Source organism: Haliotis cracherodii, unplaced genomic scaffold (genome assembly GCF_022045235.1).
Source record: "Haliotis cracherodii isolate W230 unplaced genomic scaffold, xgHalCrac1.p SCAF_5, whole genome shotgun sequence".
Taxonomy (NCBI): Eukaryota; Metazoa; Mollusca; class Gastropoda; order Lepetellida; family Haliotidae; genus Haliotis; species Haliotis cracherodii.
In genome coordinates, this window is record NW_027266308.1 from 30,833,444 (window position 1) to 30,960,802 (window position 127,359).

General features: G+C 41.3%; 5 protein-coding genes and 1 pseudogene across 5 annotated transcripts; 4 read left to right on the forward strand and 2 right to left on the reverse strand.

Annotated features, from left to right (window-relative positions):
* Positions 1 to 3,177: 3,177 nt before the first annotated feature.
* LOC139441951 (uncharacterized) lies at positions 3,178 to 5,645 on the forward strand. Its single transcript, XM_071222698.1, has 4 exons — positions 3,178 to 3,473; positions 3,651 to 3,870; positions 4,524 to 4,851; positions 5,488 to 5,645. The coding sequence occupies exons 1-4, from the start codon at positions 3,178 to 3,180 to the stop codon at positions 5,643 to 5,645; spliced, it is 1,002 nt and encodes a 333-aa protein (XP_071078799.1).
* A 2,068-nt stretch (positions 5,646 to 7,713) lies between these two features.
* On the forward strand, positions 7,714 to 29,912 carry LOC139442935 (uncharacterized). The gene is made up of 13 exons (XM_071223859.1): positions 7,714 to 7,888; positions 13,385 to 13,527; positions 17,416 to 17,593; positions 19,490 to 19,613; positions 22,391 to 22,564; positions 23,088 to 23,275; positions 23,625 to 23,798; positions 24,355 to 24,602; positions 25,195 to 25,331; positions 26,076 to 26,252; positions 26,340 to 26,977; positions 27,393 to 27,489; positions 29,159 to 29,912. Exons 2-13 carry the CDS (start codon positions 13,392 to 13,394, stop codon positions 29,363 to 29,365), a joined length of 2,478 nt encoding a protein of 825 aa, XP_071079960.1. The 5' UTR covers positions 7,714 to 7,888; positions 13,385 to 13,391; the 3' UTR covers positions 29,366 to 29,912.
* A 1,978-nt stretch (positions 29,913 to 31,890) lies between these two features.
* LOC139443890 (uncharacterized) lies at positions 31,891 to 60,589 on the reverse strand. The gene is made up of 13 exons (XM_071224777.1): positions 60,564 to 60,589; positions 58,059 to 58,236; positions 57,733 to 57,910; positions 56,990 to 57,113; positions 56,386 to 56,571; positions 55,987 to 56,174; positions 54,503 to 54,676; positions 41,267 to 41,514; positions 40,777 to 40,913; positions 37,946 to 38,122; positions 37,136 to 37,770; positions 35,294 to 35,387; positions 31,891 to 34,413 (listed from the first exon to the last, which is right to left on the reverse strand). The coding sequence occupies exons 2-13, from the start codon at positions 58,192 to 58,194 to the stop codon at positions 34,228 to 34,230; spliced, it is 2,463 nt and encodes an 820-aa protein (XP_071080878.1). The 5' UTR covers positions 58,195 to 58,236; positions 60,564 to 60,589; the 3' UTR covers positions 31,891 to 34,227.
* Positions 60,590 to 61,811: 1,222 nt separating this feature from the next.
* Positions 61,812 to 121,300, forward strand: LOC139442663 (TPR repeat-containing protein DDB_G0287407-like). The gene is made up of 27 exons (XM_071223522.1): positions 61,812 to 62,143; positions 63,093 to 63,269; positions 64,521 to 64,658; positions 65,372 to 65,410; positions 67,265 to 67,454; positions 68,548 to 68,691; positions 69,223 to 69,440; positions 71,549 to 71,707; positions 75,095 to 75,199; positions 75,592 to 75,659; positions 80,167 to 80,251; positions 80,982 to 81,121; positions 81,840 to 81,902; positions 83,991 to 84,039; positions 85,825 to 85,967; positions 86,942 to 87,098; positions 87,824 to 87,919; positions 88,336 to 88,487; positions 90,923 to 91,025; positions 92,674 to 92,823; positions 94,810 to 94,928; positions 95,722 to 95,872; positions 99,817 to 99,931; positions 102,076 to 102,310; positions 107,999 to 108,218; positions 110,200 to 110,412; positions 120,621 to 121,300. The coding sequence occupies exons 1-9, from the start codon at positions 61,874 to 61,876 to the stop codon at positions 75,143 to 75,145; spliced, it is 1,386 nt and encodes a 461-aa protein (XP_071079623.1). The 5' UTR covers positions 61,812 to 61,873; the 3' UTR covers positions 75,146 to 75,199; positions 75,592 to 75,659; positions 80,167 to 80,251; positions 80,982 to 81,121; positions 81,840 to 81,902; positions 83,991 to 84,039; positions 85,825 to 85,967; positions 86,942 to 87,098; positions 87,824 to 87,919; positions 88,336 to 88,487; positions 90,923 to 91,025; positions 92,674 to 92,823; positions 94,810 to 94,928; positions 95,722 to 95,872; positions 99,817 to 99,931; positions 102,076 to 102,310; positions 107,999 to 108,218; positions 110,200 to 110,412; positions 120,621 to 121,300.
* LOC139443647 (nephrocystin-3-like) lies at positions 79,633 to 94,932 on the forward strand. The gene is made up of 13 exons (XM_071224596.1): positions 79,633 to 79,679; positions 80,167 to 80,251; positions 80,982 to 81,121; positions 81,840 to 81,902; positions 83,991 to 84,039; positions 85,825 to 85,967; positions 86,942 to 87,115; positions 87,781 to 87,919; positions 88,336 to 88,487; positions 89,751 to 89,882; positions 90,923 to 91,025; positions 92,674 to 92,823; positions 94,810 to 94,932. Exons 1-13 carry the CDS (start codon positions 79,633 to 79,635, stop codon positions 94,930 to 94,932), a joined length of 1,500 nt encoding a protein of 499 aa, XP_071080697.1.
* Positions 95,145 to 98,612, reverse strand: LOC139443649 (uncharacterized; annotated as a pseudogene).
* Positions 121,301 to 127,359: the final 6,059 nt, after the last annotated feature.

A 127,359-nucleotide genomic window follows, 5' to 3' on the forward strand; every position in this document is an offset into this window, starting at 1 on the left:
ATATTATACTACGCTTGTTTAGAAGTCAACAGCTGTATGCACAAGTTGCAATAAGCGTTTGGGGTTGTAAAAGGATTCAATAACCAGTCACCTTCAGAAGTGAGTGAGTGAGAATCAATAGGTGAAAGAAGCGCTGTACAATATCATGAAGCGGCCATCTTCGACAGGCTTAAGAGTTTCATACTATGTAACATTTGTTTTTTTCAAAATGAAAACTTATCTTTAATCGTTTCTTAGAAATTGTTTCATATATCGCTATTGTCGGTGTCGGGGTTTTTTGAAACGTATGACAGCAGGAAACATACTCTTTGTATTTCTATTGTATTCAATTCCGGTCTCCAATAATTTTCCAAATCTTCGAGGGGGCACTGTTGCCCCAGTCGTCTTAGGTGGAACAACACGGTGTGCATAGTTGCGTCCAATAGACGTGCCAGAAACCTATGATCGTGGGTTCGAATCCCAGCACCATACACACCTATCATGTCGGGTTTTCCTCCCAGCTGACAAGCCGTGGAATGACTGACATGGTTGATTCCCACTTTGCCAGTCGACTGAAAGGATTAGTGGTTACAGTCAGAGACCATATAATCTGTTACGGTATAATTATCTGTTGGCTGTAGTCTTTTTTAACTGATTACCACTCAGTCCCCATGGTAACCTACAATTGTCAGACGCCCCAGTTGTCAAACTGCTTATACCAGGATTAGTCAATAGTTACCTGTGTACCAGAAATCACACATTTTGAATTATTCGCCAGAAGTTACATATTTTGAATTATTTACAGGATGTATTTATTCAGCTTGAATGTGGAACATATTTCATTTTTAGCACTTTAACAACAGAAAGGTTATCAATTTACATAATATATAATATTATCACATTATTAGAAAGACAATATATACAAAGTTTACATAAAAGTATATTGCAAAAGACACTATTTACACAATATACACTGATCACAGTTCAGTAAAATGTCTGTTTTCAGCCCAGCTTAAGCAAATGTCTTCTGCCCACTGACCAGCTTCTATATGAGACGCACCAGACTTCCATCCGACTCTCTGCAGACCTTCTTCGTGGATGGGGGAGCAGCGCTAAAGTCTATTTGTGTCATCTTGGCACCTTCCAAGCAAGTCCACAAACGTGGTGATAAATCCAGTGGGGGGTGGGGGTGGGGTGGGGTAACCCTTGTCACCATGTGATCGTTGTACCCATCAAGGAATACTTGTGGGGTTCCTCCCTGAGACTCGGTGTACTCAACTCTGCGTATACCAGCCATGGTGGTGATACCTTACTGACTTCGACTTCATGTAATAAAGTACGGTACATATAGTATACATGTGCGATTATACTCGGGTTATGGAGAAGTTCAATCTCTTTAATGTGTTCTTATTCTACCTACATTGTATTTAATCTACCTACATTGTATTTAAAGAAAACAATCGAAAACAAACTCAACGTTAAAAATGTTTGTCTTAATCTTCACTGAGTGTCCTACATTCTATAGGAGACGGTCAAAAACCAATTTCAAATTCGTTTCCTCTCTGTGTTTTCTTAAAATGGACTTTTGTACACCTAAGCCCATCAGTAGGTTTTAAGGCATCCTATAGGAAACCCTAAATCTTCTAAAAGGTGTAAGTGCACACTCATGGGGTGGCGCACCCTGGACCTTCTATAGGCTGTTATGGGCTGGTGCAGAGGCCCCTCCCGTTCCATTGCAGAACCCTGAAATGGGAGATAGTGAATCAATGTTTTCAGTCGAGATGGTGTCGAAAACAATCTGAAGGGCGACAAGTGTAGAAAATCTGTCAACGTTGCTTTCCTCGGCTTTATGATGACCTTCCTCCATAGAAGCTATTTCCAACTGTCGAATGTCATGCTCAGGCACTTATTATTATCTATTTTGTATCCTAAAGGTAAACAAATATATTCCGTCTGCTAAAGTTAAAAAAATAAAAGGAACAACTTAAATACATAAGTATGAACTCATATCACGACCAGTCATCTTCCCGCGGCAAAGGTGTGAACTGACCTTATAAGAAAGTCCAGTTTTCAGTTAACACCTTTGCCGCGGGAAGATGCAACCAGTAGTAATGCCAGTCTTCAAAGACAATTTATCGTCTTCTTACTCGATTTGTTGACCCGTGAAGATCCGGGGTCTTCAGCAACCCATGCTTGCCGTAAAAGGAGACTATGCATGTCGTAGGAGGCGACTAACGGGATCGGGTGGTCAGGCTCGCTGATTTGGTTGATGCATGTCATCGATCCAAATTGCGTGGATCGATGCTAATGATATTAAACACTGGGTTGTCTGGTCCAGACTCGACTATTTACAGACCGCCGTCATATAGCTGGAATATTGCTGAGCGCGGCGTTAAACAACAAACAAACTCGGTTTATAACGGCTGGTATTTCAAGTAAGAGCCATCTTCCCGAGGCAAGAGAGTTAACTGACTTTAAAAGTCCAGTTTCCACCCTTGCCGAACTAGGCTGGAATTCCTGGGCTCGATCGTAGCGCCACCAGTGGCTGTTACGAGTTATGTCCTTTCTATGCCTCTCCTATTGACCAATCAGATTCAACCTCTCGTATCACTTGCATTTGCTTCAAACAAAACTGTGGCGCCCAGTCAAGATGATCCGCTCGATAATCAATATCTATATTGTGATAAAACGAGTCTTACATCGCAAAGTACATCAAATCACGTGAGCACCTTGATTAAAAACAGGAAAAGATTTAGAAAATATCTGTTGACAACGAGTTAGCGGTGCACATGCTTTGCAAATCCTGAAGTCGACCGAAATCTGCATGACACTTTACGAACCGGATTTCGATTTCGGTGCGCGATTTTGATTGGACTATGCATAGCCTCGTTAGTCCAGCCAAAATGTAACTCCATAATACCAGCCTAGTTCGGCAAGGGTGGAAACTGGACTTTTATAGTCAGTTAACTCACTTGCCTCGGGAAGATGAGTAAGAGCAAGCCATTGAGATCTCTGACGTGGTACAGTAGACTGAGGTCTCACACGTGTAGTATTGTTTATGACGTCAAAGTGGCTCAGTCTGTGACGTCATAATGACTACTCGGCAACCTTCATTTGCGTAGACACAGCGCTTGTGTGAAGTCACACACAATCGTGTCTCGTATTTTCGTTGAAAGAGTTTTCAGGTATGAGTGCAACATGTCTCCAGATGTGGTGAAGGTCGTGTTCAAACTGTACCATCTTCCAGACTACATTGAAAGAAGTCTGAAGGACGACAAAGGAAGAAGAAACGCTGTGAACGTTGCTGTCATCGGCTCAATCAGTGGCCTAGGGAGGTGGAGACTTGAAAAACAGCTGATTGCTAAGCCCTCCGCTTCTGAAACTGATGTGTTGGAGGTCACTGCAGAACTTCCGATATCGTCATCCTTTGAATGGTCGTGGCTTGTGGCTGATGACAAGAAAGTGCTCTTCTGGGATCCCGCATACGATAGAAGGTGATCTAACTTACCTATTTCCAACTGTGCTTGGTTGTTGTCTGAATTTAGTATTATTTAAAGGTTTTGCATGTGGCAACTCAAAACTTTAACACATGGGTTATTCTATAGTAGAATAGAGTAATTTGTAATAACTAATTTACTACTAGTAAATTAAAGTCTGATTCTGAATTTCAGAATCCGACTGTCCTACCACGAGGGGGTGATCCATTCATCGTGGGGACGGGACCCGAACTTTTTTGTCTCCCAGACCTGCGCACTGAAGCTGGAGACTCACTACTATTGTGAGGCATGGGAAGCTCTCGCAGTTGTAGGCTCGGAGCCATGTCTTGGATCCTGGAAGTCCAAGAAAGCACTGATTGCTCACGAGTATCCGGAAAAATCTGGCCACTGGCGGGTAGGTACATTCAATACCGCAGACTCAAAATACACGTGCTTTTTGTGTGTTGCAATTCATCAGCTTTTCCATTCTTCCATTTGCCTAACCATTTTGTATTGGCATCTTTGGGTCAGGTGGCCCAGTTGTGTGGGTGCGGTAGTGGGTTCGAATTCGAGATTCACCCCAAGTGTGTGCCTATGCCTGACAGCACAATACACCATAGTGGTAAAACCTGCATCACACTCTCTTTGACCTGCGTCACCTTTTCTTTCCTCTACACTACGCTGAAATGCCTTGGTATAACCGAAATAATGTTCAAAGCGGAGTTAAACAACTCACCCACTCACACTTTAACCTGGGCCAACGTTGGTGTTCCTATGTACACTAAGCTGAAACGCCGTGTTAAAACTGAAATACTGTTCAGTCTAGAATATATCTTTATATAACTTCATATGACCCATATGGTATAACCGAAATAATGTTCAAAGCGGAGTTAGACAACTCACCCACTCACACTATAACCTGGGCTAACGTTGGTGTTCCTGTGTACACTAAGCTGAAACGCCGTGTTAAAACTGCAATACTGTTCAGTCTAGAATATATCTGAACTTTAAATGACCCATATGGTTGAAGGATGCCTTAGTAACGTGGGGATATCTGACATTATTCAGGCAAATGCCCTACTGGACGTTCACCGTGACTACCAGTGGAAGTGGGCGGTCGTCGACGTGGAGACAAAAATGGTCAAGAGATGGGAGGAGTGTGCCAACAGATTCATCTCCACCAACTGCGAGCAGCTCTCCATCCGGGCACCCTGGAACACGCCATCGTCCACCTTGTCCCACTCCACCATCATCCAGGAGCAGACAATCGACATGGCCAAGGTGGCCAAGTTCTATGATGCTGTGGACAACTGTGATGAACTTGTGAACGCAGAGATGAGTCACGTGTTGTCAAGCTGGCAGTCACGACAGGAAACAAACAAGAAACCCTTTGTCAGTAAGTAGCCAATAGTATTTTTCATTTGTTGTTTGAAATAGCACGGTGCATTCGTATAGCTCCATTGCCTCTTGATCAAATAACATTAATACTGTAGCACACGAAAATGCTTACAGGTTTTAGGAAAAGGAATGTTGCATTTTCTGATGAGATCAATGCATTTAATTCATGAAGCAATTTGCGTTCGATAGTTGTTGTTTTTTACCAAAGTATTTAGTCCCAATGTTGTAAGTTGGTTGGTTGGTTTATTATTTAACGCCGCAGCAAAATTCCAGCTATATGACGGCGGTCTGTAAATAGTCGATCCACGCAATTTGGATCGATGACATGCATCAACCAAGTCAGCGAGCCTGACCACCCAATCCCGTTAGTCGCCTCTTACGACAAGAATAGTCGCCTTTTACGGCAAACCTGGGTTGCTGAAGACCTAGTCTCCCCCGGATCTTCACGGGTCCAATGTTGTAAGACCGTTACCTATAGCATATCCGATCACCTATGAAACTTCTAAATGTTTTGTATGCTTTAAAAGAAACGTGTCTGTGCATCGTTGGGAAGGATCTGGATCTCCGCGTATGACCACATCTTGTTGCCATATGTTATTGTCGTCAATCATACATATCATATTGGTCTTTTCAGCTACAGAAACGGATCAGAAAGCCTCCCCAGTACCCGTGACGACACAGAGGTCACAACAGAAGGTCAAAAGTCATAGGTCATTTCTCAGGAAGGTTCCGGGACATATATTTCATGTGACTAAGAGCTTCTTGAGTGATTGTTACCTCTGGCTGGAGTAGATATCGGTGTCATTGTTGTTGTGGCAACGTTCGTGTTCCTTCGCAAGAATGTATATACAAGTGTTTCCGGACATGTGTGCTCTATTGTAAATACAGAAATGATTTGACTAGAATCACTGAAAATGTTTATAATTTTAAAGTATTTCAAATATCGCCTTGAAAATAGGAATCAGCATCATCATTTGTACATGCGATGATATATCATTAAAGTTCAACATTACGGAATTGATAGTGATCTTGTTTTTCGGTCCAATGACACTAGATTTCATTTTTCAAAGAACATAACTCACATGTAGCCCAGTAGTTAGTGTGTTCTCCTTTCACGAATACGGTCAGGATTGGATCCCCGCATGGACGTTTAATGATCGGCATGTGCTTGTACACAGTTGTTTGGCGTGAGTGAGTGCGCCGCTGGCAACAGAATTTCGACGAAGAACATACCGTTAGGATTTATTGCCCGACATGTGCTTTTGTGGGGACGTGAGTGAGTGAGGGACGGGTTGTGCCGCTGGCAACAGTATTAAGACGATAAACATTAACTTCACATACTGGAGAATCCAACCAAGGAACCTGAAGAAACATGACCATGGAATCATGGAATCAGATTTCAACCCTTCATAGCTTCATAAAAGCCAGATGTAACCCTAAAAGTCAGATGTAACCGATTTTGGGACCGGTCAATTATTAGGGGTGGGGTGGGGGTGTGTGTAGGGGAGGGCCATAAAAAATAATACACGTCTTTGGGGAGGGTCGTGTTAAAATGTGCAAGGACATTGGGAGGTTCATCCAAAAATATGACAAGCATTAGTGAAGGGTGATTATTTTCAGTACATTAGTGCATCAAAAACATCTCAACATCCCCAGCAACCCACCTGTGCAACCCACCTGTAATAAATGACCGACCCCTTAAGAAAGCATAAGAACTTAACCGTGATTAATGACACATGGTGTAGGTTTGTATTGTGTTTAACGTAACTGTAATCACGAACCTAAGGAGAATTTTACTTCTAATTGGTGTGCATTTCAGTTTAATAAACATTGTCGATGACCTTAATTTCATAAAACTGTTGTCATGAACCTGATAGGGGGGGGGGGGGGGGGGGGGATTAACACATTGTTGTTGTTTTTTCATGCCTGCCGGGTGTGCTGTTTTTCCTCTGTAGTTAGTCCCCAATGTTTATGCCACATACCATTTACTCTGATTATGTTGCATTGCTGTGTTGTGGGCCTCCTTGACAAAAACATTCGTGGTACAATTACGATTATATTATATATTACGCTTGTTTAGTCGTCGCCAACTTGCAGTAAGCGTGAAATAAAAACTGGTCAACTTCTTGAGTGAGTGGTTGGGTGGCAGAGCGTGAGAGTGAAATACAATATTGCTGCGAAGATGGGGATGGAAACGGCTATCGTCGACAGGCCTGGAGTTTCATGCCATATAAGTGATATTACAATAAAAAAAAATATCTCGAAATGAAAACAAATCTCTGATCGTGTCTTTGAAATTATTTCATATATCGTTATAGTCGTGTTTATTTTGTTAAGCATCGTCTTAATTAACAGCAAGAACAAAAATCTCTCTATATTTTTTCGCATTTACTTCCCGTCTCCAATAATTTTCTTGATCGATGAAAGGGCATTGTTGAATCGATTAATTCGCTGCTTCCCCAAGGCGTGTCAGAAACCAATGGTCGTCGGTTTGGATCCCGATTCTAGGTTTGTGGGTTTCACCAAAGTGTTAACGCCTTAGACCTGTATCACTTCGTCATCTCGTCCCACATTAAAATGACAGGCTGTAATATGACATAAATATGTTATACAAAGCGCAGTTAAACAATACTCACTCATGATATTACCTTGACGAAAATGTCAAAAATATCGCGTTGTCGCGTTTATATCAATTATTTCAACATTTAACAAAGCATGATCTGCACAGCTTTCACTTGAAAGCAGTGTTCAGCAATATTTCGTTTCATCCCACAATCCACAACTTAAATTAACCTACACACGCTTATTCCTGTTCCTGTTTCTAACAACAACAATAATAATACACCAACACAGTAAAGGAATGTCGGACGTTAACAGACCGGTGACAATACTGACAGGCATCCGACAGGTTGCGCAGTCGGTTCCTGGCCCGAAGTTTTGAAAAAGACCCATCAACATGACGGCTAGCGGTAGCCCTGGTAGCTCAGTGGATGACAATGTCCCAGCCTCACAATAATAAAGGCCAGTGACAAGCGGTAAGACAGCGGGCATCGCTTGTACTAGTGTAGCGAAAACGGCACCTCAGCAAAACGGCACCTCAGCAAAACGGCACCGGGCGAAAACGGCACCGATTGGCGAAAACGGTACCTCGGCTCAAGCGAAAACGGCACCTTATTTTTTTTCAAATGAATGATATTAAACTTACATTGTAACTTAGGCCTAATTGCAAACGCCAATAATTGTGAGATGTTAAAACAAGTTTACATTAGAAATTAGCCTCTACTCCAACTATAATCCAACTTAGCTTGTACGCAACAACTATTGTGAAAACATAACACGCTTTGAAGAAAAATAATTGAAATTTAACTCACATCGTCTCATACAAACACAAATAATTGTGAAATAAAACAAGTAAGAAATTAGCCCCCTACTCCAATTTACTCACCGGCTCTGATTGGGAGGCGCAGTTAACTTATTGTGAAAACACTACACGCTTTGAAGTTTTAAGTACCTTTACTCAGTTTAAGCTGAAACTGTATTTAAGAGGCCTAACATGGTGCTGTCAGACCCTAAACTCCGAAAAAACTACAGGAATAGTCTTCAAACACCGAAAAATGAAACACACCACCCCAAATCTTAAATTAAACAATAAACCAATTAAGTTCCAAAAACAAACCAAATTCCTAGGGCTAATCTTCGATCAACACCTAACATGGGAGGCCCATGTTAAAAACTTAACAACTAAATGCAGCAAAGATCTAAACGCACTAAGATGCCTCACCGGCTCCAACTGGGGGGCCTCCAAAGATACTCTACTCTCTCTCTACACATCACTAATTAGGTCTAAATTAGATTACGGATGTGCGATCTATGATACGCTTAGCAATAACCTAACCAAAAAACTAGACTCAATCCAATACCAAGCTCTTAAAATAGTCACACGTTCCCAACATGGTACCTCTCTCACTTCACTTCACGCCTTAACAGGAGAAATGCCACTAAACCTACGTAGGCAACACTTAACCCTTAATTTCTGGGCCTCGTCCCAATCAAACCCTCTCATCCAAAACCTCATAAACGAAAATATCCGCCCTCGTAACCAGGCTCTAACTAGGAAGCACCCTTTACTTACTCCAATATCTCAACGAATTTTCAACTACCTAAACGAAAACCAAATAGATAACCTCCAACAAAACTGCAAACCATCAAATATATTTACCCCAAAACTAAAAATCCCCAAAATAGACACATCTCTGGCAAACTCAATAAACAAACAAACCGATCCAAACATAGCTAAATCCACCACACTAGCTTACATACACGAAAACTGGCCAAATTGGTGCCACATCTACACAGACGGATCTTCCGATCCGATCACAAATCGCACTGGTTTCGGAGTCCACATAGCACAACCAAATAGGAACACTCAATCTTATCGACTCCCAAACAACCAATCCATCTTCACTGCAGAGTTAATGGGCATAGCATCCGCCCTCCATAACCAACATGCTAAAAAAACATAAAAAAATCCTAATACTCACAGACTCACTAAGTGGACTACAGGCCCTCCAAAATAAAAACACCAAAAACCGCCCTAAACTCATTAACCAAATACTCAAAAGCGCAAATAACTTAACAGAGGCAGGCAAACAAATAGCATTTATCTGGATCCCAGCCCACGTAGGAATATATGGAAACGAAAACGCCGATCAAGCCGCCAAAAAATCCCTCAAAATTCCTGAAATAAGCCTTAATCTACCAATATCTAAAGCAGAGATCAAAAGCATTAACAAACGTAAAATCACCCCAAAATGGCATAAGACATACCTAAAAACAAACACACAGATAATCAAAATCCTCAAAAAACCTCTAACCAAACCTAAAATCCTCCATCCATCCAAGAAAATTGATAGAATAATCACCAAACTCCAAACAGGTCACACTAAACTAAACAGTCAACTCCTAAAAATAAAAAAACATGCAACCGGAAAATGCCCACACTGCCCACACCTGGAAACAATAGAACATGCACTCTTACACTGCACGCACTACCAAACCCACCGAGCAACACTCCAAACAAATCTAAAACTAGATAAAGCCATAACCCTAGAATCAATCCTAAATCCACATAACAATATAGAAAAATTTAAAGCACTAGGCGTATACTTAACTAAAACCAATCTAATGATCCGCATCTAAAAACACTCAACCACACCACATAAACAAACAAACACACACCAACACACTCCCTTAGTACACTACCACACCCCTAGGCATGCATTCCAAATTTCAAAATCTCCAAAACTTATATAAGCAACCACTAAAACCCCCCTCTGGTTGCAACACCTTTATTTTCCCTTCAAAACCACGCTAAATGGCCCGACCGGGCCTGTGTGCGAAATACGCTCCAGTCGGAAAGCGCACGTTAAATCTCCAAACGTAAGTAAGTAAGTAAGTGCTGTCAGATCACAATTATTCATAATGGCCTTTCGAGAAGAATGTCAGAAAAAATCAACATGCTGTGCCCTGTGATAACTGTGACCAGTGGACCCATCGGTATGTGGATCCGGACCTTCTGTGGCCCGTTATAGAGAAATTTGCCGGACTGAAGAAGACTTCCCTTTCCGCTGTTTGAAATGCGTATCTCCTGTCATTGTAGAGGTGATCGGCATCGGTGATACAGGTGTATGTACAATGTAAATACATCACATACATCAAATGACATGTAAATACATCAAATACCATGTAAATGAACCATATGTATTACTACAAAAATCGTTGTTATTGTTATTAAAAATAGAGGTGCCGTTTTCGCCCGACACATAGTAGCCATTTTCGCCAAATGTGGTGTCCTTTTCGCCAGAGAAATTGGTGACATTTTGCTGTGGTGCTGTTTTAGCCTGCACCCATGTCGTGAAACCCTGCGGCTGAAGCTATATGATCCTAAGGTGGCATTGCTTCGTTGCTCAATGGTAATGACATCGCATACCTCAGTCTAAGTAGGTGTTGACTCGTAAAGAGATTATATACCAGCATGTGTGCCATACTGATTTTCCGAAATGAGTGTCAAAATTCATGTAGTTCCTGAGCTAGAGCAAGTTTCGTAAATATATATGTTAAAAGGTAGCCCTAAAAATGCTCAGATCACCACCAAAATCTTGGAAAACCACAATCTTAATGCTATAATGACGTTATTTCTGGTGTGATGTCATTCCGAATCTACATCACTATAAGATTTGAATGGTGTCAACATTGACGTCCGGATGATGCAAACAATACACTGATGTGCATGAAATGATATTTGCACTAGTGCACATGCAATTATTATTAAGTCGGTTCCTGTTATTTCTAAACCAATGGGTAATAATGATTATTACCACACAGCAACGGATGCACTTGCAGTTTACCAGGCGCAGCTCTGCTTCTCGCCTCACAGATCTCTCTATTAACAAATTATAATGAATCCAATGTAATTTGAGCATAATTTGTTTTGTCAAGTTTCAAGTTTTGCTTTGTAAATGGCTACTGTGCATCCTCGTAAAGGTAAACAATCAGGTGCTGATCACTTGGTAAACCAACACTAATTATTTGTGATAGCACCCTTGATAAAGGGTTGGCTAAGTAGATGATTGGCCAACACCAAAAAAGTCATAATGGCCTCACTGACAAAACTCAAAGCAGACAAACTGTGTCACATTAATTGTATTATACAAAAAATTGTATAACAGTTCATAAAACCATATGCACATAGATATAACATGTATACTCTCATTACTCAGTACACATCCTGCTCACACTGAATTCATTTATTTTTAATAACTTTGTGTTTGTGCCCATTTTGACTTTTTTGTGGCCATTTTGACTCTTGAATTTGGAGGCCATTTTGACTACAACCTAGTAGATTAACTCATTAGCCTAGCATAGCAATGGCTTAGCTTCAAGCTGACAATGCGAGTTCGATCTTCCATGTGGCGGTAATTGAAATCTGAAGTGCACCCAGAAAAGAGCATTACTCAATGATTCCACTATGAGTGTCTGAGCAAGCAAGTGAGCAACATCCCTTGTGAAGCCTTTGTTCCTGTGTTTGAATCCTATTTTCACCAGATTATGATCCTTGATCTTTCATCGCTTATCTTGACTGCTACCATACAAATTCTTTTTTCCTATTTTGACATGGAGTTGTATGGAAATTCGCTATGTGAGTTGCATCCCTTTGTTGTGCCAGGACCTGATACACTCTGATTGATCCTTTGTTTGATAGCACTGTATCTGTATTTCACCAAAGTGGTAAATGTTTACAACCAAGCTGTAATGTTGGTAGATTTAATGGTTGATTTATATTTTAGTGTTATGATATGGCAATGTGTATTTCACTATTAGCGGTATGCGAGGACGAGTTATGTCCCTTTGAACGGAAGTGAGGGCGAGAGCACACGTTATGATTTGAAGAATGCGATGCGGTGACGTGCGGGATTTTCAAAAACAATTGCATTACACATTGAACTTGTCAAGTGAAATTGTATGTTTGCGAAGATGTGTTATGCTTGCCTGAATCCTAACAATGTTTTTTATGTGGCCAACGATGACGGGTCTCAGTAATAAATCCATCAAAAATCATGAAGTGTGTTGCGTCTCATGGTTACATCAAGAGAGCATGGAATATCAACCTGATGCGTGGAATAAGCTAAAACCACCAAATCAAGAACCGTTTATACAAGCACCTGTGCCTTCGGCTCCTCTGGGGTTTGGTCTACCATATGGCTTCCCATCATGGCAGATGCAGCACCGCTTCCTCCAAACCTGTGTTGTCTCGCGGGTTGGCGTCTCCTGGATCTTCCTCTAGACACAGCTTCATCGAGGTCCAGGCGCCGCTCCAGCAGCCAGTCCTCTGTGCACTGATTGTACAACTATTGCTCAGCCTCTTCATAGGGCTCCTTTGTGCCTAACTATGGACATCCATCTGACCCTCTGCACCACCTCAATCTTTCCCTCATTAGCTCCCATGATTAGCTCATCTGTATTAATTTTGGTTTTTCATATCCGTGCAGTGCTTCAGAGGGAATGGCCAGGTTAAATAAAAAATAAGATATAAAAATTTAAAAAGTACCTTTGCTTGAGAATACAAACTGAAAAGTTATGTGGTGTATATTAAGATTTGTGCGAAAGGAAAGTGGTTCACAGTAATTTGACTCTCTTATTATACTCTCAGTGTCTGGTCCTATTCAGATGAAGGATGGTCTCAGTGTTTGATCCTATTCAGATGTTGGATGCTGTCTGTGTTTGATCCTATTCAAGTGAAGGCTGCTGTCAGTGTTTGATTCTGTTCTCGTGAAGGCTGCTCTCTGTGTTTGATCCTATTCAGGTGCAGGATGCTGTCTGTGTTTGATCCTATTCAGGTGAAGGATGTTCTGAATGTTTGATCTTGTTCACATGAAGGATACTCTCATTGTTTGATCTTATTCAGGTACTTGATACTGAATGTTTGATTCTCTGCAGGCGAAAGATGTCTCTCAGTGTTTGATCCAATTCAGGTGAAGGATGGTTCTCCACAAGGAAGACAGCATCCAGCTGAAGACAGCCCTGGGTACAAGTGAGATACAGCTGCTGATAGGGGACATCACACAGCTGCAACCTGATAAGGCTGTGGACATTGTCATCGTGTCAGCAGCTAAAGGTAAATTTGCTTTGTGCAATATGTTTTCAAATAAAAATACAAGAGAAAATGGAGATTATATGATGAAATAATAATAATTTATATTTTTTCACTTTCCTGCATTACTCCTTAATGCATTAAATGCTGGGGTTTTCTTTAAAGAAAGAAGAAGATGTGTGAGGTCCAACTGAAAAAGAAGTTGTTCCAACTAGTTGTGTTGCTAATCCCATCACCCAATGACCACATAACCATGGAACCTCACATTACTGCTTGTCAACCAGACTGACAAGTCGTGCATGATAAAGCTCCAACTAATCTATTGGCATCGTTCTTCTTGTTCATTATTCAGCGTTCATTTGTGATTTATGTCATTCTTATGGTTTGTGACTTCCTGTTTTACCACAAATTTTTGCCGTCGCATTAATATATTGCATGTAATGGTGGCTACAAGTCACTGTAAAAATGTGCTTTGTTGTTCCAATTAACCATTTTGAATTTACCACGTGGTCACGTTCTCGTGTCTTACGTTCTTTATTCTTTTTGTGTTGCTTGGTAATTCTTTCACTTTACCTTACCTAATGCTTCCTGTTAATTAAGGTGTTTTTATCACTTTTGTTGTACGTAACTTTATCCTTTAACCGCTTTGTTTCTGGGTTAAAAATTGCCTTGAGGTTCTCTTTGTTTGCTCGTACACCTTGTGATTATTGCCTCTGCTTAATTGCAGATTTATGCCCCGCTGTAATCACTGCCATGGTTAAAAGTGTAGCAGGGATCCCCACCCCTTGTGTCTGGACTGTACCAACCTTTGCTGCATGGCTACTAAGTGTAGCTTCTGCTCACGCCAGGCTTTTCCAAGTACCTCCAGGTATCTCAGAAGCATCTTACTCAGCAGGCCCTCAGACACCCTATGATGTCTGATTTTCAAGAAACCCCTGCCACACTTAGTATCATATCCACTTCTGGTTGGAAGCTCGTCGTTTACGACTGAGAGGGCTGCCTCTCCTACGTTTTCTCTGACGACAATAACTATAGGCAGAGGTCTATGTCTCCCCAGGCGCCGATGACCAATGGGCACCTTTGACTTCCCCGATGCCGTCCCTTGCCCAAGTGTATAATCTGCTGTCAGCACCTGCACCTCTGGGCCTCTACACAGTGCCTCCTCAAGCAAAGCACCTGCGCCTTTGGCCCCTCAGGGGTTTGGTCTACCACATGGCTCCCCATCAATGCAGATGTCATTCCAGGTGGTGCCTTACATAGACCTGGCTGGGATGCAAAATGTTTTGCAGTCCATGCTGTATCAGATGTTGATGCCTTATCTGTTTCCTACACCTGTAGCACCTCCACTCTCGCCAGCACCTCTTCCTACCCCTCCTGCACCTCTTGTGCCTGTTGTTGCACCTCCTGCGCTTCCCGGTAGCACCTCTATCACCAATGCTGTGTTGGTCTTGCAGGTTGGCGTCTCCTGGTTTTCCTCCCGATGCAGCTTCAATTCACTGAGGCCCAGGCACCGCTCTAGGAGCCGTTCCCCTGTGTGCTGATCGTTCAACTATCGCTCAGACTTGTCAGAAGGCTCATTTGTGCCTAACTATCAGGGTTCCTCCATGTAGAAGGACACCCATCTGAGCCTCAGCCAGGTGCCAGAGTAGATGGCTGACCGATTGGATGCTGTTGTTCCTTCCCCGGGTCCAGGCGTGGATAAGAAAGATACTATTTGGTTTCAGCCTACCTCCATTCTGCCGAACCCAATGTTGAAGGACATGGACGTGGCATGGGGGACTTTGAGGACTTTGCTAAGTTATCTCTTACTCCGGCAGGTGGTTCCGCAGGTTCCTCTTAAATGGTATCCACTACCAATGGGAGGCACTCCCATTTGGGCATTTCTGTGGCCCCGATGTTTCTTCACACAAATCACCAAGCCAGTGGCGTCGAACCTGCACCTGAGGTACATCCAGTTTGAGTCGTATATCATATATACTGTCTGACAAACCACCAGGACTTGGCGACCCACCTTCTCCATTGACTGAACCATCTGAAGTCGGAGCTCACTCCATCCTTCACTCTCCAGTTCATAGGAGGCCTGTTCAAGACCGACCAGGACCTCCTAACTGTCCCAAGGGACAGATGGCACAAGAACCAGCGCCATCTGCTCCCTGCTCTTCAATAGTCCCTTGTCCTTCGCCAGTGGACATCCAGAGGAAGCTTACAACCGCACCCAATTCAGCACTTTCTAGCTTCGTTCATAAGGTGCCAGGATCTGTTGATTTACATCGTCCTACGGTCGCACCGCACACCTCATCTTCTATGGTGGATGGTGGAGTCAAATGTTATAGGAGGAGTCTCCTTGACCAGACCCAATCCTACTTCATGCCTGTTTGTAGATGACTCTCCACAAGATTGGGGGGCTCTCTCACTCCCTGCTGAAGCAGATGTTTTTTTCCATCTGGTAGATGTGGCACATCCCAGGTTGTCAGAACATCCTTGCGGATGCTCTATCCAGGCCAAACAAGGTGGCTCCCATGGAGTGGAAGCTGCACCCCAAAGCCTTCAACCTGCTTCTCAGCTATGCAAACATAGACCTGTTTGCCACCAGTCAGAACTTCCAGATCCAGACTTACATCTTTCCAGTTCCAGATTCACAGGCTTGGGCTGTAGACGCTCTCAGCGTCCCTCTCAAAGACCTGGCCACAAACGATCCACTCAAACTACCAAGGTGGCCGAATATACAGGTTACTGCACCCATCTCCAGGCAGGTTTCATCTGCACGCTTGGTGCATCTTGAAAGGGCCTTAGGCGCCAAAGGCTACATGGTTAGAGCAGCCAAAGCCATAGCCAAGTTGCATGAACCTTCTACCTGACTACTCCACGATGACAAGTCCTTTCGTAAGAACCTTCAGGGTCCTACTGCTGTGTCTCCCCCAATTATGGGCAGTATTCCTTCTGTTTTTGCCCAGGAAACAACACCTAAAGGGCAGCGCCATTACTACCTACCAGGTGGCCCTCAACTGGGTGTTGGCAGTTCTGGAAGATTGCAAAATGACAAAGATCACATAACAAGCAATGCTGCGCTAGAGTATCAGAAAAGCCTGGGATATGAAAGTGGTTCTCAAATTGCTATGTGGTGCACCATTTGAGCCTGTCCACACAGCTTCCTTTTTTAACCTCAGCGGTGAGGGTAAGAAAGTTGTAATCACTTGACATCACCCGCATCCGGTTTGAGCGCAGTGAGCCATTCACCTTCAAAGCTAAGAATCAAGGACATCCTGACAGATCCTTTACCACTCTCATTGATTGTGGGGGCTGAAGATGAAGGAACTTCACTTGTGCCCGGTTTGAGCACTGAGGATTTTCATCTGGGGATCTAAGGTTCAACATGGATCAAGACGATCCTTCCAGGGCCAACAACCCTCATGAGATCTGATCGGTCGCATCCACCATGGCTCTCCACAGCAAATGCTCCATCAAATCCATCATGGAAGTATGCTTTTGGAGATCTGACCCAGTCTTTGCCAGCCACTTCCTGAGGGATGTGGCCTTGTAAGATGTCAAGGGTGTCCACAGTTTTGGTCCTCTGCTTGTTGCCCAGCAGATCACCAACCCCTAATGCCATTAAATTTGCCAGCAGTCCAGAGCTGGTTTTCAAACTCTCTAGTGAGGTTCTGTGATCACGTGGGTGCTGTGTGATGGGATTAGCCTCACAACTAGATGGAACAGCTTCTTTTTCAGCTGGACCTCACACAACTTAGTCTTTCTGTCAAAGAAAATGAGAAAATGCTTTAAGGAGTAATGCAAGAAAAGCATACAAATGTAAAAAATTATTTAGATTTGATTAAGTTTCACATGTATATAACAGAAGTTTATGCAGTGTTTTAATTGTCAACTTAGGTCTTTTTTTACTGAATCTTTGTGCAGGGGGATATTCACATTCTATCTCATCTACACTTATTGGGGCTTTGAGTCGGAATCTGAACATCAGCGTCGGTGAGCTGTCAAAGGACAAGGAGCTTGACCTCAGGACTAACTTCCATTGCTGGGTGTCCAAACCTCTGCCCCACAATGTGCCATACCGACGACTGGTGTGTTTTGAGAGGTGGGGAATGCTTAAGGCAACCAAAATTCTGCACATCAGTAGATGGGGGTATTAAATGTCCTAAAATACAAGGACAGGCCCAAAACATCTCTATGGTGAAGAGATATTTCCTGTATATATCAAGAAAATGTAAAAGTTTTTTTTTATTTAAGCATAACTCGTAATCCTCGCAAAAGTAGTTGGACAATGAATATGGGAGATATAGAAAACTGGACACAAAGTTATGTTGACAGTACTTACTATAATGATTTGTTATCTGTGTTGTGTAATTTTGTGGGCAACTTCACTTACAATCAAAATTCTGAAATTAGTATTCTATCACTGAGTACATGTATATGGTTGATATTATTGTTGGCGATAGTTATATTTCTTATTAGCATCGGAAACTTAAGAGTGTCCGTTTCCTCATTGATCTCTGACGATCTCTAGTATCTTCCTTCCATCTGAGTATTTTCAGGAAATGTTATAATATAGATGCATTTCCTAGAACACTCTAACATGGTGTCCTCTGTCAAGCAATATTGTTGCGAAAAAGGCTTTTACAGTTTCAGTGAGAAATTAAGCTGATCCTATCCTGCCATTTAAAATACTGCTGTAAGGTTAAGTACACAGAAAATATGTATGGGTGTAGGAATCATTTCACTTAGTTTTGGTCAAGATGTCATCACCTATTTGCACAGGAATGAACTGTGCAAACTTTGTCAAAACAACAGAAACAACAACAAATCATTTTTAAATCATTGCTGTCAGGACATTTACAATAGATGATGACGTCACAAGCTTCATGTTGAGACTGATGGTTTCTTGGCTCAGTTCCGTCTATATCCTAGCACGGACCTATCTGTGATCCTAGATTATCCTGTGTTATTCTATTATGACCAGTATCCTGGACCCCTTGCCACCTTAACTTCATTTTGAAGCCAGTTTGAACATCTTCCCAAGTCCAGTTTCCTTGCCAAACTGGGCTGGAATTATGGAATTTTGGCTGGACTAATGAGTCTATGCATAGTCCAATCCAAATCGCATGACGAAATCGAAATCCAGTTCGTAAACTGTTGTGCAGATTTCGGTCGATTGCAGGATTTGCAAAGCATGTGTACCGCCAACTCCGCATCAACTGATATTTTCCAAATCTTTTCATGTTTTTAATCAAGGTTCTCACATGATTTGATGCACAGTTAACTCCCTGGTCTTGGGAAGATGAGTTTGAATGACAACAATGCAAAATATTACAAGAAGCAATATTAGCAGTACTCGTTTTGATATTTGCATGCCGTCGCAAATACAAGGGAAACATCTTGTAGCTTAAGAACTTCATCTGCTGTCTAAGAACTCAGATAAACATGTTTTCTAAGTAAAAAAAATAAATTATGACAGTTTTGTAATTTGTTTAAGTAAACAAGGACTCGCTTGGAAAAGGCCATGATTATAAAAGAAAATCTATGCTGAACTCACATTCACAAGATGCATCTTGATTGGTTATTGATGTCAAGTTATCGAGTGATAGAAATTCTGTGCTAAATTAGTGATTGGAGAGATGGAGTTGGTGACTTCACTTCCGAAATGAAGCTATGGTGGCGAATGTGTTCAGGGTAAATATCATAACAGAATAGAAATATGATATGGATAACCAAGGATGTTCACTCTGTAGACAATGGTGTTACTATACAGCTATTTATTAATCATGGATAATGCAGAGATTATAACATTTATGGGAGTAATATTGACTGGTGTCAGGATTCATGAAACTACGGTTGTAAAATATGTAAGACTCACATGCTCTGATGTAAAACTCACTATATTATTTAAATGGATATCTTTAATGGAAGAGTAATAAACAAAGAATACTTTCAACAAAGACAAACATGAATGCCAATATAATGCATGCATCCCCAGGGCTGGTGAGACTGAGAGACGACCAACTGCCCAGCATATTGGCGACATGTTCCGTGCAATGACCCCCATCTTTAACAATGAGGACACGACTGTCATCACCCCTCTCCTGGCAACAGGAGCACAGGTCAGAGTTCATATATAATTATGTTTTGCTTTTTGTGGAAACTTTGTTGTCCTCTGTACGTGTCAAAGGTATCAAAATATGAAATTCAGGTGTTTTTAATATCTACAAACGTCACGTATGGAACATGTCACATTAAACCTCACCAGAAGAAGATATTCAGCCAGAGCAGGTAGGCAGTGGCCTTAGCTCTTTGCTGATGTACTTAAAGTCTATATGACGGTAAATGGAAGAGTTTTGACCAGTTTGCGAGGTCCAAGGGTTCACAGCAGCTAAATCCACTTCACCAGAAGTTGCAGACTTCCAATGTCACCTTAGGTGTACAAGGAATCTTAAGCATATTATGCACCTACCGAGCAGCAGGCAGCTACATTTTACCATGGGTAACAGAATCAAGCTCACCAAGGTTCCAGAATTGATAGCCTTACTGAAATCATACAGGCTTGAAGATCAACTAAAGAAGAGCCTGGGATCTGAATGTGGTGCTTAACCGCCTCACCAGTGATGTCCATGAACCTCTACAACAAGCTGGTTTTGAACATTTAACCCAGAAGACATTATTAGCATTTAGTGATTAGAACTAAATGCCTTTATGTCAGGCTCGGCACCGTTGCTATTATTATTACAGCTAAACACCTTCATTCTGTGCATCTACGTGCATGGTGCCATTAAATAATTTAAATATAAATTCTATAGGATAGGGTTGCCCGCTTTACATCAGGAACCAATTTATCCATTCTGCTTTACAGCAGATGGCTTAGTGCTTTAAAGTGGATGGTCAGCTTGGCAACAATAGTTGCCCTCGCTCATTATTTGGCAATGATACTTGCCTGGCAGCGCTAGGTGCATAGCAACATGGGTTGCTTGGCAACGGTTGCTGCATCGGTAAGCAACATAGGTTGCTTAGCAACAGTTGTTGCAAGGCAGCGGTTGCTGCATTTGGGTTTGCTTAACAGGGGTTAAGGTAATTTCTGCAGTACCTTCACATCCGCGACCATTTCATCCAAATGATATCTCTTAATTTCAACTTCCGCTATCGTGCATGATAGCAGAGCCCATGCTAATGGTGTCATGTCCTTATTATAATTCTACTCCCCCAAAACACAGCAGGCTGAATGTCAGAGATACAGGTGATCGATTTCTCACAAGATTTGACAGCTCCAACCATGCATCGGCCCATCTCAGTCTGAGATGGGATTTCATCGCCAAGAATCACCAGACTACCAGGTCAACTTGACAAACAGACAGTTTCATGTCCATCCATTCTATAGAGTTTGCTGAAGATTTGTAACAATGCCTAGTTATCTGCAGAGGACATGCTCCAGAAGATAAAGTCTAAGAAGAACTGTTCATTCCATTATCCAGTCTCAGAACAATCATCTCCTTCTGGATGAGAGCAGTTAAAGCCTACAAGACAGCAGGACTGGATCCACCATCAGCATCCAATCAGCACAAAGTGAGAGCCATATCAATAATAGCACTTCACACAACTGCTGCATCCCAGTAATTATGGAAAGTTGTTTCTGGAGATCGAACACAGTCTTCGCTAATCACTGTCTCAGAGACTTCTCCACATACGATGTTGCTGAAATTCATCAATATGTACTGTTAGTAGTTGCACAACAACTGACAGTGCCTACTAGAAGATATACCTTTCTACTAGTTCTCACCCATTATCACGCAGACGTCCTGATGTCAGGTTACTGTCCATTAACCAATGGGCAAGAGTCTATGTCCCCTGTTTTACTACATAATTCAGAGCATGAGGGAAAACGATTGTGTTAAGTTTATGTCTTTCTCTTGAATATTATCATTTAAAGAAAGCAGAAACAAATATTTCCTGTCACAAACTTTACTAAATCCACCAAATCTATAAGGTTTATTCCTCTCTTTCACAAGAACGAAGTGGTACTCCGCTTGGATATAAAGAAGATTATCTTGTTCCCAAGGGGTTAATTGAACAGATCTCATTCTGAACCACACACACAGATGAAACCCACCACTTTCCATGGGATTCAAGCATTTAGTATGAGTCAGGATAAGGTAGCATATGTAATTTTTAGAGTAAAAATGTCATTTATACTCATCCTGACTCATACGCTTAAGTGCCCACCCAGACATCCTCTTTTCCCCTGTGTTTCGGCCATTAATTATATGAGTCAGGATAAGTATAGTAATAATGATAATATTTTTACTCTAAAACATACATTTATGTATCTCAAAATGCATTTTTATATACATATATAGTTAATTTAGGATATCATAAAATCAAATTTGTGATAACAAAATTGTAGAATCAATCATCAATAACAGTCTTATGTCCATAAAATTGTAGAGGAAACTTGATTTTATTTTCATTTTGGTCTGCCGAAAAACAAACAGTTTAAAATATCTGTAAACCATAAACTTAAATATGCCTGTCAGAGATTTACCTGGGTCTATCTATTTGTCAAGCTTACTCTCAATTATATATTTTAGATGTCCAAGGCATGGACATGAGCTTGATTCCCAAGACTTTTATTGATGGCATATCATTGTACATCCTCAGAGGCCTTAAGCCTGTTATATTAGTTGGGTTATCAGTGTTAGAAGAAAATCAACCCGTGACACATTCAACTTTGAGAGTATTTCTTACAGAAGAGAAATGTCACTTATCTGTAACATGCAATCTATAATTTTGATAAACACTGGTCTTGCGATGTAAGTGATTTGCGTTCACTACGAAATGTTCATCACACTCAGAATGTACCTCCTAACCTTATTATTTCTGTATGTTCAAGGGTCAGTCAAAAGTGGCAGTGCTAAAGGCAATGGTGGAAGGAGCTTGTCACTGGATCAAGGCCGGCCTCCCTCTGCGATGTCTGAAGATTGTCCTGTATGCTGAGAGAGACATGGTAGCCGTGGAACTGTTCAAGAAGTTGAAGAAAGTGTGGGAGTCACAGAACCTCAGACAGGTGGGATAAGGAGAATTTCTCAGTAACACAATAATTCTTTCCTGCAGTGCTGAGATGACTTCTTTCTTCTCATGACACAACAAACCTTCCCACCATGCTTCGATGGCCAGAGTCCTCTCAAAACACAATGATGCCTTTTAAGTGAATGGAAAGACTTTTGCTTGTTACCATTGCACATATCATTATCTCACCACCAGTTTCATCCAGTATCTCACTATCAGTTTCTTCCAGTATTTCACCATCAGTTTCATCCATTATCTCACCACCAGTTTCACCCAGTATCTCACCATCAGTTTCATCCAGTATCTCACCATCAGTTTCATCCAGTATCCCACCACCAGTTTCATCCAGTAGCTCACCACCAGTTTCACCTTATATCTCACCATCAGTTTCATCCAGTATCTCACCATCAGTTTCACCCATTATCTCACCACCAGTTTCATCTGATATGTCACCATCAGTTTCATCCAGTATCTCACCATCAGTTTCATCCAGTATCTCACCATCAGTTTCATATTTGCAGCCAGAAGAGGATCAGAGTATTGATGTGTTCATCTCCCATAGTAACCATGACAACCATTGGGCTGACAAAATTGCTGCCCAGTTGACGGAGATTCGCCCTGGACTGAAGGTGTACAAACAACAGCTCCAGTTCTTAGCCGACGAGGTGTGGCAGGAAAATGTCTTCCACGTCATGATGCAGTCGGTCAGGTCAGGATTCTTCACAATCCCACAGCCAATTATAGTTGGAATAGGAGTCCAGGTGTCGAGGGGTGTCATTGTACTCAATGTACCCAGTTGTAAAATGGGGCCCCAGTGGTGTTAGTGTACCATACCCACTCACTACATCACTCACTCGCTACAGAGATAACACTGTGCTAGGCAAAGATTGATATTTCATTCTTTTTGTGTAAAGTGTTCATACAATCTCTGAGCAGTCCATCCATGAATACAATTCTTCAGACGTGGAGATTTTAGTGATGCAGTGTTTTGTTCAGTCACTGATTGTGTTGATAATGTTGGCATTCAGTTATGCAGCTCTTCTCTCTTTCTATCCCAGAATCATCGCCATCTTGAGCCCTGCATATGTGGAGAGTCAGGAGTGTCTGGAACAGTTCAACATAGCTCTGTGTGTGAACCGCCTGTCTGCACACCACCAGATCTGTCCCATGTATGTTGAGACGGTCACCTCCATCCCCTCCTACATGCAGTTGGTGCAGTACGTGGAGTGCAGGTCAGTACACCTTGTTGATGGCAGTACACCTTGATTGGTGTCAGGACACCTTGCCAGATGTCAGTACCCCTAGCTGCTTGATGTCAGTACACCTAGCTGGGTGTCAGTACACCTAGCTGGGTGTCAGTACACCTTGCTTGATGTCAGTACACCTTGCTTGAGTTCAGTACATCTTGCTTATAATCAGTACACCTTGCTTGAGTTCAGTACATCTTGCTTATAATCAGTACACCTTGCTTGAGTTCAGTACATCTTGCTTATAATCAGTACATCTTGATTGAGTTCAGTACATCTTGCTTGATGTTGGTGTTGCTTGCTGGATGTCAGTACACCTTGCTGGATATAATTTCACCTTTCTCCTTGTTTGTACACCATGCTAAATGTCAGTAAACATTTGCTAAAGATCAGCAGACCTTATCAAGTGTCATTCCACTGTTCTCAGTGTTGACATACATCAGTAAGGAGTTAGTGCTGGCCCTTGTATTTGCAGGTGGTGCATTATTAATAGTTCAAGGTGAATATACTTTGAGAAAATTATGAGTGTATTCTATTGCAGACAACGGAAAGAAGGGGAGGTAACTGAGATACTGATCAAGCAGGCCTGTATAACAATTTTGAGTTCAGTGCCCGAGTCTGATCAGCCCAAAGATAACTCAGTACCAACCCTGCCAGCCAGGACGACATATGACGTGTTCATATCCTACTCTCATCAGGACCCGACACCTGCCCAGACTCTGCTGCAGTGTCTTCAGGAACAGGACTCCACACTCAGTGTCTTCTTTGACAGGAGCGAACTCACGACTGGTAATGTTAACAATTTCCCTACCTTTATTCAACCATGACAGGTCAACAGATCTGCTGAGATCGAAAATTGTTTGTAGTTGTTGTTTTCTTACATAGAAAGTACATCAATTTTGTGGGGATTCTGGGACGGAAATGGTCCCCAGCTCCTCATGCTTCTCATAGGATTGACAAAAAGAGGGATTGTTGATCAGATTCTGTTTAGGACTGATTGTTTGTCAATGTGCCCTTAAATTGTGGACCAACGTTCATGCTTGGGATATAGGTGGAATATTGCTGTCTACTGCGTGAAACAGTTGTCATTATTGTAACTCACTCACATCATATCACTTATTTTCAATTTTGTGGGATTCTGGGACGGAAATGGTCCCCAGCTCCTCATGCTTGTCTGGCTGTCTAGGGTAGTCTGTCACTTGACTGAATGCTTGTCAACGTACCTGATGTGTGCATTGTCACTCATTCTTTCTGTCATGTTTGCCTGCTATAGATTTAGTTATTTATAGGTTGCCATGATATAGCTGGTATAATGCTGAGGGCTGAAGAAAATCATTAACAAACACTCACATTTGAAGCAATTATTTATTCTCCATTGCAGGAAGTCTCTGGCAGCAGAGTCTGTATGATGCCATGGACGGCACCCGCTGCGTGGTGGCGCTGCTGTCTACGAGCTACATGACATCCAACGTTTGTCAGGAGGAATACAACATCGCACTTGCTAGGGTTTTAGCATCAGTAAGAATTTGCACAAACATTTAGTTGTCACAGCATTTACTGTTTGTTTGCTTCCTTCATGTCTGGAGCCAGATTAACACATCACCATCTGTCAATCAAACCACGATTCCCCGTAAGAAGTGATACAGAACTTCAAGTCTGACTTTTGTCATGTATATATTGAATCAATATGCTAGCTGAGTATACACCTGATGAATGGGTACAAAAATTGTTACAGACAATAAAGAAGTTATTTTCCACAAAACAAAATCATGTCTTCATGATAAATAGCATTCAGGTCAACTTTAGGACAAGGATTTATGTAGTATTCCAAATTAAGTGCCCTTGGTAGGCAAACTGGAACAATATTGTTATTTTATTTAAAATATGTCCCTTATGTTTATGTGACTAATTGTCCCTTGATTTTTTTAAGGTCAACTCTGGTGTTGTGATTCATTGGTTCTGGTCCCAAATATACTATGCTCATTGTAGACTAATGGTTACAAGTAATATGTGGGGACAGTTAGATTGTATGTCATTGTCACTGACACCATGCATGATCCATGATATCATGCAATTGTTTGGCTTCCCAGTCCATTTACACCAGACTGGAACACTGCTGACATCAGACTAACAGTCACTCACTGTATCACACCGATCTTCTAATCAGGTGATAACGTATCTTCTTTACTGAATAGTTGAATGTTTTGTGGTGAGTGATTCACTCAAGTTGTTCACAAGTGTATACTAGCTGTCATCCTCCAGGAAGATGTCTGCCTGATTCCTGTGTGTATTGAACCCATGGAGACTGTCCCCCACACCTTCAGTCATGTGACCATACTTGATGGATGTGCAGCCAATCAGAATGATGCCCTAAAGCAGATCTCCAGGGAAGTGATTAATTTGGTCAGAAATGGACAGAAGGGACCAAATATTGTAAAGGTATAATGTTCATTCTGAAACAAACTAATATCAAATGACCTATTAACCTGAACTCTCTCAGTTATACCAGTCGTCTTGATTTTTCAGCCAACTCTCTCAGTTAGCCCACACAAAGTTCAAAAGCTCCGACGGAAACAAGATTTTGATAAACTGTACAAAGTAAAGAGAAAAGAAATCATACATAAGGACCCAAACCAACAGTCAATGAGTAACGAGATCCCAGTGGACAGAGGCGGTCAGCGTATTGTGTTCAGCTTTTCTCACGACTCACTCCGCCTTGCTATTATTCTGTCTGAGTTGATAAACCAGGCATCACCAGACACGACATGCACTTTCATCAGTGAGTATAACAAGGATAGACTCCACTTGTTGGACCAGTCCCAGCTTGTGGTGATCATAGTATCTGACGGCTACACCCAGTCAGCTCAGCTCCTTGAGGAGCTCCATCTTAGCCTCTGTCGCCAGCGGAGAGAAAAGCCCAGGAGGATGATGTACCTGATCGAGGGATTACACCTCAGTGCCAAACCTGAATACCTCCATCTCCTGGACTACAAAGTCAGCATCACTGACAAACTGTGGACTGCTCTGACAACCAAGGAAAAAACACCAGATGAGTTTTTCACTGCAACAAGAGGTGGAATTAAGGGCTCTTACACTTGCACTCTGCCAGAGCGTCTGGCCCTCAGCAAAGCTACACTTGACATCCTGGATATTGTGTACAATCGGTGAGTCTTTTGTTCCTCTGTTTGTTTCCTTAGCTCACCGTCACAAACAACATGGCACTGAATCTGGTACTATGATTATCACTTTTGGGGTGTTTCACCTGTTACATCCAGGTCCCTTCCACAAAGCAATCTAAGCATAACAGACTTAGCTATACATGATATCCGTGAATTTGTACACAATTGGTGAATCTTTTGTTTGATTTCTTAGCTCACCTTGATCAAAGCCATGGTACCAAGTCAGTTGTATTGCCAGATTGCCAGGAAATCAGCCCATCCCACTGTCAACTCCTGCCAAATATGTTTTTGGGAATAACTGGACATGAAATCATCCTATTACGTTACTTGATATATTTATTTCTATCACAGTGAGTGTGAGGAGGTAAATGTTGACCTCTATGTTACCTATGTTGAACAGGTCTCCTTCGCACACAAACAGCAGCAGCATCCTCAACATCCTCAATATGGGCAGCCTCCTCACAGACGACGCTGACAACATCGTCCAAATCAAGCAGGTACATCTACCATCAGATACTTCCTGTCCCACAAACACTGTGGTACACCTACCATCAGATACTTCCTGTCTGACATACACTGGGGTACACCTACCATCAGATACTTCCTGTCTGATATACACTGGGGTACACCTACCATCAGATACTTCCTGTCTGACATACACTGGGGTACATCTACCATCAGATACTTCCTGTCTGACATACACTGGGGTACACCTACCATCAGATACTTCCTGTCTGACATACACTGGGGTACACCTACCATCAGATACATCTTTTCTGACATACACTGGGGTACACCTACCATCAGATACTTCCTGTCTGACATACACTGGGGTACACCTACCATCAGATACTTCCTGTCTGACATACACATACCATCAGATACTTCCTGTCTGACATACACTGGGGTACATCTACCATCAGATACTTCCTGTCTGACATACACTGGGGTACACCTACCATCAGATACTTCCTGTCTGACATACACTGGGGTACACCTACCATCAGATACTTCCTGTCTGACATACACTGGGTTACACCTACCATCAGATACTTCCTGTCTGACATACACTGGGGTACACCTACCATCAGATACTTCCTGTCTGACATACACTGGGGTACACCTACCATCAGATACTTCCTGTCTGACATACACTGTGGTACACCTACCATCAGATACTTCCTGTCTGACATACACTGGGGTACACCTACCATCAGATACTTCCTGTCTGACATACACATACCATCAGATACTTCCTGTCTGACATACACTGGGGTACACCTACCATCAGATACTTCCTGTCTGACATACACTGGGTTAAACCTACCATCAGATACTTCCTGTCTGACATACACTGGGGTACACCTACCATCAGATACTTCCTGTCTGACATACACCTACCATCAGATACTTCTTGTCTGACATACACTGGGTTACACCTACCATCAGATACTTCCTGTCTGACATACACTGGGGTACACCTACCATCAGATACTTCCTGTCTGACATACAATCTCGACCATCTGTAAGATATTCCAGAATTTTATTTCCTTCAGTTGAATTTTGAATCGAGAACTTTGTCAAAATATTTTGGAATGAAAGTTGCCAGTTTGAAATAAGTACTGTAAAGCTCAAGAAAGCAGCTTTCCTATTCGATGTCAACTTCCTGTGAGTCATATCATTGGTAAGTCAAAGTTTTGAAAGGTCGTTCTGACATGACCTGTAACTGGATGTCCTCTGATCTATGTGTAGCAGGGGTGGTCGGGAAGCCTAGTGGTTAAAGCGTTCACTCGTCACACCGAAGACCCAGGTTCGATTCCCGACATGGGTACAATGTGTGAAGCCAATTTCTGGTGTTCCCCGCCGTGATATTGCTGGAATATTGCTAAAAGCAGCGTAAAACTGTACCCCCTCACTCACTATGTGTAACAGTAGTGAGCATGAAGATCTTATTTTTGGGAGATTGGAATCCATTTAGCCATTTCGTAGAAAAAATTGAAAATGTAAAAAGTTTATGGACAACTTGCAACAACATAAACACACTCAGCGGAGATCATTTGTATATCTTGCATATTATTGAATTGTCATTTTGGTGTAGTTTTAATACTTAATAAAAACATAAATATATGAATGTATTACAATTATAAGAATTGTCTTTTTCTTCAGTGTTTAAAGAAAATACAGATGGATACATCAGAGGAGGTAACAAGAAATGAAGAAACTAATCAGGGGACCACTAATTGCAACACATCTACCTCAATGGACAATTACAGTGATATCAGCAGCACTCATGAAGATATTAATTTAATGATGACGCAACAGAGTTTTCCCAAAGCTACAAGTAAAAAGAGTGGCTTCTGTGTTGTGTTATGAGGATTTAATTAGAAATAAGACATTACAACTAACTAATCCAGTGGGACTGGGACGAGTCTAAATTTATTACCCTGGTATCCAACCCACTATTACCAGCTGTAGGTCTCAAGTGTTAGGTGCAAAATGTCCGATTGGGAATTTTTTTACCGTAGTCCTGTCAAAAACTATTTAGATACACTTATAAAATGATCCACTGAAGTTAACTGAAGCTTTATCTTTACTCAAACATATAAACTTCAGAAGGGATGCATGATTAGTCAGAAAGAAATGTAAACATTAGCAACATGTAGTGTCACCATGGAGTTTTATTGTTAAATGTCATTAAACAATATGTCGCATGACTAACCATGGGCCCGGGTGGACCTGACGGTACCCAGGTCCTACTCAGGACTTACCCGACCCGAGAACCCAAGTTACCCATCCCAGCCCTACAATCAGTTACCATGGTTACAAGATTGTTGTTATAATGGCAGACAAGCTAACATACCTTAGTCTTTCTGAGCACACCAGTAACTGTGATAGCATTTAGGTAACAGTGTTTATTTATTCAGGTGTACAAGATATATGTCTTATTTGATCATTGTATATCTTTTTGAGACATGTTCAATAAAATACATAATATGATCCTGATTGGTTTACTAAATTGTTTACCATATTGATGACAAATTTATGTATACTGACCAAAATAAGTTAAGGATCATGAATATTTTGGGGTATATTGTTTTGTAGTGAGGACAAAATTTCTTTAAAATATCCTCCAAAATTTTCATGATCACTAACTTATTGTGTTCAGTATATAATGCCAAGCAGCTGGTGCTCTACAGGTACATTCAAAGTTAGATAAATATTGCAGCCCAGTGACTGATAATCATATTCTTACACAATCTTTGACCCTTTTGTTTTCTAAGGAGATGATGCGTCATACATTTTTCAAATATGAAGAATTATTATTTTTTTATATTAAGATATAACAACATTTTGCCATTCTCCACATCTTCCTGAAGTTTCAGCTGTCTGGAACTTGTTGTTTCTGAGAAGATTATTGATTATCATTTCATAACTTGTGGGGAAGCCACACTGAAAGTCTATAGTGAGGAACAGATAGCAGGTGTTGATTTGTTGATCAAAGAGTTCTTGGTGGATTATGAAGCTGGAGCAGAGTGAAGAGATAAGCTGGAGCCTGGTTGTTGAACACCTGTAAGTCAAAGACAGCATTTTGTACATGACCCTTGACTCAACCAGAAGCCAGTGTAAATGCTTGAGGACAGGAGTGATGTGTGACGTATGTGATGTCCCTGTCACAATCCTGGCTGCCCCGTTCATCACTAACTGGAGACGGCTTAGCGCTTGCCTTGAAACACCCCACAACAAGCTGTTTTCATAGTCTAGCCGACACCAAAGACTTAATCAGGTTCTTAGCCACCCATACGAAGATACTAATGTAATGATGCAACAAAGACTTATACAGAACTAAACAAGTAGCTTCTGTGTCATTTCATGAGGATTAAATTTGAAAAACCAGCAATACAACTGACTAATCCAGTTACCCTGGTTACAAAATTGTTTGTTCTAATGTCAGACAAGGTATTTAACAGACCTTAGACTTTCTTAAACCACAGTAACAAAATCTGCCTATGTCCGTTGAGTAAGAATCTTGCTTGTTAAAAACTTTTACAACTCTGTGTCGTAATGATTGATGGGGTGTCACTTCCTTCACACATCCAATTTCTCTGTGGTACCACTCCATGGGGAGCCGGGTTGGAATAGAGCCCCAGCACTAGCTTGTTTTAAAAGGCAACTCTATTGGATTGGGAGGTCAGGCTCTGTGGCTTGGTTGATTTTGTGGCATCATACCCCCGTGACTTTGGATGTTGTCAGCCATGACTCGTACATGCATGAGGTTCTGGGCACAGTCAGACCTCACCATCTCCATGGTGTAGCGTAGAGAACATCTGACCGGAGAGCACAAAGGTCAGTGGTTCAATCCCCTGGCTGCGTCATACCAAAAGATTGTACTTTTTGTTATCCTGCTTACCTGTGCTGGTCATAATAGATGACCAAATGGATCAGTTGGTCAGGTTTGGTGACTTGGTTGATTGAGTGTCAATGTAACTTGACAGCAGGAATCGTTGCTCACAATATCAATATCTAGATTGTCTGTTCCAGAATTGATTATTTACAGGCCGCTGTAATGTAGCTGGGATATTGCTCATTGTGGCAAACAAAAGTATTCAATAGTGACCTCACCATTGTGATAGGTATCCAATCATGACCTCACGGTTGTGATACGTTCAATTTAGACCTCAACATGGTGATATGTATCCAGTCGTGACTTTCTGTATGGCGCCTGCAGGCAACTCTCTTTAAGTGACTATTTGAGGGACCTGGATTCCAACTGTTCCGCCAAAACCAAATGTCACATGATTGCAGATATTCAGAGCCATGGAGTGAAATAAAACAAAACATTTATTGCTTTACATTTGATCATGCTAATAGACATGATCAACTATTTATTCATTGATGACTGTACCTTGAATACACCACCATAACCAGCAGTTGTGACAAGTGAGTTGTACTGTGATAACTTAATAATAAATAAAATCAACTTGGAAATACAGCTTCCAACAACATGTACATATAAACACATTTCAGAAAAAAAACATTGTAAAAGTATTAGAAAATAGTAGCCATTGTTTGACTTCACCCAATATATGTAACAATAATACATCCATTTAACACACCTATTGAGGCAGAATAATTATTATACCCAACTACCAGACTTGTTGCTATTGTTCCTTTAGTTTCAGGATGCCGGTTCAAAATGATACACCCACATGTTTCCTATCTGTACGATACACACATGGACCATGTTATGTTAAGGATGACACAAGTAACTGGAGTTTTGTTACAAATGATGTACGAGCGAGCATTGTAACGAATGTCCAATTACACATGAGTTATCTGACTTAATATTCAGCATCAAAGTAACAAAATACTGCATACTCAGATTAAAATACAGATGGAAAGTATAAATATATATAAAAAAATATTAAGAATTTACTTTCATTTTGTGTGAGTTCATTGGAGTATAAAGGTTCAAAGTAAAAGTCAATTCTTATAAATGTTTATCACAATTCTTTATTCAAACAATGTAGGTCTTGTTCTATACACAATTTTATTTAGTAGTTGTGACTTCATGTTTACAGCCATACAGCAACCAGCTGTATCAGGGAATAAAATAGTTCCTCAAAAAGAGAGGTGACATGAGCGTATGTACCCCAGTATGCACAACTTGCTATTCAGAAACATCTGACACAACACATGTATTTAAATAATATCATCATTTGTTTGCCATTGGAGAGTTGTCCTACTGAAGATGGACCCTGCCATTGAAAAGTGGACGAATTGAAGTGAGACTCTGCCATTGGGGAGTGGACGTATTGAAGTGTGACCCTGCCATTGGAGAGTGGACGTATTGAAGTGGGACTCTGCCATTGGAGAGTGGACGTATTGAAGTGGGACTCTGCCATTGGAGAGTGGACGTATTGAAGCGGGACCCTGCCATTGGAGAGTGGACGTATTGAAGTGGGACTCTGCCATTGGAGAGTGGACGTATTGAAGTTGGACCCTGCCATTGGAGAGTGGACGTATTGAAGTGGGACTCTGCCATTGGAGAGTGGACGTATTGATGTGGGACCCTGCCATTGGAGAGTGGACGTATTGAAGTGGGACTCTGCCATTGGAGAGTGGACGTATTGAAGTGGGACCCTGCCATTGGAGAGTGGACGTATTGAAGTGGGACTCTGCCATTGGAGAGTGGACGTATTGAAGTGGGACTCTGCCATTGGAGAGTGGACGTATTGAAGTTGGACCCTGCCATTGGAGATTGGATGTATTGAAGTGAGACTCTGCCATTGGAGAGTGGACGTATTGATGTGGGACCCTGCCATTGGAGAGTGGACATATTGAAGTGGGACCCTGCCATTGGAGAGTGGACGTATTGAAGTGGGACCCTGCCATTGGAAAGTGGATGTATTGATGTGGGACCCTGCCATTGGAGAGTGGACATATAGAAATGGGACCCTGCCAATGGAGAGTGGATGTATTGAAGTGGGACCCTGCCATTGGAGAGTGGACGTATTGAAGTGGGACCCTGCCTTTGGAGAGTGGATGTATTGAAGAGGGCAAATTGCTGCAGTAACAAATATATATCTATATATTTTCCATGACCCTGTTCCACAAAACAATCTTAGCTCTATGTGGTCACATCTCTTACATAGAGAATATGTGAGTTTGATTTTAAGCCACTTCCAGCAATATTCCAGCAAGAAAAGGGCTTTCCACATTGTAGTTTTGTGTGTTTTTTTAACCATGAAGGTAATCAACCAAGGTCTTCATTGTGACAAGTCAATGCTTAATAACTAGGGTACCCCACCACCTTTACCCAGACCTACAATATGGCAAGTCCCTTAGATGGCCTAGTGGATAAGGACACTAAAGAGAAAGAATGCAATAAAAATGAACAGTATTCCTACAGATTTCCTCCCAGAAACAAGCATGAAAATATATGTTGATCATAACACCTTCTTCAGTTCACACTCCTTGCATACTGAGACACATCAATGTGAATAACGACATGATCTTTGCTTGTTGTTTTACGAGGTTGTCCGAAATATTCCAGCTATACGATGGCCACCTGTAAGTAATTGAGTTCGGGCCAGACAAACCTGAGATTAAGTCACAGCACGTTCAGGGTACGATGACACATAATCAACCAAGTCACTGAATCTTGGAAACCAGATGCAGTTAATTACAGTACGCCTTACAGCCAGCAATAGAGTGCTGGATACCTAAACTAACCATTATAAAATTACACAAAAGGAACTCCTTTTCAATTTTTTTGCACTGGCACTGAAAGGTATCGCTTGCATCATCAAATCAGCATCTTCATGAGTACTGCTTATATCACTGAAATTGTCTGCTGAGTCGGGTCTATCGCTGGTTGCCTCCCCTGATGTGTTATCGCCCATCTGTATTGCCTTTGAAAACTGCAGAAAAACACAACACTCATTACTTTAGAACATACAATAAACAGACAACAATACAGAAATACTAACCCCACATGGAGGCAATGATGAATATCTGCAATAACTGCCTTCTAAAATTACCAATTTTTCAAAATAAATAGTAATAATTATTACCATATTCGACGTAATAAGCGCCCAGGGTGCTCTAAAAATTAGAAATATGGGGCTTTTATTACAATATTATTTTCGTGGAAAAAAAAAACAGAGTTAAAACATAAATTTCGTGGTTTATGCTGACAGCCTGAATGTTTATGTACATGTGAAAATGACTGTTGTGAAGTCAATATCTAGTTAAACTTACAGGCAATGATTTTGGGACACTATTTATATATTTATTTGGTTCTAAATGTCAGAATGTTTCTGTCAAATTCATAATGGATGGCATCTTTAAACAATTTGTAGCCATATTGAAAGGATATGCAAATACATCACACAATAATACTATCACTTGAGATTATCAGAAAAGTTTCATACAAGTATATATGATCTGGAACTAATATGCTCGAGCAACCTTACATAAGCACAACAGGTAGACTCCCTGTATGGAGTTAAACCTCCAGCCATAGATACTGGTTCAAGTAGTGGGTTGAAGTTAATGTCATGTGCATGTTAAAGATGGATTCAAACCTGATCACAGGATCATGGCACAACTGAGCATGCTAAGGGACGCAATTCTGCAGAGAAATTTTGTAAAGACGTCAAAGATGCAGTCTCACTATTTTCACATGGTCAAAGTTTGGAAGGTGTAAAATAACAAAAGTTCACAAGGACCAAACCATATTTGTTTTTAATAAAATAGATACATGTTGATTCAGTATCCAGTATTTAATGGTTGGTGTACCTGTTTGAATGGGACACTTTCGTCATCATCGTTTGCGAGGAGGCTGCCAATGTTGAGGATGTTGAGGATGCTGCCTATGTGTATGTAAGGAGATCTGAAACAGGGTGAGATAGAACTGCAAAAAGAACCTTGATTATTTGGGGTATCATATTGACATTCTATCATGATAAATAACCTGCTCTAAGGGACCGATAATTTATTACAAGGAGGGATGGTCAGAGGTTTTTGTTGCACTAATGTACTATCTTCCTGAGGCAAGGGAGTCAACTGACTGTAAAAGTCCAGTTCCCACCCTGGCCGAACTAGGCTGGAATTATGGAATTATATTTTGGCTGGACAAACAAGTCCAGGCATAGTCCAATCAAAATCCCATAACGAAATCAACATCCGGTTCATAAATAACATGGCAACTGCCTTGCCGAATTCCTTCAATTGCAGTATTTGCAGAGCATGTGTACCATCAACTGAGCGTTGAATGATATTTTCCCAATCTTTTCATGTTTTTAATAAAGGTGCTCAAGTTATTTGATGCACTTTGTGAGGAAAATCCTGTTTTATTGCAATAAAACTCTTAATTATCATTGAGATAGTCTTGACTTGGCGCCACCATTTTGTTTGAAGCAATGCAAGTAATATAAGAGATGGAATCTCAATGGTCAGTAGGGGGGGACTTATAAGGGACAAAACTTGTAATAGCCACTGGTGGCGCTAAGATCAAGCCCAGAAATTCCAGTCTGTTCAGCAAGGGTGAAAACTGGACCTATAACATGTAATAATATTTATGACCCTCCACTAGAGAATGTCCTATTTTTAGGTGACCATTCCCCGATTCTCTCTGCACACCCCTTCCCATAATAAATGACTGGTCCCTAATTTCAGAAGTGACCATCTCCATCACTGCTATGTATAATTTATCAAGGGGCGATGGCGTTGCCCTGTGGTTAAAGTGTTTGCTTATCACACCAAAGACCGAGGTTTGATTCCCCACATTGGTACAATGTGTGAAGCCCATTTCTGGTATCCCCCGCCGTGATATTGCTGGAACATTGCTAAACGCAGCACTAAACCATACTCATTCAATCTAACTTAGTAAAGAATTTTTCTAAGATGATGAGGGTAATTTTATTGGATTATGTTTGAATCCAATCTCATTAAAATCAGATCCTTTTGTTTTCACCAACTGCTGAACAAAGATCTGAGGACATCCCATTACAGGTCATGTCAGAACGACCTCTCTTCTGACCAATCAGAGCATCGCTTACCAGATCAGATAAATGACAGTCTGAATGGGTTTTCTAATCATGCAACCTCAGAAAGATTAAAATGAGGTATTCCACAATACTTCAAGAAAAGCTGCTTTCTGACTGGATAAATGTCGACTTCTTGTTGGCCATTTCATAGATCGTTCAAAGTTCGCAAAAAGTTGTTCTGACATGAACTGTCATGTGATGTCCTCAGATCTTTGTTGAATAAGGACTAGTCACTTATTGCAGTGTCAGCAGAAAAAAAGACCGACAAGCTATGTGGGCCTGTTTGTCCTTAATGTTAATTTCCATCCCTGCCAAGGATGAGGCAAAATGAAACGGAATATTAACCAAGGATAGATTGACAAGCAAGGCTTCATCAGTTTTGTATTTCCATAGTTCTAGGCCCAGTTCCACAAAACAAGCTTAACCCTATTGGAGAGTTATGACAGTCATTATGCTAAGATCACTTTGTGGAAGGGACTCATGGATGTAACAGGTGGAAGCCTATCACCCCAAAGTGATATATCACCAGATTCGGTGCCATGTTGGTTGTGAAGGTGAGCTAAGGAAACAAACAGAGGAACAAAAGACTCACCGATTGTACACAATATCCAGGATGTCAAGTGTAGCTTTGCTGAGGGCCAGACGCTCTGGCAGAGTGCAAGTGTAAGAGCCCTTAATTCCACCTCTTGTTGCAGTGAAAAACTCATCAGGTCTTTTTCCCTTGGTTGTCAGAGCAGTCCACAGTTTGTCAGTGATGCTGACTTTGTAGTCCAGGAGATGGAGGTATTCAGGTTTGGCACTAAGGTGTAATCCCTCGATCAGGTACATCATCCTCCTGGGCTTTTCTCTCCGCTGGCGACAGAGGCTAAGATGGAGCTCCTCAAGGAGCTGAGCTGACTGGATGTAGCCGTCAGATACTATGATCACCACAAGCTGGGACTGGTCCAACAAGTGGAGTCTATCCTTGTTATTCTCACTGATGAAAGTGCAGTTTGTGTCTGGTGATGCCTGGTTTATCAACTCAGACAGAATAATAGCAAGGCGGAGTGAGTCGTGAGAAAAGCTGAACACAATCTGTTGGCCACCTCTGTCCACTGGCATCTCGTTACTCATTGACTGTTGGTTTGGGTCCTTATGTATGATTTCTTTTCCCTCTACTTTGTACCGTGCAAATTCTTTATTCCGTCGCAGCAGTTGAGCTCCCTGAGGAATACCTGAGTGAGTTGGCTGAAATATCAAGACAGCTGGTGTAACTGAGAGAGATGTCTCTCCATGTCAATATTTCTGGAATACTGAGTAGAATGGCTTACCGTGTTTATGCCTTCCTCAATCACTCACTTATTAAACTAGATTTCAGGTTATTAGGTCATTCGATATTTATTTGTTTCAGAATGAATATTACCTTAACAATATTTGGTCCCTTCTGTCCATTTCTGACCAAATTAATCACTTCCCTGGAGATCTGTCTGAGGGCATCATTTTGATTGGCTAATGATCCATTAAGTATTTTCACATGACTGAAGGCCTGAGGGATGACCTCCAAAGGTTCTACAGAAACAGGAATCAGAGAGACATCTTCCTGAAAGGATCAACATCAATCATTTGTGAAAGCATCCTCACGGCACTTTTGCATCATTATGTGCATCATCAATACTTCATCACCCAGGAAAATAGAATACCGTATTTGACATAATAAGCGCCCAGGGCACTCCAAAATTAGAAATAGGGGGCTCTTATTAGAATAGTATTTTGGTGAAAAACAACAGAGTTGAAAGATCGTAAATTTAGTGGTTTATGCTGACAGCCTGAAATATTTATATACGACAGATATATTTTTCCAGAATTTAATTTCCCATAATTAAGAATGCATATAATACACGTATTATACACGAATATATAAGTCTTGTGTACATTCATCAATCAGAAGGGGTACTAATTGGGATTGTTCACTAGCCAATATATTAACAAATATTGCCTTGGGCGCCTATTAGAGCAGAGCGCTTAATTATTACATCGAATAAGGTAAGTTCTTTTATTCCCATTGAGTCTGAAAACCCTATTTAGCAATAAAATATATCACAAACTGCTTCATGTATGTCCCAACGTAAGATATTAAACTCACCACTACAGTATTGTTCAGATCAAGGCCATCAAGACATTGAATTATAATTACTTGTTTTAAATACCTACCAACCATATTTTTATGCAAAAGACAAAAACATAATTGAAACTGCTATTTTCTGCTTGTTTTCCCAAACCGCAAATTTCCAATTTAGAGATGTGATGGAGGAAGGTGGTGTACACACTGATGAAATATTGATGATGCATTACCATGATTGTATGAGGAAGGACGTATTTACAGCAAAATATTTAACTATTGCATAATTAGAGCTACGATGAATTACAGACGATCTGTCCTGAGTGAATGAATATGAATTGTGTTAATCCCAAGCCTTTGGTGAGTGACTTACAGCATTCATTCACGAGGGACTGACAATCCGTAATTCCAAGTTTCAAGGTTACAACACAAAACACACAGACATTGACATATACTCATTGACATTTTAAGGAGAAAATGAAGGGAGAAACATGAAATATCAACCCTACAGAGAATCTTAAAGAGCAAGTAAATTGAACAAAATTAATGAGATTTTGTTGCAAATATCAATTTTCCTAGATTCATTCAAAGTCAATTTCCAAGATAGAAAAATTCACGATATTCATAGAAAGTATTTAAATGTTCAAGTGATAGTGCTGAAATCACATATTGGGGGGCATGACCTAAACGTTCCGGCACAGCGGTGTGTTACACAGGTTTTCTGCTTTACTGATATGGGATTCTTAGTGGCTATACATAAACTGATTCTGCTATTTCTGTTAATACTACAAAAACAAGACAAAAAGTTAGCGGGGCTCAGTTATACTCCTGACTTCGACTTCAACATATTTGTAAGTTCAAAACATGAACAAAGCAATATTTTCTCAGAAAATCCCCTTTTCGAAATCAAACTTCACACTGCCAAAATCCCCTTTTTGTAATCAAACTTCACACTGCACCTCTCCTACTGATATAGAAACTGTACCCCCAATTTGAAAAAGAATCCATGAAGTAGTTTTCAAGTTATAGGTCACACAAATGTTGAACTAAAAAACAAAAGTTCAAAACATGAACAAAATCTTCTTTTTTTCAGAAAATACACATATCAAAATTAAACTTTGGAATGCACCTAATCTATTAGCACGACTATAAAGAATCCATGAAGTAGAAGTCTAGTTATAGGTTGCACAAATGTTTCAGTAAAAATATGCTAAGTGAAAACATGAAAAGAGCTGGGTTTTTTTTAGAAAATCCAAATATTCAAATAAAACTTGAACTATTAATTTTGATAGGATGGCTTGGATAATGAGAGCACAGAAATTTAGCCCAATCACCCACCCGCGTGAAAATGAGAGAGTGACAAGTTTACCCGCTTGGTCACATGCTTCTGGGGCAGCTGAGGGGTGCGTTCGGGTGAATGTTTGTCTCTTTGGGACAAAGTCATCTTTGGTGTAATGGTGGATGGGCATCCTCTTTGGGAAAATTTCCAATAAATGGAAGTTTGACATCTAGTCTTAATCATGGCAAAAACCAAATGCCAATCCCTCTTAGAATTAGGAATAAACTGTAAATTAAACTGTGCATTTGTTTACTGCCCTTGGTCCTATTCTACAGTTATAAAATGGATGGGTAGACAGAAACAGCAGAAGCAGGCAGACTGGGCGCCTGACCGTTCATTGAAATTGCTCAGTGCAGCAAGTCATACACCAGGAACCTGTTTTAACCCCAGTATGGGGAATCCCCTCAGTGGTGGATTTTTTCTTTTCAGAAACGATTTTGCCTGTCGTTTCTTATTGTCAAGTTTACGCTATTTTCCTTATTCAAATATAATTTTGGTCAAGCATTTGTGATTAATTATGCCCTAAAGTATTAAAATCTGCCAAGTTGCTCTGTTGAGTTTACTTGCCTCTTAATGAAAGGTACCCTATTGTTCAGATGATGTAGTTTAATCAATTTGTTCCATCATGAACAATGGAGGAAGTTGTATCATAATTAACTCAACACTGAAGCACTGTTGGGTCACTATGATGGAAATTCCTACAGATCTGTAACCAATCCTCATTTTGTTCGACTCTTACAACAAGAATGGGCTGTGGATTCTGAATACATAAAATTCTGCTTGTGCAAATTCTTACTGAAGCAAAAGCCCTTGCAAGGGCAATGTTGTACTCCTCCTTACACACGTCAGATACTATGTAGCTCATGGACAGCAGTGCCACCACGCAGCGGGCGCTGTCCATGGCATCATAGAGGCTCTGCTGCCAGAGACTTCCTGCAATGAAATCACATTGAAAATAAGTGATATGATGTGAGTGAGTTACAATAATGACAACTGTTTCACGCAGTAGACAGCAATATTCCACCTATATCCCAAGCATGAACGTTGGTCCACAATTTAAGGGCACATTGACAAACAATCAGTCCTAAACAGAATCTGATCAACAATCCCTCTTTTTGTCAATCCTATGAGAAGCATGAGGAGCTGGGGACCATTTCCGTCCCAGAATCCCCACAAAATTGATGTACTTTCTATGTAAGAAAACAACAACTACAAACAATTTTCGATCTCAGCAGATCTGTTGACCTGTCATGGTTGAATAAAGGTAGGGAAATTGTTAACGTTACCAGTCGTGAGTTCGCTCCTGTCAAAGAAGACACTGAGTGTGGAGTCCTGTTCCTGAAGACACTGCAGCAGAGTCTGGGCAGGTGTCGGGTCCCGATGAGAGTAGGATATGAACACGTCATATGTCGTCCTGGCTGGCAGGGTTGGTACTGAGTTATCTTTGGGCTGATCAGACTCGGGCACTGAACTCAAAATTGTTATACAGGCCTGCTTGATCAGTATCTCAGTTACCTCCCCTTCTTTCCGTTGTCTGCAACACAAGACATTGTTTATCAACTTTATTTGCTTGTGACATTTTCTCTAAGTATAGTAACCTATGTGGATGACAGTTGAAATTGTCGGCTAGCATCCTACATTATCTCTTAGTCTAAGCTATGAACGTGTATTAACACAGAACTCTTGACTGACAATTTAAATGTACTGGGAACAATATTTAAGGGAACACCCAAATTTATTCAGAAATGATTTTTATCAAAAAAAGACGTGGAGTTTCTGGTCCATGCACCATGTGCATTGATGCAGGTATGACATCTTCTGGGCATACTAGATGTCAAACGTGGGATTTACTCCTGTGGTATCCTTTGCCATTCTTCCTGTAAGGCCTGCCCAATTTGTTGCAAATTCTGTGAATGCTGAGGTCAGTTGTGAACCCTTCATCCCAGAACATCGCAAAAGTGTTCAATCGGTAACATGTATCAGAGGCAAGATTTGCAGGACAGGCCCTGTGTTGAGAGATATTAATCAGTGGCATTACTCACACCCTCCCCCTTCGTCTCCCCCTTGGTGAAGTACCCTGGTGGGGGGGATGCACCTTTGAACTGCCGTTGACCTAGCTAGAACATGCATGTTAGCCATGGAGGGACATCCAAATAAGGGGTGAGAGAAGTCAGGTGTATTCTTAGAACTCAGGGATATTCTTAGAATACAAGCCCAAAAAGGAGATATCCTGATGGTCACTGCATTGATAACATGGGGGATTGCAGACGAGGTGCTACTGGTCAGGAGGTATAACCTTATTAGGACCATGGTCAGGAATGTAAGATATGTTGAGGAAAGATATACAGATATAAAGATGTATATGATTGTGAACCAGCCGAGCGGGGCAGTTGAGGCTGAGAGTCAGAGCTACACGTTGTAACTGTGTCTCAATAAAGTTGTTGTGGACCCTCAGACGGACTTGTGTCGTACATGTATATAGAAGGAGCCAAGAAGAAGTATCCCCTAGAACACAGTCCTCTACGGCGGATGTATTGGTGGAGAAAAGATTCCAGTACCTCCAAGCAGCAAGAACTGAGGTTAGTGTACCTATTATCTTCATTAATTTTGTCTGGGGTCCACAACCAGCACTAAAATTCCACCCGACTATCGGTAGACACCATTCTAGAGCATCAACAACTTATGTTCCAGTACAAACAATACCACTAGTGCTCAATAAGTCAGGAACTTGTGTAACAAATAACTGGACCTCAATCCTAACAATGTTCGCCCAACAGGTGACCTCGTCGGGCCGCTGCTCATTCTACTTAAACAGTGTGTTTCAGTAGTGACAGAAAATCTTTCATAGCACGACCTCATTGTGCTCACCTGTGACTGTCCAGCCACAAGAACTCCACTCCACTCCAGCAGTGACTAGCTCATTGTACCTACCTTCAACACTCCAGCTCGAGTCCTTCACTCCACGTCACGAGTGACGATCTCCCAGCTATCAATATAGTCGTCCAACCTCAAGTCTACCGCAGCAAGTCCGTTTGTCACCAACGACAGGGCAACCGCCAAGGCTTCCATCTGCGCAGTGACAGTGTCAAGAACCACGAACTGTGTAAACTACCAGAACTGGTCCAGATCTCTCTCTCCATTTTGGTGAGCAACTTGTTTTTGTCCTCCCTTAGACTCAGTTATTTTACCTAAATTTTGTTAATAATTTTCTGCATATTTATACCATGTCTGTCTATAAAATTAACCCCCTTAAAGCCGACGACTGCCTACCACTGCTCGTTCCCGAAATTCAGTATCAAAGTACACCTGTTAGCGAGCCACATCGCTCCTATCAATCCTCCCACCATGTAAATCGTTCTTCCCCCTCCCTGGACCCATTCTCTTCAAATTGGGCCACATTTGATGAAACTGGGCCCACACACCCTTCCTCCAAGCACACAGTAGCGAAGCGTTTTCCCGAAGTCTCACCCCTAGTGGATATACAGGAGTCGTATGTCCAGATACACCCTTCATCCTTTCTCCCTCGGCCCCCTCCTTGCTAATCCCTGCGCCCGGCACCCATCCAATAGCCCCAGGCCAATACCCTGTTGACATTGTCAAGGGCAATAAACTGTTCCCGCCTCCCCCTATCTATGTATGATGGGAAAGATCCCATAGCAGCAACAGCTTGGCTCTGCCGCTATGAGAAATTTGCTTCTGCCCAACACTACACTGATGATGACCACCAAGATATCTTCCCACTTTATTTAACTGGCATGGCAGCCGAATGGTACGAAGGTACCAAGAACACTGCATCAATGTCCTGGCCAGACTTACAAACCGCCTTCCTACAGCGATATTCCCCATCCTCTATTAGCCTCCTTACTCGCCAAAATGCTCTTCTGGATCGTAAACAAAAGGCTGGGGAACCATTTTCCACCTTCTTACAATCGATTCGTCACGAAGCCGAACTTCTCCATAGAAATAATGATCCTTATATCAAGGATCTTATAATCTGTAACACCTTGCCCCATATTCGTCAGTTTATCCTTACCCATCCCCATAACTCGCTAGACCAGGTAATTGACAGTGCGGAGATATCTGATGCAACGTCAGGGCTATCAGATTTCAAATCTGATCAGCTGATGTCTGCCATCACTGACCTTACGGCCAAGGTCAACGCACTCCACTCGCGCACATCAATGCATTGAACTCTGGCTATCGCTCCCAGCCATATGGCCAACGCATAGATCCCAATACTCCTTCTCACCCCACAGACTACGTAGGTCAAGGTCATCAGTTTCAATCTTCGTTTCGGCCACGTCCAATAACTCACAGAACAGAACTTCCCTCACGTCAACAATTAACCAGTATTCCAAGATGCTGCCGCACAGAATTCCTATCCAAAACAGTTCTGTTGTCATGCCTGTGGCTATTTTCATTTATTGCCACAGGAATGTAAGGCCCAATATCTCTGCTGTTATAAATGTAACAAACAAGGTCATCTTATCTGTATGTGTCCCCTTTCAGTCACAATATAGGCAATGATGCCAGAAGAGCGGTGTACCAAAGTCACAGCAGAAACCTACTTGTACACCTCCACTATCTACTACAACCCTAAACAATATCAGCTTGGCACATAGCACCGTGTTGGTCACTATCACAAATACCTCCTTCAATGCCCTTGTTGATACTGGAGCTAGTGCTAGTCATATTGGCCTATCCCATTTCAACAGTCTAGGGGGGTCAGATAAATTCCCCCTCACTTCAAGTGGTCACGCTCAATTAGCAGGACCAGATGGTAGAATGCTTAGTGTGCCCGGGGTCAGTCGACTTAGTCCTGTACATTGCCAATCTTAAACTAACCCACAAGTTCTATGTAGTCGAAGACCTACAACAAGACATTTTACTTGGCCTTGATTTTAAAACAGCATTCAGCTTCAGTAGACTACTCCAACAACAAGCTTTGCCTTTACAATGGCCTAGCTGAGGCGCCCTTCCTCAGCCCCCATGCAGATAGCCTCTTGGCCAGATGTCCCACACATGTTAACATTCCCCAAAGGTCGGAAATATGTTAGATATTGGACATGCCAATTAACACCCCTGCCGACGCCTCTGGTACACTACAGCCACTTAATGACTTAACCCAAACACACCAGGTGATAGGCACTCATTGTGTAGTCAGATGTGTTGACTCTCAAGTCCCATACAGATTACTCAACCCTACCAATTCTACAATAACCTTACCGGCAAATGCACCTATTGCTATGTTTGAGTCACTTGCTTCCAACTTTGACTTAGGACCACTCAAAGACACTACAGCTGATCAGTTAAAGTCAATCAACCACATCTCTTTGACTGACAATTCAACTGCTACTGACTTGAGACGGCGAGCAGCTGAACTAGACATTGACCTCTCTCAAGCTATCTGAAGACCAAAAACATACTTTGTTAACATTCATTGGCCGACACCATGACTGCTTTGCTAAAGACATCACTGAACTGGGCCGGACTCATATGTTTTCCCACTCTATAGACACTGGTGACAACCGCCCTGTTCAAAAACGTCCCTATCCAGTACATCCAAAACATAGAAATGACATGGACACTCACATTAGGGATATGTTAGACAATGACATCATTGAAGCATCCTTTTCCCCATGGTCACCACCTGTGTTACTAGTTAAGAAGAAGTCAGGAGATACAAGATTTTGTATCGATTTTCGCGAACTTAACAAAGTCGCGCTTGTTAAACATTATCTGATAGGAAATATAGATGAATCCTTGATGTCACTAGGAAATAGTCATCCCCAAATTTTCTCATCTCTTGACATGATGAGCGGTTATCATCAAATTCCCCTGTCTCCAGACAGTCGAGGGAAAACTGCCTTTATCATGTTTATTGCCCCTGGTCACGGTCAGTTCCACTTCAAGGTCATGCCATTCCGACTGGTCAACGACCCAAGTTGTTTTGCTTTCATTATGTCCTCAATGTTCTCAGGAATGTCTTACAAATATGTTTTAACATATTTGGACGACTTGTTGATTCACAGCTCGTCCTTTGACGAACACCTTCAACACTTAGAAGCGGTTTTCAACAAATTTAGGGAGGCTGGGCTTAAACTCAAGCCCTCAAAATGCAATTTTGCAGTGAAGGAAAATCCTTATCTGGGCCATGTTATCTCTAAGGAAGGAGTATCTACGGATCCCTTGAAAGTAGAGAGTGTCGAAACATATCCCCACCCCACAAACATCCGTGAGTTGCGAGCTTTTCTTGGCCTGACCTCCTATTATCGCAAATTCATAAAGGGTTATGCAATGATAGCTACCCCTGTACATGCTCTACTTCCCAAAAACGTCACCTTCACATGGCCTGAAGCCACCGAGAAGGCATTCCTGGAGCTAAAACAAACGCTCATATCTTCCCCAATACTAGTATATCCTGATTTCACCAAACCCTTCATCTTAGCATGTGATGCCTGTGACAGCAGCATGGGTTGGGTACTGTCACAGATTGATGAAAATAAACAGGAACATCCTGTTGCGTATGGAGGGAAAAGTCTTAACAAAGCACAGAAATTGTACCCTGTCACTCAAAAGGAGTGCCTGGCTATTGTTGAGGGGATCAAACATTTTAAATCATATTTGGCATACAACAAATTCACAGTCATTACTGATCATTCAGCCCTGCAATTCCTCAGGTCGATCAAAGATGCAACGGGAAAGTTAGGTCGCTGGTCTCTCATGCTGAGCCAGTATGACTTTGACCTCTGACATGTCCCTGGCCCTAAACATGGTAATGCTGACAGCATGAGTAGATGGTCATATGCCACTGCAGTTCCGTATGATGATGAGGACCAGCTGGGCATACATTCCATCACTACTCCTCAAACAGATCTGATTACAGACGAGGAATCACAAACTGACCCCAACCAAACCCCAGTGGATTATTGCAAAGCAGTTGGCATCTCGGAGGCACACTTAGCTAAATTACAACAGCTAGATGAGGCATTTGCTGACATAATCCGATATCTGACGGACAATGTACTCCCAGACAATGACAAATCAGCCCGCTGAGTGTTACTACAGGCCCCTGATTACGTCATGGATGATGGTTTACTAATCCATCATTACACACCACAGGATCAAGGGGGGTACCCCAAATGGTGTTACCATCAGGTATGCATACCCAAACCACTACATCATGACATCATGAAAGCTCATCATGACAGTTTTCTGTCCTCTCACCTCGGCGTGGACAGATGTTATGCCTCAATCAGGCTCAAGTACTATTGGCCTGGTATGTATAACTTTGTCAAGATGTGGGTCGGCTCATGCCCTTACTGCCAGGCCGCAAAACGATATATACATTACCGCCCTGCTCCACTGAGACCCCTGCCGTTTGTTGATGTTTTCGACCATTGGTCCATTGACCTAATTGGCAAGCTCGCCAAAACAGCAGAAGGATACCAGTACATACTGGTGTGTGTTGATTCAGCATCACGCTGGTGTGAAGCATTTCCACTCAAATCTAAAGTTAGCAAAGAAGTTGCTTCTGTCCTCTTTGACAACATCATTTGTAGGTACTCGTGTCCTCGAGTGATCCTCACAGACAGAGGTAAGGAGATGACATCCAAACTGATGTCAGAATTATGCCATATCTTCGGAGTTAACCGCCTCAAAACATCGCCATTTCATGCCCAGTGCAATGCTGCGGTTGAACGCATGAACGTTGTGATCTCACTGTCAGTCAGAGCATACTGTGAGGATGCTAAAGAGGCGTGGCCCTACTTTCTCCCAAGCATAATGGCTGGGTATCGGCTCAGTCCCACAATTAATTCCACTGGGTATTCTCCCTATTTCATTTTGTTTGGGCGAGAACCCCGTATGCCCATTGACAACATATTACAGCCAATACCTGAAAACTTACCTCCTACAACACGGACTGACCTCAGGGAACTGCTAGATAATCTGGAAATGGTGAGAAACATAGCCACACGGAATGTCCACGCAGCCTAAGAATCATACAAAGCTAGATATGATAGGAAGGCCCAAATCCCCAATTTCACAGTTGGACAGAAGTATGGTTAAAGTATCAGAGGCAAGATTTGCAGGATGGGCCCTGTGTTGAGAGATATTAATCCGTGGCATTACTCACACCCTCCGTCTCCCCCTTGGCGAAGCACCCGGGGGAGGATGCATCTTTGAACTGCCGTTGACCTGGCTAGAACATGCATGTTAGCCACGCAAATCGCTTAAGGCCCTACATGGGAGAGGACAGTCAGCCGCAACCGCCCCCACTTGACCTTGCGAACCCTACCGATACCATTGGTGCTAATAACGCTGACCCAGATAACCCTACGGGTACCCAAAGTGACAATGACAATACGCCACGCATTACACTATCAACTTCCCAACAAGGCCGCAAACAGCTAGCCACACCCACATCCAACTCCCACGATAACAGTTGGGATCCCAAGGATGATGTCCCACTGGCCATACTCCAAAAGAGATTGAATATGACTAACCAATCCTCATCTAACACTGACAAAGTAGAGGAAACACCTTTCATTGAACAGTTGTTGTCATCAAAACGCATCGGCGGCATTCAACACTTCAAGGTGAAATACGGTGAATGTCCTACTCCACAGTGGGTCTCTCAGTCACAAATACCCACCTTTATCGTAGAAGACTACTTTGCAAGAAGCACTCTAAAGAGTAAACAAACAGCAACCCTATACTGTAACCCATTCTCCAGACTCCAGAATCTTAGCATGTCTAACAAGTTATGCTCAACAAAGGCGACACAGACATAACTGTGGCTATTTATGTCTTACACGTCAGTGTCATTACACCATACATCCTCGAGCGCAATCAATTACATAATACAAATAACATTCATACACACTATAGTAGTGGTGCAAGTATACCCAACACGGCTGACTGATCGACACGGCGGACGTAATATAAATATACACACCTCATTTTTTTTCCTCAATAATTCGGTCATCACCTTTGTTGGTGATATATCTTATATTCATGTATGAATGGTTGGAGGGATGAAAGGACTGCGCAGTCTGTGTTTTGTATAGGTGTCAACTGTAGATAAACAGGTACAGGACAACCCGCAGACAAAAGAGCCATCACGCCATTGTCTGGGGCCCTGGAGTGACACCAGGTGTTATAATGAAGGAATAGTAGTATAGTGAAGGAGAGAAGAGATGGAGAGGTGTCAAGACTCATAGCAGAAAAAATGCACACACGTGACATAGGATTCAACTCTTCCCAACATCAAATGGCCTCATACATGACACAAACAAACGCCAGGTTTGACGGCATCGTCAAACTCATCGAAAACAACCATAAACAAATAGTACAAACAGGTGCATTTTCTCTCCAAAAGATCCAGTGGTATGAGAAGTTCTTCTCCACACTTATGGTGGGTCGAGAAAACCAACTTGCAACCATCGTGCAGTCCCAATCCCAGTCTCTCCTGGCAGGCATCTTTCAACTCTTAAGAGGTCGCTTGTCCCCCAACATTGTACCATTACACACACTATTAATAACAATAACATCCATACAAGAAAACCTGGCTCATAACTACCCTGAATTCAAACTCTGATACACGGACGCCACAATGTATTACACAGACGTCGACGTCCATTTGGCCCGCCATAACAACTTAATGTTTGTTACCCTCTTAATACCCTTAGTGTCTGACAGTACTGTGATGCGAGTATACCGGACATCTACGTTCTCCCTACCGACTCACGTGGCCTCCCCACACGCTACAATAATTCGGAATGTGGCTCCATACATTGCCATATCCATGGACAGCAGGAAGTATGTGGAGCTTCAGACTGAGCAGTATGAAGCGTGTAATGGACACTCACATATACACTGCAATATACTGCCGCCAGAGTCCACTTTGGATCACCGACTTGTACACTCGCTTTATTCCTTAACGACATCAACTTGGTACACGAATGATGTAACTTTCATTTCCTACCCAATGGCACTAAAGCGGATATGTTTGAACTCAGGTCAGGTAAAGTTGTTTTACAAAATGTACCTGATATCACTTACAGGTGTGGAAGGAAGGTTAAGGTTCATAAGGGATGTAGTCTGTGTCTTGCCCCTATGTATTGTTCATGCTCACTACATGCTTGCAATAAAACCATTCCCCCACGTCTTAACGATTGCAGTATCCACAACAATGCCACTCGTATCGAATATCAGGTAAACATTGGTTTCTTGTGTCATTTCTTCAATACAGACCAAATCAAAAACACCATTCAAACATTGTTAGCACAGGAACTGGTTCAATACAGAACCGAACCCCTCTGTTGGGCAAATGCTACTTTCAAGAAACTAATAAACACTGACAAACAACTGAGGGTTAACCTTAAACACGTGGTGGCACAAGCAAAGTCAGATCAGATTATATATACTGATCCCTCTGATCCGTTGTTTATGAATTCCCTGACCGGAGAGTCCGATACATTTGATTGGACTAACCCGTTTACTTATCTAAACATGGCAATGTCGGGAATATTGATTATCTTTGGATTCATATTATTTACCATGAATCGTAGAATTGGCCTCCTGCGGGTCCAACTACTGGCCCGAGGTATTACCATGGTGACTGTATCAACAACGCCGGACATATTAGTTTGGACTCACCAGGCACTGCAGCCAAGTCTACCCCGTCCATACTTACTCGTATTCAAGAGTAACTAGAAATAATCATGCTAATGCTCATGTTCCTGGTTGTCCTCATGTTAAGCCTTTACATATACAAACTCAAAACAAGAGTGGTGTCCACACTCCACATTAGCTTTTCTTCCGGTACCGAGTCTGTTTGTCTGAAAGTTGCCGTGATCTATGCCCCACCTCTTGTTTTATTCCTCTCTGACCAGGATTATTCACCTTCATTGGTGGTCATCAATGACAGTCACCGGTTGTTCTCTGACCAACTTACCATTACATGGCCAGGGGACAACTTGTCAGTCATTAACCGAATCTCAAAAACGCGCCTTGTCCTCCTTCCCAACCTCACTGTATCAAAACTAATAGCAAGAAAATTGAAACGGATCCTTAAGTCCCATTATATTACTAGCCTGTACTTGGTCCACGCCAATGTCCATTACTTTGTCAAGGCAGCTGAAAAACCCAACCAACCAGACCCACCACCCAGTTATACCCATCGCTTGTACCCCTCTCTACAAACATAAATTTTTACCTGATGACTTTGTGACATTGTAATTACAAGCTACGACAGTAGCATATGTACAAATGTATTTGATTTCTTTGTTTTCATTGGTATATTGTAACATTTTGTCTACACTGTACCAGCGAAACCGATGATTATATTTTAATCTGTAAATTATACATGTATAATTATTGCAAAATTTTGAAGTCAACGTCTTGTCAACGATATTGTCCATCACTACCATTCGTACAAATTGTCAACATCTATTTATGCTATCATCACTGCCGTCATTTTGTTTATGCCATTGTACATAATATAGTCATGTGTATTTTATGTATGTACGTATAGATAGCAAAATATAAAACCAGGTATCACGCACTTGATTGTATATCATTTTTTAAGAGAAAAACAAAATCAGTTTAAAATTGTGTCCATTTTAAAACTTGTTAACATATCATTCATAACTTTAGTTTCTCTTTTACCTGAATATTTATAATTACCTTGACCACCGTACCTCATTTACAATCCTGAGTTAGGATGCGTGGACGCGTCTTTAAACATAGAGGGGCCATATATCAGAGGCAAGATTTGCAGGACAGGCCCTGTGTTGAGAGATATTAATCAGTGGCATTACTCACACCCTCCCCCTTAGTCTCCCCTTGGCGAAGTACCCTGGAGGGGAATGCACCTTTGAACTGCCGTTGACCTGGCTAGAACATGCATGTTAGCCACGGAGGGACGTCCAAATAAGGGGTGAGAGAAGTCAGGTGTATTCTTAGAACTCAGGGATATTCTTAGAATACAAGCCCAAAAAGGAGATATCCTGATGGTCACTGCATTGATAATATGGGGGATTGCAGACGAGGTGCTACTGGTCAGGAATGTAAGATATGTTGAGGAAAGATATATATGATTGTGAACCAGCCGAGCGGGGCAGTTGAGGCTGAGAGTCAGAGCTACACGTTGTAACTGTGTCTCAATAAAGTTGTTGTGGACCCTCAGACGGACTTTTGTCGTATATAGAAGGAGCCAAGAAGAAGTATCCCCTAGAACACAATCCTCTACGGCGGATACATGTCTGGATATTTGGCTTGCCAGAACAATGTTGTGACACCTTGCTGCCTCAAACAATTGACTGCAACACGAGCTCTGTGAAGATGTGAGTAGTCAACTTGGAACTCAAAGTTCTGACTCACACACTGAGCAAATGGGATTACATCTGGGCGTAACATTTGGTCCACATAACATTAACAGTCATGTTCCCCTGTACGATCATCAGATGTGTCCTGTTGTCTAACGTGATGCCAGCTGAGACCATGATGCTGCCACCACTGTACCTATCATGCTTTTTGACTGTTGCTGGATAGTACCTCTCCATGTTGTTGTCTACCATCAGTAAACCGTAAACAGAACCTTGTTTCATTAGAAAGCAAGGTGTATCTCCAATGCTGCTGTTGACGAACTAAAAACTGCTATGCCCTCTGTTGCCTGAGGCACCTGTGTGCCACAGTCAGACTAATTCCTCTCAAAGGACATCTTGATTTCAGACCTGCAGTTTTCAACCTGTTACGTATTGTTGATGTCTGAAGTCGGATTCCTGTGGCAGCCCGTCAGTTCTGTTGCAGCAATGTATGTGTTCCTCAACAGAATGGAGCATGCATATCGATCCTGCCTCGGAGTAAGCTCTCTAGGTTTTCCTCTACCCACCCTAATCTTAACCCCATATGTTTGCCAAAATCATTCCGTCAGGTTGAACATCACACTTTTAGATTTACCAAAGTTTCTGGCAACTGCATTCAGGTTCAATCATGCACGCAATTTTTCATTTTGTCATGTACACTTTCAGAGACATTTTCCTTCTTTGTCTCTGATCAATGAAGCATGTGGCTCGGACGTTTATTGGCATATGCCACAAACCAGGATGTGTCACCATGGACAACATGCTACACATGTGCAATGTGCAAAGTGAGAGGGAGTTTGCTGTCCGCGTTCAGTTCCTATGTCTTGTGCAACAAAGATGATCCTTTCATTTTCATAGCTGAAATGACAGGGGTGTCCTTAAATATTGTTCCTCGTATAGAAGGTCTACTGATATTTATAAAGATGTAATGATTTTTATCAACATGTAGTGATATTTTACAAGGTGTACTGACATCTAGTAAGGTGTACCAACATCCCAACAAAGTGTACTGGCAGTCAGAAACACTGACATCCAGCAAGGTGTACTGAAAACCACCAAAAAGAACTAACATAGCAAGGTTTACTAACATCTGGCAAGGTGTACTGACATCCAGCTAGGTGTACTGACATCCAGCTAGGTGTACTGACATCTGGCAAGGTGTACTGAAACCCAGCTAGGTGTACTGACATCTGGCAAGATGTACTGACATCTGGCAAGGTGTACTGACACCCGGCTAGGTGTACTGACATCTGGCAAGGTGTACTGACATCAAGCTAGGTGAACTGGCATCTGGCAAGGTGTACTGACATCAAGCTAGGTGTACTGACATCAAGCTAGGTGTGACATCAAGCTAGGTGTACTGACATCTGGCAAGGTGTACTGACATCAAGCTAGGTGTACTGGCATCAAGCTAGGTGTACTGACATCAGGCAAGGTGTACTGACATCAAGCTAGGTGTACTGACATCAAGCTAGGTGTACTGAAAACCACCAAAGAGAACTGACATAGCAAGGTGTTCTGACATCCAGCTAGGTGTACTGGCATCTAGCAAGGTGTACTGACATCCAAGAATGTGTCCTGACATCAACCAAGGTGTACTGCCATCAACAAGGTGTACTGGCATCTAGCAAGGTGTACTGCCATCAACAAGGTGTACTGCCATCAACAAGGTGTACTGGCATCTAACAAGGCGTACTGCCATCAACCAAGGTGTACTGCCATCAACAAGGTGTACTGGCATCTAACAAGGCGTACTGCCATCAACCAAGGTGTACTGCCATCAACAAGGTGTACTGGCATCTAGCAAGGTGTACTGGCATCTAACAAGGCGTACTGCCATCAACAAGGTGTACTGCCATCAACCAAGGTGTACTGGCATCTAACAAGGTGTACTGCCATCAACCAAGGTGTACTGCTATCAACAAGGTGTACTGGCATCTAGCAAGGTGTACTGGCATCTAACAAGGCGTACTGCCATCAACAAGGTGTACTGCCATCAACAAGGTGTATTGGCATCTAACAAGGTGTACTGCCATCAACCAAGGTGTACTGCCATCAACAAGGTGTACTGGCATCTAGCAAGGTGTACTGCCATCAACAAGGTGTACTGCCATAAACAAGGTGTACTGGCATCTAACAAGGTGTACTGACCTGCACTCCACGTACTGCACCAACTGCATGTAGGAGGGGATGGAGGTGACCGTCTCAACATACATGGGACAGATCTGGTGGTGTGCAGACAGGCGGTTCACACACAGAGCTATGTTGAACTGTTCCAGACACTCCTGACTCTCCACATATGCAGGGCTTAAGATGGCGATGATTCTAGGACAGAAAGAGTGTAGCGCTGCACAACAGAATGCCAAGATCATCAATACAATCAGTGACTGAACCAAACACAACATCACAAAAACCTACAGGTCTGAAGAATTGTATTCATGGATGGACTGCCTTCCCACCTGGGCCCTTATTTTACAATTGGGTACAGGAAGTACACTTACATCACTGGGCCACCTGGGCCCCTATTTCACAATTGGGTACAAGAAGTACACTTTACACCACTGGACCACCTGGGCCCCTATTTTACAATTGGGTACAGGAAGTACACTTACATCACTGGGCCACCTGGGCCCCTATTTTACAATTGGGTACAGGAGGTACACTTACACCACTGGACCACCTGGGCCCCTATTTTACAATTGGGTACAGGAGGTACACTTACACCACTGGACCACCTGGGTCCCTATTTTACAATTGGGTACAGGAGGTACACTTACACCACTTGGCCACCTGGGCCCTTATTTTACAATTGGGTACAGGAAGTACACTTACACCACTGGGCCACCTGGGCCCCTATTTTACAATTGGGTACAGGAGGTACACATACACCACTGGGCCACCTGGGCCCCTATTTTACAATTGGGTACAGGAAGTACACTTACACCACTGGGCCACCTGGGCCCCTATTTTACAATTGGGTACAGGAAGTACACTTACATCACTGGGCCACCTGGGCCCCTATTTTACAATTGGGTACAGGAGGTACACTTACACCACTGGGCCACCTGGGCCCCTATTTTACAATTGGGTACAGGAAGTACACTTACACCACTGGGCCACCTGGGCCCCTATTTTACAATTGGGTACAGGAAGTACACTTACACCACTGGGCCACCTGGGTCCCTATTTTACAATTGGGTACAGGAAGTACACTTACATCACTGGGCCACCTGGGTCCCTATTTTACAATTGGGTACAGGAGGTACACTTACACCACTGGGCCACCTGGGCCACCTGGGCCCCTATTTTACAATTGGGTACAGGAGGTACACTTACACCACTGGGCCACCTGGGTCCCTATTTTACAATTGGGTACAGGAAGTACACTTACATCACTGGGCCACCTGGGTCCCTATTTTACAATTCTGTACAGGAGGTACACTTACACCACTGGGCCACCTGGGTCCCTATTTTACAATTGAGTACAGGAAGTACACTTACACCACTGGACCACCTGGGTCCCTATTTTACAATTGGGTTCAGGAAGTACACTTACACCACTGGACCACCTGGGTCCATATTTTACAATTGGGTACAGGAAGTACTGTAAGTTGCTGTGGGTGAAGAATTCTGACCTGACCGACTGCATCATGACGTGGAAGACATTTTCCTGCCACACTTCATCAGCTGAGAACTGGAGCTGTTGTTTGTACACCTTCAGTCCAGGGCGAATCTCCGTCAACTGGGCAGCAATTTTGTCAGCCCAATGGTTGTCATGGTTACTATGGGAGATGAACACATCAATACTCTGATCCTCTTCTGGCTGCAAATATGAAACTGATGGTGAGATGGATGAGACTGATGGTGAGATATCAGATGAGACTGATGGTGAGATCACTGGATGAAACTGATGGTAAGGTACTGGGTAAAACTGATGGTGAGACATTGGATTAAACTGGTGGTGAGATAATGGGTGAAACTGGTGAAGATTTGTTGTGTTATGTGAGGATACAAGTCATTTATCATTATCTCACCTGTGTGAGGTTCTGTTTTTCCCAGACTTTCTTCAGCTGCTTGAACAGCTTCACGGCTTCTATGTCCCTCATGTTGAGTTCTGCAGCATACAGGACAATCTTCAGACATCGAAGAGGGAGGCCGGCCTTGATCCAGTGACAAGCTCCATCTACCATTGCCTTCAGCACTGCCACTTTTGACTGGCCCTAAAATACACAGTAACAAAAACACAATGGTATCATCAGATTGCCTTTGTTAATGTTAAATATACATCACATATACACATACATAATCTGATGGGCATTATCTTAGCTGAGCACCTTCTGACAACATCTGATAACTGCGTGCCTTCTTGGCTCAAGTCAAGAAAAATCGAGCAAGCTTTGTCTCCCGTGGCCATGATCACACACAAGGCAATTTCACCAACTGATTGCTATCCTGTACAGGCTTCAATGTTACAGTAACATCGTGGTGAGGAACTCCAAGTTTACATGGCACAGGCTTCAATATCACAGTAACATCATGTTGGGGAACACCAAGTTTACAATATCACAATATTACAGTAACATTGTGTTTGGGACTATTTATTTTGTACAAATGTAATAGTTACATGTGAACTCTGACCTGGTTTCCAGTGGCCAGGAGAGGCGTAATTACAGTCGTCTCCTCGTTGTTAAAGATTGGCGTCATGGCACGAAACATGGTGCTGATCTGCTGGGCGGTGGTTCCATTCCCAGCCCTACGACCTCTGGAGATTTGAATGAGAGACTCATGTTTATTCTTGTTAAAATAGTTTGATAGAATATCAAGGATAATGCCATTTATACTCATCCATTGAAGATATCAAGATTTATTTTGGTTATTACCTTGAGAATGACATCGAGCAGTAAGTTTTCAGATGGTGCTAAATCTTCAATACATCTACAAAAAAGCTGGATGTCTCAATAATTCATGGTTTGAAAAAACTAAACAGCAGGTATTTAAGTTTTTGTTTGTTGTGTAACGCCCCACTCAGCAATATTCCAGCTGTATGACAGCGGTCTGTAAATAATTGAATCTGGACCAGACAATCCAGTGATTGATATCATGAGCATCAATCCACACAATTGGGATATGATGACATGCATCAACCAAGTCAGCGAGCCTGACCACCTGATCCCGTTAGTCACCTCTAACAAGAAGCATAATCGCCTTTTACGGCAAGCATGGGTAGCTGAAGACCTATTCTAACAGCAGGTAATCATTATTTAAAATATTTCAGTATTACACACTGTTTAATCAAGAGAGAACAAAACATGCTAAAATATGTTCTAATAAACATATTCCTTGATATCTGATCTTTAAGGCATTTAGCCTGATGCTCCTACCTCTCAAAACACACCAGTCGCCTGTATGGCACATTGTGGGGCAGAGGTTTGGACACCCAGCAATTGAAATTAGCCCTGAGGTCAAGCTCCTTGTCCCTTGCGAGCTCACCGACGCTGATGTTCAGATTCCGACTCAAAGCACCAATAAGAGTAAAGGATGACACCTCAGAATAGTCCCCTGCACACAAATCAAGAACAGTCATAACTATGTTAACAAAGCATTGGCTTCACTTACATAAAAAATGCTTATAGTATTTGTATTTGAGACAAATTTGAGACAAATGTATGACTACACACTTTAAACAAATGACAATGTTGGATAGTACCTTGAAATGCTGAGACGAAGACGATGTCCACTGCCTCATCAGGTTGCAGCTGTGTGATGTCCCCTGTCAGCAGCTGTATCTCACTTGTACCCAGAGCTGTCTTCAGCTGGATGCTGTTTTCCTTCTGGAGAACCATCTTTCACTTAAACTGGATCAAACACTGAGAGACATCTTTCACCTGCAGAGGATCAAACATCAAGTACCTGAATAGGATCAAACACTTACAGCCTCCTTCACCCGAATAGGATCAAACACCAAGGGAATCTTTCACCTGAATAGGATCAAACACCGAGAGCATTCTTTACCTGAATAGGACCAAACACGAATTGTATCCTTCACCTAAATAGGATCAAACACGAAGTGTATCCTTCATCTAAATAGGATCAAACACCGAGAGCACCATTCACCTGAATAGGATCAAACACTGAGAGTATTCTTTACCAGAATAGGATCAAACACCGAGAGTACCCTTGACCTGAATCGGATCAAACACCGAGAGTATCCTTGACCTGAATAGGATCAAACACCAAGAGCACCATTCACCTGAATAGGATCAAACACCGAGAGTATCCTTGACCTGAATAGGTTCAAACACCGAGAGCACCATTCACCTAAATAGGATCTAACACCGAGAGTATCCTTCACCCGAATAGGATCACACACTGAGAGAATCCTTCATCTGAAAAAAGTGACGAAGACCTATCGCATTTAACTAATTGTGATATTTCAGATGGGAAATATTTCTGAGTTTGAGTGATTAGTACAGTTCTTTCATAATCCTTTGAGCCTGTCATTCATGAATAAATCTTCACTTTCAACCAACCATTTAAACATTTACCTAAAGAAAAAAAGCTTACAAATGGGTGTACAACATAACACATTATTATTGAAACAATATCTGTATGTCGGAAATGTATTGAAAATGTCTGTCACAATACTCATCAAACTATTGACATATGCTGATCTGTGTGCAGACAATACAATGTTTGGGCTATTATAATTAGACTGATTTTTTTGGAAAATCCATACACAGAAAAAATCTTAAATATATTGTCACGCATATTTTAAAATTGTGTGACATCATGCTGGATTTGTGAACTTTGGGTCAAACCTTTGATTTTTTTTATTTTATTGTTGCCAGCAAAGTTATGATTTTCAGTATGAGGGGTGGGTAAATCTACAATAATGTGATACTTATAAGTCTTGAAGCCATAGCTGCCTGGAGCAGCGATGGGGTCCGAAAATGTCGGGTAATGTCATGAGGTTATAGCTAAATCGGCACTTCAGCAAAACGGCACCGAACAAAAACGGCACCTCCCCTAAAGCGAAAACGGCTATAAATGGCACATTTTTTTATTTTTCACCTTGGTACTGAAATAAATTAAATTAAACTCACATTTTCACCTGCAAACACCAATAATTGTAAAATGTAAATAAAACAAGTTTACATTAGAAATTAGCAACCCCACTATGCTATACTTTTTCTAGTATATAGTTGTGTAACCACCTATTAGGATAAATAAACAGTGCTTTTGACCAACTTTAGACCTTAACATCCTATAAAATTCTATTCTTGATAAAGTAATCTCAATATTACTATATATATATTAAAATATTTTAGCACTAATACACTAGGTGTATATCTTATAGTTTAGTACTTAGTATTAGGTTTATGTCCCTACTGTTACAGTTTCTTGGGTATGGTGATTAACTTGATTGAAATATTATTCATATTTTCTTTTCCCCACCTACCCCGTCCACAAAATCCGTTAACTGGGAAGTGGACGTTAAACCCCTAAAATCCACTCCACTGCTCTCAGATCAAAATTATAAGAAACAACAGGGTTGGTGAGCAGTCCCTGGGTATCTTCAGACTGATCCCAGAGCTTTTCCAAGAGGCCAGTCTACTACCTCTACAGTCAACAATGGTCAAAGTTCATGCCAGGAGGCCCAACTCAGGGCCTATGTGAGAAAGGCCTCCACATCTCGTCAGGATGAGATCTTTAACGTGTGGCGGAAATACAAAGATTGAGACCTTTCCCTGTCTCAGCTGATAACACAATGCTCTGAGGTACATGGACTAATCTTGTAAACAAGGACTTGGTAAAGATGACAATGTGATTAACTGGAAAACGGGAAATGACAATGTAAATAAATCATATACAATGTAGTGATTGGTGCTTCCGCACTCGTACATTTGGTTACATCGGATTGGCATAAAGCATATAAACTACTACATCAAAATAGAGGTGCCGACAAAATAGTAGCCGTTTTCGCCCGAGAAGCCGGTGACGTTTTGCTGAATTGTCGTCGTTTTAGCCTGCATCCAATGCCTCGACTATCGGATACTGTCACGTTACAGTCCCAACAGTCAGGACATAACACAGCATGGAAATGTCTGGACAAGTCTTGACTGTCGGAACCGACCCATCGCGTCCATCGGCTATGATTCCGAAACTGTGATGACCGAACCACATTTCAGTTGTCAGCGGCCTGTTTACTTACGACATTCGCCGACGGTGTTGTTTTTGTTGTTAACCAAAACAGGAAGAAGCGTGACTGGGTTCATTAAATTGTGGATTGGGGAACGAAACAAAATATTGTTTCGATAAAATGTCAATCGTTCTGACGTTTCCTTTATAATAACGTGTGACTCACGTTTTGAACATATTAGATGTATACATTTGCATAAAAGGTGGTGTTTTTATATTTGGACCAACTTTCAAATATAAGTAAAACATATAAGCAATATTTGACAACAACATTAAGAAAGAATGATAAAACGTTTTATCTTACATTGATCTGTATCATTCGTGGGTTCCTCTACTCTATCGAGTTGAAAGACGATTATAAGTTGCAGTTTTTGTTTATGCGAATACGTACATGCAGAAAACTAAAGGCAGTCTATGTATAAGACATACATATAATCTCTTATATATATCCCGGTAAGACATATAATCGCATACGTATCCATATGGATCACTTTGTGTAACAATATAATTGTATCCCGAATCAACACTGTATTGACATTGTTGTACAATGTAACCACAAGCAATGTGATAATGATAGACAGTGCATGGTATACAGACGTACAGTAATATTTCGCTATTGAATAAAATAAGATACCCTGGGATTATACTTAGTATACATTATTATCAATTTGTAGCTGATTTCTTAGTGTGTGAAAACTGATTAACACCGTTGATCTGTGGTTAGGATCTATTTCACAACTAGAAATAACTATAACCTTTGTCGTACTTCACAAAGACATGCCGTTTTTAAGATATTGACTGTTCAAATTTATATCCATTTATATCCCGTACATGTTATTTCTCTATAAAAGGAACAAAACCAAGCAAAGCTGCAAGTTTTGTTTCCATAATGTTTGTTGTTTAACGCCGCACTCAAGGAGCTTTTTCCTTGACTTGCTGTCAGTCGATGCGTGGAGGCTGTGTTGCAGCCCATTCAGTTTGAGGTGGAGTGGCCGACTATGCTTCCGCTGCTACTGAAGATGTCACCATGGCAGAGGAGTCCAGCCAGATCGTCTAGGTAAAAAGGGACTGAGCTTGAAAGGTAATCCAGTATAGAAGTAACTCCTTGGATAATCTTAAACGCATAGCTTCATTGTTTCATATTTTACCTGCTTTGAGACATAAACTAGTTATGATTCCAGTAAGTACAGACGTATCATTACGAACGATATATAAGTTCGTTTCGTGGTTCACTATTTTACACACACCCAACGAGGTATCAAGGGACGCTATGCCATTAACTCAGGTGTGATTATTGGTGTCTCCGATTATAACAAGCGAGCAATGTCATCTCTACCCACCAAGCTAAAAGACCCTCGAACATGTCGGATATTTTTCTCGTCCCCATTTGGAGGAATGGAGGAGGAGCGCGAGGAGCTAACGCGGAAATACTTCCCCCAGATTCATCACCTGTGCAACTCGCGGGGAATTCAATTTGTGGCTGTGGACATGAGATGGGGAATCACGTCGGAGGCGGCTGAGAACGCCCAGACTGTCAGCATTTGCCTTAGAGAGCTGGACAGATCAGATATGTTCGTCGGCTTCTTTGGCCAGGTGTGTAATTAGCATTATATATGTTGAGGTCGTGTTAATTATCGTCCGGGTTTGAAGTTGAACGGTTACCGCCCTGATTCATAATTATCGTGTGACAGTTATTTTGAAATTAGTTGTGTATTTTCAATAATTATGTTATGTATCTAACGAGGGTTTGATAGCGCAGCAGTCATTTAAAAATTATTGTAAATGTCTCAATGTTCCCTTTGTAGTCTCCTCACCAAACCCCATGAAGCTTCATAAAATCTCCCTCAGTGCCTCTGTATCGTCATGTTTGAGAGGTCCGATGCTTGTCAATCTCATTAAAATCAGATATTAGTTTTCGCAACCCCTAAACAAAGATCTGAGGACATCCCATTACGGGTCACGTCAGACCGACCTTGCGCAATGGAATGACCTATCAGAAGGCAGCTTTCTCGTGCTTTACGGCACTAATTTCAAATTGGCGACTACGCTTCGAAACATGTTTTGACAAATTCTCGATTATTAATTTGAAACCTGAACAAAAAACATTCTGGAATGTTATAGATTGTATGGATTCAGTCGTCAAACCTGTAACTATCGTTCGGAGTTAAAGTTTTCGAGGTTGCATGATTAGAAATCACATTCCGACTGTCACTTTCATAATCTGGTAAGCGATGCTCTGATTGGTCGGATGAAAGGTCGTTCTGACGTTATCCCTAATGGGATGTCCTCAGATCTTTGTTCAGCGGTAGCGAGAACTAAGGTCTGATTTTAATGAGATTGGATGCTTGTAGGGAGATTTTGTGAGTCTACGAGATTAACAGGTATACAGCAGTGTTAAGTAGTACTAGTGCATGATGTAATATGATATTCCAAACTGAAATAGACAAGTCCATGAATATACTGCAGCTCTGTAAAAATTATATAAACTATGTGTTTTAAAACAACTAGTATATAATTGTGATGTTTGTTTTTATTTCTTCAGAGGTATGGTTGGTTTGGCAAGAATGATGAAGCACTCCAAAAGAACATTGAGAAGGCAATCATGCGGTACCCCTGGCTGGATGGTCACCGTGGCAAGAGTGTGACGGAGATGGAGTTCCTCCACGGACACCTCAACACACCAGGCTCCATGCCAGCCATCATCTGCTTCAGGGATAAGGTAGCAGATATATAGACCATGCTTACAAAATATTGGCTTTCTGATGAACTGAAAACTGTAGAGTGGGTTATTTATGTTGCTAGAATTATGATGACATCCAGATTCAGTTATCGCTCATAACCAATTATCGCCAACTCCCCGTTACAACAAGCATGTGATCGCATCTCATTTTACTTTTGCTTGTTTTCATTAGAAGAGAAAAATATTCACCAGAAAATGATTAACAAAATAGACTCCTGTGAGAAAATATTTTTAAAAATACCATATAATCACCTTGCTCCAATACAACTTGAAAGGACACGAGCAGTGTCACGTGACAAATTTGTCTGAAAATCAAAATGGAACAATACGATAATGCACATTCAGTTCTGTCATTGCTTTCTATCTGTCTGTCATTTCTTCCCCAAAGTACTATTCTAAAAACTATTTAAGCTATTTTTCCAAATGCATAACCTGTGTATTATATATCGCAAACCCATAGAACATAGTGTTAAGGCTAAGCATGTGTAGATCAAATTTGGGGAATATTGGTTTGGTTTGGTTTGTTTGTGGATGACAATTTAATAATAGTATTTGTTATTTATTTTGGTAAATAGAAATATTAAGCGTGATACCCGAAATACTAATAAATGTAATTTGTATAACTGAAGCGGTGTACGTGATTACGTGGCACGTTCTGTTAAGACGATGCTATAACTGGTACAATTAGTCGACGGGTCAGTTCTATTTCCACTGTTTTTATTCGCTATCGTCGCGTTATGACAGAAATCTTAAAGAAAAATATTCCACGGACAGAAATAAGCAGATTTGCTCATAGTTTCACAAAAATCAAAGTTATTGGTACAGCCTACTCTGTACACGGAATATGTCAGAAATAACATGAAAAAATGGCGATTACTGGTTGATGACCAGTAGAGTGCATTTTTTGTGTTGCTAGAGTTTCAATGACATCTTTTGTGGGTTCACTTATTTGTGTTGTTAGAGTTACGATGACATCCACTGGAGAGTGCATTATTTGTGTTGCTAGAGTTACAATGACACCTTCTGCGGGTTTAGTTATTTGTGTTGCTAGAGTTACGATGACATCTTCTGGAGAGTGCATTATTTGTGTTGCTAGAGTTACGATGACATCTTTTGGAGAGTGCATTATTTGTGTTGCTAGAGTTACAATGTCATCTTCAGGAAAGTACATATTTGTGTTGCTAGAGTTACGATGACATCTTCGGGAGACTGCATTATTTGTGTTGCTAGAGTTACGATGACATGAAGAGAACAGAGGGTGAGACACTGGGGAATAAAAAACAAGTTTTCAAGTTCTCTGCTGAGAGTTCAGAATCTGTTCAACTCATGGATGATCTGAAACAAAGAGTTGAAGAAACCAGAGACAAGGTAAGTTGCCTCCAGGGTGAAGGCTACGTGCTGAGGTTCATCTGATAAGTAATCACTTAGTGCAAAGCTGTAGAAAACATTTGTAAATTAGGTAATTTTAGACTTGACCGTCCATTATAGTGCGTGGTATAAGTACAAGTCCGCAGTGATATATTTTCACCAGTTAACTGGTGAAGTTTTTGAGGAGTTGATTAAGATATCTCTGATCATTGTCTGATATTAATTAACAAAGTTGTTTTTTAATAAGTTAAATCGATCATTGCATCCCTAGATTTAAACCATTATGATGATGCTATTGACGTTGCTGTTTATTCTCAGTCAGGAATTCACTGGCCATTCTGAACCTGCAGTAAAACTGAAGCAATCAGGGGCCATTACGCAAAATTATAGAGAAATAATATATCAATGATAGCATGGTATAAGTCTGAGAAATTCTGGTGATTCCGGAAGGAGAATAAAGTTCCCCTTCAGTGCTCGATTACTTCAGGGTTCAACAGATTCTCATTTCTGTTCTTAAATAGATATCTCCATTTCAGAATTATCTAAGATTTTATTACCTAAAGTTTTTTTATGTAAGTTTATTAAGACATCATGTTTTATTGAGATCTCTTGTTTTATTGAGATCTCATGTTATGCTGGTTTTACATGGTCAGCCTGTGTTTACAAGTCTTTTATTTTGGTTTAATATATTCCTGAAAGTGTTCATGTTTCAGACTCTTGGAGTTCAGATGAGTTACAGTAACCCTGCACAGGTGAGTACAGGACTGTATTACCCATTGGGGCATCACTACTGGGGAATGTCTCCAGCAGTTGTTATAGAGTATTGTAATTTTAGCTTTCTGTTGATAAGCTATTAGGCACAAATTTTCTCATTGTTTGTGAAGAGCAGCTAGAAAATATATGAATGCATTCTTGCAAATACTTGTAGATGATGTCATCCACTGTTCATGACATCACAAATGGAGATGTTCAAACAGTAGACTGACTGAACTAATGTATCTGCTTGTGATAAGAAAACCATATTGTCCTAAATATTTTATGTAAAAAAATATGGGTAATAACCTACTCAAAGCTGAGACGTACAGATTATCTGTCCCCATGAATTAATGTTGAAAGTTTCTTGGCTAAGTTTGGAGCTTCCAATAATTAGTCACTGGGAACACAATTTCACAAAGGTCATTCTCTTTGCAATATTTCACAACTATTGCAATAGTTCACTCACCAACCCACCCACTCACTGTCCCCTCACTGTCCCCTCTGTCCTGCTATTACAGGCTGCAGAGTTCATGTTTAGTGGTGTGTGGGAACACCGCGATAGTTCACCCACCCACCCACTCATCCACTCACTGTCCCCTCTGTCCTGCTATTACAGGCTGCAGAGTTCATGCTTACTGGTGTGGGGAACACCGCAATAGTTCACTCACCCACCCACCCACTCACTGTCCCCTCCGTCCTGCTATTACAGGCTGCAGAGTTCATGTTTACTGGTGTGGGGAACAACGTGATAGTTCACTCATCCACCCACCCACTCACTGTCCCCTCCGTCCTGCTATTACAGGCTGCAGAGTTTATGTTTACTGGTGTGGGGAACAACGTGATAGTTCACTCACCCACCCACCCACTCACTGTCCCCTCTGTCCTGCTATTACAGGCTGCAGAGTTCATGTTTACTGGTGTGGGGAACACCACGATAGTTCACTCACTCACCCACCCACTCACTGTCCCCTCCGTCCTGCTATTACAGGCTGCAGAGTTCATGTTTACTGGTGTGGGGAACAACGTGATAGTTCACTCATCCACCCACCCACTCACTGTCCCCTCCGTCCTGCTATTACAGGCTGCAGAGTTTATGTTTACTGGTGTGGGGAACAACGTGATAGTTCACTCACCCACCCACCCACTCACTGTCCGCTCTGTCCTGCTATTACAGGCTGCAGAGTTCATGTTTACTGGTGTGTGGGAACACCGCGATAGTTCACTCACCAAACCTTCCACTCACCCACTCATCCACTCACTGTCCCCTCTGTCCTGCTATTACAGGCTGCAGAGTTCATGTTTACTGGTGTGGGGAACACCACGATAGTTCACTCACCCACCCACCCACTCACTGTCCCCTCCGTCCTGCTATTACAGGCTGCAGAGTTCATGTTTACTGGTGCGTGGGAACACGGCGATAGTTCACTCACTCACCCACCCACTCACTGTCCCCTCCGTCCTGCTATTACAGGCTGCAGAGTTCATGTTTACTGGTGTGGGGAACAAGGTGATAGTTCACTCACTCACCCACCCACTCACCCACTCACTGTCCCCTCTGTCCTGCTATTACAGGCTGCAGAGTTCATGTTTACTGGTGTGGGGAACACCGCGATAGTTCACTCACTCACCCACCCACTCACTGTCCCCTCTGTCCTGCTATTACAGGCTGCAGAGTTCATGTTTACTGGTGTGGGGAACACGGCGATAGTTCACTCACCAAACCTTCCACTCACCCACTCACCGTCCCCTCTGTCCTACTATTACAGGCTGTAGAGTTCATGTTTACTGGTGTGGGAACACCGCGATAGTTCACCCACCCACTCACTGTCCCCTCCGTCCTGCTATTACAGGCTGCAGAGTTCATGTTTACTGGTGTGTGGGAACACCTCAACAAAGTGCTGCTGGCGGACTTGTCTAGCTCTCAGTCCCCCCGAGAGAAGTCCAAGGCACATCATGATGCCTTTGCTGCCAGTCGGTCGAATCTGTATGTGGGTGGTGAGAAGTACTTCCAGTATCTGAAGGAGAATGTGATAGATGCAGGTGAGACTCAGTTGAACATCTGTAGCAATGAACAAAGAGACATGATCCTTCTGGTCAGGTAGAAATTGTAGTGGGGCAAGTTTCAAAACACTGAGAGCTTATTTTTCTCATGAAATGGATGATAAATAAATGTCTATGCTTTGTTCCCATTGGTTTATATCCAGGTGGATAACACAAATATAAATCTTTTCCAAATCTATTAGTTCAGTTGTGGCCTTGATGTGTGTGTAGAGGATGGCCTCTGGGAGCGCCACTATGAATGATGCAACATCCTTCTATGTGTTGGAGATGGCCCCCGGGAGTGCCACTATGAATGATGCATGTGTTTATTGTGTGTGTAGAGGACGATCTCTGGGAGTGCCACTATGAATGATGTATGTGTTTGTTGTGTGTGTAGAGGACGATCTCTGGGAGTGCCACTATGAATGATGTATGTGCTTCTGTGTGTTAGGGACGGACCCCGGGAGTGTCACTATCACTATGAATGATGCATGTGTTTGTTGTGTGTGTAGAGAACGATCTCTGGGAGTGCCTCTATGTATGATGTATGTGTTTGTTGTGTGTGTAGAGAACGATCTCTGGGAGCGCCACTATGAATGATGCATGTGTTTGTTGTGTGTGTAGAGGACGATCTCTGGGAGTGCCACTATGAATGATGCATGTGTTTGTTGTGTGTGTAGAGGACGATCTCTGGGAGTGCCACTATGAATGATGTATGTGTTTGTTGTGTGTGTAGAGAACGATCTCTGGGAGTGCCACTATGAATGATGTATGTGTTTGTTGTGTGTGTGTAGAGAACAATCTCTGGGACTGCCACTATGAATGATGCATGTGTTTGTTGTGTGTGTAGAGAACGATCTCTGGGAGTGCCACTATGTATGATGCATGTGTTTGTTGTGTGTGTAGAGGACGATCTCTGGGAGTGCCACTATGAATGATGCATGTGTTTATTGTGTGTGTAGAGGATCTTCTCTGGGAGCGCCACTTATGAATGATGTATGTGTTTGTTGTGTGTGTAGGAGCACTGATTCACAGCATGTGTGTCCTTGCTTTGATCATCACCATGTTTGATTCATCTGCTTGTTGTGTATAGAGGACAGTCCAAGGATCATGGTGTGCGGCCCAGCAGGGAGTGGCAAGTCAGCCCTACTGAGCAGCTGGATACCCAAGCTGCGACAGGAAGAGAGAGGATTGATTGTTGCCTATCACTTCATTGGGTGTGCACCTGGCAGTGATTGTGAGTCCAAGTTAGAATATGTTTGCAGGAACCTAAGGTTGTCTTACCACAGGCATTCCATGTCAGAATAGGTCCTCAGGAACCTAAGTTTGTCTCACCACGGGAATTCCAGGTTAGAATAGGTCCCCAGAAACCTAAGTTTGTATCACTACAGCGATTCCAGGTTAGAATAGGTTCTACAGGTGGATTCCAGGTTAGAATAGGTCCACAGGAACCTAAGTTTGTCTTACCACAGGGATTCCAGGTTAGAATAGGCTTAAATATATGTAATTCCTGCGAAAATCATACGTCTATTACATCATTGCCATATTCCTGTATTTTGACTGTCATCACACTATAAGAAGTCCGCTGCGCTGTCATCTAACTTTAATTAGTTGAGTGGATAATCATTTTGCTTCACCATTCAAACACCACTGCTAGTTTGGATTTATGTTTCTCAATGCACCTCATTAACATAGTGAACAATTTCATAGTTTCCCTTTTAAAGGTGCATTAAACCACAACTCACCTGATATAAATGGCCTATTGCAGCACCCCTGGAGATCTTGAAGCACCTGAAGGATGAAGTGGCGTTTGGTCTGTCTGGAGAAGAGAACAGCTCCACAACAGAGAAGTCTGGAGGGAAGACTGTGCAGGAGATGATGCAGCTGTTGCAGCAGACGCTGGAGCAGGCGTCATCACAGACGCGGAATGTTCTCATCATCATTGATGGATTGGGCAAGGTCAAGCTGTCAGCCAGGGCCCAGAAGGTAGACCTTAAGATGTGCTTCTTTTTCTTTATGATAGTTATGTTGTAGGTAGGCAGTTATGGAAAAGCGTGGACCAAGGATTTTGAAAAAGTTGAAGTGCACATAATATCCAAGTATCCAAGCCACAAAGTGACTTGGTCGAAGGCACATTTAACATCTAGGGTGTCTACAAAATAGTGGGGGTGCACACCCCTTGCACCCCCTTCTCTGGATCTGCCAGTGAAGGCCAAGTCAGTACATGAGAAGTTCCATATACCTGTGTGTCATACTGATTTTATGAAATGAGTGTCAGAATTCTTGTATTTTGTGAGAGAGGGAGAGAGAGAGAGAGCTAGCTAGCTAGGAGGGAACATGTCTACACAAAGGGGATCACCACCAGAAAGCCAATTGCTGCAGCATCTGTGACGGGGTTCACGAAGGGGTCCATGAAGTCTACTTTGAAGACTCAGAAGAAAGATCAGAATATGTAGCTTGGACCTCATCCCCAGGAAGAATGCAGTATTCCAGTTTCCTGGAGGATGATTTACGTGTCACAAGATTTCACTGACTGTAAACAACTCGACAATGCTGGAATTAGGTCAGACTGACTTAATGTGAAACGTGACAGTGAATTTATACAGACTGGTTTGCATGAGTACTTGTATGTAATACTGCAACTGCATGATCAGATGCCTGATGCTATACTCCAGCAGACCTCAGATGACGACACTCGGAGTAATTTACACTGAGGCACCCCCCTTCATCATCACCTCGTTTTGAGAACAGAGCACTTATACGACACCCAGGGGTTGGAATCCATCGTCTCTTCACCAGAACTACAGGTCGGCATAGTAAGGATCACCCGGAAGGACACATCATTTCTCACTTTTGAGGATTGAGAACTGGTGAAAATAGACACATTGATTCAGCATATGCTCCCAGTGATCGCCCAGTCTGCCCTCTCCCGCAAGATTTTGATCATCATACTTCGTACAATCATTCAGACTGAGGATTTATATATTCAGCCTTGATCTCCCAGATGCAGCTTCGGCTTTATAATACTTTCAACATCCGTTACGTCTATGTCTCGACAATCGGCTGGGGAGCACACTCAGGGGATCTACATTGGACTGGATTTTCCCACAGGCTTATTTCCCATCTCACTGGGGCTCCTTTTCACTTAAAATGTAGTATGTTGCTTGTTTCCAGAAAGTTTATATATTTTCAGAGACTAGGCTTTTGTCTTAGTACAATATGGCAGTTTAGGGATTGAAGTAGTATTGGTTGACGTTCATCAACTGATGAAGATAGTGCCTCACATGAGCAAATTCCACTATGCTCGAAGTGCTTTATGGTAAATTTGCTCCTTATATTGACGGATACATAAATCATAACAAAACAATCCATTAAACATCACACTTTAATTATTTAAAGCGAACTATATGAATGTGGAGAGTCGTGACGGGGTGATGTCATCTGTCCCAAACATTCCATTTAGAGTGACGACCCTTGGTTTTACAAACAGCAGAAAATGGCTGCTATGGCAATGTCATTCACTTGAAATAAAAGTTGCACCCAGTAAAGTTAGCGTTCGAAAGAAATCCAGACCCGGCTGATGCTGAAAATGGATTGATATAAACGTTCTGTGAACTTCTGATGTGTGTTTGAGTCACTCTACTGCTGCTGATGACAGGGATTACCACTTGAGGCGGCGCGGTTGGTTTTCCCGAAGCAATACACGACAGTGTGGAGCTCAGTGATTTCGTTTGGTAACACAAGCATTTTCTGTTATAGCTTTGAATGGACGCTTCATTTCGGTGACCCGACATATACATGATCTGTCTGGCTTCAAAGCCTGCATCATTCAACGCCTGAATCGATGTCGCTCTCAGTTTTCCCATATGAATTTTAATGTTATTTTTAGACATTGAGAAATCCCCCTAAAGGAGTTCTTTGTGTCTCCACTCGATTGACAACGTAATCATGTGACATACTGATGTTCATCGGGAAATGAACGACAGTCAGTCAACTTGGTAGTGTTCACTTAGGCGAGGTCACCCACTACTGTCAATATAGAGTACTGAAGCCCATGTGTATGCCGTAACAGCATCTCATGTCTGTGTTTGCAGCCTCTGTACTGGCTCCCTCTGATTTCTTCTAAAAGAGTGAAAGTGGTTGTATCCATCAAAGACACCGACACCAAATCACTGGAGGTGTTGAAGGAGTCAGGGTACAAGAAGATGCAGATAGAACCTCTGAGTGAAACCCACAGGAGAGAGATCTGTAAGGTCAGTCTGATTGAATTTGATTTTGTATTATCATTGGAATTGTATTAACTTTGGAAGATACTTAAATCTGATTGGTCAATCAGAGGTTTCAAATAACAGAAACATTCCTGCAGGTTTGGTTTCAAATTCATTTTAGCACTGTCAAATCTACAAGTAACGGGTAACTAAATATGTTTTTCTCCTTCCTATTTTCAAATGCATGAAATAATATTTTAAGGATGAATCCCAGTTAGATTTATAATGAGAGAAGATTTAGCTTCAAAAACAGTTTTCTATCGAGGTAGGTTGGATTTCTTCAGGCGTTTCTGTAGTTTGACGTTCATCAGAGGAGGTAATGGTGTCCCAGTAGTCAAAAGTGCTACAATTCACTGTGTTGAGTTGCATCTGTAAAGCATGCCAGAAACCAATAATTGTGGGTGTGAATGCCTAATTTTCCTTGATAGTCATTAATATCATGATGCGTCAGATTCATGTTCTACCTTACCTGACACTACACAGTGCTTTAGCTTCCCATACAAACAGACAGTACTGGAACGAAGAGACAGACTACAGCCCATGCCTCAGTATCCAGAAGTTATCCCCTTTGGCCCCTACTCCTCATATTGCTCTCTGTCTGCCCTATGGACAGACGTGTATGGAACAGAGTTACGACTTACTTTGTTGTTTATCTTCAATTTTTTTCTTCGGGTGGTGTTACCTCCATATATCCTTTTCATGCTTGATATATCCACTTGTTTGTGGTTTGTAGCTTGTAAATACGATATTTATTCGTGGCTGCGTAACTTCGCACACGTTTAACCCCTTGGTTGCCATTTTAACTTTAGTGCGTCTCGTGTTTTCGAGGTTGCGTGTTAATGTACTTTTTTGCTATAGTTTTCTCAAACTATTGGTGAATCTCTCATTTATTTGGTTGATTATGGCTTTCTATTAACATAATTCCTATTAATTAGGCGTATTATGTTTTTGAATTGCTTACACTGTGTTGTAAAGCTTGTGTGTTTGTGCACTTGTTTCACATATCGTCCAGTGACATGTATTGCTTCATATGTGATTCTTCGTTTTACACTTATCTGCTTTTTACATTTTTTTGCAGAATGTTTTTTGTGCGTTGTGCTTTATGTAAAAGGCCCAAGTTGGGGAAAAGATCCACATCAACTTTGCCCCTTTTACAAGCCTGCGTGCTCGTTTGATCAGCGCTGCTCTTTTTGCGCTCCCTTGTCAATTACTGACTTAAATTATTACAGAAAGGCTCTTCTTCATTGCCAGAAACAACTTGCCAACCTCTCCGTTGAATCCGGCCCCTCCACCTTCAGATCTGACTACGCCGATGACAGTTCCTTTGAGCGCTCCTCCCCAATCTACGTCATCTGCACCCCATGATTTTATGAATCCTACAGTCATTCGTGCCACTTTGGGAGCAACTACTTCAGGATCATCCAGACGACCTGCTTTTGCCTCCCGTCAGCCCGGATCTTGCCAACTCCCTTGCCTCGTTTCATCGAACCATCATCAGCGCTCACTGTATCGTCAGTCCGAATGATCCACAATCTTGTGCTGTTCAATCTCCATCATCTTGCGCCTCCGCGCATTTCCAGATGATCTCAATTCGGTCTCTGTGCCACCTCTGGCAACTGATGGACTACCTCATCACTCTAGATCTCGGGGATGCCTACCTGCACGTTCCAATCCATGCAGCACATCGTCATTTCCTCTGCTTCATCTTCTGGGGCCAGCACTTTCAGTGGAAAGTGCTCCCATTTGGCATTTCCATGGCTCTGTGGTTATTCACACGTATAACCCATCCCATCATTGCGTTCCTTCAATGCAGAGGAATTCAGTTCGCAGCCCACCTCGACAACTGCATCCTCAGTCATGGCGTCCATCAGACCCTGACTCTTCACTGCAATTTCACCCTTCGCCTTCTCCATTAGTTGGAGAAATCTGATCTTTCTTGCCATCTCACTTTCATAGGCGGTCTCTTTCTGACAGACCTCTCCTTGTTACAGATTCCTCCGGATCAGTTTGCGGCTATCCAATCCGGGTTCAGGAGAGCCCTATCTCAACCACTTGATCTCCGCCAGTGGCAGAGCCTTCTCTGGCTGTTGACCTCAGCTCAGGATCTGACGTCCAGGGGTCGCCTTCAACTGCATCCCTTTCAGTGGTTTCTCCTGCCATTTCTGTGCTCAGACCTATCGGATCCCCTTCTTCCTCTGCCACGGCAATTACATCGTTCCTGGAGTGGGGGCTAGTCCCATCGAACGTCTTGAGTTGGTCCACTTTGACAAGCTTCAAGGGTACTCACCATCTCTTCATGGATGCATCTCTACAAGGATGGGGTGCCTACCTGCTCCAGGAAACAGCTTCCGGTCTTTGGACTCCTCCGGAACGTGTGTGGCACATCAACAATATGGAGTTGGAGGCAGTCATTCGCGCAATTCGTCATTGGCGTCAGATCCTCCGCAACAGCTGTCTCATGGTCGCATCGGCCTCCATGGTGGTATATTACATCAACAGGCAAGGGTCGACTCGGTCTGCTTTTCTCCCGGAGCAGACCTTTTGCCTGTTTCATGTGACTGACGGTCTCCCTTTTCTGATCTGAGCCCATCATAATCCAGGTTGTCGCAACGTCTTAGCCGACTCCCTGTCAAGACCCGATCATCTGCCCCAACAGAGTGGATGCTCCAGCTGGAAGCCTTCCTGTTCTTGTGTGATCGCCTAGGGAATCCCAACGTAGATCTCTTCGCAGCAATTGCCGGTATACGTGTCTCCTGTATCTGGATCTGGTTTTGGTCGCACCTTACTGGCAGTCCCGGATTTGGTTTCCCAGGCTCCTTCGGCAAGCAGGAAAACCTGTGTTACGTCTCCCGGTGTGGCCAAATCTGCTGCTCAATCCTCCCACCAGACAGACACATCCAGACCCCGACGGCTACAGTCTCCAGCAGTCACTGATCGCTAAAGGTTTTTCAGTGCTGTGGCAGCTGTTTCTCTGTCAAGCTGGGTTTCCTGCTGGACGGTTTAGTTGTGCTTCTTCAGTGTGCCTGACACTTCTCACGGTAAGTCCGCCTTCCATTAGTCGAATAAAGTACTGTGTAGCGTCAGGTAAGGTAAAACATGATCATTTCTGATTAATACTTAAATGTTTTAATACTTACCTGACGCTACTCCTCTGTCCTCCTCCTCTACATCTAATGTCACCCAGTGAAGAATATGAGGAGTAGGGGCCAAGGAGGATAACTCGTGGATTACGAGGCATGGGACCTTGTCTCTTCGTTCAGGTACTGCCTGTTTGTATAAGGTAGGGAAGCTAAAGCACTGTGTAGCGTCAGGTAAGTATAAAAACACTGCATTTAAAGCTGCCTTATACCCAATTCACTTACTCACATTCAGAGAACCTTGGAAGTAAGCGGCAAGGAGCTGTCTCAGTCACAAATGGACTGAGTTGTATCAGCAGAACATAGCCAGAATGCCTTGTTCCTCAAGATTGCCATTTCTGTAAGTGCCAACGTTCAAGAAGCCAGGACATTTCGCATCATGCTTTCAATCTATAACATTACTTTCATAAATGAAATCAAGATTTGGATGTCAAAATATTGTTTTTAGAAGTGAATTCAGTTTCGAAGGTAAATTTTGCAGTGTCATCCCATTGAACATAACAGTCATGGTACGAAGAAAAACTATTTCCAGAAGATAGGTTTTCCACCATAACAAAGTCCAGATTTATGAGTTTTCACTGTACATTTAATTTGTAATTGGTGTACGTGTTCATGTCATAAATGTCCCGTTCAGGATCTGTCATATGTTTCATGCCATAAATGTCCTGTGTCCTGTTCCAGGAAGTGTCTGCTTGGCATGTGTCTTTCATTGCATGAATGTCCTGTTTTTAGGAGCTGTCTGTGTTTGGCTACTTCCGTCAGCTGGATGAGAAGATAGACTCCCTCATCAAATGTGATGGGTCAGTTAAAGCAACATTAATGATTGGCAACTAAAATATTTTCACATATTGAAAGAAACTGAAGTGCAACATCACTTGTCTATATCGACAACATGACTTTCCTGTTTAAGGTGTGGTGAAACTCTTTGCAGTGATACTGAAGCCCATCTTGCTTCTGATAATTCTTACGAATATCCTACCTCTATTACATCATAGTAAAAAAATCCATTTTGGAAATAATCACACTATAAAATCTTTAGATATTTCAACAAACGTCCTCGTCGCTGCCAATTATCCCAATAGTTTTGACATAGATCCTATCCTTTATCACACTGCATCTGCGCATATGCAAGGTGGGAAGACATCACTCCTTTCCTCTGTGTGTTGGATCAACAAGCAAAAGTTTCTGGTGATCAATCCAAACACTTATCGGATAATAAATCACAATGTCAATAAGCAGATGATGAACATTAGCACATATAGTAACTGATTTGCAGCAGGCATCAGACATGTACTCCCCCCCTGTCAACAGTGAGGAATTTATAGGCCAACCTTGTGACACTAAAGTTGAAATGAACTTGGAACAAGTTGGATTCATTCATAGTGCACTGGACAGCATTCTGAAGATGTATAAAGATCTTCAAGCTGTACAGGCATGGATGTCCACACAATTCCTGCTTCCTCAACATAATCATCGTATTCAACAGGTTAGACACAATATCTCAGATCTACTAAGACAAAGTTTGATGTCTCAGTCAAAATTGGCCCCCCAGTTCTTCGACGGCAGACTAAATTCTGTGATTGATGAGATTTCATGCACCACTTATCAGAGATTCCACAACTCTACTATCTCCTTGGCATCAAAGTTCAATGAAAAGCGGTCGGACAATACCCAGAGTCACACAGACCCCCCTAAACACAGGTATGTTATGTCCGGACGTAAGTCTTTTCATGCCTCTGCTTGGAAAAGTTCATCCCGTTCCAGACCAAGAAGCAGAGGTTGTGGTAAATCCTATATCAGAGGTAGGAGTAGCCGCCATTCCTGACTCTCTACATCCAAGAATCTCTCAGCCAAATCCTGTCGACCTTGCTATAATTACCGATAACCAAAATTCATCTTAACGCCTACCACAGGACCAGTCGGGGGACATCTATCATCATACGCCGAAAATTGGAAGTAAATTACGAACAACCATTGGCTGATCGAAGTGATAAAAAGAGGGTACAAATTCCATTTTCAACAGGGTCCGGAGCTTGCAGTCCACCCCAAAGGACTATGTTTTCATCTAGTAGGAGCCAAGTTAGTGACCACAACTTCAGCTATATGAGAACACTAGACAAAGGGGCCATGAGCATCTTAAAGAAGTTAGACACTACAAGAGCTTTTTACTCTCAAGTTTTTCTGGTCCCCCAAAAGAACTCTAAAAAGATGTGCATGATAATAGACCGAAAGGTACTCAACAGAGACTACCTAGTATGTCCCCCAAAGTTTCAAATGGATTCAGTAAAAAAGTTATGCAATTCTTTCAAACAGTCTGTCTGGACCTACAGGATGCCCACCTGCATGTACCTATTCACCCGAGTTGTTGACCCTACCAAGAAACTGTCTAAGCTTCGAATTCAACGTGCTATTATTCGGAATATCAACAGCTTTTACACAGATTGTCACCCCAGTCATCGGCTTTGCTCATCTAAGTCTTGTAAGACTCCACCACTATAAAGCAAAACGCAATATTTCTTATTCAACTCCTATCTCATTTTGGTTTCCTGGTAGATCCCGACAAGTCGGAATTAATACCAACTCAAGACATTGTGTACATAGGGGTGTGGTTTCAACTTTCAAAAGGCATTTTACAACCCCCAGAGGACAGATATCTGAGAACCATAGAGGATCCAGAGTGCCCTCAACCAACCGAGCAGGTCACGTCGTTGGTAGATGTCTTGCCTAGTATCTTGACATCACTCCAAGATCTTACTTACAGAAGGAGACTTCAGTTATGTCCACTACAAGCTTGGATGAACACCACCAGAAATATGGAACTGGAAGACGCAATACAACCCCCTCACAGCCAGCTATTGGAACTACGATGATGGCTTCTGTGTTAAAATGTCATGCCAGGCATCCCTCTCATGATCCCCCCACCATTACATCACCTATATACAGATGCATCAGGCGAAGGCTGGGGCGTGCATATGGACGTCACAATCCAAGAAATGTGGTCAAATCATGACTAAACGTTACACATAAACTGTCTGGAAATGAGAGCCATTATCCAAGCAATTAAGGCATGGTGTCATCTACCACACAACTCTTTACTAATTGCTACAGACAACACCACGGTGGTAGTGTACATACAACATCAAGGGGGCATGAGATCTGCACTTTTGTTGAGAGAGGTTACGCTTTTATATGCCTTGGCAGACTCAGTGAGTTGCAGGATAGAAGCACTTCACATACTGGGGAAAGTGAACATACTTGCAGATTGCCTAACTCGGAAACACAAGATTGTACCCACGGAATGAACTCTCCACGCCGAGGTATTCAAGTGGATAACCTCGACGTGGGATACCCCTCATCCGGATCTGTTTGCCACCATCAACTTCACGTTTATGCTGCCCCTTCCCAGATCCATTAGCTCTCCAGGTCAACGCCCTATCCATGAGTTGGAAGGGGTTATGTTCGCCTATGCCTTCCCTCCTTGGTCTCTCGTGGACAGAGTAATAAGGAAGATCGAGGACACAGAATCGTCATAATTCTGATAGCCCCAGCATAGCCCAACAGAGCGTGTTTTCCAAGACTGATTCCACTACTCATAGATGAGTCTCTCAGACTACCAGAACGTCACGATCTCCTCCACCAACCAAAATCAGATGTATTTTATGGCTGCCAGACAAATCTCCTGGAAACTATTGCGACAAAGATGCAAGTTTCCGGTTTCTCTAAATCAGTTTCAGAAGCAGTGGCTAGCTCATGGAGACCAGCTTCTTCAGCTATCTATAATGGCTGATGGAGAAAGTTCGGCCAGTGGCAAATAGAAAGAGGTTTGCATGACGAAAATAAAACAGTACCTAGGGTGGCTGATTTTCTACTTCACCTCTGTGTGAAGATCACAGAAAATACCACAAAATATGGTAAGTTATCCTTTACACTATGTCAACTAGGTTGGACGGATCATAGGCTAACATCTGGGATCATAGATCATAGGTGATAGGGTTATTACATTGTTAGTTGTTCGGCATAACATGTATAACTACCGGAGGTGTCGTCGTGGAGGACTTCAGAACCAGAATTAACGAAAAGAGTATGTATTATCACCAATATATAAAGGGAAATATGTCATCAGTGGAAATGTACATCATTATCATACCTGAGGTGAGATATGTATTCCCTTACTTCACTGCTGCCAATTATCCAGGAGCACCAGATGACAGGTCCCACCTGTTTCTCTGGTATATACTGGCTATGATGTAATAGAGGTATGGATAGTCATAAGAATTATCAAACAGTAGTTATCATTGTATATAATTCTAAGAATACTACCTCTATTACATCCGGAAATAGTCCCGCCCACCTCCCTAATATATCTTACATCTTGTCGATGAAGGTTATGGAAAGGAAGTGATGTTTTCCCACCTTGCGCATGCACAGATGCAGTATGACAAGGGATAGGGTTTACCTAAAAACTATTGGGATAATTGCCAGCGAAGAAGTCGTCTGTTAAAAAATCTAAAGATTTCATAGTGTGATTATTGCCAAAATGGGAATTAATGGCTATGATATAAAAGAGGTAGTATTCTTAGAATTATATACAATGATAACTATTGTTTGCTTTCTGATGCTATTGTCTGTAGTGCTTTGTGATAATATATTTCATGTCATGTGCACTTTTCTCAGTTTACTTTTACAATGGAGGCATGTTAAAATCATTGAAGAATATTTGGACAGCCATCTGTAGGCCAACCTGTCCATCACAGACTGATGAATGACATAACTATGGCTATCACTGCCAACAGTCCTAATAGGCGTTCAGATGTGGATGGGTACAGTGGCATTGGGGAATTCAGCCTTCGGTGCAAGACGACCGAGATTACTTCATCAGCTGTGAATGTGTCTGATAGTAATAAATGAATCGGAAATACAAGCAAATGCATTAAACAAACATTGGAATAAAGCGAAAAGGCAGCAGCAATTTTGTTTCTGGTAGTTGTTGGCTCAGCCAATTCCAGTGATGGTCTTTTGACAAGGTTAATTATTCAATCACTTGTCTTTTTTGCAGCAAGTTTTCAAAGTTTGTTGTTCACACACATTACAACAACTGAAATAGTTAAATCTTGTCTTGTTTTGTAAGTCTAAATCAATGTGGTTCCTTAAATTTTAATGTGGCTTTTCAAAGTTTGAAATGGCGCCTAGAAAACTATTGCCAAGATCCAAGTAATTAAGCTTGGAGTAATGCTCTTATCCCACTGGCTGCACTTAGATGAAGTGGTGCACCTGTATGAACCTACAGACTTTTCTGTGTCCTGACAGGGTTGGAGAGCTGTTCCAGGAGTATCTGTCACGCCTTGAAAGGGACTACAATGTCCAAGACTACAAGGGCAACCTGGTCCAACAGGTGAGTGATGTGTGGAAATGTGGATTGTTTTTATCTCACTACCACCAGGTCTGAGTTTGCCCTCCTGTTAACTTGATCTCTATGGTTGATCTCTGTGTCATGGCTTATATCGGTCTACGGCGCCACAAAGTGCTATCAGAGTTGCTTCCCTTAGGCATCATATGTTAGAATTCCAAGTTTGAGAAGATCATGATCATGTCCACACCATGCACATACTTTGACCAAAAGAGTATAAAAAATCTGAGCTCCTGACTTCAATGGCATTTATCTACACCACACAACATGACATTACACAGCCCAAGTGCCTGTTGACTGATACAGGGTGACACACCTACACACTCCTACCTTGCATACAAATTCAGTTCCTGCAATTCATGATACCAGCAGTTGCATATCTGTGGTATCCATAGTATACATAGTAAAGCCTATTTGTCAATGTCACTTGGACATTCCTGAAATCGCATTATGTTCATCAACATTGTAAAAAACTAGGCCTTTCTTAATTTCTGGTAACATTTGTTTACCCCGGTATGCACAATCAACTGTTCAAAAGGAATTATGTCACTGCAGCCCGATCATCAAACAATGGGTAACCTCATAACAAGCCACCTAGCTGGTAGAATGCAGAGACATTATATATATATACTATGTAGTTATGGTATTATACATTGCAAATCTAATGTGATACAGCACATATTCCTTCTGTGAGATGCTGTGATGGTGTGTGCAGGTTATGATGGCACTGATGGTGTCGCATGAGGGTCTGTCTGAGAATGAGCTGATGGAGATCCTGCACATCCCCAACCATGTCTGGTCCCCGCTCTACTTTGCCATGGAAACCTACATTCTGGATAGGTCTGGAGTTCTGGGGTAGGTTGTTGTATTCAGGGTGCTGGGGTAGGTCATTGTATTTGGGGTGCTGGGATGGTCATTGTGCCTGGGGTACTTAGGTAGGTCATTCTATTCAGGGTGCTGGGACAGGTCATAGTATCAGGCGTGCTAAGGTAGGTTGTATCTGGAGTGCTGGGGTAGGTCATTGTATTTGGGGTACTGGGGATAGGTCATTGTATCTGGGATGCTAAGGTAGGTTGTTGTATCTGGGGTGCCTGGGGAGGTCATTGTATTTGGGGTACTGGGGATAGGTCATTGTATTTGGGATGCTAAGGTAGTTTGTTGTATCTGGGGTGCTGGGGTAGGTCATTGTATTCGGGGTGCTGGGATTGGTAATTGTATTTGCAGTGCTGGGATAGGTAATTGTATTTGGGGTGCTGGGATTAGTCATTGTTCTGATCAATACTCAAAACATTAATCACTGGATTGTCTGGCCCAGTCATGTAGTTTGAATGATGGTCTGTGTGGTGATAAACAAACACATTTACAGACAGTTGTATTCCCTGCCCATTCAAAAGGAACATTTGCCTAGAACTCAAGTGACAATAACATTCAAAGTGGACTATGATATAAGTACAGTATGGGCGATCTGGAATGTCAATTTGTCGTTTCGTATATCAGTAGGTCGATGTGTGCACTTAAACGTTATTTCAATCATTCTGATTCTTTCACTGATACCGGTCTGTTTGCTTTTCAGTTTTGCTTTTGAAGAATTGAGAGATGCTGTCAGCTCAAGATACATGATGAGCCAGAAAGACAGGTACATTTTGAATCAATTGAGGTTTACTGATTTCACTGATCCTTAAAAATTGAATGTGAAAATGATAAGTTGAAGAACATTAATATTTGTTCAACCGAATGTGAACTTTTGTGTTTTATTAAAAGAAATGTGCATGTGATAGGTTAGTATATACATAATAATATAATAGGTAACAATAGGTTAAACAAGGAAACTACATGATACACATGGCAACTTGTTCAGATAACATTTTGCTTTTTCATTTTTGTAGTTTAGTACAGGAAAGGCTTAAGGGACACTAAAGAGCACAGTTGCTTTCAAATAGTTTAAACTTCATTAAGCAGATGGGACGAATTAACCAATATTTCGAACATTTATTCCTGATACCAAAATACACATTATTATATAAAAATATCCTGACATTTTCAAACATACAGAGGTTAAGACAAAAACGAACCTGAATTACACAAAATTCACATTCACATTTTTGAATTCGCAAACAATGGCGCGATGTTAAATTATGAACCATTTCAACAAATCTATTATCCAAACATTAAATAGAATAAAATGTTATTTTTCGAGGTCATCATGTCATTTGCAGAAATGAGAACATTAGAGTAAATCTAATGTGTCGTTTTATTAACTTTGCAGGGTTCAATAAATGACTTATAAATATTCACTGATTCAAATTTAGGATATTTTAAGTACAAATTTGTTTTGGGTATATAATCACATAGGGTCTATACATTCTCCATCCAGTCGCCATATGTGTCTACCTAGTTTCAGTCGCTATGGCACAAATAATGCTGATGCGACGATAAATTTTAAATTTTAACTCACTTAACTACCTAGTTTCATCTGTTCTGAGGACGGGGTTTCTCAGAAAAAGTTTTCAATGGCATCTTATAATATTCTAAATTGTCCTTCTTGCAATTATAGACCAATAACATATTATGTTGTTATTATTCTGTCATATCAATATGTTATATCGCTCCTCGCTGCCATTGTTGTCAGAATATAATTAGAAAAAAATCGAGCGTGGAATTCATGCATTACAATTTCAGATTTACCTGGTAGACAAAATTTGATCTTACGCACTGGTGGCAATCATGAAATAATATAAAACGTAGGAGTGAAGACTGCGACTCAGGTCAAAACATAGTGAACAGGTGATGATAGATATTAATTTATGGAATTTCCTTTGATATGCAATGCCTTCTTGATAAAAAAGATATGGTGAGTTTTGTTTGGGGATGTCCTTATGCTATTCGCCTGTCGAAATGGTTCGACATCAGATGCACAACTTGTGACACGTGAATGGATTTAACATTAGCATTGAGAGCTTTAAAGGAGCACTGATCTCTAACAATTCACTGGTACTGGTTGTCAACTTTGTTATTGTTTTTGCCCCGTGGATATTCGGATGATATCCCAGAATTATCAACTGGTTCGTGACCCATGCAGTGCCAACCATAAGCGCACTTGTCTCTTTTGTTGATTATTAATGTTATATTATTAGAGTGTATCGTCACATTGATAAAAAAAATTAAATACAGTTTTGTCTTGGAAAAATAAGGAAATGTATGTATCTTTGGGGTTAGCATCAGTAAGGGTGACAAAGTTTTCATAAGTCACTTGTTTGGTTTGATACAATTTTTGTTTATACAATTTTGTCTTGTAACACATACTAAATATTTCACCTGAGCATTGCTTATTTTATCATGTGTATATGTTACAGTCAGTGTATCAAATGTCTAAAATTTACACTTAGGCAATTCATTAAATGCTGAAGTGTTTAGTTATTTTACAAATGAACTGTAAAATCAGTCCATTTATTTTATTATGATAATGAATTCCAAACATTTTTATGTTTATTTTATTTATGTGACTGATAGGATTAAAAGAAAATGAAAGGACATTTCTATATTATAGATATAGATATTTCCTCAAAGTATATTTACGCTGCCCTTACAGAGGGTATCCCAGTTATGCACAGTTGCGTTAGCGGGCAAATCAACTCACGGCAGCTATTGAGCACTAACAGGCAGTGTTAGACATCCTGGGACAGGGTAGAAGCCAGGGATATAAGAAGTTATTCTTTCATTTCAGGATTACTGCAACAAAACCAGTCATTGACTACTTCAATGCCAAAAGAAAGGTATTTGGATCTATGCATCCTTTTCTCTCTTGATGTGATGAATGACTTTCTTGATGATCTAGCACCGTAAGTAAGTGAATATTGAATAAGTAAATGTTGAGTTGATATACAGGCTGATATGTTTACACTGGGCGACATGTACAAAGATATCACAATAACAAGGTATAGGTGCGTGGCAAAACCTGTGTCGCAAGGAGTTCAAGAGGGACTGTGCTCCGTGGTCTAGAAGCCGTTTTCAGTCTATGACTGAGACATTGATGCTGTGTCAGTGGGGTAATCATTACTGATCTACTGATATACATCACAAAGTGTGACTTTAGGTCGTGCTTTAGGTGCAATCTCATTAAAATCAGATCTTAGTTCTCGCTACTGCTAAACAAAGATCTGAGGACATCCCAATACGGGTCACGTCAGAACGACCTTGCACAAACTTTGACCGACCAATGGAATGACTATCCGATGGCAGCTTTCTCGTGCTTTATGGCACCAATTTCAAATTGGCGACTACGCTGTGAAACATATTTTGACAAATTCTCGATTACAAATTTGAAACCTAAGCAAAAGAACATTCTGTAATGGCTAATAGATGGTCTAGATTGTATGGATTCAGTCGTTAAAGCCGTAACTCGTTCAGAGTTAAGATTTTCGAGGTTGCATGATTAGAAATCACATTCCGACTGTCACTTTCATAATCTGGTAAGCGATGCTGTAATTGGTCGGATGAAAGATCGTTCTGACGTGACCCCCAAATGTGATGTCCTCAGATCTTTGTTTAGCGGTAGCGAGAACTGAGGTCTGATTTTAATGAGATTGGCTTTAGGTGGTGCTTCTAGGCTTGTTTCATTTAACTGGGTGTCTGCCAGAGTTGTATCCTCTGATTTGAAACGTTATAATGAAAATATGCTCACAGATAAAAATGTGTACTGTTGTGTCTTTTGTAATGACATTTCTACTCACCGTTCAGTACTATTTCTGTTGTGGTGAGTTATTTTAGTGGACAAAGAATGTGTGAGCCTTGTAGCTGTTTTACATCTCAACATGCCCAAACCATTGAGTCCATCATCTTGATCCCAACTTTTTGATATTTTCACCTAACAATTCAGGTGAGCTACAGCTCCTTTTAATCTTCCTTGAAAGTGAACCACTGACATGTTTCAAACTTTCATTGGTGATTGTAACAACACAAGATGTAGCACTGCCACTGTGATGGCCCATCAGCTGATTTCTGTATTATATTGATGCATGTGATCACTGTTTAAGATAATGGAAAGAGATGGTAATATCGTCGACTGAGGAAGTTGCCGGAGGGGCAGCTAGTTGGACATTAGAGAAGATAGGAAATGATGTGATTTAGACAGGAAGTCATGTAAATAGACACAAACATAAGTACAGTGGAATCCCGCATAGCGGAGCCCAGATACACGGAAACCTCACCTATTGGACGATATTTACATGAAATGAAATGTTTTTTAGCTGGAATTCTGGTTTGTGGATCCGGACAGTGACTTTCAATTACCAACAGTGAAAATACACACAATTGTCCCACCGAAGTGATGCAGGGTTCAGACATTTTTGTGAAACTCACCAGCATCGTGTTCTCTCAAACCTAGACAAATAATCAGGCCGAATCTGCGATACAAACCCAAGTTCATAGGTTTCTGGCATGCCCAAGGGACACATCCTATTGCAGTGCCTGTGATTACTGGGACACCTTAACTGACAAAACTGATAATATCACTGATGGTTCAATCTCATGTCAAGTGTATAATGCTGCCTATGTTTCAGAATTTTCACAACTTCACTGACATGATGGCCGAGGACACAAGGCGAACAACAAACGAGTTGCCATGGTTACACAAAGACATTGAGGACTGGGAAGGACTGGCCATGGCATTGTCTGATTTGTATATATTTAGTAGACTGTACAGGTAAGTTTTGTTTAGAGTGACAACCATTTTGTAAGCTAGTAACTAGGGGTGCAGATTTATCAGTCATGGCCATCTTGACTGAGTAGCTGACTTGTGATCATAGCACCAAGATTGCTTTGTGGAACGCGTGCGTGCGTGCGTTTGCGTGCGTGCGTTTGCGTGCATGCGTTTGCGTGCGTGCGTGCATGTGCGTGCGCGCATTGGTCTGACATCAGTGAAACCCTTTTACTCTGGACAACACCATACCCAGTGAATGAATAATCTGGATTGTCAATCTATGAACAAGACAGGACAAGGCCCTTTTTTGTCCTTTGCAAATGTCAATATGAATTACATTTAATTTCATGATAAAATCCATAATTATTGATAAAATGAGTTAAAGAGGATTATATTTCTAACTTCAAGAGAAAACTTCATTTGTTATGAGCATCTAAATCTCATCATCACACTGAAGGCCCGGGTTCTATTTGTAACATTGGTTCTGTTTGTTTTGTTTTCTGTTGGTTCCCATATTGGTAAAACGGTGTGAAACCCATTTCTGATGTCCCCAGTCATGATATTGCTGGGATATTGCTAAAAGCGGCATTTAACCATACTCACTCATTGTTGTAAAAACCATGTAGATTCTGTCATACTTCAGTGATTGTGTCAAACTTCAGTGATTGTGTCATTCTTCAGTAATTGTGTCAATCTTCAATGATTGTCATATTTTTAAAGTGATTGTGTCATGCTTCTGTGATTGTGTCATACTTTAATGATTATGTCATATTTCAATAATTGTCTTATTTCAGGGGTCATACGTCAGTGATTGTGTCTTGCTTCTGTGATTGTTTCTTGCTTCAGCAATTGTGTCATGCTTCAACAGTTGTGTCATACTTCAACAATTGTGTCATACTTCAACAATTGTGTCATATTTCAGTGTTTGTCATACTTCAGTGACTTTGTCATGCTTTAGTGAATGTGTTGTGTCTCAGGGAGCGAGAGTATGACCTTCTGGAGCTGTGGAAGGACACAAAGTTGTCCTTCAACACTGTGGCATCTATGTACATGGACAGCATGGACCGATACATTGCCGACAGATACCTGCTGATACAGGAACACCTGGAGGAGGAGGCGCCCCCTGGTCTTCTGGTCAGTGTTGCTGATGTGTATTACAATGTTACTTGTAGTATTACAGACGATGAATCATGGCTTTTACACATTGACTCATTTGTGGCAATGCATGCTACACTTCTGTGCACTGAGTGATTGTGTTTTGAGTAACCTATGGTGAATATGAGTTTATGTGTATATATAAGATAGCTATGTGATAAATCGCCCCCCAAAAATGAAGAACGAAGCGTGGTTTATTTCATGACAAAACATTGTTCTATCATGACATCATTTCTGGAAATTTGAACATGCATGCGCTCACAACTTGATGAAGTTGAAAGCCATTCTTCTTTAGAGGGAAGTGTCCCGTGACTTTTTCCCAATTGATGTAGATGGGCAATGTAGATAAACGCAATGGCCAATTGATCGCTTCCAAAAGTGGGAGGGTTATGACAATTGCTATTGGGAGAAATGGTTCAGATAATCGTGAATGTTGTGAGAATATGCAGGAAAGACCAAATGTAGCCCCTCTGTTCATAAAATGTACTTGTCTGACATTGCCACAGTTGGATTCTATTTAGGGAATCATCATACAGGTAAATATTTTTAAAGGGTACTTTTTACTATCATCCTTAAAAGGCTGTACATAATGTTGATATCTGATATAAAACTATGAGTTTATGTGTATGTACAATGTACTGACTCATCTGTTGTGCTTCAGTGACAATAAACTGTACCAGTACTCTGTGTATGTCACGCTTCAGTTGCTGGAGGTTCTGACAGGGATATCCAATTTCCTCAACCTGGCATCATGTGTAAAGGGGAGAGAAAATGTTATCCGCCGCCGCCTCAACATACTGGTCAGTGTTAACCTTGCAGAATGTGTGAAGTTATTGACAAGTGTCCATTTGGCTTTTAGCTTTAGTGAATTTAGAGATACAAGAATTTTTTACCACTAATTGAGAATGTGCGCTCATGTTCAGTTACTGGTATGAGGAGGATATTGTATTAAAATTATTTACTATTTCAACACACATTTTGATTACAAAGAATTTCCCAGATAAGTGTTGATAAAGGATAAATGACAACAATAGCATGTTGTCATCTTAATGTCATAAAACAGTGAATGCAAGAAACATACAGCCTTGACTGTAGACATGGTAGATTTGTTAGATATTGAAGTAAACTTCAGCTGGATAAATGTTTTGTGAGTTTTTTTAGGAGTGTAGTGAAGTTTTCTCAAGTTATGTCAGAAAGTCTGTCATTGTTGTTTCAGGAGAATGTTAAGGGGAAAAAAGGCATGTCACCTGCTAAGAATGTTTCAGAGACCCTGGATACACAGCTCTCCCTGGCCAACCACCTGGTGGACATTGGCCACTATGAAGAGGGAATACGACTACACACCAGTGTCAGGGACTACTGTCAAAGGTGAAGGTCACTCATTGCTTTTGGAGGCTTGATATTTCTACAAGTCATTTCATTCCCTTTGTGCTTATTGGCATGTAGGCCTTCCTCCTGTTTGCTTAGCACATATCGCTCACAGAACATAATAGCTCAGTTCATCTGACTGACTGGCCAGTTTGAATGTCATACTGCATAAAATATTTGAATATTAATGCTGACAGCAACTGTTTTTTAGTGGCTGTCCTTACATTATGTTATGATGACTACAAATCCTGGTGAGCTACAGCACTGTGGCACTATTTTCCTCCTTATTAGCTCACCTGATTGAATGACAAGTGAGCATTTTTCATGACAAGTTGTCCGTCTGTCTCTTTAGTTGTCTGTCATTAACTTTTGCATTTTCGACATCTCTGACATCTCTGAAACTAATAACAAGGCCCATGAAACTAAAACTTAATGATCTACTAATCAATTATCTTAGCTATGGTGCCTATAGGAATGATCACTCTGCCTCTGTCTTTCCCACCTGTAAACAACTATCACTTTGACATCACCAAAGACAATGCATCACAGAAACTGAAATGTTCCACAGATCATCCAACCTATGGTGTCTTTAAAAAATGTTGAATTTATTCTGATAACATGCATACTACCATGAAGTTTATATTGAAAATCACATTTTGTGTGAAAAATATTGACATCGATATTGCCTGCAGTGGTAAATACTAGTCATGAATAAATATATGAACCTTGTTGCCTTGAAAACTCAAAAACAATAAATAAGCTCATAACTTTTGTAATGGCAGTCATTTGTTTGTAAACACAACTGCCAGTTTGCTGCAAGGCCCCCAGCCCAGTGCGAGTTGTAACTGGTGGCAGTGCTGGTATTGAGAGATCGATGAAGAGGGTGATGCTGTGTGGAGCTTGTGCTTTTCAATTACACTTACATAGTTGAATATCATCCTGCACAGATATGGTTTTTATACAGAAGATTCATTTGCTGGTAGCATATGTATACTCACATGCAAAAGAAACGCAAGTCGAGTATGCAGTATACATGTTATTTATTTTCAACAGTAAAGACAAGAAATACTAATAGAGCAATATTAACAAAAATTTGACAGAAGACAGTTTAATGGATTAAAAGGCAGATGACATCATTGTTTTTTGCAAATGTTAAGGGCTTACACAGTTTTGGGTCAATACCCAAAATGTCAGTCAATACCTGGTGTGACCAACATTAGCATTGATCACTGCCACACATCTCCTGTACATTTTGTGTATCAGACGATTTGTGAAGGCCCTAGGGATCCGCCTGCACACATCCACGGTAGATGTTGTGTTGTTGCAGAAAGGCCATGGTAGCTCTGGCAACATGGGGACGAGCGTTGTCCTGCTGGAAAATGTGTTGTTGATGTTGTGAAAAAAATGGAATAACATGGGGTCTGATCACTTGGTCGATATACCACTGAGCAGTGATGCCGTGTCCCCGACCTTGACCAACATTCAGAAAGGATAAGGGTCCAAGTCTCGCATAAGGTCCAATCCCTGCCCATATCATGACGCTAGGTCCACCCCATGGATCCCTTTCCACAACGTTTCTGTCAGCAAAACCATCACCTCGCTGCCGCCAAATACTGACTCTTCCGTCTGCATGGGAGACACAAAAGCGACTTTCATCAGAGAAGATGACACACCTCCACTCACGATGACGCCAATTGTGATGACCCTGTGCCCACTGAAGTCGTGCTTGTCGATGCCGTGGTTGGAGAACAGGACGACGTGCTGGTCGACGACATTTGAGGTTGTTGGAATCAACGGAGACGGAGACGTCGGATCACAGTGTCTCGGCTAATGTGTCGATTATGTGTTCCTATGGTCTGTCGAGGACTTTCACTTGCAGTTAGGAACAGATGTCGCTGGTGTTGACAGGTAATCTGCCGACCTTGTCAAGGTGTGGTCACCCTAGGATGACAGCTCCGAGGAAGGTAATCTGTGGTCTGTGTAGCATTGTATCGATGCAGGAGACGGTACATTGTGGTTATGTTAACGTTAAAATGATGGGCAACATCTTGGACAGACTCTCAAGCTTCCAAACATACGATAGCCTTGTTTCTCTGAATTTGAGTTAGGCATGGCATTGATGACCAAGAAGTGGTAGGTCCAAGAATCAGCCACAGTTTTATACCCACTACAGTAGGTGACAGATCGTGCATTTTCGATTTCGCGAGAAATGGGTGCATGATACCCACATATTCATTGAAATGGTACGTTTTGGCGATTCGTTTTTTATGTTGCGTTTTTACTCTGGGCTTCCAAAATGCAACCAAAAATATTGATAACACCATCAGGCTTCACTACATGCTAAAACTCGTATCAATTTATGGTTCCGTGTTTTTCCCTATTTGCTTAAAACCATTTGCGTTTCTTTTGTGTGTGAATATATATTTCTCCTTCAGAATGCTGGATGAGGAGGGTCAACAAGAGACTTTTGAAGTGCTGCAAGCTACCTCTCTCAGTGGCATTGGCATGACTTACTTGTTACAAGGGATGACAGAAAAGGTTAGACATCAAGCTGTTACACATGTCCTCTAATGATTTAAACATTTTCATTCCATATATATCCTTTAACCTTTGGATAAAAGAGTTTTGTACAATTAAGGATTGACTGTGTATTTTTTTTTGGTTCATTGAGGTATGAATCGAAAAACTGATGTGCAAACTGTATGAATCCACGTAGCGGATTCTTACAAAAGTTTGACCTGTCAATTAAGGCAAAAGGCGAAAAGAACTGCAACAGTCAGACTGTAACGAACCGGAAGAAATATGTGCGAGAGAAGGCGGCTGTTTCAAATAACATGGTCATTTACTGCGTGATTCAAACATTACTTCCCTGATTACGGTAAAACACAGTTGGAGAAATGCTAGTTATAAATGAAACCCGAAGACAAGAAAGTTGAACCGGGGCGAGCAGGAAAAAAACAGGCAAGCAAGCCTGCACGTTTGCTGTTTCATTCATTCACGGCCTTCGGTTTCAAAGCATAGTTTGGACAATGAATACGCATGAAAGTCGCTAAATGTCCTGTGCATGACAATACACGTGAGCAGAAAAGGAATTCCCTTGACTGTAATATTGGGATTCCCCGACATTCCGCAGTAATAAAAGTAGTGCGCCCCAGTGGGCGTGGCATAATTTTTTACATTCATTGGGTAATGAATGCAATAACACGTGACCAATTCAGCTAATCAGAAAGCAGGAATTTCCATGAACACAACGAAAATTTAATTATTCAGAATTAGAAATTTAATTTTGTCCATTCCACACATATCCTCAAACTTTGGATGAAATAGTTTAGAAAATCAAAATTTAAAGCCTCATTTATCATACACCTATCAATGATATGGGGCATTTTGCATGAGCAATAGAGCAAACATAGAGACAGTCATATCACAGAGGGTTTAATAATCTGTATTACACTCCCTGCAGGGCTGATAGGGTTTGTCAATGCATTTTCAATGGGCGATCACTATCAGTCCAGGTGTTAAGAAATTGGAGTTACATCACTTAGTGTGTCGTCTTTTCGGCTAGCTTTCCTGTGACAATGATATCTTATATGATATAAAGGTTACTGGTAGTATATGGCAGTTTTTATACCATACCCCATATTAACCCTCAACCCCTTGGGCTGATATGGGGTCTCGGTGTCATCCAGGTTAATGATTGGTGCTGAAAAATCTTGGTTAAAATAGGTCTTTATCGCAACCCATGCTTGCTGTTAAAGGCAATTATGCTTGTCGTAAGAGGCGACTATTGGGATCGGGTGGTCAGACCCGCTGACTTGTTTGATGCATGTCATTGTATCCCAGTTAGTAGATTGATGCTCATGATATCAATCACGGGAGTGTCTGGTCCAGACTCGATTATTCGATTATTTACAGATTATTTTTGGGATAGTCTGGTCCAGACTTGATTATTTATAGACTGCTGTCATATAGCTGGAATATGGCTGAGTATGGTATGGAATATGGTGGGAGATGAAATTATTTTGCCTTCCCACCTCATTCTATGTACGGGGTAATACACTTCCTCTTCACCTCTCCTCCCCCACCTATATATGACCAATACCTCAATATTGTTTAAATCTTTTTTTGAAACAATGGAACTGTCATTTTTTCATTGTAATTTTTCCTGTTTTTTTTCAAATTCTAGGCCTTTGAAGCTTACAATGAGTCTTTGGAGTTATACAGAAAGTGGAATCTAGAGAGCAGTGTCTTAACCTGCATGCAAAACTTGGGATATTTAACCATGAACCAAGAGAAGTATCAGGAGGCCATTAAGATATTTGAAGAGTGTATGAAGGTAATCTCTAATAACTGTCAATTATGCACATTTTGTAACTTGTTACTGATACAGGCAATATCCTTGCATGTATTTTGGGGGAACCAAACATGCTAAACAAGTAATTTGTCACCACAATTCCAATGTTTGGGCATCTTTTGTGCTAGATCTTCTTGTCTGAAGGAACACAGCAGGCTATGATGGTCAGTTAAGATATCAGAATGTTCAGTTATGTGAATGATTCTTTTATAATAACAGATGTATCAGGATTTCACTGTACAAGCAGGAAAACTATTTCAGTTAACTTTCTGGCTCAATCTTTAATCTTATCTTATGTGTTGAAGGATGATTCGAAATGTTTGCTACAATATGCATACTTTTCTTGGGTCAACTGCAGTATTTGGGTCCCCACTTCGTGGATTTCCTTGGGGACCAAAATATTGCAGTTTTCCCCTTTTCTTGTTAAATATCTGTTTCTCGTCAAACTCAAGTTGAAAAAATGTGCTATACAGCTTCATGAAATGGATACCATGTTAATTAAATATTAAGTTTGATCAATACTTATAATAACAAAATTGATTTAGTTGTCTTTTTTTCACAATCTACTAACCAGGCAAGTTTGGTTAGCACGGAAGTATTTGACATCAGCCATTGCATCATGAAGTGATCACATTCCAGGGTCAAGTCATAGCATATTGCAGCATGACATCTCCTAATTGATATAGGACAGATATTCCTATCCGTCAGCTCTCTCGCTTCTGCATCCGTCAGCTCTCTCGCTTCTGCATACTTGGATAGTCCACTCTTGTTGCAACTACTAGTGACATTGTTGGAGACAATTGTCCTGAGGTAAAACATCAAATGTTACTTGGGCATCAACTAAAACCTGCATCCCAGTCTTCAACATAGAAGTCATCACTAGGTGCAGCTGTTCAGCAGTTTCCTAAACCCTTACCTGCTCATCCCTGCCTTGAGCATGTGATGTCTCAGTATTGATTTGAGGATCCTTTTATGATATTGTCAATCATTCCTCTTCTTGTCTTGGCATGCTTCATTCATTATGGTTGCGTTTGATAGCTTTGACAAAGCATAAAAAGACATGCCGAGCAGATTAACCTCATGTCTTGGAGGTCAGACTTGTAGAACACATTGACTGGAGGCCCCTACAAGTCGTGGTGAGAAGGTTCCCTACTTCAAAACTATGCAGTCGTCTGTGAAGACACATCACACATGTCATACCTTATTTCATGCTGTTATGTCCTGCTAATGTAAAGGGGCTTTTCTCACTTTTTATAGTTTTACCCACTCACGAGTTCATGTCTTTTTGACACAAGACTGTGTGACAATCTTTTACAATATATTGTATATTAATATACTTATCCCATCTACAGGCTACATGCACACGCGACCATCCCTGCATCACACTGTTGTGTTGAACTTTGATGTGTTGTCAAACATAGTTTTCTTGAAATAAAAGCTTGGTAACTGTGTATTCCTTCTTTATTCATCAATTTTGGACCTATTTACGTAGGTCCCTTCAACTTTGACACAACAGTGTTTGACTGTATATGTATAATAATATATGATTTTAAACCTCATAACTCACACATCCAACTATTATGTTGTCTACTTTACGGTTGACACATATTGTTTTATGATGTATTTCTTGTCTCATCTTTGGTATAACTTTCTATGTTTTCTGTGATCCTGAGTGAATTGTTCTCTGACTTCAAAGAGTTAGACTGCATTGAAGCACTGCATTTAAGCATGTACTATATAAACTGCATAACTGGGTCGGACCCAACAAGAGAGACAACATAAACACACGTCTTGCCAGGCAGCTACTCCAAAGCGATGAGCATGTGCTCACATGTGACGTCATCAGTATCAATGATGTAGATACAGTGTAATGTGATCATGTTTACACTATAGTTATGTGATGACTATAAATAGCAGACTTTACACTGAGGCCCTTTAGTTAACAAGGTTTTGCTGTGTCTTTATCAGGGCCTGGAGAAGATTCACTTCGGAAGCACATACCATGAGCTGGGAAACTTGATGACCAACATCGCATTGTGTTACCGTCGTCTCAAGCGACTTGATGAAGCAGAGAAGATGTACTCGAGGTGAGACTACATCATGTACTTCAGGTGAGTCTGCATCATGTACTTCAGGTGAGTCTGCATCACCTTAGATGATGCACCGGCCATGGACTTCAGGTGAGACTTCATCATGTACTTCAGGTGAGTCTGCATCATGTATTTCAGGTGAGTCTGCATCACCTTAGATGATGCACCGGCCATGGACTTCAGGTGACACTACATCATGAACTTCAGGTGACACTACATCATGAACTTCAGGTGAGACTTCATCATGTACTTCAGGTGAGTCTGCATCACCTTAGATGATGCACCGGCCATGGACTTCAGGTGACACTACATCATGAACTTCAGGTGAGACTTCATCATGTACTCCAGGTGAGTCTGTATCACCTTAGATGATGCACCAACCATGAACCTCAGGTGAGACTTCATCATGACCTTCAGGTGAGACTGCTTCACCTTAGATTATGCACAGGCCATGAACTTCAGGTGAGACTTCAACATGTTATTCAGGTGAGGAGGCATCACCTTAGATGATGCGCAGGCCATGAACTTCAGGTGAGACTTCATCATGAACTTCAGGTGAGACTGCATCAGCTTAGATGATGCACAGGCCATGAACTTCAGGTGAGACTTCATCATGAACTTCAGGTGAGACTACATCATGAACTTCAGGTGAGTCTGCATCACCTTAGATGATGCACCGGCCATGAACTTCAGGTGAGACTGCATCATGAACTTCAGGTGAGACTGCATGACTCTGATGATCTGTATTCCAGGTCTTTGTTCTGTGCTGTAGGTCTCTCCTGTGTTGTAGGTCTTTGGAAATGAAGGCGGCAGCAGTTGGCTGGGAACACATCAATGTGGCAATGGCTTATGGCAACCTGTCAGCGTTGGAGCTTTATCGGGAAAAACCAGACTACCAGAAAGCTTTGGATTACAGCGATAAAACCATTAGAATATATGAGGTATTAAGATGCGTTTTGGAAAATAGGTGAAGACAAATTTATGTTTCAAAATTAACAATTCAGGTTTACGGATTGAATACCTATATAAATTATAACACACTGTCCAGGAAAGATCAGGGTTTGTCTTTGTGATGTCCACAGTGTCATTTTATATGGAAGCCTTCCTCATGGTGATCTGCTAGTACCCATGCTTGTTGTAAGAGCCAGCCATTGAGGATTGTATGGCTACTCTGTCAATGTGTGTCCTGACATTGTACTCTCACAGTGTGCTCTATTTCTACGTCAACAAACGGTTGAGTTCAAAAGCACAGGAGTTTTAGTGAATCATTGCAACATTATCATGGACTGTTACAGTTTCAGGGTGTTATGAAAGGTCAGATGCAACCCTGAGCAAACTTTGGCTGCCCAAGAATGTGTGGGTTCTTGATCCAATTAGATGCCAGCTTTCTAAAATGATTCAGCTACATTTCTTTACGATCTTGAGTCTGAAGTTTTCAGCCAGCATTAGGTGATCAGGATCAGTGTCTTGGTTGCCATCGTTCCCTCATCACGTGATGTTGCTCATCGTATCAATCAGCAGGTTGTCTGGCCCAGACTGGATCATTTAAAGGCCACCATGTTGTAGCCGGAATATTGATGACTGTGGCACTAATGATCAAATGGAGATTTCAAAATAACTGTATTGTGAGAGTATCACACTGAATACAGGATAGAGCTTATTAAGAATATATATTGTGTACATGTAGATTGTGTCCCAGTGTTAGAAAATGTCCCCAGTGCCCTTAGGTCATAAGAGGTGACTTAATAGGATTCATATGTTTTGTTTTATTTGTTGTTCAACATCACCCTATGAATTATTTCAGCTACATGACAGCAGTTTGTGCATAATCAAATGTGAACCAAATAATCCAGTGATTGACATCATGAGTATAGATCCATACAATTAGGATGCGATGACATGCTATCAGTCAAGTCACAAAGCCTGACCACCTGATCCATTTAGTCACCTCTTACAATAAGCATGGACCAATATTCTTACCAGACATCCTCACAGGGTAGGTCACTATCTGTTATTTGGTGGCTGTCGTTAAGCTCAAATAGTTTCTCACAGTTTGGTTAGTTGCTTGGACCCGACATACTAATTTTCATCCTCCATATGAAAGTTGGAGAGGGATTAACAGGAACGGTAGCTATGCATCTATCCGTCTGTTTGGCATTTCTTGTTTCCAAAGTATTATTCAGAAACCATTTAATATTTTATTACAAAACTTGTGTTTTTTGGTAATTAGGGATTGACGAGGGTTCAAATGATGGTTGGGGGTAGTTCAAGGACATAACTCAAGGACCCTTCAATATTTCTTGATCAAACCTTGCACAGACCTCAGTCAAGCAGTGAAGTGTGAATTTGCTTTTTAGGAATTTGGGACATTGTTATTTTTCATAACATTCTGAAATAAAGTTCAAATCTTGAATCATTTGTGTCCCAGAGAAATGAAAAATCCTAGTGTATCCTATAGTGACCACTGCTGCCAGTGATCATTTCATAGTAACACCATCCTACTGAGATGGATAAAAAGTAACAGTCAGCTTTTGTGATTTACACTTTGGAATCATCAGCATTTGTTGTCATGGGAAACTGTCGTATGCAGGGAGGTGGGGAGTATTTACGTTATTTATGATAATTCCTATGAATATCCTACCTCTATCACATCATAGCCACAAATTCCCATTCTGGCAATAATCACACTATAAAATCTTTAGATTTTTCAACAGACGTCCTCTACACTGCCAATTATCCCAATAGTTTTGAGGCAGACCCTATCATTTGTGACACTGCATCTGCACATGCGCAAGGCGGGAAAACATCACTTCTTACCTGTGTGTGTTGGATCAACAAGCAAAGTTTTTTGCTTATCAATCCAAACACATATCGCATAATAAATCACAGCTAGTCAAGATCTGAAAGGTTTACAGCAGACAAACTACGATCGTCAAAAGATTACAGCAGACAACCTACGATCGTCAAAAGATTACAGCAGACAACCTACGATTGTCAACCTTGTAGCAGACAACCTACAACCATCAAGCTTGCAGAGAACGGTGGTATAGAAAAAAGATCATTGACATGAGAAGGTAGATTTAGTTTACGTGGAATTAAACACTTCTACCAGCAGAAGTTTCAGCATGCCTCTGGGATCATAGGCTAACATCTGGGATCATAGATCATAAGGTGATAGTGTTATTACATTGTTAGTCGCTCAGCGTAACATGTATAACTACCGGAGGTGTCGTCGTGGAAGACTTCAGAACCAGAATTAACATAAAGAGTGATATTATCACCAATATATCACGTGTCATCATACTGGGGAAAGTGAACATACTTGCAGACTGCCTAACTCAGAAACACAAGATTGTACCCACTGAATGGACTCTCCAGGTTGACGCCCTATCCATGAGTTGGAAGGGGTTATGTTCGCCTATGCCTTCCCTCCTTGTTCTCTCGTGGACAGAGTAATAAGGAAGATCGAGGACACAGTATCGTCATAATTCTGATAGCCCCAGCATGGCCCATCAGACGTATTTTATGGCAGCCTGACAAATCTCCACCTTCACACCTGGAAACTATCACGACAAAGATGCAAGTTTCCGGTTTCTCTAAATCAGTTTCAGAAGCAGTGGCTAGCTCATGGAAACCAGCTTCTTCAAGTTCTGCCAGTGGTGAATAGAAAGAGGTTTGCATGACGAAAATAAAACAATACCTAAGGTGGCTGATTATAGTTAGCCTTATACTGTGTCAATTTAGGTTGGATGGATCATAGGCTAACATCTGGGATCATAGATCATAGGTGATAGGGTTATTACATTGTTAGTTGTTCGGCGTAACATGTATAACTACCAGAGGTGTTGTCGTGAAAGACTTCAGAACCGGAATTAACGTAGAGAGTAAGTATTATCACCAATATATAAAGGGAAACATGTCATTAGTGGAAATGTACGTCATTATCATACCTGAGGTGAGATAAGTATATATGCTGTTGGCTATAGAGCATCAAGTATATGTCTACGTCACAATGAAGGATTCACCGAAAGTGACGTCATAGATGACCTCAGAACTGGAAGTGACATAATATATGACCCAAGTGATGTCACAAAGAGATTGAACAAAAAGTGTTGTCATTGATGTTCTCAAAACCGGAAGTGATGTCATCAAATACCTCAGAACCAGAGAGAAACATCATAAGTAAGGTCTTATATCACCCAAAAAAGTTAACAATTATGAGGTCATAGAACGGGAAGGACACCACAAGTGCCAAGTCTTCTTCAGGTTTGCCAACGGTGAAATCAGGAACTTAGGCATTGGTTCATACTCCTTTTCTTCTATGTATTCCTCACTTCACTGCTGCCAATTACCCGGGAGTACTAGATGACAGATTCCGCCTGTCCCTCTGGTAAATACTGGCTATGATGTTATAGAGGTAGGATATTTGTAGGAATGATCAAACAATAGTTATCACCGTGTATAATTCTAAGAATACTACCTCTATTACATCAGGAAATAGTCCCTCCCACCTCCCCAGTATATCTTACATCCAGTCGATGAAGGTTATTGGAAAGAAGTGATGTTTTCCCACCTTGCGCAGATGCAGTGTTACAAAGGATAGGGTCTACCTCAAAACTATTGGGATAATTGGCGATGTAGAGGACGTCTGTTGAAAAATCTAAAGATTTTATTGTGTGATTATTGCCAAAATGGGAACTTGTGGCTATGATGTAATAGAGGTAGTATTCATAGAATTAAACACAATGATAATTATTGTTTGATATCTATATTAATGATGTCTATAACTGTATATATAGATAATCATGTGGACCTTAGCAGAAACATATAATGTTGTTTAATCAATTTGTCCATGTCCAGTTCCCCTTTAAATGTTTCCTTTTAGCTAAATGAGGTGTCAGAGGACGACTTCAATTACCGGAAAATCCTGGAGAACCATGCGATAAGCCTGTATCAGTTGGAGAGGCATGATGAGGCGGTGACGCTGTACCTCCATGTCCGTGAGTCACTGTGGTTAATTGGGTGTATTGAGTAGGATCCTTATCACTGTGTAAAGTGCAGATACAACGTTTTGGTGGGCGCTAAAGATACAACATGCAACATGAATACAAATATGTTTTGATGGTCGTTCATATTTGTTGAAAACATATTCAGGTTTGAAAGTTATTACCCCCTTGAAGGTACAAGGGGTGTTCATTAAAGATTTCCCCTAAACCACTTAGGGTTATCATATTTGGCTGAAATTTCACATGTGTAATGATACATGTATCTATGGGTTATGTCTGAACTTTTACAGGTGTTATGATCAGGGGGGTGACAATGGAGCCAGTAGAATACCGAGCAGTGATTAGGTTTTTATATTTGAAAGCTCGCACACCAAAAGAAACTTTTGATGAAATGAAAGCAAGTTATGGGGAAGATGCCCCATCATATGACGTTGTTAAACACTGGCATCGGCCAGTTCAAGTGTGGTCGGACATCTGTGGAAACAGCTGTCATTCCTGGTCGCCCCCATTCAGCCATTGATGAGGACACTATCTATCAAGTGGAGACCGGCATTTTGGCAGACCGACGTATAACTGTTCGCCAGTTAGCACAAGATGTCAAGATCAGTGTAGGGTCTGCGGAAAAAAATCATCCATGACAATTTGAACATGCATAAGGTGTCTGCACGATGGATTCCCAGGTTGCTCACACCTGAGTCAATTGCTCAAAGGAACTTTTGGATTTGTGCCAAAAAAAACAGGCAAATTTTTTGGACAGACTTATCACACAGGATGAAACATGGGTCCATCACTATGATCCTGAGACTAAAGTTCAGTTGATGCAATGGAAGCATGTGGAGTCACCACCCACAAAGAAGGCACGTGTCCAACCCTCTGCAGGCAAGGTCATGCTCACGGTGTTTTGGGACCAGCACAATTACAGGAGCTTATTATGCTTCACTGCTGCGGAAATTGCGGGACGCTAACAAGCTAAAGAGGCATGGCATGCTGACCAAGGGTGTCCGTCTCCTGCTAGACAATGCTTCAGTATACAACTCTCATGTTGCCCAGACAGAAGCGCGGTCCTGTGGCTATGAAATCCTTCCACATCCTCCTTACTGTCCTGACCTTGCACCATCTGACTTCCACTTCTTTCCAACCATGAAGTCATTTTTGAAGGGAAAACGTTTCACAGATGATGACACGCTGATTTCTGAAGTCAAGTCCTGGTTTGAGACACAAAATGAGGGCTTTTACAAGCGAGGTCTCCATAGTTGCTTAAAACGATGGGGGAAGTGTGTAACTCTTGGTGGTTCCTATGTGAAGAAAGACTGATACCTATGCCCACTTTCATTCCACTAGGTCCATCGGAAGTGGGTCAGGGGAAATCTTTTATGAACACCGCTCGTAATATTGGTATGTATTACATGGTATATTGCCTAGATACAATCTCATTAAAATCAGATCTTATTTCTCGCTATCGCTTAACAAAGTTCTGAGGACATCCCATTACGGGTCACATCAGAACGGCCTTTCATTCGACCAATCAAAGCATCGCTTACCAAATCATGAAAGTGACAGTCAGAATGTGTTTTCTGATCATGCAGCCTCAAAAATGTTAACACGGTGTATTCCGAACGACTGATTCCGTCAAAATTATCGTCTGGAAAGCTGCTTTCCAATTGGCTGATGTCAACTTCTTGTTAGACATTTAAGTGGTCGTTCAAAGTTCGCAAAAGGTCATTCTGACGTGACCCATAATGAGATGTCCTCAGATCTTTGTTTAGCGGCAGCGAGAATTTAGATCTGATTTTAATGAGATTGCCTAGATAAGTATGAAGTATGAACAGGGGTAACTGTTTCTACTGGTGGTGAGCATTCACTTCCACGATTCTCAGGTTGTTATCCATTGGAACTGTGTAAATGATGTACACCATCCGCTGTTCTTTTTTATTGCCTTTTGGTGGTACTACAATTCACTGGGCAGTTTTTTTGTAATCTCGACTAAAATTACTTTTTGATAGTATTTTGGGGAACAAATTATTATTAGTTTTTAAAATCCCAGGACTCCACCCTCAAGACTATCAAATCGTTGATCCCTAACTGAGATGCTGTTCAAAGCAGTATTAATACAAACTGACCCATTCACTTCATTACAGTTGATATCCTTGTTCGCAACAAAGTTGTCCACCAGCGTCTGAAGAAAGCTAGTAAAGACATAGTGCAGTACCTATTCAACAACCAGAAGTATGCAGACGCAGAGCGGATCCTGCTGGTGCTCCTGGAGCATGACCCAGACCCTGTGTCCTACTTCATCCTGGACTTCCTGGATATCCTCCAGCCCCGGGAGCAGCCACGCCCACAACACCTGACCCTGGATCATGCACTTACCATGTCAGTATAACTGAAGGTGTTCCTAGTTGTCATAGGGGCAGTGGGGAAGCTAAACAGTTAATGTGTTTGCTTGTCTCGCCAAAGACCTGAGTTTGATTCCCCATGTGGATACAATGTGTGCACCCAATAACTCCTTTGAATGATTTACGTCTATTACATCACAACCATAAATTCCTGTTTGGCTGTAATGACACTATAAAGTCTTTAGACATCCTCTTCACTGCAACAATCTAATAGTTGTGAGGCAAACTCTATCCTCCGCTTAAAGTTCCTGTGCATCTAGATGTAATCTATCAACATCTGAACACGTTTGGTTTTGTTATTTCACACCGTAACTTCTTGAGATGGTCTTATAGACAAGTTTACAGATTATGGGAGTGTGTGAAGCAAGATCGTTCTCGACAGTAATTAGTTTAGAAACGTATTGTGGGACTCTCCCTCTCCATCGCCATCTGGCGTGTGTTCAGGGTACGGCTTTGATCAGCTGATCAGAGATCTCCACCCTAGTTGCCAATCATGCAAAGAGAGTACTTGTCCTCCAAGCTCAAGATATAACTTCTTAGATGTATCTCAGGAAGGGTTTAATAATCTTTACGAGGCTTGGATTACTAAGCCAAAACCATCAAGGAAGAGTACTAGATTGTCAGCCAAAAAACTCTACAAACTACGACTAAGAATAGGATGCAGTTGGATAAAGTGTCTCTTCCAGGATTGCTTTCCGCCACCGAGAGACACTCAGATGTCAGAGTGCACTGTCTGCCCTATAGAGGGGAGATCTTATTCCCCTTCCCACCCACCCCTGGGTAAAAGGTAGCAGGCGTACCATGCTGGATTCAAATCCACTGATGTGCGTTCAGGTCTGATGGGAGGGGTGGGCAATCCAGGTGTGAAAAAGGTTTGGGAACCATCTTAACTCACACGTCCTCTGAAACATGAAGGAGTTATCTACAACCATTATTTCATCCATGACAGCACTAACTTACACCTTATCCGTCTCTCAGCAAAAAGATAGTGGTAGATCAAAATCGAAGGATAAATTAAAACAGGGCATTGTCAACCAGGCCAAATCAGTATACACTTAAAATCTCACTATAGTGATAGTGTATGGCTGTATGTTATAAGGTTTAGTAGGAAGGTAAATATAATTAATGTGAATAAGAGCATTGTGGATGAAAATAGGTCAAGGTGTGGATGGCGCGGATGGGGCAGGATGCACATGATTAGTATAATTGTAGCCCTCTGCCTTGGCTAGGCAGATGGTGGTAGCCATGGGAACTTTGTACCGGGACTGCACATGGGCTTAATCTTGCCCTGGGCCTAATTATGGATTTTGCCTATTTTAATAAGGTAACATTTTATTGAAATTTAAGCCCAGGGCTTAAATTCGAAATATGGACAATAACACGCTACGAAAAATGAATATCTCAAGTTTAATGAAACAATACTCACAACTGGAATGAAACAACAACACTTTGCAAAATTTACGTAGCCAAGAATCACGAAGTTTTAGCGATTCGATATTTCCCATTTCCTTCATCATAGTTAATGCCCGGTCCCTCATATTGATGTAATTCACAACATGCTTTTCAGCTCTTTGTTCTTTAAACCACACCAACAATGCTTCTTTGAGGTCTGGTTCTTGCGGTTTACGCCCAGAATTGCCCATGCAACGTTTGTGCCTTCTGCCGTCATTATTTGACATGACCTGTTCCTCCGACATCCATCTTCTGAGATTTTCTGATCAATTTTTCCTTCTCTGGCACCCCTGCTTAAATTACCTTCAAACTCATTTTTAACTCTCTGTACAGCTTCTAATTTTTGACCTTACGTAAATGATTTTCTGGATGCCATGACTTTAAACTTGAACAGTTATTTCCTGTAAAATGTTAGGCAATTTGTTAATGTCCTTTTCTCTGCCAATGAATATAAACAATGCAGGAATTTGAAGTCCACCTTGCAGTAGATTAGAACGTGTTGGTTTATGTGACAGAATTTCTACTCGAATGACACCTCCATGAAGAAGAAAGTAGTTGCACAATTTGCTCTGTTGAACGGAAACATGACCCGCCATGACATTATCCAGTACCGACACGGCGTGTCTGTGATATGCGTTTAAACTGTCACACTTAGTTTCAAGAATGTCATCTACGTTAGGGGTCCAATGCGTCTTGTATATGTGGAAACCCCTAACAGCGCTTAAGGTGCAAAATTGGTGCAAATTAGCCATATATAGGCCTGCCACAACACGTGTTGAGGAATGACCGGAAAGGGAGATCACTCGAGTTAAAAATTTAATTTTAGCCTATGGGCTTGAAAACTTTTTATTTTTCCGTTTTTAGGCCCATGGGCTAAATAATGGGAGGGGCTTAAATACGTGCAGTCCCGGTACTCTCTCTTGCGGAAACAGCAGGCAGGAATATTTGGACTGCCACTCTAGATGCAGCAGCCAAAAATCCCAGCGTCAGTTGTTATTGATGTGCTGTCCTGCAGGCAACATGCACAAAAGCCACACCAACAGCAGCCAACCACAGTTTGAGTATAGATGGTTAACGGGGAAGGGGAGGAAGAGGCTAGAGGCAAAGCTTTAGGTGTCTTATTCCCGCAATGCTGTTATGATTGCCCTGTGTTGGTCCTCATTGTGGTTGAGCTGCACCTTGTCCATGTAATCTGCCGGCTTTACTGAGGGATGAAGGAAATAACCTGGCCGCCCAGCTGCCCCATGACTATGTTTGCGATCCGTGGATTTAATTTTTTACACTTGGCCTCAATAGCACGGATACCGAAGAAGCATGGCCGACCTTACAATGGTGGCATAGCAGGCGGATGTACAGCAAGCCCTGGTAGATGGGGTCAAATAAGTCTTTGGAAGGGACCTGACAGTGACGCAGGTCATTTGACCCCAAAAAATTAATTATTAACTACCTGCATGGGCCCCTCTCCCGTATGAGCTGATCAACCCGACCCTTGAGTTGGTCCCATTTGAGACCACAGTTGGCTGACAATTACTCTGCCAAGGCCAAGGTTACTGCACTGAAGCCCCAGGTAGTTGCGCAACCTGGCAGCCTAACTGGACCCTATGATCCAGGCTTGCCCTCTATTGTCCAACATGGGAAAGTTGCAGAGCTTATAAAATGAGCGATAGCTATCCATAATCTCTGGGACCCACTGTGGCACCAAACGTGATAATAACCACTGGCTAATGCCTGGAATCATAGGCGATATAAGGTTTCTCATGTAACATTGTAACAGCCACCTGGAAGTCATGTCATTGGAGACACATTAGTAACAGAAAATATGTCAAATATGTGTTAACTTCACTAACAGGAAAACAGAGGTGAAGTCATCAGTTGGAAATGACAACATATCATAAACCTGAGAAGTGGTAATGGCGACTACATGTATTATGTTAGCCTAAAGGTGCAACAAGTAATATTTACCATTTACCAAGTGACGTCTTAAGTGAACTCAGAACCGGAAGTGATGTCAGAAGTATGTCAAATACCACACAAAGGCAACAGAACTGATGCCATAGAAAGGGAAATGCCCTTACTAGAGATTCTAGAAGAGAATATCAGGCAATGTACTTCGGTTTTCAACCATATATATATTCCTATTTTACTACTGCCAACTATCTGGAAATACTAGATACCAGATTCCACCAGTCCCTCTGGTGAATACTGGCTATGATGTAATAGAGGTAAGGTTTTCAAAGATATTTTTCTAAGAATATGGCCTCTGTTATATGCAGAATTAGTCCCTCCCACCTCCCCATTAATTCTGCATATAGACGATGAGGGTTATTGGTTGAAAGAAGTTAAGTGGTGTTATATGCGCACTTGCATATAGCAGAAGATTAGGTTTGCCTCACAACTAGTAGATATGTGGGTAGTCAGGAGGATGTCTGTTGAAAATCCAAAGACAAGTGTGATTTATGGCTGTGATGTAATATGGGTAGTATTCTCAGAATTCTACACAGTGATATCTCTTGTTTGATTTCTGGTGTCACCCACATGTTTCTGGAATATTGAGAGAGGTGTAAAAGCTGGGTTTATGGCTATGGCTGAAGCTGAAATCAGTGTTATCCCCAAACTAAACCACTCACTTTGATGGAAATTGCACTTTCCTTTATAATGTTTACTCCAATAACCTTTGGGAATTACCACTTATATCGTACTTCAAGGTCATATCAAGGTCATTCCCTAAAATCCTTTTGTTTTAAACATTGATTTAAGAGCTTTAAGAGGGTAAATATTTTTTCTTGTAAACAAGACAAATGAAATGCTTGAAAGCATGCCTGTAACAATTATTCTGTTCATTAAGGTTATGTAGATTGAATTTGTCTGCAATTGCCTGCCAAACAATGGAAACTGGATCAAAATACATTTCATCTTCACGAGTCAAGAGCGATAACTGACTATAAAAGTCCAGTTTCCACCCTTGCTGGACTAGGCTGGAATTATGGAGTTACATTTTGACAGGACTAACGAGTCTAGACATAGTGTAATCAAAATCGCCACTGAAATCGAAATCTGGTCCGTAAACTGTCGGGCAGATTTCAGTCAATTGCAGGATTTGCAAAGCATGTCCACCGCCAACTCGTTGTCAACAGACATTTTCCAAATCTTTTCATGTTTTTAACCAAGGTCCTCAGGTGATTTGATGCATTTCATGATGTAAGACACGTTTTATCACAATATATAACTTGATTATCGATCAGACCATCCTGACCGGGCGCCACCATTTTGTGTGAAGCAAACGCAAGTGATACGAGAGGTGGAATCTAATTGGTCCATAGGAGAGGTTTAGAAGGGACATGAACTGGTAATAGCCACTGGTGGCGCTACGATCGAGCCCAGTAATTCCAGCCAAGTTCGGCAAGGGTGGAAAAGTCAGTTAACACTCTTGCCTCGGGAAGATGAACATATTTATGCAAAAGGAAAAAGTAATGGAATCTTAGGGATGCAGAATCATGCGAAGATAAACACTGTTTTAATGGCAGGGTATCCTTCATGCTGAAATCTGTTTCCATGTGTTACATTTGAGTCCTACACAAGATACATGTGATGCACTGACATAAACAGTGTCACTGTGTAAATGATGACTTTACAGATTAACTTGCCATTGACCCATGTTTGACCTTTCAGCAGGATGCCATGGGTGGCCAAGTGATCTGAGGTGCCACAGAGTGCGATGCAGAGTTACATATCCTGGTCATATCAGGATCCTCTGATCATTTTTTTAATGCCAAATTCAAAGTGGAAACTATGTGCATCTCTTGGAGCTTTCCTCACAGATTAAGTTGTTATGCCATGATGTAACTGATGTGCTGTTCACACATTAGACTTACCCTCCCTTAACAGGTGTGCCGGAAACCTATGGCCAAATTTTCCATTTGTCATTGCCATACCTGTGCTCATGGGTTTCACCAAATTGGTAAACATCTAAGGCTGACACGCGGTGATATTACTTAAATACTGTTCAAAGCAGTATTAAACCCAACCCAAAGAAACAAAAACTGACTTTTTCCCGCTGGCCTACTATTATTCTGGGCTTGTCTGCACCAGATCCAAACAAAATGTGCTAAGAATCTTCATGGCCTGCATCCTTTGAGCCTTCCTCCTTCATTAAGTTGACATGCTATTATATAACTGAAACACATTGAACCCAATTCACTCTTCACTCATGCAGCTGGCCTGGTGATGGCACATTGTGTCAGCAGAAGGCGGTGAAGCACCTGATCCCGGGCGGTGCCACGGAGGAGCTGCTACAGCTGCTTCCCACCATGATTAACGCCGACTACAACACGTCAGTGTACAATGCTGCAGCAAAATGGTGCACCGATGCAGGCAGAGACGACATGGCTGTGGAGGTGCTTGAAGCTGGTCACAAAGCATACCCAGACTATATTGTGAGTTCGTTCATAAAACATAACAGACCATTTAATGAGTATACTAGACTAAAATGACCACACAAGATCAATGAACAATGGTGAATAATCAATAACAAACACACAGTTTTAGGTTTATAATGAAAAGAATAATGTAAGTGCACACACAATCTTTCCGAATTTTGTCACTGTCGTTTGTGTCTTGAAAGCGGTCTGTCTCTGTTCTTGAGTCCAGAATAGTTTTGGAAGCTGGCAGGAATTTAGCGTTTCCAAACATGTATCCAAACCACACTTGGCAAATAGAAAAGATTCAAGTCAGGTTATACAGACCTTGAATCACAATCTTGTCGTTCTTTTATCAGTACAGCCAGCCTTCTAGAAACTGTCACATCCAGAAACATGTAGAACATTCAAGTCTGCCATGTTCATGTATGCAGGATGTACAGAACCATTCTGTCGAAAAGCTCCACCTACTGCTGTCGACTGCTTTTCAAAACTGGCCACGCCAGCACTTGATAATTTTTTACTAGTAGTTCAATTATTTGATGCCGCTGACAGTTAATATAAATATATTTACAACAGTTTCTACCACTCCTTAAATTACAGAACTACTTTCGCATGACACTATTGTGACTTCATTCATAAAACATGCCCAGACCATATTTGACCAGACCCAGATCACATCAGAACAGACCCAGACCATGCATTCTTGGTAGGTTTATATAAGTAAGGCCATGGTCACTGTCAAGGTCACTACACAGCAGAATAAGGGCTTATGCACTTTTGCAGACTCGTTGTCAATAAGAAAAAAATCAAAATGGAGTCCTTGAGAGGGATGCTAGCGATCGAGTGCTCTGACAAATGGATGTCGTCATAAGTAGTACATGGATTCATAGATGTGTAATCACTATGCCTGAGAGTGTTCACAAATCATGTAGTTTATACAACCTCGCAAAGTATTCATAAAGGCATCAGCTATGTGTTGTGGATATTGTCACTAATATGAAGTCATTTTATGAGTCACATGTGCATTTGCATGCAGATGCATGATTAGACTAACATTTAGTTTTTTTTAAAAATATATTTCCACAAAATAAAAAGTTACATTCAAATAGGCTCCAGAACATTACGTAGTTTTAGAGCAGAGGCAAACTCAATCTCATTAAAAACAGATCTTATAATAGTTCTCGCTGCCGCTAAACAAAGATCTGAAGACATCCCATTAAGGGTCACGTCAGAACGACTTTTCATCCGACAATCAGTGTGTCGCTTACCAGATTATGAAAGTGACAGTCGGAATGTGATTTCTAATCATGCAATCTCGATAACTTTAACATGTGGTATTCCGAACGATAGTTAAGGGTTTGACGACTGAATCCTTACAATCTAGAGTCTAGATTGTAAGGATTCAGTCGTCAAACCTTCTAGATTCTAGACCATCTATTAGTCATTCCAGAATGTTTTTTTGTTCAGGTTTCAAATTTGAAATCGAGAATTTGTCAAAATATGCTTCAAAGTGTAGTCGCCAGTTTGAAGTTTGTGCCGTAAAGCACGAGAAAGCTGCCTTCTGAATGGTCCTTCCATTGTATGGTCAAAGTTTGCGCAAGGTTGGTCTGACGTGACCCGTAATAGGATGTCCTCAGATCTTTGTTAGCGGTAGCGAGAGCTAAGATCTGATATTAATGAGATTGGGGCAATCTAGACTTGCCATGTCTTTCTAGACTCTAGTTAGATTTATTTTTCATATTTTCTGAGAGACAGATGCATTATCTGAAGGTACACAAAACGTTCTTGATACAAAAGCTGGTTGTGTGGGACTTCCTGAATTTAAGACATAATGCTGTTGACATTTTCTGAAAAGAAACATTACCTTTGCTGACTTTTTGAGCGCCTGACTAGATATGTGGGTGAGCTACAGTGCTAAAACAAATGTGTACATTTACCATAATTTTCAACTGAAAATATTGTTTTTTAAGTAAAACATGTCATGTTTCTGTACTAGGCCTATGAGACTCAGTTGATTGACTTGCTGAACAAGCTGAAGCGTTATCCTGAAGTCCTGGTGCACTCCAAGAATGTGTTGGAGGTAGAGAAGGACAATGCTGCTCTGTTCTTGGTGTCTGGCTACGCCTATCTGATGTGTGGCGACATAGAGACTGCAAAGCAAACACTCACCAAGGTCCTCCACATGAATGATGAACGCCTAGCTGCCACGGTGGGTTGATCACTTCACATCAAGAATAAGACAATACTTGGATGTTGTTGCATTAAGTGTTTAAGAGGTCGCCTTCTGCCTAGGCAATTTCGGCTGACCTGTCCCTCTTTGGACTCCTGTGTGTGAGAAGGGTACACATATCTATTGTGAGTTCGGTGTTCACATAATTTCTGTTTTTGCATTGATATGATTTCTATTTTCTTATATTGATATGATTTCATTTTTATCCTTGGCTGCTCTGTTTATATACGTTCGAGTAGCTGTCCATCTCTCAGAAATAGAGTTAGTTTGGCCTTTGCTATTGCATCTCTTGGCTTTAGGAGATCTATGACAGATAGCGGATCTAACTGCAATTCTTGTTTTAACCTAGCCCGGGCTGGGGCATGGTCTTGACATTCTAGTAACACGTGGTCAATGGTTTCAGCCTGATTGCAAGATGAACAAACCTTGTCATAGTGCTTTCTATGACCAAGTCTGAGGCCTGAGATTTCAATTTTCCTTTCATTTAAGTATGAGTTTGGCTTTTGTTGGACCTTGGGTTGAATTTTGTATAGCCATCTGCCGATCTTACTTGCGTCCCATTGGGCTTGCCATCTTTCTGCTATGGAGGCTTTGATTTTGCTTTTTATCTCTAGTTTACTAAAGGGAATAGGCTGTATATCCGCTTTGTCTAGAGCTAGCTTCGCCTGTGAGTCTGCTTTTTCATTTCCATGAATATCTATGTGAGAGGGGATCCAACACAGCTCCACCTGTTGCCCTTGGTCCGATAGTTTTGTATATTCGTATAGAATATTGTTGACTGTGTTTGGCCTGGAGTTTGAGTTTCTGCCACTGATGGCACTGAAGTGCACTTAGCGAGTCTGATAGGACGACTGCCTTTGCTTCCGGGAGTTCCGGTATGAGTTTGAGTGCATGATGATTTGCCTCCAATTCAGCCGTGAATACTGACTGACCATCAGGCAAGCAAACTGAATGTGCTTGGGGTTTGGAGCTGTGGATATGGATCCCGTAACCAACACTGTTGTTGATAGGATTCTTGGATCCATCAGTGTACCGTATATATGGGCCCAGCTGTCCCAGGTAGTTTGAATTTTAGTGATAGCTACTGATCGTAGTAGGGTTGGGTTTTCTCTTTTAGTGACTTCTGATGTTAAAGCAGTGTCAACTTTGGGAGTTTTTCAAGTCCAGGGAGGGTGTAACCCTTTGTAGTGACTTTCTGGAGGCTGAATGTCATCACAATTGTGACTTTGAATGAGTTCACGTACTAATATCCCAGATGGCTTAAGTGAGGGATTTTTTCGAGCTAGGGCTTCATCTCGAGTGTTTTTGTCTTGCCATATCTTTTTAACCAAAGGGTTTGATGTTCGTCCCCAGAACGATAATATTGCCAGCTCTCTTTTTAGTTTCAATGGGAGTTCTCCCGTTTCTACTTGTAGTGCTTCTAGTGAGGTGCCTGTGGCCAGCATTAGGGCTTTGTATTGTATTCTGTCTAGGTGCCTCAAGACAGTATTTGATCCTGAATGAAAAGCCTCACAACCATAGTCAATTTTTGATCTGATAAGAGATTTGTAGAAGTTCAGCTGAGTGTCTCTCGATGTGCCTGAAATTGCCCGTAATACGTTCAGGTCTTTTTGACATCTGTTTTCCACATATTCTATATGCTTGAGCCAAGTGAGGTGTTGATCAAGGATCACCCCAAGAAATATTGCAGATTTTTCGAATTTGATAGGTTTGCCTTTTATGGAGACACGGGGTATCATAGCATCTTTCCCCCGGCGTTTGAATAGAACTCCAACAGTTTTTTCACTTGAAAGGGTGAATCCCCATTTATTGCACCTATGATCTACTCTGTCCAGGGCTGAGTGGAGTTTTTTTCTGATTTGTGAAATATCTCTGTGCTTTACCCATATTGCTCCGTCATCAGCGAATTTAGAAGTTTGGGTAGGAGAGTTGACATGGTCAAAAAGATCATTGATCATGATATTAAACAGGGTTGGGCTTATAATGCTGCCTTGTGGCGTGCCATAGGATCAGATCGATTGTTCCCTATTTTAACTGATAGCGACCTGTCTTGCAGGAAGCTGTCTATGAAGTTTGCCATGTTCCCTTCTACTCCATTTTGTGCTAGTTTTGAGAGGAGTCTGTCATGCCATACTATTTTGAAGGCTTTGCTGAAGTCCAGAAATACTGCGGCTAGGTATTGTCTGTTTAATTGAGCTTTTTTTATTTCATTTTCCAGTCTTAGATTATGATCTAGACACGAGTGTCCCTTCCTGAAGCCACTTTGGTCAGGTTTTATGTGGTTGCCAGTTTCAAGGTGATGCATGAGCCTTTTTGTAACCATGGCTTCCATGGCTTTGCACATGTTTGTGGTGAGTGAGATCGGTCGATAAGAGTTTGGTAGGACTTCGTCTTTCCCTTGCTTTAGCAGGGGGATAACTGCAGCGTGTTTCCATGCTTTTGGGACTTCTCCTTTGGACCATATCGTGTTATACATCTCAGTGAGTAAGCATTTGGTTCACTATCTCATAGCTGGTTGTGTCAAGACCAGGTGCTGTGCCTTTTCTATGTTGTATCGCATCATCAAACTCTGTCACAGTAAATGGTATATTGTATACCAGATGCTTGCTTTGTGGCTGTTTTGAGATCTTAGGCATAAGCATTTTTTCCTGTTTGAATTCTTCGCTGTAATTTGTGTTGCTGCTGACAGATGAGAAGCGCTCAGCTAGAATGTTGGCCTTTTCTTTGACTGTATGGGCGTTGGCTAACTTGGGAATTTTTGTGGGTTTACGCTTACCCCTGATTGCGTGTATTTTGCTCCAGACTGTTTTAGCATTTGTTTTCTCATTAAGGGATTTGCAGAAGGTCTGCCATGACTCTTTTTTAGAATCGTCTATGAGTTGTCTTACTTTCGTCCTGGCTGCTTGGACTTGGGCGAAGGCTCATTTATCCCTTTTTGACTTATTTAGGGCTTTCTTTCTCACTCTCCTAGCTTTTGCTATTTCCCTGTTCCACCATGGTACCGGCGTTTTGCCAGTTTTGTGGTCTTTTTTTTTTAATTGATTTTTCAGCTGCGGCAATAATTGCTGAGGTGAGATTTTGGCCAAAATAATCAGGATCATCTGAGGCAATTTCTGAGGACTTGAATGATATACATTCCTTCCAGAATTTAGGCCAATCAGCCTTTGCACAGTCCCATGTGGGCTGAGGATTGGGCTGTTCCTCTAATTGTGGTGGGCTACCTATGTAGGTGAGTATAGGAAGGTGATCGCTTCCCCAAGTGTCGTCATGGACTTGCCATTGGCAATGCGAGGCGAGTTTTAGGTGGCAATTGTGAGATCAATTGAACTCCACATGTTGTGGACTTGGTCATAACATGTGTGACTGCCGTTGTTCAGAGTTATGAGATTGTCGTCCTCAACCCATTTCTCTACCATTTTGCTGTATTTGCATGAATACTTGGATCAAAGCTTACTTACTTTATAGCTATGACTGAGGAATTTATATTGAATCTAATCAAATTGTCAGTTGCACATACTGTAAATCTTGAAATTAATGCATCTCTAAATTAATACGACTGCTGACCCCTAGCCAAAAATGCGACTCAATATCAATGTGACTCCCCCCATCTCCAGTGGAATGATACATATCCTTACCTTAATCCAATCAAACAGCAAATAGCACTGCTTTTAGTGCTGAGTAGATTTACTTGTGTTTTCCTAAAAACAACACACAGTTCCTATGTTTATTCTGTTTACTGGCATTAAGGAAGTTCAAAGGCAATGAAATAATTGAACCAACACCATTTCACTGATTGGTGTGCGGAGAAGGTGTCAACAAACTTGAATGCAGATGACAAGAAAAAGGTTGTACCCCGGTATATCTGAGGAGTGTGAAGAAGTCTATCTATTGATTGGGTCATGTTGGCCTTTGATGAAGTGTTGCATGGGTGGCATCTGTTTGGACTGCTGGTGTGGTCAGTGATTCCTAGTTTGACATGAGTGGGTAGAATTCTTGACCCCGGAAGTGATAACTCACTTGATGCCTCTTGTGTAATTCCTATTCTTTGAATGACATTGTTATATACTTGTTACAACTGCTGCTCAATAAACATTGTTTGTGTGTATATTCAAGTTGGTGTATCCAAAGTGTACAGTGAGGCTGACAAAAATGCAAAGTTTCATTAATGCAAACGACTACTCGCATTTTTCGCATTTAATTCATGCTCACGTTAGTTTCAAGATTTACAGTATGTAATGAAATGGCTTTGAATATTGTTCTTGTCATCAAGTTTGTTTGTTAAATGTTAACTCCTCAGTATATTCCAGCTATATAACTGTGGCCTGTAAATAATCAAGACTTTAAAAACTCCCAAAGTTGACACTGCTTTAACATCAGAATCACTAAAAGAGAAAACCGAACCCTACTACGATCAGAAGCTATCACTAAAATTCAAACTACTTTGGACAGCTGGGCCCATATATACACTGATGGATCCAAGAATCCTATCAACAGTGTTGGTTACGGGATCCATATCCACAGCTCCAAACCCCAAGCACATTCAGTTTGCTTGCCTGATGGTCAGTCAGTATTCACGGCTGAATTGGAGGCAATTCATCATGCACTCAAACTCATACGGAAGCAAAGGCAGTTGTCCTATCAGACTCGCTAAGTGCACTTCAGTGCACTTCAGTGCCATCAGTGGCAGAAACTCAAACTCCAGGCCAAACACAGTCAACAATATTCTATACGAATATACAAAACTATCGGACCAAGGGCAACAGGTGGAGCTGTGTTGGATCCCCTCTCACATAGATATTCATGGAAATGAAAAAGCAGACTCACTGGCGAAGCTAGCTCTAGACAAAGCGGATATACAGCCTATTCCCTTTAGTAAACTAGAGATAAAAAGCAAAATCAAAGCCTCCATAGCAGAAAGATGGCAAGCCCAATGGGACGCAAGTAAGATCGGCAGATGGCTATACAAAATTCAACCCAAGGTCCAACAAAAGCCAAACTCATACTCAAATGAAAGGAAAATTGAAATCTCAGGCCTCAGACTTGGTCACAGAAAGCACTATGACAAGGTTTGTTCATCTTGCAATCAGGCTGAAACCATTGACCACGTGTTACTAGAATGTCAAGACCATGCCCCAGCCCGGGCTAGGTTAAAACAAGAATTGCAGTTAGATCCGCTATCTGTCATAGATCTCCTAAAGCCAAGAGATGCAATAGCAAAGGCCAAACTAACTCTATTTCTGAGAGATGGACAGCTACTCGAACGTATATAAACAGAGCAGCCAAGGATAAAAATGAAATCATATCAATATAAGAAAATAGAAATCATATCAATGCAAAAACAGAAATTATGTGAACACCGAACTCACAATAGATATGTGTACCCTTCTCACACACAGGAGTCCCAAAGAGGGACAGGTCAGCCGAAATTGCCTAGGCAGAAGGCAACCTCTTAAACACCTAATGCAACAACAACAACAACTAATCAAGACATCCTGACCCCCCCGTAAACAGCAACACCTCCGCCCACAAAGCCCCAAACCCACCCCAAACAGATACAGGCCCTGCTCCCCACCCCCCAAAACACACTCCCTCTCAGCCTCCCCAATTCCCTCCATACCTCCCCTACCGGCCCCCACACTGAACCATACCCACCTACCCCCCCCCCCCTTACCATCCCTACCCCCCAAACAACCTGTCTTCAGGTCAGCCATCCCCATTCCCTCTGCCCAACCCCAACCCCGACCCCGACAGCCCCCTCACAAACTGAACACATCCCAAAACCAACTCATCTCACAGAAAATCCAATCACTCCGCAAGCCCCCCCCCCCAAAACCAATCACCCCCGAGAAACTCCACACTAACACCAACAAAATCATTGAATTCCTGTCAGCGGCCATCCTCATCAAAAACCCCACCCCCAAAAAACTCCACCCCCTTGCCCTGGTGTCTCACCTGTACCAAAAACCATACCAGCACTTCCAAGCCGCCATCAAAGCACTAAAGTAAATCATAATCAATCCCCAACCCATCTTCCAAATTCGCCCCAAAAACACCATATACTTTCTTAAATCCGACCACCAAATTACTAGCTCTGATCTAATGTTTCTACAGTGGAACTGCAACGGTCTCATCTCCAACGGGCATGAACTCACGGCCCTCATCGCCCTAAACAAAATTGTCCCGTATGTTATAGCTGTACAAGAAACTAAAATGTCTCCCAAAAAAGCCTTCAAATTGCCAGGCTACACTTTCCTTCGGCAAGATAGAGCTAGACAACCCAATAAACCAGGACCCCCTCATGGAGGCCTGGGCCTTTTCATCAAAAACAGCATCCATTTTGATGAAATTTCCATACCTACACCTAACCTAGAAGTCCTGGCAGCCAACATCATTATAAATGAGACAAAAATCATTGTCATAAATTGTTACCAAACTAAGACCAAGCCCTTCACCCCCGAGGATTTAGAAATTTTATCAAAATCTATAGGCCCAAACACCCTCATTTTAGGTGATTTCAATGCTCACCACCCACTGTGGGGCACAAAAAAATATATGTACAAATTTGGAAAATTTCTACTGGAATGGTTAGACACTAACAACCTTATCTGCCTAAATGATAATAGCGCCACTAGATTCCCCTCTAGCCACCTCCAATCCCCCACAGCAGTAGACCTCTCCATCTCCACCCCACATCTTTTCCCAAAACTGACCTGGCAACCTCACTGTGATACCTGGGGTAGTGACCACTACCCCATAAAAATATCTCTTACCATATCAACAAAATAGACATACAGAACATACATAATACTGACATCGACACATTCAACACAAACCTCAGCAATACACTCTACAACATAGCTATGAAATGCATACCCACCATCAAAACAAACCTTACACACAACCCAGTACCATGTTGAAGCACAGAAATCATTGAATCCAGAAAACTTAGGGAAAAAGCACTAAATAAGGCTAAACGAGATATTACTAAACTCCATTTGGCTCGCACACAAAGAAATCAAACTAAGGAATTAATAAAGGCAGCCAAAAGAAAACATTGGCAAACTTTCACATCAACCTTGAGGCTGGGCAAACAAAACACAATTTCTCATTCAACATCATTAAAACAAATTGAAAAAAGAATCAAACCCATCCTTTAATTGGACCTTGAACACTGGGCTTCCCAATGGGGGTTCAAAATCAATACCAATAAAACCATCAGCTTATTATTCAAAAAACCCTTCATGCCAAATTTAACACCCAAACTCACACTTAATGAAGAAACTATTAAATTCCAAAAAGAAGCAAAATGTCTAGGAGTCACATTTCACCAACATCTCACATAGGGCTCCCCACATTCATAATTTGGTCAATTCTTGTCAAAAAGACATAAACCTTATGAGAGCCATCAGCGGCTCTCACTGGGGAGCTGACAAACAAACACTTATCAACATATACAAAACACTTATACAAGCAAAATTAGACTATGCTGCTCCGGTCTTCCACTCCTTAACAGAAAACTTGGAAAAAAGGTCAACTCTATTCAATATAAAGCTCTTAAAGATAGCCCTGGGCACCAGAGCTGGCGCCTCCCTAAACACACTACAAATCCTTACAGGCACTACATCAATACAACTCAAACATCAGCATTCAATACTCAACTACTGGGCTGGGGCACTACAAAACCCCATCCTCAAACAAATAACACTGAAATACCAAATCGCCAGACCCGCCACCATCAAAAAATTCAAAAACAACAAACGTAAAGCCCCCATCATCACCCACCTGTACAACCTCATTAAAACTTACAAACTAGAACACATTACCCACACACCCTCAAATGATTCATACATCCATGACCTCCTCCCACAGTCACCCCCAATACAATTCCATACAAGCAAAGCCGAAACAAAAACATTAATAAAACACATTATAAAACAACAAAGTTTCCAGAATAATATACAAAAATGCAAATCACAATGGATAAAAACACTATTTACCACCCCAATCACAAAATGCAAAAACTATACAAACTCCATTCTAGCAGATAAAATCATACACAGAATACAAAGCAACCAAACCAACTTAAACGAAACACTTCATAAACAAAACAGACATCCAAACCCAAACTTCACCCACTGTAACACCACTGAAGACATAAATCACATATTCAACACGTGTACAAAATATAAACAACAACAACAAACACTATACAACTCACTCCCGCCCAACTACAAAAACAATGTCAACATGTTATTTAAACCAAACAACCCCCCAGCCACCTACTTACAAATAGCCACTTTCCTTGAGGAAACAAACTTAATAGCAAAACTTTTGACCATCCCAATCAAATTCACTGTCTAAATCTCCATTACTTTAGCAACTTTGCAGATTCGGATCGGGATCCAAATTCTCAGCGCGGATTGTCTTCTACGACGTCCTCGCTCCAAATTCTCAGCGTGGATTGTCTACTACGATGTCCGCGCTCCAAATTCCGCCAGCCAGCCACCCGCCCAAGGTCAAGGACTCCACTGACACTGCCACTCACACCGCGACTTAGCCTACACCCACCCACCCGCGCTAGGCCCCAGTTTATTAGCTTAGGTTACCATCCCATATCCATTACTTATTTATTTGCTAATATTTCTTTAGTTTTCTCATTATATATTAAAATATCAGCTTAACTGATCTCTATTTCCTTTATTTTTCCTCCTTTTCTGTTTCTTTTTCACCTTTATACCATTATACACTGGCTAACATAGGACTTTACAATCTCATTTGGCATCCCTTTGCCTCTGCATCCCAAACCCCTCTTCTCTCCTACTTAAACCCCCTTCATTTACAGTTTTCTGGGCTGGACGTTTATTATATTCCCACTATTTATTGTTTTATACGACCCATCTGCCCCGAGTGCGAAATAGCCACAGGCTGAAGCGCTCGTAACATCATCAAACTATTATTATTATAATCAAGACATTCCAGTGATTGATACTGTGAATGAGCTGTAGTGTGGTGTACACTATTAATAGAAGGGGTTTTCCCAAGCACGTGCTGGTTCCAACAGTCAGTCGTTCCGTCATGTATGTTGCATATTGTCTGCTTTCTCAGAATGCTTGGCCGCTGACGGCAAACCCCACCATTATGATAGGACACATCTGAAGTCATGAAACTGTGTTGACATTACTCATAGTTACTCCTTCCTGCGGTTGCTAGGGATCCATGGGTTTCCAGGCAAAGAACATGACAGTGGCAATGAGTGATGTTGGATTTCGAATCTACGATTTGTGCCCTTGTGACTGCGCGCGAGACCATATGACTTTTGATGTAACTAACAAAGATGACGGCAAACACCACCATGATGATAGGACGCATCTGAGGTCATTAAACTGTGTTGACCTTATATGTAATTAGTCCTTCCTGCGGTTGTAAGGGTTCCATGGGTTCCCAGACAAAGAACATGACATGAGGCATACTGTTAGGTTACATGCTAACTTAACCAAGTCACTGCCCCTGACCATCCGATTATAGGCGCCTCTTTCGACCAGCATAGGTTCTAACCCCGAATCCTCACTGAGGATCAAGATGGTTAAAGCAAGTGCTGGTCACACACAATCCAGTGTATTCAGATTTCATCATCATATCAATACCAATATTTTTGTTGGAAAATATAAGAGAACAAATTAGTTAAATAATTAAATAAGTGACTCAGAATTGATAAGATAAGTGGGTTCACAACCTCCTTGGGGATTCCGGACTAGGTCAGGTCTCCAGCAACCAGTACTTGTTGTACGAGGCAAATGAATAGATTGGGTTATCAGACACAGTAACTGTACATGTGATTGTTTTATGACAATGTTGGACAATGCTGTTACTATCAAACAGTGATCCAACCTGGATTATTTACAGGCAGCCATTACATAGCAGGAATTATGCGTAGTGTTGCATTGAACAGCAGACAAACAAAGCTTCCTAAATAATCTAGGTATTTTTTTTGGCTATATATGAAACAGACAAAAGACACCACATGCTTCTCTTTCTGACTGTTCCCTTGTTTCAGACCACCAGTATATGTTAAAAAGGGTTGTTTGTTCATTAACAATTTGTATTATGCCTTTTGTTGTCTTAACTATTCTTTCAACTTAGGAAAGAGAACTTCAGTACCTCTGTACTATTTGTCTCTCTGATTTCAGGCAAAGGACTTGTTGAATAAGTTGTCAAATCTGATGGCAGAGTCATCTGATGCTCAAGAAGCCAGTAAGGAGAATGTTGAATAAGAACTGAAGCTGGAGGATATGGGGAGTATTCAGAAATGTCAGCCGAAGCAGAGAGGAAGGCACGAGATGAAAGTGTCGTCAGACAGAAGAAGAAGCTCTGTACATTTTCAGCAGGCGAGTCTGCTAAAGACAATTTAGAGATAGTCTTTTGAATAAGCCATAAACTTTATTGGTCTCTTTAATGAGCTGTTCCTTTTGCAAAAGGATGCTAGCCTTATTTATTTTAGAAACAGTTCAGAATACGGTATCTGCCTTATCGATATCAATCAAATCTTGTGCTCAGTGAATTTTTGAATATTTCAGCCATTCAGGTCATTTCTTTTGTCATACATTTTGAAGAAGTCAGTAAGATGTGAGATTGAAATGTGTTAAGTTTGTAAGTTTCAGATTTAGACTATTTAGGATAAATTAAAGAGATAGCAATCAACACACATTTTAAAAAATCTGAACTTTTGTTATTTATTTACAATTTTGCTTACTGATATCTGATATTGTTTTGTGATTGAGAGTCATTGAAACACGTTCATTATGTACCTCCTGCATCTTGACATACTGACCAGTAAACTCTAATACCAAACTGAGGCCAGGCCAGTTTAAGCCCTTGTTTAATGGACATATAGGTTTGTAAAACAACAAAGTAAAAGAGTCTGGCCTTATTAAATCAGGGATTGTTACATTTGTTTATTTGTATGTGTTGTATTGTACTACGCAATAATGTTGTATTTGTTTTGGGAGGAATAGGCGAGTCCCTGTTAGACATAGTTGTGTGGTTTATGCAGGAATCAAAATTATTCATGTTCAATATTTCCAGTTTATACTATGTCAGTGCCTACAAAATGCTACACAGGCATAGGTAACTGAAGTTTGTGAAGTACTGTAATACATTGTACTAAAGTTGCCCTGTCAATCAATTTATATTTCTGCACTGAAATGCTGCTGGTATATAGTAATTAGATATTATTTCAAAGTAGTATATCAAAATAGAACATACCACGTATGCATCAAAGCATAATAAATAAACATTGACAGTTGTAGAATTCCTCAGTGTCTGTTTGCAGCACAGATTGAAACACATTACCAGTAATGTCCTTTGTACAAATGTAGCAGACATTCTATGCAGGGTTGTTAAGAAAGTGATATTTCCAGACAAACAGGAATTCTCAGTAAACATTGAAACCTCATGAATCCAGACAGGAGCATTCCCAATTATATCATTCATATTTTAAAAAGTCCAGATAACAAATGGGTTCAGAGCATTAATCGTCAAGGGTGAATGCAGTATTTTTAAAGGAGAGGGTCAAACGTGTCAAAATCTTCTCTCAGTGTGGAGGGTGGGGGATCGACTACAACATACTACATTTGTTTTTTGATTCCCCTATGGGTGTTCCATAAGGTGAGGTTTCCATATTAATGTGTCTGGACAAAAAAGGTTTCACTGTATGTAATTAGAGCTCAAGTCAAACCCAAGAGGAAGTTTCTTTACATACCATCCACTTCAGTATTGCTGTAATTGGGGATGTATTTTGGGGGGAAGGGTGTTATCGTGTTACTTCAAACAATGATTAATGCATGCTGTAATATTTACATTGTTTTACACTTTACTTTATACAGTCTTTTATCACATACAAATATAAGTTATATTTACACTGTTATTTCTTATTACTTTATTTACAAGTATGTTTCAATTACATTTATACTAGTGACTGTTAAAAATATCTCTTCTTACTTTGCACTGTTGTTCATGTCATAAGTGCCTTGACATTTATATATTTCTGAACTTGATAATTTACATTGTACTTTTTGCATACATAAGAACCTTTTTGTGACTTTTATGTGTTTTGTCCATGGAAACAGTTAGATTTATTTGAGAGTTTATCGGTAACTAAAAACATTTTTTTCAACATCCGACCAAATTAAATGAAAAAATTTGTTGATTATTAACTCGCCATCAATGGTCAGTGTCAAATATTCTATATCATGTTCTGACAAGTATTTTCAATATTCTGAAACAGGTAAAATAACAAAATACATCCTTTGACAATGGTATTTAATTGCCTTCATCAGGTTGTTTTGATGTGTTCTTAATTTGTATTGATATGATACATCACATCCATGACATGTTTTACTTGTTTTAAAAATGTAGTGGATGTTTTTCTAAGTAAATACACAATTAAGAACTTTTTTGTTCTGTTTTGGCATTGCTGGAAACAACTTTCAATATTTCCTGAGTGTATAACTGTGTTCTATTCAGATAAACTTTCCAACAAGCTAACAAGACTCCTAATTAGCAAAGTCGTCTGTCTGCAAAGTTGTCTCCCATAGTCGCGCCAAAATCTACTGAGCCTCTTCATGGTCACTGTACAGATAACATGGACGTTAGGAACCAGGAAACATGACCATCACAGGCACAGCACGGAGGGCCTAGAAGCATTCAATTCAGATTACATTAGATCCTCATCCTGCTTTCTTATCCAAGAGACCCAATTGTGCTCTGGTATAGTTACTGATTAGGGTTCCATTCACCACTGTCAGCTGGATCACATGCTATACATGACAGCCCCTGAACAACACAAGCTGCATTCTTGACCAAGAAGACGGGGGCAGTACTCAGCATTAAGGGGCTAATACAGAGACTGGTTGGCTAGGAGACTGTGTCTGAGTGGGTTATTCATGTTAAACTCAGTGGGGTAGCACTATAAAATCAGCAATCGTCCAGACTAGTACAAGCAGCCACACACACACAGACACACACACACATGTATGCATGTCGCTATATAAGTGCAATAACCTTGGACGCAACGTTTTACCCCATTTCACCTCACCTCTTGGCCAAGAGTTGAACACTATCTGACCACGCGCCATGCATACGGTAACCAGCCACATATCCTTCTCAACAAACATGGATATTGCTCGGGGGGTCAAGCCTACCCCTACGGATTTAGACTCTAACCATAGGGATGAAAAGGTTTTAGATTCTGTCTCCTTCAGCTGAATGTGAAGTGGGAGACTGTTTCTCTGAGTTACTAGTACAGATCAACCATCTTTTAATGGAAACTATGTAAGTAAGTAAAATAGAGGACTTTCTATTGGATGAACAGGACAGGAATCAACTTCCTGATATAACTTCTGTCATATCTTTATTTTCTAGTGCATCCGACCAAATCTGAAATCAAACCAGTACAAGACATAGTTCATATTGGCAGCAGGTTCCAGCTTCACGAGAGGATCCTGTGTTACCTAAAGTCTGAACAGCTAATCTTCATTGTGGCAGAAAGACTCAACCACACTATATTGATGGATGTTCTTATTTACTTGGGAACCCGTCGTCCTTTATGACTTAAACTTCGACCCATTCAAGCTTTGATGAATTCTGTAAGGTCACCTAAGTTGGACAGCCTTGAACTTTCCCGCCAACATTATTGAAGGATCTCACTTGGTGGGATTGCTGGGAAAACATCATGAAGGGCATTGTTCTCAAATTAACCACCTGTTAAGGGGCACCTTCAGCTCAGGATAGGGAGGCCCATATGGACAACTTGGGCTATGGCAATTGTATGAGAAGGAGCTTCAGATCAATTGCCTAGAGATTGCACCTCTTAGCCCTATCATCAATCCTTGTAGCCACAAACAACACCACAGTGGAAGCCTGCATCCAGAGACAAGGGGGAACCAGGTCGGTTGGTTTAATGAACGAGACCATATGTTTATTTGCCTTGCATGATGGAAGCTCGTCATATCCCCGGGGAAGTTCATCATCTTGGAGGAAAGTTTATCCTGTCTGGGGAGGATAGCGACGACAGAGTGGTCTCTCCATCCGGAGACATTCGCTTGGATAACATCAATATGGGATACATCCCCCCTGCACTTATTTGCCATTTGCATAAACAACAACCTCACAGTGTATGCCAGCCGGGTGCCAAACCCCGAAAGTAGAAGCGTTATCCATGCATGGACGGAAATGTTTGCATATTCTTTTTCTCCTTGGTCCAAAGGAAGCTAGAAGATACGGACTGCATGGTCATACTCATAGCATTGACGAACTACTCAAAGTACCGGAACATCAAGATCTCTACCAACCCAGATCAGACACCATGTACGGCAGTCTTCTCAGTCTACTCCACGCCTGTAAATTATCGGGCATAAAATGCAAACTTCCGGTTACTCCAAATCTGCAGCGTTGGCACAATCTTGGATAGCATCTTCGTCCGTCACCTATAACGACAGATGGGACATGGTGTTTGGTTTTCAAGGAGGAAATATACTTGTATTATACCCGCCCATTGATTAAAAGGCCATTCGGCCCTTCACTGATAACATCCATAAGGGAGAAGTAACCGACTGTCTGTTCAGAAAAAAACACCTTCCACTCTTGTCAAATATTCAAAAGTGCCATTTGACAGAAATGTATCAAAACAGATACTACAAAGAACAGCAATCTAAAATTAGTTTAGTTTTTCTTCATTTAGTTATTACTTTTTCTTATTTTACATTGGGCTGCATAAAATAGAATTAAATGTTTCTCGGGCAAGCTTTTCTTGAAAGTGTACTTTTGATTGTTATAGAGAGTGACAATCAAATTGGATGGACAGTTTCATTAATAACAAATGACAGTGTATTTCTGACATGTTAATGGAGTTCTCCAATATCCGTACATGCATTTACAGGAGGAACAAAATGCTTAAAAGTCTGCTACATATTTAAGATGCAATGTATTTCATTACTTCATTCATGTCTTCTACCACAAATTGCGTTCTTTGGCGATACGACAGCCTCCGTGGTCCAGTGTATCGGAGAGTGGAAGGTCAGTGGTTCTTTCTCGTTCTGTGTCATACAACAATTTAAGACGTCAAAAGATGGCACATGTTTCCCATTAAGGGATAAAACAAGGACTGTCGGCTTGGAGTAATTATAGTGTCTGAGTGGGGTACCCATGTTAAACTACGGCTATTGTATCTCAGTGGGCTAGCATTATAAACTGGCATTTGTCTGGATATTACAAGCGTGCGCGCACGCACGCAAACACACGCACACACACAAAAGTAATTTGTTATCCTCCAAGCTGATGGTCGTAACCCTCCCTCGAACAAGCAACCCCCAAAGGAAGTGATCTATAAGATTAATTGTGACATTTGTGAAATCTCCCGCCCAATACGTACCCGCATAAAACTTAAATCTTTGATAGCGAAAAGAAGATGAAATCGGCCCTCTCAGACCACCAGCAAAAGTTCCCCGGCCATCAAATTCAGTTTGACAAAGTCCAAACATCAGGACTTCACAAAAAGAGAAGTTTCGGAAGCCATAGAAATCGGCCATCGAAAACGCTTGATCAACTGAGGTCGCGGGTATTAGATTCCGTCTGTCTGTGTGAAGGGTTAATACAAGGCTACTTAATTTGTGCCATTATGTGGTTATCTTACTTCAGTGACATAAACATTGTATGAATTTCCAACAAAGGTGGGGGATAAATATAGCTTATACCACAGCGATAATAACAATGTACAGTTTTCCTTGACCCATGTTTTCTTGTGTATAATGCGCATTTGAGTATATAGCACAGTGACACACACACCATATCCTTTGGTATTATTCATTCATGGAAAATCATAACACTCCGAGACACCACATATGTGGGTCGAGGGTTATGGGGTATGATGTGAAACCTGACATGTAATAAACTTTTTAGCATATACCATAACATCAAATTGCAAAATGTATCTACTTGCAAGTGAATGCAATACATTTTCACCTTGTTTTGAAGACATTGTCACGGGGAAGCTTGCTGAACAGACCGAGCAGACGACGCACTAAGGGACGTAACTCCAATTTCTTTCCACAAGAGCTGATTTCGATGGCCATGCAAAGACAATGGGGGTGTCTGGTTATTACGGCCCCTGTAATATGACTGTCTCTGTTGGCTCCATGGCATATGCAAAATGCCTCATATGATTAACACAGTTACAAATAAGACCAACAACATAAAGGTAATGTGTCAAACTATGAGGCGCAGTTTTACTATTTATTTCCTATTTTATTATATCAGTGATTCATTTATTGATATCACAAATTCAATTCTGAGATATAAAAAAAATCCGATGTATGTTTAGATATCACTAAATCGAATTATTTATATAAAAGTTTGATTATTGTTATCGCAAATTCTATTTTTTATATCACTAAATTAATTTTAGATATTAAAAATTCGAAATGTATTATGGATATAAACAATCGAATTTGTGATTTCAATATTCACTTCTTGGTTCATACAAAAATATCAATTCACCTTTAAAGTCATACCAGAGTAAATAATTAAGTTACTTATCAACAATATTGTCTTGTCGCGCTTCTCGCGCATAAAGTACGTTGCATATATTGTATTGGCGAAAGTGAATTATCACAAATAGATTTAAAGAATTTATGTTGTTTAATTAGGCTTGATATGACACTCTGATCATAAGTTACATTACCCACACCCCTTGTCTGCAATCTAAAAATCGAATTTGGGATATCAACAAATGATTTTATCATATCTAAAATTCGAACTAATGATACCAATAATAATTTTATATCTAATAATCGAAGTTGTGATATCAATAATTCATTTTGTGATATCATTAAATGAATTGTTGATCTAATAAAATCAGGAAGAAATAGTTAA

Coding starts and splice junctions, on each gene's coding strand:
- LOC139442663 (XM_071223522.1), top strand. CDS start 61,874: ATGTCATCTCTACCCACCAAGCTAAAAGACCCTCGAACATGTCGGATA. Junction 64,659..65,371: donor TTGAAGAAACCAGAGACAAG/GTAAGTTGCCTC, acceptor TTCATGTTTCAG/ACTCTTGGAGTTCAGATGAG. Junction 71,708..75,094: donor ACAGGAGAGAGATCTGTAAG/GTCAGTCTGATT, acceptor ACTCACATTCAG/AGAACCTTGGAAGTAAGCGG.
- LOC139443647 (XM_071224596.1), top strand. CDS start 79,633: ATGGCTATCACTGCCAACAGTCCTAATAGGCGTTCAGATGTGGATGG. Junction 79,680..80,166: donor AGGCGTTCAGATGTGGATGG/GTACAGTGGCAT, acceptor GTGTCCTGACAG/GGTTGGAGAGCTGTTCCAGG. Junction 85,968..86,941: donor ATATTTAGTAGACTGTACAG/GTAAGTTTTGTT, acceptor GTTGTGTCTCAG/GGAGCGAGAGTATGACCTTC.
- LOC139443890 (XM_071224777.1), bottom strand. CDS start 58,194: ATGGTTCTCCAGAAGGAAAACAGCATCCAGCTGAAGACAGCTCTGGGT. Junction 57,114..57,732: donor CGACTGGTGTGTTTTGAGAG/GTAGGAGCATCA, acceptor TCAAATCTCCAG/AGGTCGTAGGGCTGGGAATG. Junction 41,515..54,502: donor GTGCAGTACGTGGAGTGCAG/GTCAGTACACCT, acceptor CTTGTGTTGCAG/ACAACGGAAAGAAGGGGAGG.
- LOC139442935 (XM_071223859.1), top strand. CDS start 13,392: ATGGTTCTCCACAAGGAAGACAGCATCCAGCTGAAGACAGCCCTGGGT. Junction 19,614..22,390: donor TCCTGGCAACAGGAGCACAG/GTCAGAGTTCAT, acceptor TGTATGTTCAAG/GGTCAGTCAAAAGTGGCAGT. Junction 23,799..24,354: donor GTGCAGTACGTGGAGTGCAG/GTCAGTACACCT, acceptor ATTCTATTGCAG/ACAACGGAAAGAAGGGGAGG.
- LOC139441951 (XM_071222698.1), top strand. CDS start 3,178: ATGTCTCCAGATGTGGTGAAGGTCGTGTTCAAACTGTACCATCTTCCA. Junction 3,474..3,650: donor GATCCCGCATACGATAGAAG/GTGATCTAACTT, acceptor TCTGAATTTCAG/AATCCGACTGTCCTACCACG. Junction 4,852..5,487: donor AAACAAGAAACCCTTTGTCA/GTAAGTAGCCAA, acceptor TGGTCTTTTCAG/CTACAGAAACGGATCAGAAA.